General features: G+C 43.3%; 1 protein-coding gene across 6 annotated transcripts; it reads right to left on the reverse strand.

The window, feature by feature from the left end:
- Positions 1-1004: 1004 nt before the first annotated feature.
- Positions 1005-116565, reverse strand: trioa (trio Rho guanine nucleotide exchange factor a). 6 transcript variants are annotated; one of them, XM_072676140.1, is made up of 60 exons: positions 116277-116565; positions 90330-90383; positions 64587-64661; positions 59430-59544; positions 57274-57466; positions 51301-51843; positions 49897-50019; positions 46920-47111; positions 43944-44075; positions 43419-43649; positions 41671-41793; positions 39548-39739; positions 38634-38803; positions 33556-33730; positions 32007-32202; positions 30468-30634; positions 29842-29961; positions 28984-29175; positions 28233-28382; positions 28037-28151; positions 27106-27221; positions 26628-26750; positions 25757-25951; positions 25244-25359; positions 24778-24844; positions 24571-24680; positions 24358-24427; positions 24100-24189; positions 23914-24006; positions 23554-23665; positions 22626-22816; positions 22379-22480; positions 19955-19984; positions 19639-19790; positions 19041-19140; positions 18694-18937; positions 18307-18602; positions 17665-17835; positions 12939-13034; positions 11824-11972; positions 11637-11703; positions 11416-11519; positions 11219-11288; positions 11037-11126; positions 10263-10355; positions 10065-10115; positions 9873-9950; positions 9563-9754; positions 9275-9464; positions 8881-9150; positions 8150-8628; positions 7164-7411; positions 6925-7063; positions 6799-6826; positions 6534-6696; positions 5468-5589; positions 5281-5359; positions 4540-4740; positions 4252-4390; positions 1005-3822 (listed from the first exon to the last, which is right to left on the reverse strand). In XM_072676140.1, exons 1-60 carry the CDS (start codon positions 116344-116346, stop codon positions 3277-3279), a joined length of 9300 nt encoding a protein of 3099 aa, XP_072532241.1. In that variant the 5' UTR covers positions 116347-116565; the 3' UTR covers positions 1005-3276. The 6 variants fall into 6 exon arrangements, with proteins under 6 accessions (XP_072532241.1, XP_072532240.1, XP_072532239.1 ...); XM_072676139.1 differs by lacking the exons at positions 90330-90383; positions 116277-116565 and adding an exon at positions 80489-80621 and having other exon boundaries at positions 9284-9464; XM_072676138.1 differs by lacking the exons at positions 90330-90383; positions 116277-116565 and adding an exon at positions 80489-80621.
- Between the last annotated feature and the right edge of the window lie 2135 nt (positions 116566-118700).

Genomic DNA, 118700 nt, shown 5'->3' on the forward strand with positions numbered 1-118700 from the left:
TGCATAAATGCAATAACTCCTTTTCACCAATCATTCACATCTGGTTTGCAAGGCAACTAATTATTTTGTCTAAGCCAAACTCTTTATGCTATACATGACCATACAGAACCCATTTCTGTAACTGCTTAGTCACTCACCATTAATACATAGCATTATTGCTATAGACCTGCTTAATTACAGCAGTAAGGGCTAAAACAGTGGGTTTGATGCTACACTGGTGCTGAATGCAAGCTGAAGGTGATCCAAGGGTGCTATGGAAAAGTATGTGGGTGTCTAAGAACACTTTCCAAAGGGCTTGTTGTCGTAGCAGGCTCAGACGTAGTGGCGCTGTTTTACTCCGATGAACTGAAAGTGGTAAGCATTCACTGAATGAGACGCAATAAATAATACACAGGCAAGGACCTGTCCAACTTAACAGCGTTGGGGGACATAAAAAATAATCATCACAGGGTTCAAAACGTTTGAATACTGAGGTAGATTAGGTGATTCCTGCCCTCTGATTGGCCACCTGAATCCTGTAATCTGACATGCTTCTTTTACATGCCCTGGCTGTAAAATCTAACTGCACTTCCTAATGAAATATTAGCGGTGTAACTTTGAGGTTAGTTAAGCTGATTAAGTCGAACAAACTTGAAAATGAAGATTAGAGAGACACTCAATCCATTGAGTTACAGACTGCAGTGAACTGTTGACAAAAGCAAGATAACGGGGGCTTGAGGATCAGGGTGGAGGCTCATATTAAAGATGCCTATTGCATACACATCTTCTATTACAGTTACTACAAATATTAGATCATGCATTAGTTTAATAACTTTCCACATTAAGAGCCACAGCATCAGTAATAAAGAGCCACAGCTTAAGTCTGAAAAACTGGAGAGCTTATGGTTGTTTATTAGTTTATGATCACCACCTGTGAACTAGAACTGCAGCCATTATGGATTTTGAAACCCGTCTACAGTCAACATTATCATTACTGAAGTGCAGAATGAGCACAGTAGTCTACGGAACGTTCTGTATGTTTAATTTCAAAAGAACTGATGGCAAAACTGAAAATATTTACAGCACATATTGCGTAAACACTTATGGTCTCTGTACAAAGAAATATACATGCAAAAGTATAAAATAACTGAAATCAAAGTTTAAAATGATCGTACATACATTAAAATACAATGGAATCGGAACTAAAAGATCAATTTAATAAAACATTTAAACGCATCCAGTCCGACTTTCATGACTCAACGGCATCTGTACAACTTTACAACGCAAATAAATTAGAAGACATGATATGTGACTATACAGATGAATCCACCATGTTCCTTCCTACCGGAAAGATGCTCCGTCCACCACTCACACATTCTACTGAGTTTCACAATCTGAACGCTAGAGTCGAATAAGGTGATGCTTTCTAAGCGTACGAGTGGAGGGTAACTGTAGGCTACGGACCGACGGACAGCTGCAAAAGAAAAAACTCTCTTCAGTGCGAATTGTTTACTTTGTCAAATTGTCTGGAAATTCGTCTAGCCAATGTGTCACCAAAAACCGTCCAAGGACCAATGACTCATGATCAACATCTGTATAAAAACTATCTATATGGTGAAATCTTCTATAAATATCATAATTTAAAGGCTTCACATTTATGTCAAGGAAATCTTTGTAGTCATTGCAAGAAAATGTGTCAACTGACCAAGATTGACCGATAAAGTTTGGACTTTGCGATGGGAGAAAGGTCGTGGAAGCAACCAAATAATGTGCAGAAAAAAGGAAGCTTCAAATGAAACAAAAATAAAGCTATGGTAAACATGTAAACAATCTGTCACGGCTTTAAAACGCATAATTTAAAATCTTGAAATATGGAGGAAAAAAAAAAAAAAGTCTCATAAAGCTTGGAGAGCTTTGGTATACCAACAACGACATCAACAAAAAACAAAAAGTGACACGAACGTATAAGTGCCATGTAGACGATGACCCTGCCGTAGGACAGGGGAAATAATACTCAACTAAGGATAAAGGTCCAAGTTAAATAAACGCAGTTAACAGCAGAACTTGCAGTACCAGGTACATGCTTGTCTAAATATTTATTACAGGTACAACAGATGTCTTCATAAATAGTTGCATAAACTGTTTAAGCTGCAACATTGCACATGGTAAAGAATCCGAAACATAACATACAATGTGAGTGCATTTACAGTATTCAGTCTTCCTTTCAGCTCTGGTGTCCACTGCCACTCAGACGTTTGGCTGCCCTATGGCTATCGTTCCCTTGGGGTTCGTCTCTCTCTCCCATCCCGGGATGCTCTATGTGAACAGATACCGTAAAAAAAAAGGGAAAAAAAAAAAAAGGGAAAAAAAAAAAAGACTGCAGACACAGACTATGTACAAAGTAAGGCTTATACATCTTTAAATTGCACAACACAATTTGTTCTGTTTAAAGCAAATAAAGGAAAAATTAACGGTTTAAGAGGTTTCACTTGCAGCACTTTAAAATCATTCGTTATAGCTAGATGTCGCATGACCATCATTATTTGACTAAGCAACTTATTAAGCTAGGCGACCAAACAAGCTTTGATTTCAGTTAAAATAATTCCAAAGAAACAGGCTTGGCAACTCGAGCTGAACCCAAACTTAGTTTTGTGGATTCTTGTATTTGCTTATTTCTTTGCATTTCTTTTCTTCCGCTCCGTTATTTTTAGTGTTCACTCAGATACGTACCTGAAAACCTGTGGATACAATTATCTTCATTTGATCTGATTCTTTCTTTAAAGTCACTCACAACAGGAAGTTTGCTTTTGCCTCAAACATTTTGAATTGAATACTGTAAAAGCGTAAAAGAACTGCTAGCTCCCTCTGGCTCAGGCAAAATAAGGGGGGGGGGTTCTAGACTCACTTGCATCACTTTCTTCATAGAAAAGCTCTGCCACGGTTGTGCAGGTACACATTTGTTTCCCCACACAAATCAGTCTATTAAGGGTTCACTGATCTCTGAATCAGTGAAACTGTTCATAGGTTCTCCAATGATTAAATCTCTAAGAAAGCTTCATTACATTTGAAACCAGCCAGCAGCATTAGACTGGGAAAAGACAAGTAATCCACACATGTCGCTTTTTTCTTTTTTCTTTCCTGAACTGTGTTCTACACGGCTCTGATTGGCTAAGGTGATAGGTTTCCACATGCTTCGATTGGCTGAGGACTGAAAGTTTCCTCTGAATTGCACCTGGAGACTGAAAGAGGACGAGATTATCAACATTTTTTTTCTGTGCAGTTTTCTCATATGTGTGCTCAGATCCTAGGCTGTAGCCTGCTGTGCAGGAAGGGCCTGATGCCTCCTAGGGGCCGCAGGTCGTTCTGGTGTTTGCGCCGGTCTATGAAGGAGATGAGTCTGGAAGTGTCGATGCATTCAGCTGAGCGGCGGCCGCCCCCCGGCCTCAGCCATGGCTCCTGAAGGCAGGTGGCTGCCGCGGGCCGCTTGGAAGGCTCCACCCTCAGCAGCAGGCACACAAAGTCCCGAGCCGCCTGACTCACGCCCTGGAAGTAATCCTCTGGGAAGCTGAAGTCCAGCCGGCAGATGTTGAGACACGTCTCCTCCACGCTCTCGTCCAAGAATGGCGATGCTCCGCTCAGGATCACGTAGGTGACCACCCCGAGGCTCCAAAGATCAGACGTCAGAGAGACGGGGTCCCCTAGGACCAGCTCAGGGGCGGCAAATTCCGGGCTACCCAGGAGAGGATGAACGTAGTGGGCGGAGTTCAGCTGAACGGCATCTCCAAAGTCTGTTAGCTTCACCATGGGCTGGGAGGAGCTCTGATCCACCAACAGATTTTCAGGCTGAAAGAGCATGAAGACATGAGGAACAAGGTTTAGCGTGATGCTCAAAAATATAAACCACAATGTCTCCTATATTTTCTGTGAACCATTATGGATGTAGCAGTTGTATAGGTCAGTGGTTTCCAACTCTGGTCCTGGAGAACCTCCTGCCCTGCATATTTTAGTGGTCACAGCTCTGGAAGGACTTGCTAGAGTACTTGCTAGGGTCATGTACACAATATATGTGCAGGGCAGGGGGAACTCCAGGACCAGGTTTTTGGAACCACTGGTATAGATGTTACCTAGATATGTAGGCTAAGGCTGCGATAAGTAATTATTAGTAATTGTGTCTTGAATATTGAGACAATATGGGCTCTCTCAACAAACCACCGTCTTTGGTATCGTCATAGCAACAACCAAGAATAACATGTGCCTATAAGATAAACAGACCTTTACATCCAGATGGGCTATTCTGCAGTTATGTAGGTAGTGCAAAGCTTCTAAAATGTCCCGCAGATAAAAGGCCACCTTCTCCTCAGTGAGGTTCCCCCAGCTGACGATGTAGTCCAGCAGACGTCCCTGATCAGCCCTGTCCCCATACAAACACAGACACACAAAGACACACACACAGATACATAAATCTGTACCTATTCATTGTTTCTGCAGCTCTGGCTTTTATGTATACATCACGTGATCATGTTTATAGGCAGAAAAACGTGTGTGAATGCATGTACTCACATCTCCAGGACCAGTGCATAACTACCAGGGGTCTCGAAGGTGTCCTGTAGGCAGACTACATGCGGATGCTGCAGTCTCTTTAAGATGCTGAGTTCCTGTGTGACCTGATCGCGTTTCATTAGTTTCTTATTGACCAGCTTGACGGCGGCAGTGCGTTTAGATCCCTTCTGGTCACACCGCTTAACTACAGCAAACCGCCCCCTGACAAAACAAAAAAGATTGTGTGTTCATATGGATTTATGATGGTTATATACAGTCATGGTGAAAAGTATTGGAACCCCTGCACCACTTCTGTCAACACAGATCTAAATCCTACAATCCTGTCAGTGGAAAGATCTCAAAACAGCAGTAGGGCACAATTTCCAGTAGAGGGGTGCAGAAAAAGCAGGGCACAGATTTCAGTTACTGCTTCAGATTTCAGTTTCCTAAAAGTGTGCGATCAAATATTAAATTGAGCATGTCAATGTAAATGCCGTAAATGTAAAGAGTTGCGTATGGAATAATATCAGATCTGACCCCTTGCATTGTGTTGTTTCAATGCAAAAAAAGAAACAAACATGTAAATACCAGAGATATTGTAACTGCAACAATTTTAGGGAAAAGTGGTGCATTTTCTGAAAGCAGAGAGGTTCTAATATTTTTGCCCATGACTGTAAAGCACCACATGCTTGATATCTGTCTCTGGAGTTTGTCTCATTATCTAAATTAAAATGACTGATTGATAATTGATTATCACCACACCTGCCCAATTCTGCCACCTCAGTGTAGAAAGACTCAAAGTTGTCTTTCCACATGACCCGAATTCCATCACTGGAGGGACCTAGAAAAGAAAAGAAGAGATGTGTGAATATATTTACTCACCCTTTTTTAATATATCTGTATTAACTTACATTTACATCCAAATGTGTGAGGGGTGCAGGGCACTTACTTAGCACTCTGAGACTGGCTGATGTTGTCACACTCCCTATTTCATTGGTGGCGATACAGGTGTAGACGCCATCATCCTCTGAGGCCACGCCCACAATGCGAAGTGTGGCTTCTCCAGTCTCACTGCAGGGTGGAAATAATTGCTTAATCTTACAATGCAGTATATACTCAAGAGTAGGTGTGTAACGATACAAGTCATGGCTCGGTTTAAATCTCGGTTTGGACATAACTGTTCCGCACAAGTTCTAAACAACGACAAAAATAAAATATATCATAAGACTAGGCTTTTTTTTTTTTTTTTTTTAAATGCCAATCAACCTACCTATCTGTAACTCCCCTCAGCACTAGTAATGCTCCCACCACTAGGAGGGTGAGGATAGAACACGTCTCCTTAGATACATGTGAAGCCAGCCACTGCCTCTTTTCAAACTGCCGCCAATGCAGCTTAGCCAGGCAACCACAACGCTCTGAGTAAAAGTGCCGGGTCCCTAGCTCCACCACACCAGCCAACAGACCCCTGTGCCAGCTATCACTTAGGAGTGATCAGGGGAGTGAGCATCATCTACCTACCCAGAGAGCACAGCCAATCGTGCTCTCAGACTCTGGCCGCTGATGTGAAGCGCCTTTATTTTTTAAGTGCAGAGACCCCAAGCTGTGACCCACAGTTCAATAACTCAAGGTGTCATCAATATACCTCTAATAGACCGCACCACATATACTCTGCACGACTGTGTGCAGCGAACCGTGACATTTACATTTACAGCATTTAGTAGACGCTCTTATCCAGAGCGACTTACAAGGTTACTCGTATTACAGAGGTGGGTCAGTGTGGTGTTAGGAGTCTTGCCCAAGGACTCTTATTGGTGTAGCGCAGCACAGTCACCCAGCCACCCAGCCCGGGAATCAAACCCCAGTCTCCCACATGGTGTGGTAGCTCAGTGGCGGGTAGTGGTGTTATCTGTTGCGCCACACCAACCACCAACGTCCATACCGTGTAAGTTTAGGGACAAATACACATACCATACAGCATCCAATGGCCTAAAAAACATGACGCTACTAGGACATACCTATAGGCTATGCTGAAGTGACCATTGTTGGTGAGTGTGTTTTCGTAGGGTCCCTTCCAGGTGATGGTGGCTTTAGGGCGTCCACACACCTTACATCTGAGTGTGACGCACTCGCCCTTATCACAGGTCACGTCGCTCAGTGGAACAAGCATCTCTGGGGGAACTGGAGAAACATCACACCATACCAGACACAATCAATTTTACACTTTCAAATGAACATTTATTTTTATGATGTAGAAGAACAACCGAAAATAAACAAACATACCATCATAGATGTAATTGGGATTTAGAAGCTGCAAAGTAGAGGGGAAAAATTAATAAATCAGTCAAGCTTCAGAGACAAGAGCAGACACATGAGAAACAGCAGCTAGCATTCCAGCAGACATCCTACCTTTACAGAAACCTTATTGGCCAAACCATCTCTGGATTTCCTGTATCCGTTTTCCAGCTTGCCTTCCTTCTTTCCCTCCTTCTCCCTCTTCTCAGACTTCTTCCGAATGCGAAGGGATGTGTGCCACGAAGACGATTTCCTGGTGACAACATCCAATAAAACAGCTCTTTTTTAGTGCTGCAAAAAAGCCAAAGGGAAAATGTCAAACCATCTTAAACCTCAGTGCGTCTCTCACTTACTTGATGGTTCCCTCTGCGGTGTCGGGAATTGTGGCAGAGGTGTGGCCCAGCACATAGCCGGGGATCCAGCCCTCAGCGGCGGGGCTCTGGTCCGTGGCGGCGCGAAACACTAGGAACATATTCTGCTGGTTGGAGGCCAGGATCTGAACCACCTCACCCTGACACACATTAATCTCATCCTCTTTTAGTGCCACGTAGTCCTGCGTCACGAGCATGGTGGAAATACTACTGCTGCTGCTGCTTTCACTCTGTAGGGGGTCAGCATACACTCAGTCAGCCAGTGATCACAAGCAGGTCAGCTGTCTTTACAGTCAGTGACTGTAGATGCACTACAGCATGTAAAAGTATTTTCACACTCATGCACAGACATGGTTAATAGTCTATCTAGGCAGTCTCAGCCAGACCTTTGTTCACAGCATTTATCTAGCTAACTGTGCAAAGCCGAGAACACATGCACATTGAACCAGGCCCCGAAAGAGAAGAAGAAAAGAAGAGGAAAGATGGACCAGAATCCATCAGTACCTTCATTATTTAAAAATAATTCATGTCTCACTTAAAATCAGACAATCCACAGAGCTATCTAACTGCTTGGAGAAAAGCAGAACAGTTGTTAGAACTATCCTACTGTCTTCCAAAGCCAATTTGAGAAGGAGAAGAGGCAATGGGACAGTTCGAAATGAGAAGAAGAAAGACCACTCTCTCTCTCTCTCTCTCTCTCCAGAATGCCACACACAGAGCATCAGAAGTTAGTCAACTGAGTAGATGCAGAAATACATGTTACAGTTCAGGAATGCAGCGGTTGGAAATCCCAATCATCGGAGGCAGAAAGCAGACAGATTCCAAGTGGGGTTAGTAAGTAGGTAAGTACTTAAGTGGACAGGAGAAGGACAAAAAAGCAGCAGGATCTTGTAGAAGAAGTAGCTGTAGTAGAGCTTGGGCTGAGTTGCAGGATGCGCTGAAGCCTGTGGATGCAGGAGGGCTCTTACCCCATTACTCTGAGTAGACTGGACTGACTGCTCACTGGCGGAGGAGCAGGTACTCATGCGGTCAGCGTCTTTACTATGAGTGGAGTGCCGGTGGCTTTGGTTCTGATTCTGACGACCCAGCGTGTCACATGCGTCGCCAGGGAAGGTGAAGGAGCCTGGCCGGCTGGCCGGGGAACCAGGCATGGAGCTCCAAAAGGAAGCAGAAGAGGAAGGTGTAGAACAGCCCCCGCTCTTTGGGCCTGGGCTGCAGGGTGGGAGGCAGTCTTTAAAGGCTGGTGTGGCCAACGGTGTGGCCATTGGGGAGATGGCGCTTGGTCTAGGTTTTACCAATGCCAGCGGAGGCACTGCTGCTCGAGGGATTTCTAAGGGAACTGGGCCACCTCTGCTCTCTTTGGAAGAATTCTCCACAGGCTCGCCCCGTTTAGAGCGAGGGCTGTCTGATACCCTCGCCTTGGCTGTTTCTCGGCCCGTGTCGGGATCTGTAGTGCAAGACAGAGCTTGAAATATCTGTCCAAACCTAATGGGAGTCGAGCATTCATATCGCTGTTTGGCCAGGTTCAGATTTAACTTCTCAAATACTTCAGATCACATGGTTTAAATTTGTCAGGTTTCTTATAGCCAGTCTCCCACCAATGATCGTCAGCATTTACCACTTCATACTGGATTCCATTAACACATACAACATTATGCTTCATTTCAGTTCAACAGCCTGAATTAATTGTGGGGCGTACCTGATATTTTGTCGGGCCCGTCAGGGTCGCCAGCTCCGGGGCCCAGGGCGGGAGAGTGGTGGCGGAGAGGTTGGGGCAGACGGGAGGGTTGGGGAATGCGAGAAGGCCGTGAGCGTGAGCTCGACCCGGCTGGGGCTATTCCTCCACCTCCTCCCGGTGCTGGACCCTGCCCTCCACTGTTCCCAGTCTGGACCCCGATAGCAGGCCCGCATGGAGCACTTGTACTACCCCCAACATGGTTCCTCTGGTACTCAATGGGAGACGTCAGTGCTGCACATAAGGATAATTAAGTACTAGGTTAGGTGATTTTCTCAGTTTCTTTTAAAATATTTGTGGCACATATTTGACGAAAGCCTTTCTGGACTAAGGAATTCAAAGAAATCTAGACATGCACCCTTTGTACCGTTGAGGAAGTTGCGCTGGCTCTCCAGGATCTGGCTGATCTGCAAGGTCCAAACCTGTCGAACTCCAGGGTGGGAGGAGTGCAGAATGAAGGCCTCATTGCTGCCACTGGACATTCTGGAGGTCAGGGTAAATTTACACGGGTCACCGTCTGCACTGTCCTCCAGCCCCAGACAGCTCACCTGCACAGGCAAACATTGCAAACAAATCATCAGTACTTTTGGAATGAATACCATAAGGACTGAGAAATAAATGAGGGGACTTGGACAGGAGAAGGCACCTTGATGCTGTTCTTATAAAGGAAGCCAGGCATTGAAAAACCTCTCTTCTTATCCAGAGGTTCACTGAAAATAACGATCTGCTCAAAGAGGAAGACTCTTCTCTCCTTCATCCTGCCCAGCAGGCCTCCGTCAGAGTCTGACACCAAGAAGGTGTCTTGCAAGAGAAGACGACCCTGAGCCACTATCTTTCCCTGAGAGAGAGATAGAGAGAGAGAGACCAACTTGAATTCACCCTTTGATAGACAGGGAAAGGTACAATTTGTCCACACTGCCCTATTTCCATTATGACCAATGACTCGCTGTCCTTACGTCAAATCCCTGCAGTCGGCCGACATTCATCATGTCGTTGCATCGCTTTGGTACAATGCACATGACCTCCACCGCTTTCTGAAACAGAAGAGCATCAACTGCACTGAGCAATCCAAAGAGAACCCAAGACTAAAGAAGGCCTGAATATGGCAGATTTAATCAATTCTAATAAGGTCAAGCCCATGAGCCCACCTCCAATTCCTGTGAGTCCAGTACAGCTTTTTTGGAGAACTTTAAGAAATCCTACAAAAAACAGGAAAAAATATATTTGAACAGGTCAGGCGGACTAGACAGCTCCGTAAACAACGCTCACAAAGCTCTGTAGTTCAGACTGCTGAGGCACAGATTGACAGACAGTACAGTGGGAGCTGTGAGGAAGGATCAACAGACCTTGAGCAAAAGCTGGTACTTCATTATTCTCTGCACTGGTTTGATGAGCAGGTCAGTGATCTGCAGCCTGTGACCCAAGCGCTGCTTTAGGTCCTATTGATGAGAGAAAGTACAAAAGGTCAGACATAAATCTGATAAAGTAAGATTCCAGCCTACAGTTTAACAGAACAGCTAAAAGAAGATAAAGTAGCTGAATGCATTCACCAAAAGGGGTGTCAAGCCTGTGTTTAGGCTGCACCCACTGCTGACACATGTGCAAATACATACACACAGCTTGTCTAGCAGCTTGTCCTGTAGAGAAGTACTGCCAAAAGAATAGGACTCTCTGGAGCTATTGGCACCATGTCTAATGGCAGGTGTGGGCCAGAGGGGTATAAAGCCACCCCACATATGGGCTGTGGAGCAGTGGAACAGTGTTGTCTAGAACAATGATGCAGTACTTTTAGGGAGTTGTGGTGGTGATCGTCCAACATCCTGACCTCTAACATTTTGATCAATCAAATCCTTACAGCAATGCTCTAAAATCTAATAGAAAACCTTTCCTGGGCAGTAGAAACAGTTACTCCAGCAAAAGCAGGATCAACACTTTCTTTATACCCTTGATTGTGGAAGATGCAATAAATGAGGTGGCCCTACTTACTTACTTACTATACTTCTGTAAATATCGTGTATATAAGAGACCGATCCTCCAGCAACTCTGGCATTTACAGTAAGCCTGAATAAAAGTTCTACTTTATAAAAATTGCCACAATGATTTGTTTTGTAACCACGTACCTCAAAGTAGGTGTCGATGTACTCTGAGACGATGTGTTCAGATTTGGGTTTGTTTTGGCAGTAAACAATGTACATGTGCAACCTCCGCTCCTGCAGCGAGAAGAAAAACATTAACATGAGGCCTTTAAAAGAATGTGTAAAGGACAGCTTGTGTATCTACTGTAAGAGGTTATGTAACTCACATGTTTCACAAATAGAGGGCCCAGACGATCAGGGTCCTCAAGGCACTTCTCCAACTCTCCCAGAAAGAAACTGAAACACAGGGATTACAGGCTCATCAGAATGCTAGCCATTATATGGTGTCTAACCAGAGAGACTCTCAGCAGAACTAGCTGTTTCTATATGACTGATGGTTTGTGATACGGGCAGGATTACATACTCTCTGTGCCAGTCGTAGATTTGGTGGATGTTGCCAAACACAATCTTGTCTTTTCCTTTCATGTCATCAGGAACCCCATCCTCCTTCATTCTTGTCATATAGCCCTGGCAACCATGATAGAGATTATAGAGACATTATAAAAGTGGCATGTGTTTAAGAAGTATAATTAATAGCAAGAGCCAACATTTTTAAAAGGCCATAGAATAGCCAATGTCCCTCACCTCTACAACCAAACCTAGATCTCTCACATAGTCCCTCTCGGTCTCAACCAGCTCCAGCAGTATATAGCTATGGTCAAACAAACAGGATTAGTGTTGAGAATCAGTAGTGTGTGTGTGTGTGTGTGTGTGTGTGTATATATATATATATATATATATATATATAAATATTTTAAAAGCAGAGGCATACTGGCGTCTCTTGAGGAAACCAGTCTTGCGCTCCTCCATTTCATCAACAGGGGAGGAGGAGGAGAGGAGGGAGTTGTCTGAGGGGTTGAAGGAAGGACTGCTGCTGTCCCCTTGCTCCACAGATAGAGAGCTGGGCCTGTCCTCCAGAGCCTGACCAGAGAAGGCACAGTTACATACTAACTAAACACTAGACAAGTCTTAGTGGAGATGAATAAGATGTACATGGCATGGTGCTATATTTCAAATAATTACAGCTCTGACTAGAAATAACTGCAGAGTGAATGACCTTCTGTAGATGTCCCCTGAGGGATAGCAGCTCTGGTCAATTTGACTCCAAACCAATAACAAATTAAATGTCACACACATCATGTAGCACGGCTGTGTAAACCCTGACTATGATAATAGAATGTAATTCAACTATATAAAGTGAATTAGGGAAACTGCACAGATACATTACCCAGTATAAATCTGCCAGTCAAAATATCTTACAAATGGCATTACAGAACCTCCATATTCCATATCCTGTATTCGGTCATTGTAACTGCACTACTGCAACTTTGTTGTAGTAGGATTTACTCTACACTTCATTACATTAACGCTACTGCTGCCTTTTGTCCAAACACTTTGTATATGTATGTTTTTTTTCTCGGGTAATCTGTTCCATTTAGTGTTTTTTTTTTTTTATCTATTTACTCATTTTAGTTCTGCATATTTAGTGTATTTCTGTAGATTTACTCACTTTAGTTCTGCATATTTAGTGTATTTCTGTAGATTTACTCACTTTAGTTCTGCATATTTAGTTTATTTCTGTAGATTTACTCACTTTTTTACTTACTTATTTAGTTCTGCCTATTTCGTGTATTTTGTATATTGTAATTGCCATCTTGCTCTAGAGGAATAACCTGAATCTCACCACAAGCACAATGTTGTGAACATGACAATTAAACCTTGGCTTGTCTCTAATTAACATTAACCAAGATCACAGCTATCAAGCATTATCCTTTGCCTACAACACAGGAGTACAGATGCAGTACTGCTCAAACAAACAAAAAAAATCAAGCCATTCTAAGCTCATGCACGCCCACACTTTAGCTCGCATGCTTCTAAATGACTTACCATCTTGCTTTTGACCAGCTCTTCGATGGCACTGACTAATTCGGCAGCACTGGGTGTCTCTGAGCTGGAGGGACGGACTGAAAGACGGGATGACGTCTGAGGAGAGTGAAAGCGAGGAGGACAGGAGAGAAAGAGAAAACTGGGTCAAGCGTCATCACAGCAAAGCGAAAAAAATAAATAACACAAATCTGTCAGCTGTGACAACCCTTTCATCTGATGCTTTCAAGCTATCTGTTTCCAGACCAAGCAATTCTTAACATTATCTTCAGTTTCAGACTAACTACCAATACCAGCACTGAGGCTTATGAACAAGATCTGCAAAAGACTAAGAAAGAAATCCTCTCTTACAGCAGTCCTGCTTTAGAAGTGGCCAATTAGGCAAAATCTAATTACGCAATCACTAAAGCACAAATGGCATTTGTGAAGCTGTCCCCGATTCTGGAGCAGCAGAACACACACATGTTGTTTCTCGGAGCCAAACTCTCCTGTGCCTCAACCTATTTAGCAATGAGAATGAACATTTAATAGAAGAGGTACTTCATAGCTATGCAAGGATACCACTTAACACTGGGTTCAGCTGTGTTCAGACACATTACAGTCGGTTCATGAACAATCTCATGCCTTTAAAAGGAACATACCACTAGTTCTTGCCAGCATTAGCACTATGCTTAGCAACACATCAGTGTCAAACAACAAGATGATCCCTGAAGTAATGACTCAATGGAAGTAGATTCAAATGATGCAGCTTTATCCCACATAACTCAAGAGGCTGGTCATATGGGTTATTGGTTTGGAACACCTGACCACTGGATGGTTCTCACAAGCAGATAATCTTCTGTTGTGCCAACTACAGACTGAGAATTAGAATCAGAACATTGTCATTTAAAGCGACTTGTGCACATGTGAGCTTTTTGCTCAGACCAATCACATAGCTTGAAAACCTTTAGTCAGAGCTTCAACATAGGGGCCCTCTACAGACTGACTTACACCTATCCTGGGTTGATCTAACGTGGAGTGTTACTGCTTTGCTCCCCTCCACTGAGCATGCTCGGTTTGGGGTTGAACTTCTTCCAGGCTGTAAGCATCTCTGCGGCTAATGAGCACTTTATATGTCCTTAATAATCACGGAAAATAACTTTGGTGAGTCCAATGTCAACCACTGCAGAATTTTTCCCTATGTCAGAGTCTGCCGGATGACTATTTAGCTGCCTTTCAGAAGAGCTCGACAACCCTGACATACCCTTTCCCAGTGTGCCCCAACAACGTGCTCAACCTGTCGTAGTTCAGTCAGCGACACCTGGTGTTAACAGGCTTCAGCCAGAGATGGATGGATTGATTGTCAACCCAGCGCCTAGCATAACGGCGAAGCATTTGCTACATACCAGTGGGTTGTCAGAGGTGTACATGCTAGGGTTCTTTCACTGGCCCCCTTTCAGGTCTCATCTGAGAGTCAGAGGCATATCAACCCGCTTGAACTGAAAGCAGTTCAATTAGCACTTAATCCTGGCCACTGGAGGCTTCACCCAGATGTGGTCGGTATGATATGGGGCATGTTTGGAAAGTCGGTTCGACTTTGGCAGAAACAGTCCACTGCTGCTGTGGTTTCTCGAAATTGGGTCAGGACAGCTCACTGGATGCTCTGGCTCACAACTGGCTGAACAAACTGCTTCATGCCTTTCCACCATTACCTCTTATCCCAGCACAAAGCTACAGCATTCTAATGTTGGCTCTGCAGTGGCCAAACAGCATGTGGTTCTTGCTGTTAATAGTCTCTGCAGGAAGTCCCCCAGCAGAGGCCCTTCTGTACCAGTTAAAGGGACATGCCCAAAGTGTGACACCTGCGGACATAAATGTCCCAGTTGTGGCTCTGGCCCTTGGGACCTCTTGAATTGGTGCATTTTTGAATAGTTGAATTGGTGCATTTCAGAAGTTAGGAACACAAGCTTGAACGCTTCTGCTTGCTGCATCCACAGCGAAGTGTGTCTGTGACCTTCAACCGCTTTGTCAGCCTGCTTTGTCTCCAGTGGAATAGTTATGTGATGGAGACCAATCTGCAGGGCTTCCTGCTTTCAAAACAGAGGCTGGTAGACATGATTTGACTAGCTTATGAGGCAGCCAGCCACAATGTTCATTTTGTTGCATCAACTGGCCTGGCACCAGCCATTCTGTCCTTGGCACAGGCTGCAGCTGAGCACTCTTGACACTGTGGGAACGCTACGCTATGCATGTACATATATAACTACGGTTATATGAGTGGTGGATGACCGCCAGGGTTCTTCTTCCCTAGGAATGTGCAAGTAAATATTACATTAAAATATTTGATATATCATTTAAAATGTCACAGATGACCAATTGGTACTGTATTTTTCAGTCTGCAGTCAGTTGGTACAAACAGATTCTCTTGTAAGTTGCTTATATACTTACAAGCACAAATACTGGTATTGAGAAACAGGGTTCATGAGATTTGCTGTAAAAAGGAAGGAAACTTTTTTCATATCACATAAAGCTCATATTTGATCTACTACTTTAAATGACTACTATCTGCATTTTGTGTTTGACACTCAAAAAATGCACGGACATAAATGGTTTTCTGATTTTCCTAAACATGGATTAGACAACAGTATGAAGCTGAACACGCTCAATGTGATGCTGAAAACCAGTAATATGTTCCTTTATCAATCAGCAACAATCCAGCCATTACATAAAAGTGAAATCTAGCAGAAAGTCTCACCCTTGCTGTGCCTTCCAGACTTTCCAATTTGTGTCTGGGAGTGGCCTCTGGTCTGCTTAGCTTTTACATGCCAATTAAGACACCAGAGTGGATAATGAGGGGTAAAGCACAGAGGAAGGGGGGAGGGGAGGGAAATGGGGAATGGGAGGATTGTTAAAGGGGTTTGGGGTGGGGGGGCGAGAGATGCTCTCTGAGATTCAGAGTCATTAGGCACATGACCCCCTCTGACCTCTGACCCATACAAACCAAACCCACACATACACGTCTCTGCTTCACAGCGCATGTGCCCTCTAGTACTCTGAAGCTACATTCAGACGTTAGGACACACTCTGAGGCACCCAGTCAGTTCAAAATTAAAATCATACGACCTCCAAGACATATGGAGGAACCAAGGTTGATAATGCTTACTTAAGAGTGAATAATATATACATGGAAATAAATGAGAAGTAGAAAAAAATAACCACCAAACGAATAATTAAGGTATTCAAAATAAATGAATAAAAAAAAATAAAGATGGGAAGGATTTTGCACTTGGGCAAGCTCAAGTTTAAATCAATGAGATTTAAACCAAAAGAGGAGATCAGGTCTAGATGGAAATGAATTACAGTAAAAGAAAACCATAAAAAGTGAACCTGCCTCAATAGCAGAGGCAGAGGATAGTTTCTACGATTGGGGTGTCTCTGTCTACGTCTCTACTGTTCAATCAAGGCAAAAGCAAAATAAAAACGCAAATTAAAAAGTCAAAAAAGGGGTTGTTACACCTTGTGACTAAGCTGGAGGAGTATGGGAACAGAAAGAGAAGTGAGATGAGGGGAGGGAGGCCAGAAAGGGAAGGAGTCAAATGGAGAGGTATGGAAACTGAGATAAAACAAAGACAGGACACAAATCAACGTAATGCTATGGCAAACAATACAGCCGAGAACAAAACAAAAGAGAAAAACAAATTAGTGTCACAGAGCTGTTCTTTGGCAGGGTTGACCCCAGGTATACCTGGTGCATTTCAGTTACTTTGGTTTATGATAGAAAAGAGAGACTAAAACAGTCCTCCTGACGTCTTGCTTGAAATTCTAAACAGAAAGCGCTGAGAGCTAGGCTACATATGGGAGGTACTAGATCACAAGTCAGAGCTGATAAGAGGCTCATCAGCCATGGGCAAGTATCTTAAACAATCACAATAAAAAAAAATAAAAAAATAAAACAAACAAAAAAAAAAAACCTCACATGCTATTTTTAAGCCCATTCCACACCAGAAGCAATGTGGCGTGTGTGATGCGCCAGATCATAGCTTTTTTAAATAGCTGTTACCAGACCCCATTGCCACTTACATGTTATGATTTTGTTAGCTAGCTGTTTGGTTTAAAAGATAAGGTGGCATATAGTCTATTGTTAAGCAGTATACATAAACGCTTAGTTTGGATGAGATGTTTATTGGCCTAAGATCATACATTTAACAAGAATACTGCATATACATATGGAATACTGCAAATACTGCATTTTGTACTGTTCTGCCTAGAAACCGCTAGACTGCCGGTGTGAAAGGCTACACTCATGGCACAACATAGCACATTCACCACATCTGGTGTGAAGTGGCCTTAACAAAAATACAGGGCTTGCGATAAGCTTAGAATTTTATTAATAGGGGTTAAAAATCAAACAGAATGTAGGTAAACAAAATTCAGCGTCAGCTGAAACTGAAAGGGGGGGGGGGGGGGGGGGGGGGAGAGACAAAACAAACAAACGAAAAAAACCTGTCCCTGTGAGGACTTGCTTGTCCTCGACTGTCTGCACTGTCATGCTACCCAGTGAAGGCAGTCTCTGGTCTATGCTCATGCGGAGAGCTGTAAGCGCACGTCAGCATTTTATATAAAATACTTTCAATACTTGACGGAAATCTCTGCATGTCTGTGTGACGCCTAGTCCAAAAGATCTGTTTCTACAGGTGGTGCTGGAAAAGTACAATTAATTCCCCCACCTCCCCTTGATCACCAGGCTCACCTTGTCATCCTGGGGGTCTGGCTGGAGCAGGCTGTGCTGCTGGATGGCCATAGGCGGGGGCAGGGGTACAGAGTCGGGCCCCTCCTCACCCTCTTCCTCTCCACAGCTCTGCATGCCTGAGGAGGAGGATTTGGAGAGCGTTCCACTGCTCAGACCCTCGTTCCGCACTCTCTGAGGACAGAACATCACACACTAGAGGTGTTAATCTCTGACGGCACAATCATTCCATGCTATTACAGTCCTTCATGAAATGCCTGAATGTGTTATAAAATCTCACATTTCACCACAACTGGCATCATTCAAAAATATTTGAACTAATAAAACACTTAAACAAACGCAACTAGAGGAATTACTTCCATAAAAGATGAATATAGACAATATTCACATTCCAAATAACCACAGAATTTTAAATTGGCCTATGTAAGAGCATATTTATTTGATTCTTATTAGAACTGAATCCTGCATTTCCAAAATAGTCACAGTTGTATCGTCACTATCAGACTGATGAATCACGATGCCCTGATGCATCTGTACACTATATACATTGTTTACTGGCTGTGTGAATGAACACCCTAAGTGAGACATTCTTAAGAGAAAATAAATGAGAACGAGAGAGAGTGGGATGAGAGAGCCTGAGCTGACCTCTTCTATCGTCTCGTCCTGCGGTGTGGCTGCACTGTCATCCGAGTCTTTCTGGGAGCCCACGTCTGCACTCTTGCGAACGTCGCGACTTTTCTTGTGTTTGTGAGCCAGCTTCTTGACGTGGCCATCCGCTTTGCCACTACTGAGCCTCCTCACTGGGCTGGTCAGCCACTTACGCAGGGTGTTACCTGGTCTCTTAGGGCCTGGAGAGCTCTGTGAGCCCATCACATGGCCAGGCTGCAAGGTGGCAGATGAGCCAGGGAGGATGGCATCATTGCTGCACACTGACAGAGTATCTAAAAGAGACAAAAGACATATTAAATATTGACAATATTGTAAAAAGTCCAGTCTACAGGATGGCTCTGTGTCTCTCTGAGCTCTCCCTACCTTTGTGGTTGAAGATACCCTCCATCTCCATGCTGCTGCGAGAATGAGCGATGCAGAGCATGGCACAGGGCACCAGGCCTTCCTGAGCAGGTGAACGGTCAGTGGTGCGCACCAGGCACCAGTCAGGCTTGTCGTGGAGCCGCTCCAGCACCTCCACTGTCTGCCCTCTGCGCACAGTCAGCTCATTACTGTTCCCACCCAAGAAGTCATGGATGACCACGGTCAGCTCGCATCCTCCAGACAGCTGAGGCAGAACAGAGGAGGAAAAACTCATCAGGTTTAACAGTTCCCCTGGAGAGAGGATATTAAACTGGACGAGGCAGCAAGTGAAAAGGTGGCTCTCTGACCTTGTCGCTGTCAAGGGTATTCTGAGAGGTGCGGGAGGCCAGGGAGATGGTGTCTGGCTGACTGCTGCCGTCACCCTGACTGTCCAGGTCTTCTCCATCTCTGTATACAATAAATGAGAGACAGAAAGTGAAAATCTACAGTCCAGCCTCTTTTACAGTAGCAAAGCCCACCTGCAAGGTGCAGTGCAGTGAAAGGGTGAACAGGTAAAGCACAAACATGGCAATGAACTGAAAGATTTAGAAACAAATGAATCAATACAATTTATAAATAATACATTTGTTTCTTTTCATTTGCAGCTATGAAGCGTTTATAGCTATGAGGACTGTATCGCTAACGGATCTAGTTAACAACTAATGCTCAATCAAATAGCACTGTGCATACTGCCTTTCCTCATGCATTATCTCAAACAGACTCAATTGCTCAAGTGGATATCTAATATGAAATCACAATGGATTTTAAGCATAAAGAGAAAATGTGTAAATAAGGTTCTTCACAGAATGGAAATGAGGGTCATATAAGACAAGCAAAACACAACAGCAACTACGAATAGCCAGACACAGAAACAGACATGCAATAGAAAAGAAAAGTTTTACTGACCTGGGATTGTATCTGCGGCCCTTGTGTTTGGTTGTGGAAGGCTTGGGAATGTGAATGGGCTCCTTCAGTGCCCCCTTCAGGTGAACCGTGCGCTCCTGGATCACCTCACGAATGTGTTTGATCCAGTCTTGCTTGTTCTCAATACTGGAGGCCTGTATGTGTGCAAGTAGGGGTTGAGAAAGCGCAAGAGAGAGAAAGAGAGCGAGAGAGAGCGAGAGAGAGAGAGAGAGAGAGCGAGCTTATGAAGTTGCCATTTACCTCACTTTCGTGTCTATTGTAATCTAAGATTTAGCTGTCAGTGCTGATCTATACTCACCATGGCTCCATGTTTGCATCCCTGACTTAGCTTAATTTGAAATATAGAAGAAAATTTCACTACTTTTTAAAAAACGTACATTACATCAAACGTGACAATGTGGCTTCAAAGACACACGTACAACACCAAAACCGTATGCCAATTTCTGACGTGCAGAACGAATAGTTTCTGCGTTAATCACTCCTGACAAACGCTTTGGATTTAAGCCAATTCAAACTTGCTGGAGTAAGAAAAGCAAAGCAGACGATAGTCACTCAACATTACATATGAAGAACAGGCCAAGAATAGAATAGGCCTCTTCAGCGCAGGATTTCCATTTATGTGGTCAGATCTGAACAGTCCAGATCAAATTCTAACCTACTTTCCCTTTCAAAGCCAACAAATAAATATGAGGTGGCTCACACCAACTGACCGTAAAAGACAAGATGCAAGACATTGTATCCACAAGTTTTGTCATAAAACAACAGATCACAAGGCAGAATTTTAGTCAGCGACTGAGTGAAAAAGAAGCATGCAGTTAATGCAACTGGAGAAAAGACTAGGGCTGCAGTAAACGATTATTTCAGTAATCGACAAATGTTGTTTGTCTGATACAATTACATTAAATTACATATTGATGCAATTAAATATTTTAGACATGTCATATTTTATTTCTAGAATTATCATATAAAAGTCCACCATGCCACTGAAAACGACAAGTATGCAAACTTTTATAAAAAAGAAAATTTTTTATAGGGGTGTAACGGTACACAGAAGTCACAGTTTGGTTCACACCAGTTTGGATCTCACAGTTTGGTAGGAGTTCAGTACAATGATAAAAGCAATACTCTGAATGCATGAGGCTGATTTGGGTTTAACAGAGTCTGTTTGTTCCACCTAGCGTTGTATAGTCGCTACAGCCTGTAATGTGTTCATTACACAGTAGGGCTGGGTAATATGGTAAAAATGGTATTTTACAATATTTAGAGATTTTTCACGATACAGAATATTTAATCACAATATTTTGACAGAAAAATGGCTTCAATTAATCTGTTCAATTAATTATGATTTCATGAGCTGGACTGAAACAGTAAAAGGCCAGAAAAGCTCTGAAATACGAGGTTTATTTTGAGCCATATCACGGCAAAACAAACTGAGTATTAAAGAATAAAAGCAGGAAAAGAAACTGAACACATCTGAGCCACTCTCCCTGTACGCACAGCAGCGAGAGCGAAAGAGGAGGAGGTTGTGGAGGAGCCAACAAAACTGTTACCATAGCAATACCCGTAAACCCACTACAATTCCCACAATACTATGCAAATTTAAACTGTTCTTGCTAATGGCTTAATGCCTCAGGGTGGAACTCAAGCTTGAGAAATTTGTTTCCGCATTACGTTTATCAATGTTTGTCCAGCACATTGGGAGCTTCACCCATAACCGTGACAGTCTGATACAAACACATGTACCGCTACACCCCTAACCTTCATACAAAACTACTGTTTCGGAAACATCATCGGAACATCACATACTCTTCTTTCCTATATGGGGTTTGGGTATAAAGCCAATGAGGCATCAACACGGTCGATTAACAGAATGCTGTGTATTAAATGCAAGGTAATATAACGAAGATTATGTCGATGACCTCACCTAATCGCTGCAGCCCTAGAAAGATGGCACGTGTGCTCATTGCTAGTGTGTGTTAACTGCACGGATGGATTAAAGGCAGAGGCCAAATTCCATCTGTGCCCAACACTAATTGTGAATATGGTTGTCTTGAAAATAATAAGAAGTTATAAATAGTAAGCAGTAAAGCAATATGCTTTGCCAACAGTGGAAATAACAATAGTGTGTGTGTGTGTGTGTGTGTGTGTGTGTGTGTGCGCGCGCGCACGGTAAGCTTTTGTTTTCTCTTTTAAAAGAAAAAAACTTCAATAAGTGGAACTTATTGAAGTGGAACTGAGGATAAGCACATAATCAGAAACGTGTCAGAGCTCGATTCGTAACATCCCTCTATGTGAGAATGCGCTGTGGACTGGACTGCGTGAAGTGGGATTTCATCTTTTTCAGTATGCTGTAGGAGGTGCGGATCTAAGGGCAAGTCAAACTAGTTGGCGTGAGCATGCTATCCCATCAGGATTAGTTAATATTCAGAGATAGAAGCGTTTACATAACAGCCTTCACAGAGCACATCTGCAGAGAGGAGTTAAAAATAGCCCAGAGAGCTGCCTGACACACCACATGTAAAGTGCGAGAGAGTTGAAGAGGTGAGAAAGAGACTGGCAGGCCCTTAACACAAAGCTAGGCAACCAACTTAGACCTTCACAGCAGAGCCATGCCATCAAGCACCACACGAGAGCGAGAGACAACCACAGAGAGAGCAAAAGAGAGTGTGAGAGAAAGAGAGAAAGAGTGAGAGCCAGTGAGAGTGAGGAGGAGATAGATTACCTTAAGAACAATCTTGTTGTCTGAAGTCGGGGTCCGTCCTACCCAGAGGGCAAATTTACATGGATCCCCCTCTACGTGTTCAGTAACACCCAACTCTGAGGTCTGCACAAACACAAACCCAAATGGAAGGGTAAGCAGGTGTTCACCATTCAGACTAAAGGAAGATTCTCAGTGTTCAGTGTTAAAGAGATGGTTGTAAAGTTGCTGTAAGAGGCTGCTGTCTTTGCAGTAGTAAGAGAGCACATACAAACAGCTTGCTCTTGTAGATGTATTTGCTCCTGCCGTTGGAATCTTTGACTTCCTTGCTGAAGACGAGCGACATCTCAAAGAGGAAGAGGTGCCGCTCTCTGCCTTTCCTGATCAGAGTCTTGGGGTCCCACACCTGGAAAGACTCCTGCAGGATCAGCTCTCCCTGAGACTCAATGTTCTCATCGAACCCTAAGGGGAGACAACAATCCGTCACAATCTCATTAATGTGTTTATTCCGACTGCATTGCTGTCATGAGGCTTTAGATGCAGACCACCAGAGTGACTTTACGCTGCTTAAACTTTTTTAGACCTTCCACATTCCATCTTGGTGGATTGCCGGGTCAACTGTATGTCCCAGTTTGGAGGATTGCTGGGCTGGCCACTTTAGCGAAGCTACATAGTAGCTTAGAGGTTTTTTTTTCCCCCCAGGACAGAGGGCTCAAGAGGACCGGCTAGGCCTGCCACCAGAGTGACTCTACATTTTTTTGGCTACTGTAAGATGTCTTGGTTTTGAGAAAGGCACAATTAACAGAGATTAAGCTTAAACCTATACTAGAAAGTTCATCCTTTACACGGTTATTTAGTCTAAGGCTAGGCTTTATCCAAGTCTAGGAAACTGGGGCATATTGTGCTCAGCTGTAAAATGAATTAGGAAACACGACTAAAACACAGCTAACTAATGTTGATATCTCCCCATTAGGCAGCCTGTTTTATGTAGACCATCAAGAACAATGAAATGTAGTGATCTAATGGAAAGAAAGAGCATTAATAAGTCAGTCTAACCATGTTTACATTTTGCAGTAATACTGTTTTTGTTGTCAATTAAAACAATAGTACAAAAACAATACTGCTCACTCAGTTGTCATTTGATCCTCATAACCTTTCTAATACTCCTTTTCACGTGCTTCAAGTATGTGTCCACTTGCCTTCCAGCATGCTAAGATGCATTGCATCGTTGGCCCTTTTGGGTACGCTGAGCATGACCTCCAAGCCATCTTTGATTTCTCCTTTGCCCTCCTCACAACACGTCAGAAGTTCCTACAAACACACAAAAGCAAATTGCAGCCAACCATTCTTCACTGTTCTCAATTAATAAGTAAATATTAATGAAGTGTGTTTTCATGTAATGTGTGTATAATGTGCGTAAAGTTAGTTTTATGTTTGGACAATAAAGTTGTATTGTGTCATATTCCAAAAACAGCCCCCATCTTCACCTTGAGAAAGAGTTAAATGCAAAGAAAAGAAATCAAGAGGTGTTCTGAAAGTGGAGTGAGTGATGTGTCTACCTTGAGGAGGAGCTGGTATTTGGTTATTCTCTGCACTGGTTTGATCAGATAGGAAGAGATGGAATTAGCCAAGCGGTGCCTCTGCTGGATCTCCTACAAGGTCACAAGTTCACAAGCATGTTCAGGGCAATTATCCATCACAGAGCTCCAACAGTATGGAAAATTACCACTGAAACTAGGTCTCACATCAAAGTAGGATCCAGCATGCTCCAGTATGAGTTGGGTGGAGTCTGGCTTGTTCTTGCAGTAGTTGACATACATCTGAAACTTGTCAGCCTTCAAAAACAAATCAAACAGTTTATTGACTGCTTAAACACAAGCCACATACACACAAGCCCAGACATACAAGCTGTTTCTTAGACCGATGAACAGCTTCTTCCCAAAATCTTCTTCCCAAGACAGTCCCTTATCTTGACAAGGCTGTACATTCTTTATCAAACATACCCAGGTAACAAAACAATGGCCCACATCCTCTGGAAGTTGCTCGTACTTCTCCAGCTCCTTAAGAAAGATACTGTAGGAAGGAGAGAGAGCGAATTGTAAATGTAAACATTTAGGCACAATGTTACACTCATCACAAAAGTCTCACCAGAACACCCTTTAATGAACAGTAATGATGAAACCAAGGTCTTCAAAAAGCTGCAAATGCAAACTTACTTGTGGTGGAATTCATAGAGGTCCTGCATGTTGCCAAAAATTATGTGCTCTTTGTTGACAATGCCTGGAGGGATCTCCTCCACACCGCTGGTCATCTCCCACAGATATGTCTGAACAGGAACACAGTGTAAATACAAATACAAATAAATACATCCAGCACTGGACAAATCAGAAGTGCCATCTCACAGAGTGAAACACATTACTTACATCCATACATTCTCTCAAGTCTCTCACATAGGCCTTCTCAGTCTGAATCAGCTCAGCCATAATGAAGCTTAGAAGAAGAATAAAGACATGATTAAACACCCCAAGAGCAATTAAAAGACATGGTCTGAAAACGTATCCAACTAACTCAAATGTGTCCAGCAATGGATACATTAACCACAGTCTCCTACAGACTGTACTCTACAAATCATCTGTGAGATTATATGACGATTTTATGCACAGTTCATTAACTACCTCCTGCTGTCTAGACATGCATTATAAATAAAAGTGCCCCACTGTCATCACAGATGGCAGAGGCAGAAAAAAACAACTTATTAAGGGAGAAAGATGTATAACCTCTAATACTTTAATGATCCTGCTTAATAGAATAAAAAATGGATGAAGATTTCCAATGGGATGGTAATAAATGAAACTAAGAGCTGTAGAGGAAAGAATTGTGGACACATACTCCTTTCTGCGAGCAGATTTGCGCTTTTCCTCGTTCAGCTCATGGGCAGCATCCCTTAGTTTGACCTCTGAGCCTGGGGCACTTGCAGGAATGATGTCCAGTTGCAGCTCTTTGCTCTGGAGAAGACAAAGATCAGAGATCAAAAGACTTAATGGATTTTCCCTCCAATTTTTAAATACTGTTTCAACCCGAATAGCATCATTAAGGACATTTCTTGATTGGGAAGGGTGTCGAAGAGTCCAGACCGGGACTGAACCAGCACCTTTCGGTTATGATGTAGCTATTCTGGCACTATTGGCTCTCTTAGCAGCAAAAAGCAGAGCCTGTTTAATTTCAACCCTGAAGGGCCACATTGTTACACATCAACCGATAACTGAGCTCATCAAAAAATGGGAGGAGGGAAATCATTAAAACATGCACGACAATTTAGGCCTGGAGTTCAGAACTCCTGGTATGAAGGCTCAGGAAGAGAGCAGGGAAAACTTCAGTGCTGATAAATAAAGAGGAACATACAGCTTTGTTGGAGTCGGAGGAGATGCCAAGCGCTTTCTCCAGCGAACTGCGGTATTTGTCCATGCGTAGGGAGAAATCTCGGTAGCGCTTGTCCACGGCAGTCACCCACTTCTTTATCTCAGCAGCATGAGCATGACCCTTATCGCAGAAGCCATCTGCCAACTGGATCAGCAGTTTGACCCTCTCTTTGGTTTGCTGAGGATGGAGGGAATGACAGTCAACAGGGTATGTGTAAGAACTTGTCAAGTTAAGGAGTTGATAAACGTGTACTGCGGTAGTTTGGGTTAGGGATGCCCCAAAGTGATTTGAAAGGCCGGTACTGGAGCTGATCAAGGTACATGTCTAAAGATCATCAGACACTGCTTCTAATTATTGCATTTGGTTACATAGAAAAACACCTTGGCAATAGAATTGATAAAGATGCTCTGGAACCCCATGGTCCATATGTCCAAAGTCAAGAGTTGACTAAAGGGGTAAAAATGCTCTCCAGAACTGGAACAGTGTTCTCTGCAGGGATGAAGCACCATCCATCGCCTCTAGAATCTGTTACGTTTCTGATCCATTACTAACCATCCAGCACTAGCACCTGACCTCACTCATATTGTTGTGGTTATACGCAATCAAATCCTCACAACATTCCAAAACCTATTGTGAAACCTTCCTAGATTAGACGATGCTTTTACTGCTGAAAAGGAGGCCAAACTCCCCAGTATTTACACTGATTTCAGATTAGCTTGGATAGGCAGGTGTCTACCAAATTGTGGACACTGGACCTGATCTGGGATCAGCAGATCCTCCAAGAAAAGGCCCATCCCTAATCTGATCATGTGTAATATGTGGTGAAGCTCATAAACTACAGTAAACAGGCTACCTTAGCTGTGATGTGGAAGTCCTCATGTTCTTTCAGCAGCTCTTGCGTGTGGTGAATGCTGGAGCCTGTGGACGTGTGTGTGGACAGGTAGAACTCGCCAGTGTCATGTATCCACTCAAGTGCCTAGAAAACACACATTACCAGATATCTCAACACATGCTTATCTTATTTTATTCCCAATCACCCAACAAACGTTATTTCCAATCTGAGCCTTACATTGCATGAAGACTGCAGAAGAGACTGGGATGAGTAATTCTCTCACAGCTAATAAGAAAACAGGGCTATGCGGAGGGATTGAGGGGACAGAACTAATTAGTCTAATAGGAGCGCTGCAATGCAGATGGTAATTAAAACCATCATTGTGTTAAGAGTCTTGGAAGTATGTGAGGTGATGCAAAACAGTGTCTGTAAGATGGACGGAGATCAGAGGGAGAGATGCAGCAGCAGCTGCTTTTGTTTGACCAGGTAAGAGACAAACCTGTTTGGCACTGCGCTCAAACACCACATACTGCTGGCACTGGTCCAGTCTCCTCTTCCTCATTGTCCAGAAGTGCAGGACTCTGTTCTCCCTTTGCAGTAACTCATTCAGGATGTCTGCAAAGGACATACACATGTTAATGCATGTTATTCTTTACATTGTGTCCCATTTTTATGATGAATGGACTAATAGAAATGCTTTACACAGACTTGGAATGAGGTCTTTTTACATGGACTTCTATTGAAAGTTAAGTAATGTTGCCCTTTTAATGATTCAAGGTCTTTGTACAGCAGAGACATTCATAATGAAGATTGCTGGCAAGGAAATGACATTTATGTCGACATCCATAAGTCTAAGGGGTTAATAAATGTCATGTGTGCAGCTGTGAATTAATTAAATGCCAGTAAAATTTATCAGGATTGTTGAAGAATGTGCATTTAGCATAGGGCGGGGGGGTGTCTAAGTGTGTGTGTATATATCAGGTGAAGGTGGGACAATGTGTCTAATTCTGCAGTGCTGAGGCCTGACCCATTTACTGTTTCCAGATCTGTGAACCATTACAGCGCAGAACAGAGCAGGGCCGCATTCTCACCGACACACTCCAAAGTGGGCTAAACTGGGCCTAAGTGGGCCAGCTGTTACAACCACAACTCTTGTCAGAAACCCTTTACCATGCAATGACGAGATTGTCCACTAGATGTCACAATGACGCCACTGAGAAGTAGAGGCCTAAAACGCGACCCAGATCCCCACATACAGATTGGCTCTGTTCTGGCATACCTCCAGAGATGAGACATATCCATACAAAGAAATACACAAAAATTGCAGAGCTACATACTGTAGAGTCACAGATGGAGGCCACTGTTTACAACGCATTGAGACTTGCCTGAGACTGGATGAAAGAGCCTTCCAGTAAGTGCAATCAACTCACTTTTGACCTGCTGCTCGGGTGCTTTGACATGACTCAGCATCCCAGGCATGTTGACACTATTCCGGTGCATGTACTTAAGGAACACATCAGCATTTCGTCTGGCCAAGGTGCATGCCTGAAAGGACACACACACACAGTCAGTAAGCAATTACAGCTCATTCAAAAGCTGGGCTAATGCAGCCTATGGGTACGTTACCTTAAGGAAGGCTTCTTTCTGCTCCAGGTGCTTGCTGATCATAGGGGTGACGTGGTCGGTCTCACAGTTGGGTCCCAGTTTGTCTGCCCCTCCACACCAATCCTCCTCCCGCTTGTACTCCTGCTCCAGACTCTCCAAAACACTGCACACCTGCATGGCAGACGATGAAAGAACACTGCTACGCTGAAAAAGTGTGTTCTTTCAAACAGTAAACAGCTACAGAACGTCATGATGAAAGCAGTGAAAATACAGTCATGTGAAAAAATTAGGACACCCCATGAAAACCTCTTGTTTTTTTGTCTTGTTTAAACATATGGACATTTGATTGCTTTTTGAATAAATATTGAGAGACGGTAGTAATGTCTCACCTGTAAAATGTGATTAATAGAAATGCATTTTTCTTCTGATGACAAAGATAGAACATCCTTGCAGATATTACTACTTAAAATGCCTAAAATTACAAATCAGGTGCACCTCATAAGCCATTAGGCATTTAGAAGAAAGGATGTAGATGGATATGAGCCTGTGAAGGGCTTTAAAAAGATCTGCGAACTAACAGAAATCAGTTGTTCCAGTGTCTATAAAATAATCTACAAGTGTAGTCAGGCTGTCCAAGCAGGTTTTTGGTTCAAGATGGTTCATTTTGGACTTCCTTCCTGGCAAATCCTTACCTTATCTGTTTCTCTTTTTCCACATTTGCGACATTTATTTATACATGTTATTACATTAACGTTGGTCAATGTCTTCACACCTGTTCAGAGGTCTTGTAGAAGGCCACAGAGGCATTGACCAGCTTGAGGCGGTCCTCCATCTTGAGCATAAGCTGCTGCCAGTGGGAGGCCACATTCTCGGCGCAGTCGCGGATCATGTCCATGTCGTAGTGGTTGGCCTGCAGCAGCGTCTCTGCTTTCTGCTGCACCTGCAGAGCACTCTGGTGGGTTTTCTGTACAGAAGAGCAGAGAAAATGTGAACCTGCTGGCATAGAAATGCAGCTCATTGTACAAGTATGAGCTAAATGGACTGAAGTAATAGAGAGGGCAGGATTATTAAGGCCAAAGTAAAGCCAAAACTCCTTTTGGAGGTGTCCACTTTCTCCATCAATGCCTTGCAATTGACAGTAGGAGGACAAAGCAATCTGATTATTCAGGACTTCGAACTCTGCAGAACTGAGCAGTCACTACAGGGAGATGTAAGAATAGGGGGTTGATATCTGTAGGAAATGAAGAGGCTATTGTGATAGGCTGCTTTGTCTCTCCAAGCTGCTAAAATAACCACTCCTACACACACACACACACACACACACACAGATGTAATCTGTACTTCATTAAGAGAGCAGAGGGACGCCGCAAGCTTTGTATTTGGCATAATCAGAGGAGGCCTGGGACATGGAGAAGGGACACCGATCCTTTTTATCAGGATCCTTATACAGGCAACAGCATACATACACTGAAAGATGACCAAACTATATATATATATATATATATATATATATATATATATATATATATATATATATATATATATATATAAAAAACATTACACACACACACAGACACACACACACACACATCTGAGAGTGAAGAAGAGATGAGAAGAGAAACAAACAGACCTCAATAGCATGCTGGAACTGCTCATGTTCTCTCTGCAGCTGCTCAGCCTCCTGGAGAGAACTGGCTGTGATCAGGCCAGCATTTAGCATGGACTCGCCATTACGGATCCAGCCCAGGACCTGAAACACAAGGGAACAAAAACTCCTTAGAGATCTTGACAAACACACAAGAACATTTCCATGAACACATATCCTGCAGCAAAAACTATTTTTGGGGAGTAAAGCTAGAAAACTACCTACATACAGATATAATTACACCCAGCTATGACTTATCACTTTGTCCAACAGCCCTACTTACACAAGGGCCCCTGCAATAACAACACTACCGCACTATAAATAATGTACAGTCATTTAAGGAGGTGCACATACTGTGTCACTGAAGTACTATCTTTACATTCTAGACATGAAAATGTCTGAGTACAGCAGAGCTCCCAAATCATTGTGCTATAGTAGCCCTATTCCGTATATCTTATTTTGCCTGCTTTATCATAGTGGTTTCAGCTAATCAGCTAACCTGAAGGTAGATAAGGGAAAACTAAAAGAAAGTAAAATGTGCAAGACAGGGGTCCTCCAGGACCTCCACCTGGAGCAGAGTACAGTACAATGCAATACTGCACTGCAATTACCTGTTTGACCTCAGCCTGCAGGTGGCGCAGCTGCACACACTGCTCCAGGTGGCGGCGGTGTTGTTCTGCAGCCACGTCCAGCTCCTGCTGCTTCTCATGCAGAAACTCCAGCAGATCCTGCACACGCGTAGCCATGTCCACATCCCGATCACACAGCAACTCCACTCCTACACAAAGAGATACGGTAAAAATAACACCAAGAAGACAGATGCCCTGTTATTCATCACCAACCTCCAAACTTACACTTACTGAAGGAGTGTTGAGGGCAATTTGTTGAGTTCATTAGCTAAGTGCCAGGACATAACATGGGATGAATGAGTGTGAGACTGTATAAACCTGCAAGTTTGCAGATTTGCTATAGGAGATGAACTCAGGCACTCCCACTGTGGGCTCTCACTGCCCAGCTTCTTCTAACATCCTGTTTTCAGTTTTTCAGTCTTTAGCTGTCATCAGATAGGTCACACAGTCCCGGTGGGAAACTTACGCAATGACCAACCTTCTTTAGAGTGATCTGAACTGAAAATACCTTCGAAAGTTTCTTAGGAAACAAGACAGAGAGCTCAGCAAAGCAGTGAGCTGCACAGTGATGCAATATGTGATATATTTCCAACCCTAGAAGTGTGAATTGTAAAAGTACACATACATCATGCTGTGAACAGGCTTTAGGCATCTAAACAATTTATTAAAATTATGAATTGTTTTTTTTTTTTACATGTAATGTTAGATGTAGGTAAACTTAAATACAGCTAAAAAGTAATAAGAATTTCTCATGCTGAAGAAAGTAGCTGAGATCTCGTGAGCTAGTCTGGAGAACAAAGCTTGGATCCAGGTTTCTCCTGGAGGCCCCCCGCCAGCACAGCGTGAATGTGTTCAATTACATCACCTGATTTAACATCATTAAGCACCGATTTACTAAACCAGGTGTTGGAAGATCACCTTGGGCAGAGCTCTGGGGATGTTTTAATGAATGCAAAGATATAAAATCAGGACTTTCTATAGGAATGTTTTATTGTGGAAATACACACTAATGGCCCAGATAAGCAGTTTTTCAAGTTTCATTTTCACAGGTTACTTAAACTTTTGAAAAGTACATTTGTGTGTGTGTGTGTGTGTATCAGTGTGTCAATATCAGTGTCTGTAATAACAAAAAATGGTACTGCACAATCTCCATACCGAGAGGTATTTTTATATATTCAAGCAATTAAGGTCTCCAAACAATTAAATGATAAATGACATACAGTCAAAATCAATTTTATAACATTGTGGTTTACTTAAGCAAACTTAATTTGATTGTCACCTCCAAAATAAAAGAATTGTTAAATATTAATTAGAACTTAATTATTCATATTTATTCAGTTTTTTAATGCTTTCATATCACATTTTATTCTAGTACTTATAAAATGTAACATTGGCATAATATAATCTAGAATCATTTCATACATTTATCTGCAACCAAACTAACTCTATATTTTTGAACAGTGATTCCAGACTTCAGACTTTCAGTGTATGCGTGTGTATCAGACACAGTGGGAGCCTTACCGGACGCCTGCACCTCATTGACGTACTGCAGTAGCTCTTGGCCTTGATGAATGACGTCAAAGGTGAGGTTGTTCATAGTGAGGGCTTTGTCTGCATGATGTTGCAGTCTCTGCTCAGCCAGAGTCAGATCCTCTGTGTCAAAGTCACTCATCTGCTGAGACAGCTCCTCGTTCCAGGAGTCCAGATCCGAGATGATCTGTGGGGCAGAGAGGTGCTTAGGGTGCGTAATGTGCAGAACCACTGGGTTCATCCTGATGAGCACAGACAGTTGTGTAAAGGGACACATATGGACAAAATCGAAGCATCCCAAGGAATATTCCAGTATGCTATTCTCTCATTTGACTGTTTAACTGGTTCTCTGCATTGGTGGGAATCTTTTGTGGGTGGCTCTATATATAGTACCTTTAACAAATGGCTATATAGCACCAAAAAGGTTTGTTCAATAGATAGATATATAGATAGATAGATAGATAGATAGATAGATCGATCGATAGAAAGAAATTATAGCATTATAGTTATATATATTTTTAGTGTTATGTAAGTTTTTATACTTTACTGACTGATACTCAAACTGAACTCAAATAGCACTAAAATAGTACAAAGTATAAAATAACAGAAGTACTGCAGTGCCACAGCAGAGCTTCTCAGTATTTTCTGTGGCTTTGCCGATTTGTTGTTGTAAACACCATATTGGTCTGGTTGGACTTTGTGAGTTGAAGTGGGTGTGTTAAATGTTTCCCTGCCTTAGGACCATGGTTGAGAACTGCTGCCTCACAGCATGTGGTGGGGCTGACCTCCTCTTGACCCTCATACAATATAGCCCAAGTGTGTAGTCTCTGAGTACTCACTTCTGGCTACATTTTCTACTCAGCTTGTGAAAGTTGCAGCTCATTAATTGCTGGTTAATTGCAGATCAGGCAGCTGGGAGCCTGCAATTACAGCTGCTGGGCTTCTTTTCAAATAACCGACTTGAACACACAGACAAAAACACACACACAACCTTTGAGCAAGCACAAATTCTGAGCCTGAGGACTGAACAAACAAGAATCCAGGCTCTGTAGGGGTATAGAATGGATCAGCGCATCAATGTAAAGGTGCTAATTCAACTGCAACAATTGGGAAATGATAAAATCAATTAGAATAATAATTTTTTAATTTATAAATATTTACTTCTGTATTAAGTAAATATGTATTATTCAATGCATATGTTTAAAACATGTACTGAACAGTTCATACTGTGTTTAATAACTATGCATCATTTCCTAAATAAACAGAACTGAACAGTCCTTAAGTCAGATATCATTACTGTCACGCAAAAACCTTTTATCTCCATTTTTGCCGTTTTACACTTTTTGATTGTGAATCTGGAAGTTGAAAAAGGGTTCCATTGAAAAGGGTTTTTCCACTAAAAATAGAGGAGTGTATCGTTGCGATCACATACAACATATATCTCCGGTAATGTGCTGTAACTGAACATTCACAGGACCTCACATACACACACCATCGTCACCACCACCAACCAGAAGGCAGGTGGCATGGCATGACTCACATCAATGGCATCGCGCTCAAAGATCCTGAGCTGCAGGAAGAGCTCCAGTTTGATCTTCCTCTCCTGGAACAGCTCCTCCATCTGAGCCTGTGCCTCATCCAGCTGCTGTAGCACACTCTCTATGTGGTTTATGGAGCTGTTGTGTGGTGCCTTATTGCTGGAGATAGCAGAGTCTCTGTGGAAAGGGCAGATGGTAAGTCTACTGTTGTGCAGAGTTGGAGCAAAAGGTGTGATTGTTATGGAAAGAAAAAATTAAAAGACATTTCTTGCCTATTTTTGTTTGTTAAGCTTTTTTCAGTTACCACACACACACACACACACACACACACACACACACACACACACACACACACACACACACACACACACACACACAGAGAGAGAGAGAGAGAGAGAGAGAGAGAGAGAACTCGCCAGCCAGTGATCGGCCTCCTCATTTACAATGTCTCTGCCTCAACGGCTTCTACAGAAGCATCATGGAGAGCATCCTGACCACCAGCTTTATTTTCTGATATGAAAACTGCTCAATCTCAGAAAAAACAGAAAAGCGCTGCAGGGGGTTGTGAAGACTGCCCAGCGAATTACTGGGACCTGTCTACCTGAGATTGAGGACATCTACAATGCAGTGTTTATAAGGAAAGCCTGCTAATCTCATCCACTGCACCCTATCTAGTAGATTATTTATTGCTAGAATACACCATATGGACAAAGGTATGGGGACACCCCTCTTAATCACTGAAATCAGGAGGTAAAGTAGTTCCAGTGGAGGAAGATTTGAACGGGCAACAATTTCCACAAACAAAATCTTGTAGAAAGTCTTTTAGAAAGTCTTCCCAGAAGAGTGGAAGCTGTCAGAGCTGCAATGGCGGGCCAACTCAATATTCATGCCGATGGATTAAGAATGGGATGCCAGAAAAGCTCCTGTAGGTGTAATGTGTAGGTGACCAGTATTGGTACGTAAATCATTAATCTAGCTCCAACACTGACTTAAGACTTAACACAAAGACATGAATATAAGATCCTAAACGGTCATGAGTTAATACCAGTGATTTCCAGCCTCTGCTAAAAGCCTCCTTTTTGGCCCAACCACATTTCATTATAATCAAGCACTGCTGTGATTTAATGAAATATACAAGAGTCGCAGAACCGTCCCACTGAGGCCAAAAGACAAATTGCATTAAATCACAGTGTAATCATTTAAAATCACTATCATAACAATAATGTCTTTTGTCATTAGTAGTGGCTGTTTCACTACTGATACTACGCAGCTTTAACAAGGCAGCCTGTTCCCATGGTGATGCGGTATTAATAACTTCAAGCACTGCTTGACTGCGTTTCACAAAGAGTAGCAGAATAATTAACACATTCATGATGAAGGACCACACAAGATCAAATAAAGCAGCCATGTTTTGATGACTGGTTTGTGTCTGAACTGAGCGCTGCTGCTGCTGCTGCTGAGCTTGGAGCTGAATATGAAGTACTGTGCGTCAGCATCCTGTGAGAGAGAGAGTGTGTGTGTGTGTGTGTGTGTGTGTGTGTGTGTGTGTGTGTGTGTGTGTGGATTCTCTCTGTAGTGCGTGTGTTGGCGTAAGAGATGGAGAGTTGGGAACCTTTCTGTTTGCACCCTTGTGCATGGGGTGGTTCAAGTATTACTCCTCTAGATAATTAATTAAGTGGTTACAAAAGCATGATTATATAATAAAGTACCACATGCATGTGTAAGAGAGTGCTAAAGGGAGTGATATTACACCACTCTCAGAAATAAGCACCCAGTCAAAGTCAGGCAAATTAAGCAAAGCCATGTTTTTCCCCTGTATTCTCACCACTGACACCTCTTCATCTGCCTCATAATTAAGCACATGATTCAAAACCAAATCCGGGCTCCAAGCGGACCAGTGGACTTAGCCGCTGACACTTTGAAACGAGGATTGGTCGGAGGTGGGCAGCTGTGCATTCCTCAGAGCATGCCGGCGGCCTAGCCATTTTTAGTTGACTGGACCAGTGGTTTTTAATCCCAGTTCTGGAGTACCACTGTCCAGAACATTTTAGGGCTTCATGTACTCCTACTAACACATGTGATCCCACTATAAACTAACTATCAAGGCTAATTAAAATTACCTGAGATGAACAGAGAACGTTGAAAGTAGCACACAACAGGGTAGGGATATTTCAGGACCAGTATACTGTATAACAGTATAATCAGTAAATGCATTCCTCAGAGTGTGCCGGGGGCCTAGCCATGCTGCATCAGTGGCAATTTGAAAGAGGCAGTGACTGGCTTCACATGTGTCAGAGGAAATGTGTTAGTCTTCATCATCCTAGTATTGAGGGCATTGCTATTGGTAGGGGGAGTTCACATGAATGGGAAATGGGGTAATTGGTCTTTCAAATTGGGCAGAGAATGGGGTAGAGAATGGGGTAGAAAAAATTGCTAAATTATATAAAACCATTTCTCTCAGCAATGAGTTACTGATTGTAAAAAACACTGTAAGAATTCAGTTCCAGATTTCTCCTGGACGCCCTCAGTCAGCGAGTCAATGTGTTCAATTCCACCACCAGCTCACCTGATCATAAATCGACATCATAAATCACTGATTTATGACAAACCAGGTGTTGGATGATAACTATAAACAATACTAGACTCCCATGAGGAGAGCTTTGGAGATCATTTCATGAATATTTCTTTGAATATTAGCATTTTACTGAACCTACTGTCCAGTTTCTACCTACTGTTACTTTCCCACACAGCAGGCTGCTAATCTTTGGAAAATTCATGGGTTATCACATCTTTTTCAAGCTACTCAGCCCTCTGATTCCACTGCATTATTAATGGTCTTCCTGGCAAGTGACAGACTGTAAGATTTTTATGACAATGCTGTCACCTCCTCCTGGTGAGTGTGTTTTTGAGAGGATTTTCAGTTTTTGAAGACACCAGTAATGACATTACTGCCACATTCGCACCATAACCCACAAAATGTATGTATATATGCATGCATGTGAGTGCAGATGCAGGACACATCCTGCCCAAAAGCATGACATTTTAACGTGCCAACAGACATCGTGGATGTCACTTTTTCAGATCCTTCACGACACTGAGAAGAAGAAATTTGAGACAATGTCTTATTTTACCATCCTCATTTTTCCATTTTTAGTTTACTGGACCAGTGGTTTTCAATCCCAGTTCTGGAGTACCACTTTCCAGAACATTTTAGGGCTTCATGTACTCCTACTAACACATGTGATCCCACTATAAACTAATTATCAAGCCTAATTAAAATTTCCTGAGATGAACAGAGAATGTTGGAGATATACCACACAACAGGGTAGGGATATTTCAGGACCAGCATACTGTATAACAGTAAGAGTACATCTAAAACCAAAGCAAACACGGTAGTCCCAAAACAATACACCGTGAAAATCTGATACTGTATGTAACAGTATGTTTACCATCACATCCCTAGTCATTACAGCGCTACTTATAATTACAACTCCTTTAACCAAAGAGTTTTAAAGCAGCTTTATGCAAGAATCTGTATTTCTTGCTCCTGGGCTCCCCCTACAGTTGGGATGAGGAATTTGCACTTTGAGCCACCCTAAAGGACATGCTTACACATTTCTGGAGAAGCTGAGAAATACAGAATAATCACTGATGTCAAGTAAAAGAAGCACGTGGGCTGTGATGGTAGAGTAATATTATTCCTGTACAATCCCATATAACTTGGGGCAGTGGTGGTTCAGCGGTTAGAGCGCCGGGATATCGATAACAGGGTTGTGGGTTCGATTCCCGGGCTCGGCAAGCTGCCACTGTTGGGCCCTTGAGCAAGGCCCTTTACCCTCTCTGCTTCCCGGGCGCTGGAGTTGGCTGCCCACCGCTCTGGGTGTGTGTGTGTACTCACTGCCCCTAACACATGTGTGTGTGTGAGTGTGTGTTCACTACCAGATGGGTTAAATGCGGAGGACACATTTCGCTGTACAGTGTACAGTGACAAATACGTGCACCTTTACCTTTTACTTTTCTTGCGTTCTTGTCTGCTACAAGTTAGTAACATAGTGCAGTTAGCAGCATGTTGATCCCGGAGTGACAACAATAGTAGCACTACTCTCCCTACTACAGTCAGCACAACATCACAATGATTGCGAAGCTGTTGTTTTAAGGTAAAATTGCTACATAATGCTGCTTTAAGTATATTAAAAGTAATAAGTATTAAAGTGTTTGGTTAAAGTTCTTGGATAAAGAAAATGTAGTGGGTGGTTCTTAGGTCATAGTAACACACACACACACAATATACACAAGATCATATAATGAGAACTTTTATGAAAACTATAAGTATTGTCAACCTGCACTTTTCCCAGAAATCTTCCCTGAAGAGGGAAGTAGAATAAACCCCAAAGAACACATTTTAATGATCTTCACCGTCAAGCCACAGCGAAGCATCGCAACTCCTAGAGATCAGTTCTCTCAGAATTTGGCTCTACTGGCAGGCTGAGGGTGAGTGCTTATGATATAGAATATGTAATGTGGATGGAGCTCTGCGGGAGCAGTGAAGGACAGGCAGGCTGCTGGAGCTGACAGAGGTAGAGACAAGTGCTGGAGCAGTCCAGGCTGCCTGAGGGCTGCTGAGAGACTCCAGGAGCTCTCTCTCCATCTCTCTCCAGCTCACACGCGCACACACTCTCCCTGGGCTTACATAAGCAGGCAGCCCTGCTTAACCTCAGGCCTCACGTTTCTCTGCCGCAGCTCTCTGCATATGGATTATGAATGTGACAAATGGATTCTGCTATCAGTGTACTTAAACAAGCACAACTCAGCAGGGCTTCAAATCAAATTGAAACCCAGCAGCTTTGGGTACGACTCTGGTGCGCAGAGCCTTATCTTCTTCTTTTTTTTTTTTATCTTGTGAAGTGGGATTAGATCTGCTGCATGTCTTGCAATACATGTAGACTAATAATAAATCAGAACCCAAACTTAGTGGTGAAAGTCGAGTTTCAAGTTCGAAGACGAAGAAAAAGGAAATTTTAAAATACTAAGTTGAAGCAGAATCACAGTAATGCAACAGAGCGTGTGCATTTGTGTGTACCTGAGCTGCTGGATGAGGTCCTCGCCCTCTTTGATGACGTTAACGGTGACCTGCAAGGTGGTCTGCTGTTGCTGCCCGAAGCGCTTGATCAGATCTTGCACTGCCTCCACTGATTCAGCGTATACATCATCCAATAGCTCCTTCTGCAGCTCCTCCAGCCATGTCCACAGCTAGAACACAAAACACACACTTGAGCCCTTCAAATGCATTTCGTACTATAAACTGTTTTTTGTTTGTTTGTTTTTTTGCTTTTTTGTACATTTCAGCAGTTCCAGCAAGTCCAGAGCACAGTCTGAAACCGGTTTAGTGTTCAATGACCGCAAACGCCAACATTTTTAAAAGGTTTCTAAAGGCTCTTGGAAACTGCAGAAAGCTGGAGAAACGTTTGGTGCAGGAAGAGGACTGATGGACTCCAAAACATCCATTACAACATCAGAAGACAGGTTTCTGAGAGTGAACAGCTTGTGTGATCGGTGGCTCACAGGACAACATCTTGTGGCACAGCTTCACACTGGACCAAATCTCAGATTCAACTATCAAGAGAAGGTGGTGTCCGAAACGGTGCCTTATTCAATAAAATTCAACGCTCCCTGGTGTTTGTTGTTTGCTCACTACTTATGATTGTACGAAACACTGAAAGTTTGGCACTACGCTTTTGAAGGTTGAGGTTTTTTTTAGTTTTTTTGAGAACCTCAATGTAGTGCACTATATAGTGAATAGGGCAGAGATTCGAACACAGCTTTAGAGTTGCAGGTTTGAGAGGTAGAGTGGCGGTAAGAAAGTCCTCACAGATGTCACGACATGCAATATTGACTGAATCTAACCAGCAATCTGATGCTTTTGCTCATATCACCCAGGTGATGTAGTGATATACAGTCGACCACAGAAAGGAACAGGGAAAAGCACTGATGTACCTCTTTAACATGCGTGTGGAAGGCCACGGACATGTCCAGCAGAACTTTGCGCTGCTCTACGCGTCTTACGAAGTCCTGGATGCGGTCCTCCAGCTGGTGGGCGGCTTGGTAGATCTCCTCCGGATCACACTCGCCCGTCTGAGCCAACTGCTCTGCCGCCTCCAACAGCTTATCCGCGTTGGTGTATGTGTTCTGATCAAACAAAGACACAGCAGAGGCTCACACACACACATATACACACACACACAAATATGTACAATCAAGAGTACAGTAGGTTGCATAACAATATGCATGCAGTGCACACAGAACCATACGCTGCATTTCCAAGATCCGTTAGCTAGCTACTGCTCAGCAGCATGGGTTTGTTTTTTTTAGACGCAGGTGAAACCACTCAAAACAGGACTTGACTTCACTTCACTTCCTCTTCAGAAGCTATAATTTGTATTTATCGTCATCACTGCTAAAGCCTGCATAAATGTCCTGCATAGGGTGGATATTGTAGACCTGTCTTACAATATAGTGAACATGTTTTACCTGATATGTTTTGGATTCTCTCATAATATTGCCTTTGTCTCAAACACATGCCTCCTTTTAACCCTTAATCATAAACTCCATAATGTTTAGCATTATGTTGTCATCCTGCGCAGACTCTTAGTTCCTGTCATGGTTTCCTCTTCATGCTCTTAAGTTGACGGTGTACTTTAAACAGAAATAAGAACTACACACTAAATAAAATTGAGAAAAAAAAGCCACCACTCCATGACGCAGGAAACCATGTGAGCAGGACCAGTCAGAATCTCAGAAGGTCTCAGAACCAATGAGACCGTTCTGATGAACAAGCAGCGCACACCACACTGTGCCATTGTTTTCAAAGGTTTATTTTGGATGATTTGGATTTGGATTTCTGTCTTTAGGGGGTTTGTGCCACCATTGGCAACACAAGTTTAGCATCTCCACTGTCTTACACTTCCACAACTGTACAACAGAACTAAATGATCTCTTTGAACATCCAAGTTTAGAAAGCTAGAGTCAGAATGCTGAGTGGAGTTAGCCATGCTTTGGCAAACCTGGAACAGAAAGAGTTAAATGTGCATTAGCTGAATGTTCATTATTTACAGACCTGAGTAAAGTAGAGCTTTGGGTGAACCTCCTTCACAGAAACACACTATGTGATACAGGTCAACTGTGGCTAACCGGCTAATACAGGTATGAGACAGGTATGATAAATCTATGAGACTTGATTACAAAGAACTATCGGACAGTGTAAACTAATATGAGAACAGTCAGGTGTATTCAGTCAGCCACAAAATAAAATAAATAAAGTGAATAACATTCATTATTCCTGTTACAAAGGCGTCTTTCGAAAGACGGGATACATATTAAGCATAAGCCAGTTCCTGAAGTTAAAAAGAACCAGGTTAAAAAGGAATATCAAGAATCGGAGCCACTTTGGCAAAAACCAAATGGTCATAGCTAGATGACAGGGTAAGATCACCACCACAAACAGCAGATTTTGTGGTGGCGGGCTTGGTTCCATATCTTGGTTCCGGATACCACAGGCACCTTCAGAGGTTATGTGGAGTCCATGCCTCAACAGGTCAGAGCTATTTTGGTGGCACTAGGGGACCTACGTAAGATTAGGTAGGTAGTTTTATTGTTATGGCTAACAGACGTATCATTTTATCATCAAGAAACTATGTGTCAGAGCAAACCACATGTCAAGGTGAAATGGTAATTAAGGCCAGCTCTGGCCAGATGAAGAGTTCGTAGAGTACTTGGGTAGAATGATTAAACGATAAGTTTTCAACGACTGTTGAGGCAAACTGTGTGTTCATGGCAAAAACAAAAAAGGGGTCAGTTGTGTAGACCTAATTAACCACTGGAGGTGGTATTTTTTGGGAATCCTGACTAATGCACCTTTAAGTGCCTTACTCAAGGGTCAATAGTTGCAGCTTAGCAGGTTTGGGTACCGAACCCACAACCCTTGCTCATTTGGAGGTTGGAGATTTCCGTAAAGCTGTTGTGCAACATCAGTGGTAAACCTGAACTGAATTAGTGAACCTGAAGTTAGTGAGAAGAAGAAATATGTGAGATGAAGGGAACGGGGTGAGGGAGGTGCACACCTGAGCCACTTCTTCGAAGTCTTCATGCCGTTTCTGCAGGGCTCTGGCACGATGGAGAGACTTGCCCACTCCTGTGTGCTTACTGAGAAACGCCTCACCATGGTTTTCGATCCAGTCAAGCACCTGCGCGTGGGCGCACACACACACACACACACACACACACACACACACACACACACACACACTTTGAAATTAAGATGTGAAGTCTGAGTGGAAGCTTTTTAGCCTTTACTCATGTACGACAAATGTGAGAATATGTCCTGTCAAACAGCTCGAGATAATGACCGTGCAATACAAAAGGCAGCACAGCAAGTGAAATTGTGGGTCACAGAAAGTGAGAATTATGCAGATGAGCCCCAGAAAGGTGATGCGCTCTCTTTCTCCCTCTCCGTCTATCTGCCACTCTTTGAGAGCTCTGCACCTGAATGCTGCAGAGAACAGTCGTTTCCATAGCAACAGTCTCCCTGTCTATGAGTGCTGAAAGTGGTGGTGCATTCCTCCCCAGCCAAGCACCCAAACCCTCACATGGCTCAGCAGACTCAGTCTGTGACTTCGGCAAAAACCCATCCACGGGGCCTGAAAGCCTGTTAACTATAAAGACTGAACCAGGAAGACGGGAGGGGGGGGGTACACCCGGGGAGATTTCTACCTTTTAATTATGCATCACTATTTCTGTTATGCATACATGAAAATAATCTCTGGATCCGTTTGCCAAGATGTTGCGGTGATGTCTTGCTGCCGTATAAAAGGCACAGCATCAGCGGTAATTACATGCTTCGCAACAGCCTGTGCAAAACCAACAAGAGCTCTTTTTTCCCCCCATTTAAAAAAGCTGAGGCTTTTGCTGCTCATTGCTGCAAAATGCAAAAGAAAATGCATAAGGTGAGGTTAAACACTGCACAGCATACAGAGAAGAGCTGATGCCTCTCCATTACACAGCAGCATATTAACACATTAGCAAAATATAACAAAACATATTTGCTGACATGCACTAAACGCAAAAAACGTGCCAAAGTGGTCTTCAAAGCTTAAAGCTTAAAGTGTTCTCAACATGATATATGAGGAAAATATATTTTTAAAAGACATTTTAAAATAACACTTGAATCTTTTTTCATTAAACCATCATGAACAAGTACTGGGACAACCGCTCGTTCATAGTTTCTTTTGAAAACAAGGGTATTAAAGAGAGCAGATCCTGCTTTTACTGGAGGAACTGTCTCTACTGTCCAGAGAGGGCTTGCTACTAGATTTTGGAGCACTGCTGTGGCTATTTGATTGTATTCTGTGACAAGAGCGTTAGCGAGGTCACAGTGTTAATTACACTATTAATTCCAAATTGGCTAGCATGTGTGCTAGGTGATGAACTGGACCACATGAACTGTGGCTATTTAAGGATTAATTTACCACCCAGTCACAAACTACTCAGTTACATATTATTGTGAATATGGCTCCCCTGCCTGAATAAAAAAAAAAGAAAAGAAATTATTAATTATATATAATTATTATTAATATATATATATGGATTTTTGTGTGCAAATGGAGAATGTTTCAAATGACGACTCAAAATCTTCCCACAGCCAAAGGGGCTCACCCTTTAATTATTCATTCTGATCACTCTCCTGCTGTTTAAATCCCCCTCACTTCTTTTCCCAGTGGAGCGAGAGAGCGAGAGAGCGAGAGAGAGAGAGAGAGAGAGAGAGAGAGAGAGAGTGTGTGTACACACAGGGCGGCACTGGGTTTCTGCTTACCTGTTGGACGTCCTGCTGAAACACACACAGCTGCAGGCGTTGGTGCAGGCGGACCTTTCGGTGTTGCCAGATGTTCTCCAGCTGCCTCTGGTGATGCAGGACCTCGTGGATGATGTCGAGGACGTGGTGCACCGCCTTGGAGTAGTTGGCGGTTGCAGTCAGCGAATCCGCGCCTCCAGGGGTCAGGGGCCGTTGAAGTTTGTCCAATAAGGCTTTGCCATCTTGACTCACCTGCAGGAGGCAAAAAAGAAAATGAGTCAGCTAGCTTATTCCAGTTAATGACTGGATTGAGTGCACTGCACCGGCCCCAGTCACGCTTCTATGCCTTTTTCAATTGGTATAATTACTTTAAACTGTGTCTGTAACAGCACCTGTAATTGGTGCTCATGTATTAATGCGTGCCAGTGGCACAGGGATCAATTCATTTAGTGTTTGCAACAACACCTAGTGATTAAACTATTTTTAAATCAGTCACACACACACACACACACACACACACACACACACACACCCCTAGCACTGTACCTCAGAGTAAGCAGTTGTGATGTGTTCATACAGGCCCTGGTGATGGTGGATGGCATCTTCTAGGTCCTGGAGTTCAGAAGGTAAATCCACCTCTCCACACGCCTTACACCACGAGTCCACATTACTCATGTACTGTTGACATAAGACACACGCCACAAGAGACATGAGTGAGCCACCCAAGGACTTTATTTAAAGCAGCATGATGCTAGAATCAGGTATTTTGCTCCTGGGCTCCCCCTTCAGGTGAAGAATGTAACTCAATTACAAATCGCACTTTGAGCTCCTCCTCATTGATATCTGTACACGTGCATTTGTTTACAAGTTAAGATGCAGAAGAGGTATCTGAAGTGAAAGGAGCATGTGGACTGAGAAGGTGGAACAATATTATAGGATTTTACACAGATATGACTATGAGGGTTAGGCAGACTTACGACGTTCTAGTCCAGTTCCACAGTGCAGTAGCAGCACTCTGGACCACAGTGGCAAAGAAAGAGACGTCATTCTCCCCATTACATGCTCTCTGAAGCTGCCATTTCAAGGTAAAGCAGCAATATGTAGCAATTGTAACATTTTAGGATGTGGAACCTATGTGCTTGCGGAGTTAATATAATCCTGCATACTGTAATATTGTAAACAAATAAAAATAAATAAACCAATAATTGGGACTAGCACCAGCAATGCTCCCAACACTAGAAGGGTAAGGACTTAACACATGTCTCCACCAATACAGGTGAAGCCAGTCACCATCTATTTTCGACCTGCTGAACAAACGAGTCCCCAGCTCCACCACACCAGCAAACAGATGCCTGTGCCGGCCAACATATTTTAAGAGTCATAAGGGTAGAGAGCGTCACCTTCCCAAATGGAAAAAAAACAAAGCCAATTGCACTCTCGGATTACGGCCGCTGACTGTAAAGTGGCATTGCTCGGGATTCAAACTCGCGACCCCCGGGCCACAGCGGTAGCACATTAGACAGAAAGGTAGCTTTGAATGTTTAATGCAAGTCAATGTACAGAGATCTCCTGTCAAGTGATTTTGAAGCATTTCTGTTGGTCCTGAGGGGGAAGATACTGCAGCCTCATAACAAGCTTTCAAGCTGTGCATTTAATTCAACTTGATTCGCACTATTAAAAATAAGTGAGCCACTATGATTTCAATTTTCTCCCAACACTGTGCCATCCACTAATCGCTATTCAGTTTGTACTTCCCCTCTCTCCTCCTCAGAGGACTAAAAAGAAGAATTTCAAAAGACAATATGCTAATAAAGAGGAAACACTTAAGTATGAACAAGGACAAGCTTCAATGCAGATCAGAACATACATTCCATCTCATGTAAAGAGCTTAATTATCCTTGACTACACCACTTCCCAAAGGAAAAAAGAAGAGGGGGGGGGCGTTTTTTGACCCTGCTTCCAGGTCTCAAACAGAATGGCATGGATGAGGAGGACTGACACTAGGCTCTGTGTACAGTGAGAGAGAATAAAGGATGATGGGACAAAGCTCACAGGGAAGAATTCCCTGGAAAAAGAGGATAGGCACGAGAAGGCACCATAGATGAGAGGAACATTCCATCAGCGGAAAAAAACAATAAAATAGGGCAGTCATACTTCTGCGGTCTTATGTATTCAGGAACTCTTGTACATCTGTGTGTTTTCCACTGTGGCGTATTTGAGGAGGGAGATATGAATGAATAAAAATAAATAAACGGCAGGAGACGGAATATAATCTGAATATATTTCCTTTTTACACGTGTACGAGATTCCAGAGTTGAATGAGGGCTTTTATACCGCGAAGCCACAATTTACTTGGTGATTGTGGAGAACATTATTCCCACATGGACAGAGTAAGCAATAACTACGTGCCAACATATCCTCAGTCCTCACTTTACTCCTCTTTTACATGTCAAATAACCTCACTTATTCACTACTTACGTCAAACCAGAAAGTCTAGATGTCAAATGACTAGGAGTGTTTCTTAGTCCAAGCACCAACATATACAGTCAGGTCCATAAGTATTCGGACAGGGGCACATTTCTTTTGTAATTTTACCCCAGCACATTACCATGACAGATTTTAAATGAATCGATTGAGATTTTGAGGCTTTAATTCAAAGGGTTCAACTAAAACATTGCATTTATCATTTAGGATTTATTTGTTTATTTATTAATTTTTTAAACACAGCCCTCTCCTTTTTCACAGGCTCAAAAGTAAGTGGACAAACTAACAATCTATAGTCTATAGTCTATTTTAATAGACTCTTTTCCCTTTCATCTGTTTAAAGAGTCTTCTCTCTTCAGTGTAATCCTTTATTAATATAATTTAGTTTTATTTTACACCCAATTAGGGAGGCCAATTACCCCAATAATGTGAACTCCCCCATCACAGCAATGTCCCCTACAGCTAACAAACGCCTGTGCTGACCAACATCACACTAGGAGTGATGTGGGGAGGAGCACATCATTCCATCCCTGAGAGAGCAAGGCCAACTGTGCCATTAACCTCCAACTGATAATGGCAAGAAGCATGATTTGGGATCATAGTGGCAGCACCCCAGTGCATTCCCCCAGTGCATTCCTTCTTTTAACAAATGCACCAAATTGTTTGGTCATTCCTAAACCTCTAATAGGTTTGTTTTTGGTATTACAGTCTAAAAATGACCTCCACTTACATCAACTTTGACCACTTTGGACCGCATATGAACAGCTACCAAATGCAAACTGAACATTTAGACCAGACTCCTTAATTTGAACATTAAAACAATGAGGGAACAGACCACAGCTGGTCACGAAACTGCCTACAAGGTTATTGTCCAATCAATTTTGAGTCTGTGACAATAGAGAGACTACATAAAACGGCTACAATTCCTAAACAGTAAACGCAATATTTCTGTTAAAGCCCTTGAATTTAAAGCTGAAAGTCTGCCCTTCAGTCACATACATTTAACAGCTGTGCACTGTACTGTGTTCTCTCTCTCACCTGGTCACACTTCTGGTGGAAGGTTGCAGACATTTCCAACAGTGTGCTCCTCTCATCCAGAGCAGCAGCGAAGGCCTTCCACTCCTGCTCCAGCTGGCCTGAGATCTGCTTGATCTGCTGGGATGCATAGTGGCCAGCCTCCAGCAGCCGGTTCCCCACAGACATGATGCGGTTAATGTTCACATACACATTCTGAGCAGGGACAGAAGGGGGGGGGGGGGGGGGGGGTAGTTAGCAGCTATTAACACACACAGACGGAAAATTTCTATTAAACCGTGAATGTTTATATTGGCCCATTCATCCTGAAATACCCAAACAACAAATAAGTAGGGTTCCATTGTTGTAAATGCACCATTACTTTACATAAACCGGTTCCCATTATAGTGCTATGAGTCTGATTCCTCATATGGAGACAGTGCAGTTTACGGCTGAAGCTTTCCAGTCTGTGTTTAACATTCTAGTCATTATTCATGAGAGGAGAGCACAGATTGTGCAGCTTGATTAGTGGTCCTCTGATCAATAAGCCCCAGCTGCTCCAGGTTAGTCAGGCACTGATCCATAGTAACAGCCTCTGCACAGATAACCTCTCTGTGCAAATATCTAGCAAGGTTCTGGTAGACCATCCACGTTCTTGATCAATTCAGTCTACAATATGTCTTAATGAGCTATTGGGGCAGCACGTTAGGGTCAGAGTGACTCTTAAGCCTGTTTATCTGGAACAAATCAGTCATAAAGCACCTGCAGGATCTGTAGAGCCACGTCAGCCATGTCACAGGCATTTGCATCTCAACAGCTGCACCTCTCACGCAACTGGAAGGCCTGTAAATTAGCCGATTCCCCATTCCCCTCTATTTCCTCTGCTTCTCGCTGAAACAGGAACTGATCCATATTTGTGCTAAAGAGGCCCCTGAAAGCATGCCCCTGTATGGGTCTAGAGCAGACTGCGGGACGCCACTCACGCAGGAAGCATTTAGGTGGATCATTGCTTCTGCTCCATTACTGGACATGTGATGAGTCACTAGAACTGAACACAGGGACTATTTAACCACGGCTCCTCCATGCACCGCCATCTCTCATCCACTCCAATGCTGAGCTCCTAAAGGTGCTAGAGGACATCCATTATCAAAATTGACACCAATTCACTTTTGAAACATCCTAATGTATAGTAATCTCAGATTGGGGGGGGGGGGTTCTTTGGGATGGTCTGAACCTATTTAAAGTAGGTTCTAGAGGAGGTATTTAGAGGCTTAGTGCCACGTTACAAGCACTGTATCCAGTACTGAACCTTTTAAGAGCCCAGGGTAAGAAGGGGAAAGCACCTCAAAAGATGTTACACCAAGTCCAAAACACATCCTGCAGCACTGTTCCCAACGACCCAGGCCCATCACTGCACCCATTCCAGTTAAATGACCAATTAGAGATGGCACTAAACCACTTTGTCTTCTCCGGTAACGATATGCAAGTCTTGCGCTTTGGCAGACACTGACTTAAACTACCAGTCTTTAAACTAAGCTCCTTTTAATTGAAGCATTTGACTTCAAACGAGCATCTAAAAGTAGGCCATCATGCTCTAACTAACCAAACACTCTACTGCCCCACAACAGCAGCTAACACCACAACATCACACAGTGAGAGTGTGTGCTATTTCAGGCTAGATTTGTTACAGCATTGCTTCCCAAACCAGTCATCTGAGACTGTCCAGGGGCTGACCCAGACGGTCTAGATCTTTGCTACAACTCAACTCACAGCACACAGGCAAAAGGTGGATCCAAAGCTATGAGCAATGTAGCCTGGAACCACACACACACACACACACACACACACACACACACACACACACACACACACACACACACACACACAGTGTGGTGTTATGTTGTTAAGTGTGTGTTCATATCTGTGGGGTCTACTTTTAGAAGCTCGTCTTAGGAAATAGATAGTGTCTGGATACAGACACTCATTGACACCGATATGATACCGTCTCCACTACATAACACTAACTGATACAACACATCATATATACAATGACAAAAGTATTGGGACACCTGCTCAATCATTGTTTCTTCCAAAATCAAGGGTAATAAAATAGACAGAGTTTGTTTATCCTGTTTTTGCTGAAGTAACTGTCGCTGTCCAAGACTTTCTACTAGATTCTGGAGCATCGCTGTGAGGATTTGACTGCATTCAGCGACAAGAGCTTTAGTTAGCTTTAGAGGTCAGGATGTTTGATGATCAGCCCACCTCATCCAAAAAGTACTGAATGGAGCACCACTATTCCAGAGAACACCGTTCCACTGCTCCACAGTTCAATGCTGGGGGGTGGGGTATTATACCCCCCACTGGCATTCGGCATAGTGCGCATAGGTTCCTGTTTATCTGCTCCAAAGATTCTATAGGCAGTACGTCTCTACAGAGACTAGACAAGCTGTGTGTGTGTGCGCGCGCATTTGCACGTCTGTGTCAACAATGGGTTTGCGCAACTTACAGTAGACAAACGCAATGGTTAGAAGTGATGTCCACATTTTGACACACAATGCATCATTGAATGACTAAAAACAATTCATGTGTGAATACAAGCAAAGGCTGTTTCTGATGAAGGCAAAGCCGGAGACGTCTGTTTAGACATGGACAGACTAAACTGGTGGTTTGAAGAGCCCAGAGGCAACGGGTTGGAAAGAATGAGAGAGTCACCCCATATAAAGAACTGAAACACAGCACCGGGGGAACTGAATTAACATGAGTTCAAAGCAAATGTCTAGACATAATATGGTCACAACATATTCATTCATCAGGGTCTCTGTTCCAAAACCGTCCCCATTTACACAACCGGTCTGCCTTCTGCTCGTGGTGTTCAGGGTAAAGACAAAACATCTCAATAATAGTAACTTGTGGGTGAGCAGCTCCTGAGATAATGCTCCACAAGGAAACTCGGACTTCGAATCTGACAAACCAGCCGTGGCGTTCTGTGTTATCTTACCATGCAGTTCATGGCAAAGTGGTTGTGCTGGGTCTGGAGCTCCATGGCATGCGAGTGATTGTTGCCGATCTCTGTGTAGCCCGCCAGAAAGAGGCCTTTGTTGTGCATGATCCAGTCAAACATCTGCAAAGGCACAACATACACACACAAACACACACACACACACATTTGGTTGGAGGGGGTTAAGTGAGCACGTGTGCCTGTGTTTCTGTGTGCGTTACAACATGTGACGGTACGTGGCGAAGGCACGTGTTGTGTTAGGGGATGACTGAACAGTACAGTGAGTGTGTGCATGTACAAACACTTCCATCCCCACACCAAAAGAAAAAAAAAAAAAAAAAGAGAAGAAAAGAAAAGAATAGAAAAAGAAGAAAGTGGCAGTGTTCAGGTGTGTTTTAACACATTCATAATGCCGGGTCTTAAGGATGATGCGGTTAAAAATAGATTGCTTAAGAATGACCCGATTCTACGGAGGAGAGAATAGCTCCTGGTGTCCTAGCAACATGCAAAATCCTCCTCCCACCACATGCAGCATTCAGACTGCTCCATTAGTGCTGAGGAAAACAGTAAACACTATTTAAGATGGCGAGCAAAGACAAAGCTTATGGTCATTGAAGTCAGTCATTACAATAATACACATGAAATATAGCTAAAGATACATATAAAGATATATATAAAAACAAAACGGTAAGACATCACTCATAAGTACAAAATATTATAATATTATTAATAGTGGTCTTTTGTCCATTTTTTTTTATAAAGATAAATATAGACATATACACACACACACACAATTATAGAAATAGGAAGATAATGACGGTATAAATGTCAGTACTATGCAGGCCAATTTGTTTGTTTTTATCTGGAATGTTATTAATTCCAAAAATCCAATGTACATCAATAATAGGCTCAAAGAGATCTAAGATCTTGCTCCTTCCACATCTGATGGTCGGTCTGACCAACAGCTGAGAGCATGAGCAGAGTAATTTTTAATACCATTATCTGAATTGTATTGATTAAACGCAGTAACCCAGCAGACAGTGATCACACTGGAAAACCTCAGTACCTAAAATTATAGACAACTGGACCCCATATCTCTGAACAATCTGAACAATGAATAAGTGCTGGAAAATTAACTGAAGCCAATTATTTTTTTCTATGATTGTTGATGTTTTGCTGACTAAAGCGTGTCTTTAAAATATACTATAATTTGTAAAGTGATGCAATGTTCTATACATAATTGTGTGCAATGTTTGCAGAGGCCATGAAAAGGAGCTGCTGCCTCAGGAGCAGCTAATGGGGAACTGAATAACCCAGCACAACCAATAAACCAATAGACGCTTTGTTGTTCCACCAACACTAATAAGCATTCAGCGCTCTGCTGTGTGCGAGAGGGCGCCTCACCTTCTCAGCATCTTGTTCGAACAGTCTGAGCTGGAAGCACTGGTCGAGCTGCAGCTTGCGGACATGCCAGGCCTGGTGCAGGTTCTGTCGCGTGCTGTGCAGCTGCTCCAGCAGGGAGGAGATACGGGGCAGTAGGCCCTGTGTATCGGCATTGGGCTGGCCTTGGCCTTCCCTCTGTCCGGGGCCCACAGGGACCGTTCGGTTAGCATAACTTTCACTGCTTTGGATGCGCTGCAGCAACCGCTGGCCCTCAGAGTCCACTTCCTCCACAGGGGCCTTCATCACCTTCTTCTTTAGTGCGGCGTGTTCCTCAATCATTCGCCGCGCCCCCTCCAGGTCCTGCGGAAAGTCCTTACGTGTGACGGTGTCCTGCATCTCCTCTAGCCGGGCCAGCAGGTGTCGCGCATTTCCAGTGAAGTCCTCGAAGGCCACGCGGATCTCAATCCACTCTTCATGATTGTAGTCCAGGCTGCCCTCAAAGTCGGGCGTCAGCTGGGATGGGTCCACCACTTTGGACAAGCCCTCCAGGGACACCATGGTGGTCTGAAAAGTGGAATACAAACATTGAGTGCATGAACAGATTAAGAGAAAGAAATGAAGGGGGGGGGGGGGGGGGGGTGATTGACAGGGGTGATTTTCCAATGATGGGAAGAAAATAGCCGGAAATGGTGAGGGAAGAAAATTAGAAAACAGCTGTGCATTTGAAGCAGATAATATCAGGGTAATGGGGTTTTGTGGGATATTGGAGATGACCGACAAATAACCTGATGACGTTCTTTCAAAGGTGGTTACTGTGGTGTTGGGAACTGATGGAAAACTCATTTAATTCAAAATATTAAAAATATTAACGTGCACTAGGGCTGAGCGATATGGGAAAAATATTATATTACAATATTTAAAGACTTTATTTTTTGCAATACACAATATTGGTCACAATATATGTAATCACAGACTAAACACATCAGCAGTTAGACATTGTGACAGATTCTTATAAACTACTATTCAGATCCTCTCCCATACTGAATACAGGGCTTCAGATTCAACACCTGCTGCTCTTCATCCAATTAAACCAGTCTAATTACACTGTCTGTAATGAAACCTGCAGCTGATCAGTGTTAACTGAGCACTAACAGTATCCTCCATATACTTAGAAAAGCATATCACGGTACAATAAAATATCGTCACATTAACCTGCTCGAATGTGCACATGTAATTTGCATTTATATGTATTACTGTTAAATCAATGGACCACTGGGTTTTACTGAGCCTTTTTGCTGTGGTAGAGTAAACTCCTAAATGTCTCGGCAGGCCAGAGGAAACTTCTAAGCTTTTTCTTTATGGCCTAACTGTCCTGCTGGACAACTGGTTCATATGAGCTGCAAAATCAATATAGAGCACTTTGTGGTGGCCCTTAGGCAGGGTCCAGAGCAAGCTATAGAAAGGGATTCAGCTTCAGAGAGTCCACCAGAGCGAGCTCCAGAGAAATCTCAATGCAGCTCCAGAGAAAATGCCACAAAATGTCAGAGAAAGCTTCAGAGAGCTCTAGAGAACTCCTAATAAAGCTCCAGAGAAAAGCCCCACAAAGCTTCAGAGAAAACTACAAAACACAAACCTACAGAGCTCCAGAGAAATCTCAATGCAGCTCCAGAGAAAATGCCACAACATATCAGAGAAAGCTTCAGAGAGCTCTAGAGAACTCCAGAGTGAGCTCCAGAGAAATCTTAATGAAGCTCCAGAGAACACTCCAAAAGGCCAGAGAGCTTGAGGAAGAACAGCAGTGAGAACTCCAGGAGAGCCTCTGCTACAATGATGAAAAAACACCTTGTTTTTAGTGACGCATAAAACAAGCAGACGGCGACTTTAGACCTCACTGCCTGTGATGCGGACTGAAGCTTCTCAAGCAACTCAAGACGAGATGTAAAATATTTTCTTTACAAAAGATGCTGAGTGTCATGTTCTATTATTCAGAACAGTAATTTTATTAAAGACTATCAAATAAGTTAATCCTGATACACATGTAAGCTTTGGACACAGCTCAGAACACAGGTCTAAGTTGCAGCTGCCTTGTGTTTTCACTGGGGCAGTAATCCATATTCAGGAATCCTTAACAAGAAAACACTGTGCTCATTATTATTGGCCTAGAAACATCCAGGTCTAAAAGAGTGACAGAAGCGAAAGAGGGGAAACGGAAAGGAAACGAAGAGGAAACAGAGAGGGAAAAACAGCAAAATCAATCAACATGCACAACAGCAGCACAACACTCAGTAACCATCTTAATGCTCCGAGTCCCCTACGATTCAACACTGCCATTCCAGGCTCAGTTAATGACCAGTAAGGTGGGACAGTTATTTTTAACAAGAGGCAAAAATCTAATTTAACTCTGCTGCTTGGGGACAGCCGGAGGCCCAGTCTAGCTAGAAACATACAGTCTGGAGCTGATGGCGAAATCTCTGGGCATCAGAGCAGCCTAGAACATCAGCGTATCAGAAAGGTCTTGCAGGTGAAGGAGCAGTGGACAGGACAGAGGCAGCCTGAAACTCTTGTTTATAAAAGTGGAGCAATCTGACGAGCATGGCTGATCTGCTTTGCCCTCATGAATCACTGCTTCCACTAATCATGTTAGAAAACAAGATACGACTGCCACAACATCTGTGTGTCCTTCCTCTTTGTCCAGCTATCCATCCCTCATCCTAGCTCTTACAGGCATTTCCCTGCCTGCTCACAGACGTCAATTCTGAACTAGTGAAAGCACAGCCTGTTCTATACAGCTACGGTCGGAGAGATGGAAAGATGAAGAGATGGTGAAATGTAGAGAGAGAGAGAGAGAGCAGATGGACTGACAAAGGCTAGTAAGTGGGCTCCATCTCGGCTGTGTGAAAAGGCGAGGGCCAAGCTGCTTGGCTCTTTTGTTGAGTCAAGGTAAACGCATCCCCCACGGCTACTCCTCTTATCAAAACCTGCATTCACTCTGATATTCAAATGAAAGCTCCTACCTTTAGAACAGTGTTTTAAGAGTCACGGAAAAGAAGGGCTGAGTCCATTACGCTGCTTTAAGGTGGTTACATTATTTTTAAATTTAAAAATAAATAAATTATATATATATATATATATATATATATATATATATATATATATATATATATATATATATATATATATATACACACACACACATATACACACACACAAAATCAAAGAACTGTGCCTCACTTCTACTGTAGTGAACTGAATACAGTACAAGTCAGAGGTTATACTTGACACACAGGCTACGCTGAAACTCAAATATGCGGAACTTCAATTTCCAATAATCCAACATGTAATTCAATATAGGCACACCATGTTTAACTAGCCTGCATTTTAAGCTCTACTAATGAGATGAAGTGTTAGCTTCCCTGGTGTGTGTAAAGAGAAGTGAAAGGAATGTAACCATTATGGAACTGGATACTCCCATCTAACCTACTACCAATACCCGGAATGCATTAAATGCAGTAACAGTAATGTTTGTCTATAAAGAAGGAGTGGACAAAAGGGATGTTCAGAGTGGCAGGCCAAACCTGATTTGTGGCATATTAAGAATGCATCCAGACAGATAGATTTTTGATAGTCTGGACAGGCAAAACCATAAAAAAAAAAAAAAAAAAAAAAAAAAAAAAAAAAAAAAAAATCCCCCAAAGTTTTTTTGCACCAGTCCCAATGTGACAGACAACATCATGTACAGAGCAACCGCCATCTCTCCTGCTTCCACGTATGAATGCAGCTTATTAGCACTTACGTCACCGCCACAGCAATCTACACAGCTAGGGTTATGACGTCCGGACATGCAACTCAATAACAGATAACGCAAGAATAGATGCAAATAGATAAGCTTTTTTGAGTACATGAACAATATCAATATCACTCAGTAAAAATCACTGTACTGAGATAAGCGATTATTTGGACAGCAGTTTTTAAAATCTGCAATATCTGGTGAATTCTGTCTGCATGACATAATATTGCATCACATAAATGGCTTTAAATGTCAATATATAACATTTCTACCATATCACCCAGGTTACCTTAAAAAATAAAACAAATGTACTTTATACATATGCAGCTCTGTGAAGCGGAATTTCCCCACCTTCTCACTTCATCTTTTTTTGTCACCCGTGATAGTCACAATAAATGGTCACAGATCCTCGTGCAAAATTTAACAAAATTACCACACAATACTATCGGTGCTGAGAGGTTAAAGGCTAGCATGAGCTTCCTCAGTCACATTAAGCTACCATAATGCTACTGGACACCTGAGTCTGTTTGGAGGTAAACACTACCAGCTGATTCTAGTATGTCAGGTAACAAACACTGCTAATAGCCACACTGACTAACATTGCACTTACTGATGGGGGAGAGGAAGGGCCAATCCTACTCACAGTGCAAGCAAGGCCAATTATGCTCTCTAGGACCCCCAGCCGTGGATGGCTGCGACACCCCTGGAGATTGAACGGGTGATCTCCCAGGGATAAGGCTGTGTGTGTCTTATATAACTCTTAGTTTGAAGATCCAAAACAATTAAGAGTGATAAGCAAGCAAATTCAAAAGACATCAAGTGGGGATAACCCCTTCTCCCTGTAGTGTTATTTACCTATACAGACTATATTAGAATTGGATATTATTTTTATTAGATAATTGGATATTAGAAATGCTTTCTTAAGCTTAAGATGCGGTGCTGGGTTTGCCTCCTCTTGATGCTACTGAAACGGTCAGAGCCCTTGCCATGGTATTTCCGGTAGAATCATCAGTGCCTTAGCATCAGGAACCCTGTGCATCCTCCTCAGCAGGTCTCTCTGGGTCACAACCGCTTCGCCCCTTAATCTGTACGCCACGCCTGAGTGAGCGAAGCGAAGACTGCTTCAGCCTTCACACACCTGCAGCAGGTTTTAATGCGCGGGCTAGCACAGCCATCTTGAGGTAGCCTCTGCTGCCCTGCCCATTTCCTTAGTGGCTTTGCTCAGCTGTGTGGTTTCCAACCCCAACTTCTGTAGAAAATAGCCCACTGATGGAAGCCATGGCAGCCAACTTCGACCGGGAAGAAGGCTGCATACCATCCTTTGGCATCAGTCTAGTCCAGCAGATTCCGGTTCTTGTCTTGCTTCAGTTGGTGTGAAACCTCAAGCATGGTTTTTATTTATTCGTTCATTAATAGAAAGTGAACACATTTTTCTGCAAGCTTAGATTGACTGCACAGCTGAAAAAGGAGGATACATCGTAATATCTGGTCTACTGTAAAATGATATGCTGCGATTGATCATTTTTTTCCCCCTTCTGCCAAGCCCTCTCAGAACATTCCCTCATAGTGCATAAACAAGAGGAGGAATTCCTTTATTTGTTGAGAGCACTGAGGATGCTAACTGAACATCAGCAGTCAAACGTTCATACACACGGACATCAACTACCTAACATGCACCCACACATACACCCCTACTCCGCACCAACCAACAAACAGTGCGCACCCCGCCCACTACAATAATAAACTCAACTCTATCTCCCACACACATACACAGAGAGGCAAAAGGTTGGATTCTACAGCAAAAAGTGGCATGCAGACGACTTGCTCATAGACAGCCAGAATTAAGAGCACTATTTCACAAACTGCACCTGTTTGGCTACGCAAATTCAAGCCGAGCCTCGAAATCGTGTGCAAAACACAAGCCTCACAGGAGAAGGAGGGCAACACTACCGCACAATAACAACCCACAAACTGAACACACGGGAAAGCCTTTGAGGACCCATAAACAGTTATGCTTCAGGAATATGAGACTAAGGACATTTTTTGACTGCATGTTTTGACAGATAGGGAGTCCGGCGTGGCTCTGACCGATGCACAACACCATCCTTCCCACGGAACGCTGGAGAACGAGCCCCAGGAGAAGGCAGCCAGTTTTAATCTTCTAAGTAGCTGCACATAAAAAAAAAAAAAAAAAAAAAGCCTCGTACCTCAAACTCGAACTTGGAGCTGCCAAAGTTGGTCCTCTGCTTCTGCCAGAAGTTGTCTGGCTTGATGATGAGGGCGATGTGGATGCAGCAGGGGAACGACTCCTGCAGGATCTTTAGCAAAGGCTTGATGGAGTCCCACTTCGAGCCTCGCATGTCCACGATGACCGTGAAGCCATGTTTACACACGTCCTCGCTGAAGAGAGGGAGGGAGGGCGGGTGGGTGGGTGGGTGGGTGGGTGGGATATAGAGGACGAGATGCAGATAGAGAAGGGGAGGGGAGGGGGAGAGAGAGAACAAAACATTAGCTTTAATCCTCTTTGCATTACATAATCTATCCAGCATAACCACAACCTCATCTGTGCACAACAACAATTAGGATGCTTCAGAATCTTTGGTATATAACTGATCAATTTATGCATATGATGACAATTATATCATATTCCTATATTATACAGTGGGGCGAAAACAACATATCCCATATCCATAACCAACGCAAGCACATACTGAGAACGCATTACTTACCCATAGTGGACAGCTTCAAAACGCTGATAATGAGCATCAGTCAAATGAACAGCTGGCAGAGGCCTTCAGTACCGTCTGTCTGTCTGTCTGTCTATCTGTCTGTGTGTGTGTAACTAACTGCACTGTGTCCGTTTCTCGTCACTCTGGTAGATGCTGCGTTAACTGATTCAGACTTGCAGTCAGGAGATACAGTCAGTCTCCCTCTCAGACGTGCACGGACAGGTCGAGCGTTACGTGCTAACAAGCCGAGCTGCATACACACACAATATCAGCAGATGCACATGCATCCTGGAACTGCATCCACTGCAACACTGTTTTCCTCTTGCGCGCTCTCTAGTCCTCTCTCCCTCTCCCACCCACTCGCATGCGCGCTCCCTCTCGTTCGTCCACCCCCCCACTTCTCTCGGTGTTTGCTCTCAGTCACTCTTCAGCTCTGTGCAGCCCCCCCCCCCTCTCTCTCTATGGGATTTGCTAAGAGACTCAAGCTCTTGCACATGCTCTCGCGCTCTCTCTCTCTCTCTCTCTCTATCTCTCCCTCTCTCTCTGGTGTGACCGTGTGGGTGTAGTGGATGGAGCTGAGAAGAGAAAGCGATGATGTGGAGGAGGAGGAAGGTCTGTTGGCAAAAGCTGAACCGCTGCAGGTTTTTCAGAATCTGGCCCACGCTCATGCCATAACTCTCCCTCTTTTTTTCCCCCAGGTCTGTTAATCCCTCCTTTTACCTCTCGCTCTCTCACTGGTTCAGGTGTCGCAGTTTCCACCATAAGTAACGGGGTAAACGGACCCATGAAGGAGAACAACAAACTGGCATCACCTATGACTATGCTGAAAACCGCTCGAAATGACAGATCATCAAATATCTGGAACTGACCAAATCAAATACGATCACAACACAACTACAACAGCCGTAATGTGCTGCGTTAGTGATGCAATGTGACCAAACACGCTGCAACGTCCCAGACTGAAGGCAGCTGAATCACGATTTTTTAAGCGGTTTCAAGAGGTAATGAAGGCTGGAGGCAAGGCAGACTAAGACAGCTCCTCCATAAGGGAGACATGATGTAAGGGAGAATGTGACACATGGAGACAGCACCCATGCTCTGTTGTTTAATTAAAGACGAACATCCAGCACAGAGATTAACATAAACTCGAGCACTGAGGTGTAACCTACTGCCTAGACTGCCATCCATACTGAACTGTAAACATTCCTGTATGGAATAATTCAGTCCAGTCCACATAGCTTGCAGATCTAGCTGCACACTACTGGTCTTACAGGACACCTGTTCTTTTTGTTTGTTAGAGGGTTTGTCACCAACAATCGTGTGGAGGAACACGATCAAATCCTCACAGCAAGAGTGGAGAAAAGCACTGAAGGAAAGAGGGGATATACCCCTTTTTTAATACCCTTGCTTTTGGAAGAAACCCTGGATAAGCAAGTGTCCACAAACCTTTGGCCATATTGTGCAAATGTGTATCACTGTATGATCAGTAATTCCTGCAAAGAAGAATAATCAAGGAGAGGAGGCGAGGAAGTGTGCAGATAAGCTGAGGGGAGTGTGTGTGTGTGTGTGTGTGTGTGTGTGTGTGTGTGTGTGTGTGTGTGTGTGTGTGTGTGTGTGTGTTGTCTGGGGTTTACCTGGGGATGCCGGCGAGATAGGCGATGAGTCTGCGCAGGTCCTCGTGCCGTATTCGGTCGTGGTTGGTACGTGAGGGGAATGTTAAGACCGGACCACCGCGCTTGTCTCTGCCACCTGGTGGACAGAAGGAGATATTGGAGGGGGAGGAGAAATCCAGTCAGACTGCTGCCCGTGTAAACATCCATACACACTGAGGAGGCAGAATCCAGCATGATCATATTATACATGCAACATTACTGATCAGTTCCATTTGCTCCTTTCGTACACACCCTGTGTGTGACAGAGGAATGTGCACCAGCATGTGACAGGGTGTGTCACACCATGCACATATACCAGCCCACATCACAGTGTGTTAAGGTATGTGCCACGTTGGGCGTGTTTGTGTACATTTGTGCCAGTCTAGGTTGTCACGTTCCTATCCTGGAAGGGGGGGGGGGGGGGGGGGGGGAGATGGGTGGTCTCTAAAAACCGAGCTGTGTGTTGAATACAGGCCCTAAACAACAGCACTTACTCCATAACTGGCTCGACTCCACAGCCTCTATCTGATCCATCTGTGCTTCTGTATTTCCGCAGAAGCACAGAGACTGACAGCAGCACACCAGCATACACTACCTCTCTCTAAGAGTCCCCCAATCAATGCCACACACACACACACACACACACACACACACACACGTTTAAAAAGCTGTTCATAATGTGAGCAGAGAACTGCTGGAACAGCAGAAATGTGTGTGCAGCAGTTCAGGGCTTGTTTCATCTCTTATACAGCAGTGCTGGCGGCTTTTTTAGACTACACACATTCTACTGATACATAATAATAATAATAATAATAATAACTATGAACTTTACTGTGTTTCATCAACTCAAATGGACACAACAACTGCTGTGAGGTTGAACAAGCTAGAGAGAGAGAGAGAGAGATAGTAAAGGGTCCCGAACATGTCCAAATATTTGTGGACATCCTTTTTAATGAATACATTCAGCTACTTGAAGTTGCACACATTGAATATTGATTCACATTGTGCAAATGTGAACCCACACACACACACACACACCCACCCACCCACCCACACACCCCTTGTCTAGTCTGCCTGCCATCAGCAGCCAGAGTCAGAGACCGCACAACAGGCCTCAAAGCCTTGCTGTCCCAGGGCTGGGTTGATGTCACTTCCTCCTCACATTACCCCAAGTGTTATGTTGGTCAGCACAGGCATCTGAGCTTTGCCCAGAGCACACTGGTGACCTAGCAATGCTGCATCTGTGGTAGTTCAAAAAAAGTGGCTGGCTTTACGCGTGTTGGAGGACACATGCTAGTCTTCGCCCTCCTAGTCTTTGAGGGTATTGATAGAGATGGGGTTTACATGAATGGGGACTGGGTAATTGGCCTTCCAAACTGTGTAGAAAATAATAATGTGTAATTTGATTTTTCGATTTCTTTTAGCATTTAACTACGATTTAATGCCATTAACGTAGAAATATATTGTGAATATAACATTGGGAAATGCTTATTCTGTGGCACAACTTTGGTATTAAAATACATGTTAAAATACAGATATTTATAATATATTTATATTAAAAATAATTATAATAAACATCTGGTCTTACCAAGTTGTGCCCATGACTTAATTTTATTTATGTGGGATGTCACCAGCAGGGCTCCGTTAAAAAGTAATATGAAATATGACTATATATATGACAAAATATGACAAATATGACAAAAATGCGGACGTTAGTGAGGACGTTACTAACGTCTAATTCCTACGGTCATTTTAAACCCAGATTCCCACCAAACTCATTTCCCATGTTACACTGCAACAAACTCAGGATATTCCTAGCCCAGGACGTCCGGAGCTAGTCTAACGTTAGCATTAGTCTGTGGTCTATAACAGTGCTGTAAACTAGTCTGTAAGGAGGACAAACAATCACAGACGGCAGGCTTTTAAAATGAATGCCTCAGCTGAACATCAACTAAACAACAAGCTTCAGAATGTAGAAGAGCAGAGGAGGAACAGGGCTCTTCTCTTTTTCAGGGCACTAATCCCCTCCGTTCTTCCTCCCTGGACTCTTTACAATGCACCGTTCTCAGCAGACAGACTCAGTAATGTATAAAGTGCACTGACTTCGCCGTAATGAGGCATGCCTGCAAGGGCATCCCAATGGATTGTCCCAAGCTAGAAAGTGCTGAACCCTCTTAATTGAGTTTATGCTTAATAGGATCAACCATCTTATCCCTCTGGCATGAACAACAATAAATAAATAAATAAATAAATAAATAAATGACAATAATCACATTTACGAGAAGCGCAATCACAGAGCCTCTCGGCTGTCACTTCTGCTTTAGTACGGGCCGTCTTCCTCACACGTATTCTTATTTGGACAGTAGTTCTTCATGACTGCGTCACACGTCACTTTTCTATGAAAGCACTGCCCACAGTGGGGTCTTTATGTGCTCATTATGTGGGCTAGTCTCATTAATCTGAACGTGTGTAAAAGAGTCTAAAAGTCTAAAAGATTTCCTCCTACTTCTCATCCTTATCCCAGCATCGCACTGAAGCTCATATGCCCTATAAATCCAAGCTTTCGAGACTCTAGAAGACCCACCCAGTTGGGAGGTCACTTGAGGCTAGCTGTGTGTATTGTGTTTGGCTATAAAAGAACAGAGCTAACTGCAATAGCTGAGCTAGAGGGCACTGCTCTGCACCACCACAGTCTGTTCGCCATGCCACTCATCTGGCCGAGGCAGCAGGACAAGGGGATGTGCTTTTTTGGGGGGGGCGCATGCTTTCTACACACAGAGTGTACACTAGGAGCACAAGAAAATATTCACACACTTGAGTATTGTGATACTAGGTTTTACAATACTGGCGATTTTTAATTAAAAGCTTAAAAGGCTAGAGGAGTATGAAACCCCCCCAGCACTGAGCTGTAGAGCAGAGGAACTGTGTTCTCTGGAATGATGGTCCGGCAACCAATACTGCTCTTGTCGCTGAATGTAACCAAATCCTCACACATCAGTTTTACTCCAACAAAAGCAGGATAAACTCTTTGTATAATACCCTTGATTTTTGGAGTAACTGAACGAGCAGGTGTCCCAATACTTTTGTCAATATTGTGTACATTGTATCGCCCGGTGCCCGTCAATACACAGCCTTGGCGTACAGTGAATTAATACGTTACTGTGCCGCTTAAGAGTGACAAGGGGGGGGAACGCCATCTACCCTAAAAGTTTTTCTAAAGTCTAAAGACACAATTTAAATAAATAAATAAAATATATAAAAATAAATAAAAGTTCTCTGAGCGAGTCCATAGATGAGCCACCACTCGTTCCATTAAGAATTTGTAAGAGATCTGGGAGTGTGAATAACTTTTAAATTCATAAAGAACCTTTAACATCAGGTAAAGACTCTTTAAACCTTCAAAACATTCCTCACCCAGCATCTTTACAACATCTCCGTTCCAAGGCATGTGATGTAGTTCAATTCCAAGGATGATGAGGGGAGGATGAGGAAGGGAAAGATGCATGCTAAGCGGTCTGTTCCAGCCAGGCTGAGATGTTCAAACTCGCTGCCTCAGAACGTCACGATAAATAAACGCACAATTTGTTGCATGATTGATTCGCTTGAGGCACAGAGTCGCTGGGAGCAAGCGAAGCTTAGCTGTTCTTCAAACACTGTGTTAGCACGCTCTGAGTGCACTGTGAACCCCTGACTCAGGCATGCTCAAGTGCACTCGGAGCTCTCAACAGCCTGAGTCTCAACCACAAAACAACCCAACCACATCGTGAGGACGGACCGTTTGCCATATGGAGAACAGGGATGCACCGATACAGCTTTTTTAGTTCTGATACGATACATAAACTTGGCATATCTGTCGATACCCGATACCAGTCCGATACCATTGCTGAATTAATAACCCGTATACCTCCCCATGTGGGAGAGACTTAAGGCATCAGGACTGACAAACATTACTTTATATAATATTAAACAAATATAAATGTACTAAATTGTCATTTGTCATTTATTTATTTGCACATTTAGTTCAGACTCACGCCAACAAATTAATGTGAAAGGATCGGTTCCATGGATCAGCCTAATTATCCGTATACCCAATCCAGCTAATTTCATTAATATCGGCACCGATATCTGATCCCAATATCAGATCGGTGCATCCCTAATGGAGAACTTTCTACAGTTAAGATTCAGGTGTTCAGGTCAGACGATGTTTAGTGAATGTAGACACAAACAGCAACTACCCATCAACTACCAAGCACACCACATTTATTAATGTAAACTACCCACTAACTTAATAGAAACCACTATAGCAACACCATAACTACGACCTAGTATCACTATAGCAAGCCCCACAAATAACTATTGCAATCACATGGAATGATACAGCAACAACCTAGATACACCATCGCAATCAACCTAGTATCATCACAGGAACCAGCTAGCAACCACTTGGTATACAACAGCCCACCTAAGACACTATAGCAACAACCTAAGGACACCATAGCAAATCACAAAGTATCACCACTGCAAGCAGCTAGCAGTCACTTAGCAATACCATAGCAATCACGTCACATTATTGCAACTATCTAACAACATTGCAACCACCTAGGATAATCTAAGAGAAGCCTCATAACACAATAGCAATCCCCCATCAACCACTTATTGCAAGACCATGGCAACAACTTGGTCTTGCTTATTGGAGCAACCATCTACCAACACCACAACCACCACCTACCAATACCATAGCAATCACTTCACATCAGCATCACCTAGCATTTTACTTAGCAACTCCATAGCAACCAAGTAGCAGAACCATAGCAACCAAACGGCAACACCATGGCTACCGCCAAGCACAAACTCCTTGAAAGAGAGAACCACTGAAGCTGCACAGGCATTCTGCCCTTTCCTCAGGAAATGCACTTTCTCCTAATTTCCTGAACATCGTGATTTATCGTGAGTGTTTACTTCAGTTCAAAGGAAATTTATTTTGCATGCAGGTGAAAGGTCACACAGTTCGGACAGGCAGTGCTACATACAGCTGCTATGAAAGAATGCACATGTGAGCAGGCTGTGGACTGCTCTGCTGCTTGGTTCACGTGTCAATCAAGGCCACGATGCATCACATTATACCAGCAAACAACCCACCTGATAAAAAGGCCACTTTTTCCTTTAGGATGGGCAGAACCTCCATCGCCTTCATTTCCTCGTTCCTACGGAATCCTGAAAAACAAAAGCACACAGTCAGTTGGAGAGGATCCAGCCATCCGGGTTTCCAGCACATGACCGGACGATGCCCTCCCCGGCGCATATATTACTGTAGCTAAAACTCAGGTATTCAATTAGACTGTAATGAAGCCTTTGAAGATGACCGTTCTCTAACTCTATTTCCATCTAGCTAGCACGCCAATTCCACCTCAGGCTTCAGATTGGGTTCCATGAGCTCAGCTGTGACCTGGCTGAACCGGCGCTTCTGTTCAAACACTTGTTTTTATGATTCATTAGCTGAAGCTGGATTCATTGGTTTAGGGGTGAGATGGAAAGGTTAGTCATGCTCTGCTAGCAGACTTGCTTTGGGCTGAGCTTGGCAGGCTAGGGTCTGGGTCCAGATCACACCGTGACTCACGTTAAAACACATATGGACGAATAATGCACGTGCCATTTTGCAGACTAATGGATGTCCCCAAAAAATAAATAAATAAATACATAAATAAATAAATAAAAGAGCATATGTTTAGGTGTAGATCCTGGCGAGTTAATAAATCCAACAGGCATTCAGTGTATGAACTCCAAAACGCAGAATGATTCATCCACAACGGAATCAACTGTGTGTGCGCGATGGCTCATCGTGGGCTCCCTCTCTTTTAAAGGGTAAAGAATGTGGCTCATGTCATGAAAAAAATAGGACAGCTCAGAAACCCCTCCCTCTACTCCTGTAAGGCTAATGGCACATGAAATATGCTCAGAAAGACAAGCCAAGCCCTCCTACACTCTCACTCACCCCCTCGCTCTCCAAGAGAGTCATCTGTTATCTCATGATGGACTCTGCGGTGTCATAGGACCTCTTACCATCCCCACAGGCCCCACTAATTCTCTCACACCAGCAGAGGTACACTGATATTAAAATACTGAGGTCAAATACGAACCCCCAAAATTACAAAAAGCTTAATACATTTACATACACGATATGGACAAAAGTATTGGGACATGCTTTTTCACTATTTCTTCTGTAAACAAGGATACAAAAAAAAAAAAAAAAAAAAAAAAGGAAAAACGGAGTACGGGAGTAACGGTACATTTTAAGCTTATTTGATATATTTATCTACTAATTTACACTTTAAACATTTTTATTTTAATCAGGCAAAAACTTTTTTCATAATACGGGATTTTTTATATTTATTGAACGTAATTTATAAAAAAAGTAGACTTTAATATTTTACATTCTTAATATTATTTAATAACCCCCCCCCCCCTTTATATTTTTTATGTTGTCATTTGTTACTAAATACTGCGATACTATGCCGGCCATCAGTATCAAAATTAAAAGGCTGGAATATTTACAACCCTGTTAAATGGAAAAACCACTGAGCAGACAGTAGCACAGGCGACCCAGAATTAGAATCCGGAATCTGAATGTTTCAAGGCCTGGACCAATCAGGACTGACCACAACGAACCAATGAACTGAAGAGTCAAAGAAGGCTTGTGTGCGAGTGTGTGTGTGTGTGTGTGTGTGTGTGTGTGTGTGTGTGTGTGTGTGTGTGTGTGTGTGGATGGCAGTACTGTGGGTGGAGAAAACAGGAGCTCAGTCTCCCCCTCAGGGAAAGCGTGTCGGGTTGAGTGAGTGAGTGTGTGGTAAGTAGAACAAACAAGGTGCTCTCTCTCCTGCAGCTGGATGATGTAATGGCAGGGTGTGGGTGTGTGTCTGTCTGTCTGTTTGTCTCTGTGTATGCACGCGTGTTTTCCCTCCACATGTGAATTTTTTTTTTTTAATTTTTGAGGAAGCACAGAAACATGCAGAAACAAGTGCACCTTAAGAAAAATAGGGTTCTGTATAGAGCAGAAAAGGTGATAGTACAACCCTTCGGTGCTATACAGGACCACCTAAAATGTTCTTTGTAGAATAATCTATAAGGTTTTTCATAATGCAAAGATAACCAACACCAATTACTAGACAACACTTTCAGAACCCAAATTATTTCCAAGTATCTGCCTATACAGCGTGCCGATACCAGCTCTGACTCGATAGATGGCTATGGATCCTGATATTTATAGTGTTCCACTTTTTATAGGTTGTACTTTTTTATCTGTTATCCTAAATAAAATATAATAATCTTGAAAGAACAGTATTTACTGGTTGAGTAACTGCACATATGGAGGAGCAGTAGTAGAGCTAAGAAAAAAAAAAAACTGCCACAATGCAGAAACACGTGCAGGTAGGGAACCATAATCTTGCTAAGCTTCACCAAACAGCTTTTGGTGTTTCAAATTCACACGTCTCAATGTAAAAAGGTACTAAACTTCAGTGTCTGGCCTTTAAACAAGCTGCTTAACAGCCCATTTATGACTGGCTTTCACTGGTTGTTTAAATGTGTAGTTTCATAAAGTATGCAAACAAATATTCTATGAAAAATTTTTTCAAAATAAATAAATATACAAATGCAAGGCGTCAGTAAGCTTTATGGTTCTCGATTGCCGATACGGCTACTGTGTGTAAGCGCCAGTCTCAGCGCAGATACCAATACAGCATTGGTATCAGTGAAATACTAGTTATAATGCTCCAGAAAATATTGCCATACACTTTTCAATACACTAAAATGCATAAGCAGTAAAGTGACCTGCTTAAAGACAGTCCGGCATTATTCTGACCAAACTAAGGTTTACTGGATTACATCAAAACACTCCAACACTGATGTGGAACAGTGACTGAACTCATGGCACACAGTAAACACTCTAGGACTGGTTAGAGGGTTAATATAGACAGATTTCAGGATTCTTCAACTGCAATTTCAGCACTGACCAGGTCAAATCCACGCTAAACAAACAGCATGCTGTCCAGCCCTGGAAAGAACAACCTGCGTACTTTACAAGTGGCCAGTATTCACTCCCACTGCCCCCCAAAAATCCCATACAGGTTCCAAAGAACCCAAAACACCAGGATCTATAAAAGAGACATCAGGTATTCTCTCCAAACGTGAGACATCACAGACTAGCCAAAGCAACCCACACTGAGGTCATCCTGCTGGGACGTCTTAGAGGCCAATTAGAAGAGTCAGTGCTGTAGGCCATCACTTTATTTTAGCACAGAAGACCGAGCATGACCACAGGATTCCCTCTTTCAATATGGCGTGCCCCTCGTCCTAAAACAAAAACTCCTTGGACATACACTACATGTCCAAAAGTTTGCAGACACTAGCTCCTCCAGTGTTGTCTTTGAATCAAGAGTAATAGAAGGGAGTTCTCTACTTATCTGCAAAAGGCCTTACACTACATTTTGGAACACTGCTGTGTGCATTTGATGGCATTCGGACATGACCGCACTTGTGAGGTCTGGTGCTGATAATGGGTGATCAGTTAAATATCAAAAATGCCACTCAAACTTATCCCAGAGGTATTAGCAGGAGCTCCAGCACCCTAGAGAAGTCCGTTCTGCTGCTCCCCAACCCAGTGTTGTGGGGCTTCATACTCCTCCAACTGGGGGCATGGTGTCTTTAGGACTCCTGCTTGGCAGCTCCAGAGAATCCTGTTATATTGGCAGCGCTTTCCTATGGCGATTAAACAAGCTGCCTACACTGTAAAGCAGCTGAAAGGGGTGTCAGTACTTTTGTAGGTACAGTTTGATTTACTTTGAATTGTGACAAACTCCAAAGGCAGGATTCTGAGTGTTTGCAGGGTTTTTTTCCCATTGTAGCTCAAACTTCTTAAACCACCCCGCCTCCCATTTTAGACCACCGTCCTGTCTTGAAGTTTGCTACAATATGATCGGATGCGGTCCTCTGGGGTTCATAAATGAACATAGATTATCAACTTACCAAAAAGAAATAAATACATCAGAAATTTCAAAAACACTCCCACTTCAGTCCAAAAGGTGCAGGTCAACGCATTTTGAAGTGTGGTGGTCAAATCACAACGTTCGGAAAAAGCATGCCAGGAAAAACAAGCCAGCATGAACAGAAGCGGACCGCTGAGCACTTCAAAGACAGGGCCGGATTTTGAGGGACCGTTCTTGGGGACTGTGGTGGAAAGGAATTCGAGAGGAGGACATGTTTCAAACCTTTCATTTCAACAAAGCAACAAAGGAAACAAGAAAACTATAACCATAATATGCTTGAGGTTAGCCATAAGAAAGTCAGATACAGGGCACAGGAGAAAAACACCACTCTAGACGTCTCTACCCCGTGACTTCCCAGAGTTTAACACAAACAGATCATTTCCAAAAAATGACCTAACTTTAGTTTGAGCACTCAAAAAAACAACAACAGCATAATAGTGGAATCCATGTTCTCTGCTTTTCTATGTCCAACAATCCAAGTAACCCTATTCTCAGCTCAATCAGCCACTTCCAACCTCACACGCAACCTCTTTTATAAACAGTGGCTGGTCGTCTAGCTGTGAAGCAGCAGCAGCAGCAGCAGCAGCAGAGCTGAAGGCTTCTGCTTTCACCTCATAATAAGAGCAAGAGATGACAGCAGGGAAGAAGAGCAGGAGGAAATAAGAGACTAAATGTGCAAGAGAAAAGGAGGATGGGATAAGGAGGAAGGGGGAGCAGCAGGCATCAGGAAGGAGAGGGGAGGGGGTGTGATGACCGTGGTGGTCATCACAAAGAAAGGAAGAGATGCAGTGAGAGAGTGGTGAAAGAGTGAGAAAGAGGGAGGAAGAGTGTGATTGCTGGGGAAGTAACACAGCAAGGCCAACCAGATGCAGCCCCACCATTCTCCTCCGGAGACAGCTGCCTGCCGACAGCCCCGCAACAAGAGCCGCCTGCCCCAACACACACACACACACACACACACACACACACACACACACGCTCATGCTCTTATACTACATACGGGTGAATAATATCCGAACAGTAATGCTGATTGGCTTCTCACTCACCCCTGTTTTCAACAAGATAAAGAAACAGCACATGTCCCAGCACTGTTGCAGTGCTGCAGAGGAGCTCAGCTACAGATAGCTGTGGAAACTATGAAGTATATTTTCATAACTTCTTATCTGAACGATCAGCACACTTAGCCTGTTAGGAAAATGTAAAGACTTTTCCTCAGACAGTGTGGCAATATGGGAAAAACTGCAGCAGACAGATGTGCTCTACAAAGACGCTTTCATGATGTGATATTAATTGTAATATTTTAACATGCAGATAAAATTCATCAGTAGCAGCAAATTCTTAAAAACTGCTATTCATGTAGTCTCACATATGGAGTCCTGTGATTTAGACTCTATCTGCACTTTATCCAGTTAAACAGCACTAATTACACATGAAACACTAGAGATTTCCAGGATCTGCTCAGGAACTTACTGTGAGTCACAATAAGTAAATAGTTCACAATAGGGTGAAACATCGTCATATTACCCACCCCTGTAACCTAATTATTAGGTTTATCATTAGGGACCATATTAATCCCCTTTATTTTATATTAAACTGAGGATCAAAAAATCAAGAAATTAAAACCCAATATAAATTAAAAAATATATATTTATAAATATAAATAAATTGTTATATATACACACACACACACACATATATATATATATATATATATATATATATATATATATATATATATATATATATATATACACATACATATACACACACACACACACAGGGGGGAAAAAAGTATTTAGTCAGTCACCAATTGTGCAAGTTCTCCCACTTAAAAAACAAATGAGAGAGGCCTGTAATTGACATCATAGGTAGACCTCAACTATGAGAGACAATGAGAAAAGAAAACTCTGAAAATCACACGGTCTGATTTTTAACAAATTTATTTGCAAATAATGGTGGAAAATAAGTATTTGGTCACCTACAAACAAGCAAGATTTCTGGCTGTCACAGACCTGTAACAACTTCTTTAAGAGGCTTCTCTGTCCTCCACTCATTAACTGTATTAATGGCACCTGTTTAAACTTGTTAACAGTATAAAAGACACCTGCCCACAACCTCAAACAGTCACACTCCAAACTCCACTATGGTGAAGACCAAAGAGCTGTCGAAGGACACCAGAAACAGAACTGCAGACCTGCACCAGGCTGGGAAGACTGAATCTGCAATAGGCAAGCAGCTTGGTGTGAAGAAATCTACTGTGGGAGCAATAATCAGAAAATGGGAGACCTACAAGACCACTGCTAATCTCCCTCGATCAGATGAAACCAAAGTAGAACTGTTTGGGAGGAGAGTGAATGCTGAGTTGCATCCAAAGAGTGAATGCTGAGTGGCAACATCATGATTTGGGGCTGTTTCTCTGCAAAGGGACTAGGACGACTGGTCCGTGTACATGAAAGAATGAATGGGGCCGTGTATTGTGAGATTTTGAGTGCAAACCTCCTTCCGTCAGCAAGGGCATTGAAGATGAAACATGGCTGGGTCTTTCAGCATGACAATGATCCCAAGCACACTGCCAGGGCAACAAAGGAGTGGCTTCGTAAGAAGCATTTCAAGGTCCTGGAGTGACCTAGCCAGTCTCCAGATCTCAACCCCATAGAAAACCTTTGGAGGGAGTTGAAAGTCTGTGTTGCCCGCTGACAGCCCCAAAACATCACTGCTCTAGAGGAGATCTGCATGGAGGAATGGGCCAACATACCGGCAACGGTGTGTGCCAACCTTGTAAAGACTTACAGAAAACATTTGACCTCTGTCATTGCCAACAAAGGATATATAACAACAAAAAAAAAAAAATAATAAATAAAATAAAAATAAAATAAAAATAAATAAATAAAAAAAAAAATATATATATATATATATAAATAAAAATAAATGCAATTAACTAAAAAAATGTAATTGTTTACATTTTATACTTTTATTCAATTTTAAACCCAAAACAGAAAGTTAGGCTCAAATTCTTGAAGTCTGATCAAATGCAGCACAAAATATTTTTGAGCCATGACTTTTTGTATTTTTTCATCTGACTTTTGATGTAAAAAAATTTATTTATATATAATATTTAATAAATATTGCTTTAGCATCGGCAGCATAATGTGCACAACGTCAGGAGCAACGTGAAATTACATCAAACACCTCCGCGGTTTTGCTGCTCGTACAAGAACTGTAAGAAAATGCGGCATGAGTCGAATTTTCCATAAGAGGCACAATTTATCAGACCAATATTGTTTATTTTACTTCAGTCTTGCATTATTAATATCAGTAATATCATGACACGTTGGGTTATTGACTAATATCACAAAAAAAATGAATATTTTTTTTTCCAATATTGTGCAACCCTACAGTGAAGTCAATGTAAAACCATGTTATTCATTTTGGAGCATTTCTTCTTCACACAATGTAAAGAACTGCCAGAGTCACATTTGATCTTTTTTGTTTTTGCATGACAGCACCAATGTAAATATTTAATATTATTTTACAGGATATTAAAACTGAAATTAGGCAGCATACTGGGTAATTCTCTTGCACAACAGATTCAATGATTGATTGGTGAATTACAAAGATCCTCGACAGGCAATCAATCAATCAATCATCGCTGATAACCAACTGCACCCCCCCCGCACACCCAATCCTAACAGCTGCATGCTTTTTGCCAGCTACACTAACAGCAAATCATGTCACTTCAGAGCAGCAACAATAGATCAAACAGACTAAAAATACATATGCATGCCCACTGTCCCCCGCCCTCCCTCTCTCCCGCTCTCTCAAAGGAGTGGAGTGTGGCTCCCAGCTGTCACTCAGACTGATGGGTATGACTGTGTAATGAGCAGCCAGGGCCACAGGTCAAGGGCCCACTATCCAGAGAACAGGGACGGGAACATATCTGTGGTATTTCTGACCATTCTGAGGACGACATGATGATGATGATGATGATCATACTGAAACTGGGACAGCAAAACCATCAAACGCCATAAACAAGCAAAGTCGTTCATCGGAGAGACTCGGGGGACCAGCTGACGAAAATCGGACAAGTGGTCTGGCCGTCTGTCATAAGGGTGGTAAGGGCAAAAAAAGTGTGCTAATAGCACAGAGACAGGCTCCAACCTGACTGACCCCACATAAGGTCAGGTCATGACTTCAGTGACATTAGGAGTGGTCATGGCTTGCTGAAGCAATGCAGGCCAATAGCTCCTGAAGAGGCTCAGAAGAAACCAGTAAAACACATGCATGACCAGCTCAGACCGGCCACTTCTACTCACACTCTCATGCTGATCACAATTACATTTTAATGAGCTTTTCTGAGCAGATCAAGGGTGTTTAGTTCAGGACAGGCCAGCGGTGCAGCCGTCCAGACTGCCAGAAGTCAAATGCTCTATATGGATTGGCTCGGCTCATCAGCGGGACACCTGCAATAAACATTTGGTCAGTAATAGAACTGCATTTGGATGGCAATAAATCACCACTGAACAAAGTGAGTTCAGTTCAGAGTTCAGAAATGCTGGATTTTATTTTAGATTCTGGTGGAGGATCTCTTACGGATTCCCCCAGCTGGAGACTAACTGCGGCGCATAGTCAACCCCCACCCATCACAACGCAAAGCCAAATCTGCCTGGAAAAAAAACACTGTATCCAGAAGCAACTACAATGATCAGACCACTGCTGGGTTCAGTTGCCCCGCAAATATTTCACAGGAAAAAAGGAGGGAAAAACAAAAACAAACAAAACACTATATATCAAAAGAGGAGCACCTGCGAAAGAGGAAATTACCCCAGGACTCCAAGATCATTTAATCCTGTCTGAATAGGGCTAAAGACAGGGCAACGGACAGCACACCTGGTACTGCAGAAGTGGATACTGTATCAGAGTAAAATTACTGTGCATTAGGGGTGTTACTGTACGTGTATTTACACTGAAGCGTAACGAGCATATGATATTGGGGGGGGGGGGGGTATGCAGTGTGGTATGCTATTAGACTAAATACGGTTATTTCACAAGTGTGCGAGCCAGCTGGAAACCCTGAGCTGGAAGTCACTGGTATTGGCATGGTATTATGGGCACTGCTAGGGTAACATCGCTAGGGTAACAGTAGTCCTGTCTCCCTTGTCTTACCTTTGGTTTTGTCTTTTTTTTGTCTCTCACGTGTTTTTTTTTTTTGGGGGGGGGGATATTCCGGCCTTTTAACTTCTTGACATTGTGGTGGATTGGGTAAGGGTGGTGTTTCGGTGTTGTTCGACAGCTGAAGGGTATGGGTGTTAAACTACAGACCGTAACCGCTATCTCAGGGCGGCTGATATGACACTAGGTGAAGCACTGTTCAACATCACATTTTTTATTAAACATTTATTTACAACACCACCAGCACCACCACCACCTAACTGTGAGGTCCAAACTGCAGACTGAACTGGACCATGACTACTGTGTGCTGTTACACCCCTTACTGCCCATCATTTATGGCCAAACTCAAAGCAAATCCTAAAGACAAGACAAGTCAACCATACTGACCATTTGTGCTGGACACTGACGAAATTTGGCTTCTGCTTTTATCCATCGGTGCAGTGAATACACCCAACCCACCCACCCACCCACCCACCCACACAAGTGAAACACACACAGTGACCGTGAGCACACGTGTCCGGAGCAGTGGGTAGCTATTGCTGCAGCGCCGGGGAGCAGAGAGGGTGAAGGGTCTTGCTCAAGGGCCCAACAGTGGCAACTTGCAGAGCTTGGGTATCGAACCCACAACCCTGTCATCAATAGCCCGGAGCTTTAACCTCTGAGCCACTCATGTCAAATTCTGATCTTGCATTTTTGCTGTATTTACTGCTGTCCACTCCTTCAGGGACCACTCACAGACTAAAATCAGACACCAAAATTCAGGAGTTAAATAAATGTGAGTGATCAGACAAATCCTAGCAAGCAAAATGCAGAAAGGTCTCCAAGCTGCATTCTTTAACCCAAGATTGTGAGACAAGTCTAAACACAACCCTTAAGAAGCACAAACAGGCAAACAAGGCATATGTGCCACCTGCAGAGTACAAAGAATAGCGCACAGTACAAGGCATTACATTAGCAAACGACAAGTAATCAGATTTTGCTCCCCTCCATTACAGAGTTGCCCAAGTTACTCATGTGTACAACAGGCTTTAAGAGTGTGTCATGGTGGAGGAGTCACACTCATGGGCAGAAACAGGCCTAAAGCCAATATTCAAACCAATGTTATTTGTTGTGTTATGCAGTTTTCTGTAGAACAGCGCTGCACAACACCAACACCGATACGTCATACAACCACTGGGAATCCCTGAGGGCTCAGCCAGCCCTGACTACAAGCCCAGCCACCACTCTATACACTCGTATACAAAACCAAGCTAGCATTAGCATTTCTAACAGCGCTCCCTCCAAAAAGCTTCCGAAGAAGTGGCAGAGATGTCAGGGTTCAAGATGTCAGCAGAAGGAGTTTTTCAGAAGCTCGCTCTACACTACTGCGGCAGCGCCGTACAAAGCCAGGAGGCGTGTTCACAAATGAGGTAGCGATGGTTACACTTCTCTTGTCCCGAGACCACAGCCTCGTTCTTCTGGCCTCCTTTAATCTGGGTATTCCCATTCTTTACTCATTATCCCATAATATTTGAAATTACATTACTAATAGTTCTTGTGCAGTGCAATGTTAGAATTGTCATAAAGCACCATAATACACCATATGAACAAAAGTATTGGGACACCTGCTCATTCCTTGATTCTTTATACTACCCTTGATTTCAGAAGAGTTAATCTTGCTTTTGTTGGAGTAGCTGTCTCTACTGTCCAGGAGAAGGATTTCTGCTTGACAGTTGTGGAGCACTGCTGTGAGGATTTGATTGCAGGATGTTGGACGATCACCACCCCATCTCATCCCAATAGTATTCTGAATGTTTGATAGCAGGGGTGAAGCAACACATTCAGCGTTCAACATTTAAGGTACTGTGCTCACCATATTTTTAACAAATCCTATTACACACAAAAAAAATTATGTACGTATCCTGTTACTGTATGCATTATATACCATCATCTGCTAATGAGACTTAAGCTGGAAGACGGGATGTCTGTTGTTTGTGGACAGTGGAGCCGAGGGATGCCAGTGTTTCACGATGCTCCAGTGTCCTTCGGGCCCTCTGCTTTTAGTTAGGCTGTTGCAATCAGATCTGCCGGGGTCATTAGCTGACTGCCCACTTGTTAGGCCTGACAACAATGGAAGACTGACCGCCAGACTCCCCGCATCAGGCCAGCTGCCCAAATCTGACCAAATCATGCTTTGAAGCCCCCCCCCCCCCCCCCTCACGGACAGCTGTACACGTGCATTTGTTGACAATCTGAGAGCATGTGAACTAAGATGGTAGAGTAATATCACTAGTATCAGTAGTATTTCACACAAGTGTGTGTACGGTTAGGCAGTTCTCATGAGAGGTCTCGTGCAGCTCCACCGAAGTTACAGAAGTCCTGGCCAGGGTTGCAATGACCAATGCCATTGAAGCGGTTATTTTTGACTAATAACTCTACATAAAAGATAAGTTATAATTAATTACAACTACAACAAGCTCACAGTCCTGCATAAACACCACAAGTGAGTCAGTTACAGTAAATGAATGTGGGACATACAGAGTGTTAACCTGTTAACTCGTAAGCACAGTGAGGCTTTCAGACAGACAGACAGACAAATAGGGCTGCTGGCATTTACTGAAGGAAAACACTGAGTCTCTCTACTCAAGGATACAGTGAGGCACATAGAGGAGGAGTGGAAATGCCACGTCGCAGTAGGCCACATTTGCAGACTGCAGGATTAGCATTAGGTCTATAATGTGCACACGCGCAGTTTTCGATGGTCTTCTCCAGCACAGCGTTAGCTAGAATGCCACTGAAGCAGAAAAGTGTCCAAAACAAATACACAAGCTTAGCCGAAAGAGATGGAAACACACACACCCCTTTGATAAGTCAGAGTGGACTTTAACACCCTTCTGAAAAAGTGTCTGTCACAAAGGGGTGTGTGTGTGTGTGTATAAGTGTGTGCACACGTGTGTCAGTCATACAGCCTGGTAACTCTCTGCCCTCATTTCCAGTCAGTTCTCTGCATCTTCTCTGCATGTGCAGATTAGCTTGTGTTATAAATGGCCCACCTCCAGAAGACAGTCTACACTGTGTGTGTGTGTGTGTGTGTGTGTGTGAGGGAAAGAGAGGACTTAACAAAAAGGCATACGCATATTTTTCATATTCCTTTGTCGTTTAATTTTATTATTGTTCTGGCATTTTCCGCTGCCGCTCTGGGCTAAATTTAGACTGTCCCCCACGGAGTCCCACTGAGCGCCGCTCTCCTCTCCCATTTCAGGAGCAGCCAGAGCAGAATGTAGGGAGGTGTGTGTTCGCGTGTGTGGAGCGGAGGGGAGGGGGGGGGGTGGGGGGGGTTACTGCAGGACACACCCGCACAGTGCAGTCTTTCTTTCCCTCTGTCCACGGGCCAGTCTGAACACTGTTCTGTGTGGTTCACTGCCTGCCTGATCACTCGCTCTTCAGTTTCTGTTGGGTCTCAGAGGTTGGGCTGGGTTACCTGAAGGGGACGGTACAGATGATGACACGCTGCATTCATCTCTTCCTTCATTTTACCTGCAGATGTTAAAATAAAACCCCAGGGAAAACGGCACTTCCTGCCAGGAGAATCGTGAGAGACCAGAGTCTGTTCCAGCCTTCATACAGATTACAGGCTGTCTGCTGGAGGAAGGCCAACGATTACGCCATTACATCTGCACATATACAACTCACACACGGCTGCACACACGCCACTATGTTGCAACAATGAGTGGAGAAATCAATTAGAGGGAGGGGTCAGAATTATCAAACACATGAACAGTCATAAAAGAGTCGAGTGACAAGAGAAGTTCTGATCTGCAAATCAGCAAAAGCTGAAGAAGGAGGCATGGGCTGCACCAAAGGGCAGTACAAAGCCTGGGTCTTAGGACTGGTCAGATTTCCTACTGGTTAGATGGGGGGAGGGGGGGGGGGTACTGACCGGTCACAGTACACTACAGGAAGCAATGGGGGCAGCATGGTGGTCTGCTACAAGTGACAGATAACAGCAGGAGGATTACAGTGTATCTAAAAGCTGGTGATCCCAAGTGGACAAAACAAGGGTCCAGTGCATGTTGGACACATGGCGTAATTCGATCGGGATTAACCATACAAAATTCACAGACAAAAAATGAAGGCCTGTATGATCACTAGGGTCACCACACAGAAGAAAGCAGCAGCTCTGTGTTCTAGCTCAGTTCTTCTCTCCTTCTTGATTGTAACCCACATAATCTCGGTTTGTAGGAGCCCATACATTTAAACAAACAAGGACTTAAAGGACAGTTTTATCTGACAACAAATGCAACAAGACAGCGACCTCCAGGCAAAGAATTCGATCACTAGCAGTACTGGAGATCTAAATGAAAAACGGTGTGTAAACAGCTGGCCGCTTCTCAGGATTTGGTGCCCTTTTATAGCAACGTGTGCATTTTTTACCCTGAACCAGCAGCTTAACCAGCGATCGCTTGTTCGAATCCCAGGTCATGCTGCCTGCCATCAGCAGCCGGAGCCTGAGAAAGCACAACTGGCCCAGGTCTCTACATGTGGGTATATCGCTTCACTTCAGTATGACGCAGGCTGGCACGGCCCTTTGCTAGCCAACACATCATAGCTGGGTACCCAGTGCGCCCCGGTGACACTGCATCGGCGACAGTTAAAAAGAGGCGGTGGCTGGTTGTGGCCTCAGCATGCTGCACTATGTTACTCTGTATCTTGCCAGCCCAACCTCACAGCCAATCAGCTTTAAAATATCCTAATTCACACAAAACAACCTTCACTGAAACCAGCCAAACCCACACACTTGAGTGTGCGCACACACACACACACACACACACACACACACACACACACACACACACAGAAAAGTAAGGCTCTCCGCTGCCTCTCTTGCTGTCTCAAAGAATTGATCACAGTGAGCTCAACTGACTCATCACGAGGCCCTGCACACCAGGGCGACTGAGCGAGCGAGAGAGGAAGAGTGAGCGAGAACGCAGGAGAGCACAAGAGAGCAAGAGCACGAGCTGAGGACGGTGATCTCACAGGAACCAGTCTCAGCCACAGAGCATCCAGTGCCAGACTGGAGGGATGAAGACATTATTCCTCCTCCACACGCCTACTCTGTCCCCCACACCTGACAAATGGCCTCCTCTTCCTCCTTTCCTCCCCTCATCTCTCCAGCCCTGTCTGAGCTACAGCAGTGTGTCAATCAGAGAGGAGGGGAGTGAAATGGTAATCACATCCACGTGATGGAGGAGGGGTGGGGGAAGAAGGGAGGGAAAGAAAAAAAATTAAAAGAAAGAAATTCAGAGCGAGTGATTAAGTGAGGAGAGAGATGAAATAGGAATGACTTCAAATGACATACTGAATAAAATAAATAAATAAATAAATAACTTAATTAATTAATTAATTAATAAAACAGTAAGTCAATGTAAGGCTGCAAACCAAAAAAATGGCACCACTTAACCAAAACAGTAGTGCTAGTAAGTGCTAACTCTGTTTGCGTCCTGGAGAGAAGCACTGCTCCTATTGCATACCATGCCAGATGTATGACCAGCATGTCCAGCAGGTTTACAGCAAGTATAATCATTGTAATACACTCGTTTACTTAGAAACAAGGATTACTGGCCTATTTTGGCATGTGTTTGACGTGACTTCACACTCTCTCTCTCTCATTTGTGTGTGCGGCTACAAACGTATAACCCCACACCTCCCTGCTAAAAACACCACTTGAACTAGTTCAGATATGAAATGTGAATTTACTGAATTTAAATTCTGTAATGTCATTTTTTTCCTAATATGTTCTGAAACATGCTTGGCCCACAAGTAACCCTGTAGCACCACAACCCAGAACTACTGTAGATCTGAGGAACATGCCAGCATCACAGCAGCAGTTCTAAAAGTGAAAGAGTGTAACTCGCTGGAGAAGAATTTCAGGTGTATTAATATGACAATTGCAATACCTCTGATAAGGCTCAGCCAATCACACAAACATTTTTAGACGGGATACAAATTTTGCTGCTCTGTAGGTTTTATAAGAACAATAAATAAATAAATAAAAAATGTAAAATGTTTTCACCAGCGCTGGCAATGCCTGTTATATACATTATAATGGCAATTCTTTCAAGCTGTGTTGCTATAGTCTACAGTGTACAGTCGTTTACGTAAAAAAACATATTCCAGAAGTTCAGCATAGCAAGTCTATTTCAGAAATACACAAAAGTAAATCACAGCATTAAAAAGTTTTTTAAATAATAATAAATAAATAAAAACAAATATTATTATTAATACCAATAAAAACATAGCAGCTTACTTGCATAGGCTGTTAGCAATTCAGAGACTGAATTAATTGGTTCTACAGTCTTTATGCTGGTCCAATGTATGAGTGAGTATTATGGGTAATTAACTCGTACATTAAAAACCATGACAAATCCCACATCACAGCTTCAAGCGCACTTCAGACTCCAAACATAACTTTGAGGATCAATGATAAGGAGACTATACCAGATTAGATCATTTCTGTTCCTCATTCCTTTAAATCATCCTGAGCTGAGCAGAGGGCAAATGATACACTGAACGAAACCATGCAAGACAAGCACTTGATCCAAAAACATCCAGGAGCCTGGAGGCAATAAATAAGTTAGTGAGCTACACGGAATGTGAAACAACAACCCTCCAGGCAGTAAACAGCAGTTAAAGGTAGCACTTTGCACCAGCAACAGCAGGGGTCTCTCGACTGAACCACCAAAACACACACTCCAATTCAAGCACTGCAGCCTCCACAGCGTTCCAGCCCTCAGCTACAGATGGCATGACGGTGGTGACTGAAGGGCACGTGCATAAGGTGCTGGACTTTACCTGGCAGCTGAAGCAGTGTTGTCCCCGTCTGCGCATACTGCCACCTGTGCTGGTCCACCAGTGACATTGCACTCCCCTGCCAGCGGCTCGTCAGACTCGCTACGTCCCTCACGACACCACAGTGTAGGTTCATGGCTACGGCTCCCTACGGCGCAGATGGTTCCATGACTACATATGGAGGACGTCAGTGGTATCTTCAGCGAGTCATGAGCGATGCAGTCCAAAGCCAATCTCAACATAGCAGACATATCAACCTGGCTAATAAGAGTAGCAGAACTGCAGAGGCGTCCTTCTCCTGAGCTGATCAGATTTACAGCGTGCCAGCAATGCTAGGCTATACCCCACAGCCTCCACCGTAAACAGGCCGGCAGTAAGTAAGCTCCTGTAAACAGCTGTCGTGCCTGGATTTAAGGAAGGAATAGGCTTTGTCCGTGATTGCCTCTAATCCCCCTCAGTCTTAATGCTCATGAGACAGAATGTGTTTGACTGGAGAGGGGCAGGGAGGCAGCCATCCTGCCCCAGTGCCCATAATCAGGAGAGGACACGTGCTGCCAAGACAGGCTAATCAATGCGCGGTTCAGCAAGTGCGCTTGGAGGACGTTCGGTTCGAAGGAAGAGAGTTTGACAAAAAGGAAACCCTTCATGCTACAAAGGGTAAAGAGTATAAGCTACGGTCAATGGACAAAAGTATTGGGACACCTGCTCATTCATTGTTTCTTCTAAAAATGAAGAGTTCATCCTGCTCTTGTTGGAGTAAGGATCTTCCCCATCCAGGGAAGGCTTTCTAACATGTTTGGAAACATTGCTGTGAGGATTTAATTGCATTCAGCAACAAGAGCATTAGTAAGGTCAGGATGCTGGATGATCATCACCCCACCTTATCTCCATCTCCATAACTCATCCCGAAAGTATTGGATGGAACAACTAACCATCATTCCAGAAAACACTGTTCCAGGTTCATGTTTTTTTTCCATGTTTTCTGCTCCAGAGAGTCCTATTCATTTGGCAATACTTCTCTACAGGGACTAGACAAGCTGTGTGTGTGTGTGCCTATTTGCATATCTGTGTCAGCAATGGGTACAACCTAAAAGTAGCTGAATGCGTTCATTAGAAGGGGTGTCCACAAACATTTGAACCCATTAGCGCAGCGTTAGTTAGCATTACACAAATTTCCGTGTAAAAGCACTACCTACTAGCTGGTCTTTATGAAATTATGAAAGTACTTGCAACAAGATCAAGAAGTTATGTATGTGTGGGTACATGTTTTTATAACTTTGTGGGGACCAAATGTCCTCATAATGACAGGTCCTTTTGTTGCTGGTCCTCACCTAAAAACATAATGCTAATTTTGTAGCATTATGCGTAGCTTTACATGATTACAGTAATGAAGGGTTCAGGACGCACACTTCAGAAAAGTAAAATTCTGCTGGCGAGACAAAAACAGAACAGGGGATTAGTGAGAAGCTTCTTAGAAAGTGTGGAGATCAGCTTTAGCCTTAAAACTGGCCCTCGGAATAGCCTTGACCACTGACAGGACAATGTGGCAGAATTATTGCCGTACGCTTAGCAGCTCATTCCATTTTTTGCTTGGAAATTATGCAAAAGAGCACACATCAAAATGTGGGGGTAAAAAAAAAATCCTCCCATTGAAACAGGAAAAACGCATGAACGCATGCACGCTTTAGCTGGATATGATTTTTAGAGCTGTGGCCTAATGGTAAGAAAAGCAGGTATGGGACCAGAAGGTCACTGGTTTGATCCCCGGGACTGGCAGGACGTAGGGGCTGGGGGACAGAAAGGAACAGTGCTTTGTCTTCCCCTCTAGATTCATGGCTAAGGGGCCCAAGAGCAAGGCACCTAACCCCCAACTGATCCTCAGGTTCTGAGGTGGCTGCCTGCCACTTGAGGGATCTGTGGTGCATTCTCACTGCCTATAATCACATTTTTGTATGTGTAGGTGTGTATGGGTCACTGCCACAAAGCTGTGCAATGCTAAGTAACCCTGTGATATTGTAATTTTGGTGTAAAATGCAATAACATCCCTCTACTGCCTCGGTCCACATGCTTCTTCCACTTTCAGTACCTGTTATGCATCTCTCAGCTTGTCCACAAATGTATGTGTTAAGTGTGTACTTTAGGGGTGGCTTTAGGGAAGTGCAAAGTAAGCGATACTTAGACTGCACAATATGCTCTGTGTGTTGAATCCTACACCTTTTTAGGGAAACTGCACACAGCTATGCATAAGCTATGCGTAGGCTACGCTGTGGATTTGACACACAAGCATGTCAATAACATGCTTAACTGTTCAATAACATGCATGTACGAGAACTACAGTCTGAATTTAGCCATTGCTACCTCATCCTTACCTGCCTTCATCGCTAGAGGGGCCTGTTTAGCCCTTTAGATCATCAAGCAGATGACCTAAATCAGAAAAAAAATAAGCAAAGGAAGTCCATTAGCCCAGTGACGTTTCTAAATCCATAAAAGCACACCACAGACTCTGCACAAACCTCCAAGAGGCCTTCCATTAACTCTTCTCAAGGGACAAACACCAGTCTTCAGACCGAGCTCAGCAATGAGCGCTAATGATGACAGTAAGGAACGGAGAGGGAAACAGGCCAGCTTGATTTTGTGGAGGTGGGCTTGGAACAGAGGGTATGGAGGTGTGTGTTGAAGATCTCAGCCAGGAAAGAGATCTTTAACAATCTATCCATCGTAGCCACGGAAACGCTTGTACGTACATGAGGTGGTGACTGAGTTCAAATCTGCTCCGTGTTCTTGAGGTAATGAGGACAGCGTTAATGTACATTCCTCCAAATTAGATGGCAGCACAAGCTCTTTTCTTGTGAGGTGTGGCTTTTGGCCTTTCTTAGATCTTAGAAGTGTTCTTACTGAAGGTTTTCCTGATTACACCAGCAAGGAAAAACATTTTGCTGGTATAATTAAAGTACTTTAAATCCAAAGTCATGGCCTAGATTGCTAGAACCTTGAGACAGATTGCATCTTGGTCTAGTGTCACTTGTCTCACTGACCCAGACTTGATGTAGCAGACAAACACTGTCTGGAACAGTGCAAGCCTCATTTAGAGCCCAGGCAGATCTGATTACTTTTAAGGGAGTTCAACACAGCAGTATGTCAACATTAGGGGGTTAACAAACATGCACTACGTCCAAATATTTGTGGACACCCCCTTCCGATTACTGCATTCAGCTCCTTTATATTGCACTAATTGTTGACACAGATGTGCAAATGCATGCACACAGCTTGCCTAGTCCCTGAAGAGAAGTATTGCCAATAGAATAGGACTCTCTGGAGGCAGATAAACAAACCTATTGGCACCATGTCTAATGCCAGGCACAGGCTAGAGGGGCATAAAGCCCCCAGCATTGAGCTGGGGAACTGGGTTATCTGGAATGATTGTGCTCCATCCTATACATTTGGGAGGAGTTGGGGAGTTGAGGATGAGGTTGGGTGGTGATTGTCTAATACCCTGACCTGACTAACAGTCACTGAATGCAATCAAATCCTCATAGATACGCTCCAGAAATGTAGGAGAAAGTCTTGGAGACAGTTACTCCAGTTACATAAATTTACATGCTTAAATAAGTAGAAATTATGGATATGTCCCAATATATTTGGACACATAGTACACACTTAAGACTTCTAGGCTAAATCTGCTTCACAAAAACACACATGGCACCATCTTCCACCCTCACTCCAACCACAAACTCCTTCCCGGGATTTTGTGTATACAGAAAGTCAATGAAAGGATCAGCAACAGCAGAGCAGTCGAGTCTAGGTGCTAAACGACTGACGTGAACCGCTGGATGGAGAGACAGCGAGAGAAAACCCTGATGAATGGTCAGGTGTTGCCGGCACGTCTCACAGGACAGACACAGACAAAGAGCCACTTACCATCAATGGGACATCACTCTCTGACAAACTAGCCCCGGTCTCCAGCGCTCCCAACAAAAGGCTTTCAGTCTGGATCTGTGCAAGCCTGAACTGCCTCACCACCCCAAACCCTGCACTGCTTTTCATCCCACTCTCATTCAACTCCCACTTTCACTCCACAGAATCCCAACCACCTAACACACAACAACAAAAAAAAAATAAAATAAAATAAAAAAAGGGGGGGGGGGGGTGTTTGGGGCGTCAGCAGTGGCCAGCAGATCGCCATATCCGGCATAGCTGGCGTAACTTAGGAGTGCCGATGCATAGTCATGCCCTATGTGAATGAGAGGCATGCATGACGGGGGTCCTTATAAAACTCAAATGTATAGGCCTACTTGTGTATACAGCTGCTACAAAACATGCACACCCATTCTCTGTCACACACTCACACACACACACACACACACAGAAGCATGTACAATTGCTTTAAATCAGTGCATCTATGTTTTTTAGACAAGTTTCACAAAGCATCCATTTCATGTATGCATTTCTTTCCCCCATAAATATTTTCATGATATTTCCTGCCAGCTCCCTCAATTCAGGCCCCCTAATAACAGGGTAGGGTAAAGCATGAGGACACGCACTACTCACTAGGAAGAAATGGAGAAATGAGGGCCGAGTAGGACTGCATTTGGTATTCACAGCAGAATTTCAATGACCAAGGGTTAGTTGAACCCACACAACAAACACACAGGTAAAACAGGACCTTTTACCACAGATTAAAAAACAAAAAAAAAACATTAAAACGATTAATTAAGATTAGACCATAATAGACCAGACAAGACTGATACTTCAGCCTTTTTCACATAGCGCACATATTTAGCAGGAATAACCAGCCTTTGCTTTTCCAAGAATTTCAATAACAATGGAATCAAAAGTGAGAATTTCCCCCATCTACGAAAATAAAACCACACACACACACACACACACACACACACACACACACACACACACACACACACACACACACACACACACACACCACTGAGGTGTGTTTTTAGCTACCTGAGCAGGAAGAAAAAAAGTGCTACAGAATAACACCTGGAATAATGAGGCCAAATGCAGAGTTTACTAAACTTTACTTGAGGACTGGAGCCCAGCCATGCTCCAAAAACACAGCCTCATGATTACAGAGCAAATCACCACAGCGTAGTCACTGGTTCTACAAAGCTCAAGAATAACCCTGCTTTGTTCTACCTAATCTCCACCAGCCTCATCTCCAACGTACCATCAATTAACACTGATGGTAAACCAACACAAGCAGAGAGTCGCTTGTTCCAGTCCCGGTTCTGGCCATTTCCCTCCTAAAATGCAGCCATGCTGACGAATGTCTTGCCCACCAAATCCACTATAAGGGGCATCGCTACATACAGCATCTGCCCATCAACTTCCAATCAGAGAGCGTATTCATTTCTTTATAATACACAATATAAAAGGTTTTATAGCTTCATGCCAGGTGGGTTAAACTGGACGTAGAAATGCTTCCAGGTACGGCCTTATCTAGCCACACGTTCAGTCCTAAATTTGCACACTCAGTCTCACGTGTCTTTCACCTGACCATCTCCGCTCTATCCATACTACTTTTCTGCCATTTTTCGTTTACTCTGATACGAGTGATTCATTTCCCTTTCCTCTCTCCGGTCCCTCGCTGTCCTAATTACGTGCATGTGGGCTTCTATAAGAAAGCCCTGGAAGTCATTTACCCTCACAGATCTCTCCCTCTTCCCCCTTGATGCTCACTGGAGAAGACTGAGGCCCACACAGGGAAGAAAGGAGGCTGCAGCAACTTTTAAAAGATGCGGGAAGGTCCAATGAGCAAGAGGCAAAAAATAAATAAATAAATAAATCAAACCAAACAAACCCACCGAGTGCCAGGCTGACGTGAGCCGAGTGTTTTCAGTTACTGAAATTCCTGAGCTTCGGTTAGGCTGAGCTCACGGAAACCGTTGACAGCGACAGTTAATGTTCTAAAAAGGGGAAGTGGAAGAGTGGAGGCACTCCTGGGTGTTTTGAAACCCAAGCATAATCCTGTGCTGTAGTCATTTGGGAAAGCTGGAGGTCCTCTGCCTTTACTTCAGATCAGTTCTCAGCACTGCACTCAATAAAACAAAAACTCACAAAAACTAAAGTGAATATAAAAATGAGATTTATCAAAATAAATAATTTTAAAAACAATAATAAATAATAACAGTACTGTACACAAGTTTAAGTCTGGAAAATACAATAAGCAAAGACCTTTTTTGCTGCTGTGACACTGAATTTTCCCACTGTGGGACTAATAAAGGATTATCATATCTTATCTTACATATTTATATACAGAGAATTCACATAAACCTGTGTTTGTCTAATCAATGCACACTATAGGGACTATACAGACAAAAGTATTGGGACAAAATATATGGACAAAAAGTATTGGGACACCTGCATATTAATTTTCTTCTTCAGAAATCTGATCCAAGTTCATCCTGCATTTGTTGAGTAACTGGTAAATATCTCTACTGTCTAGGGAAGGCCACTACATTTTGGAGGATTTGACTGCATTTAGCAGCAAGAGCATTAGTAAGGTCAAGAAGGTGGATGATCACTACCCCACCTCATCTCCACAACTCATGCCAAAAGTAGTGGATGGAGTAGTGGATGGGGGGGGGGGGTCATATTTAATCGGCTTCAGAGAGTCTTATTCTATTGACAACATATCTTCAACATATTTATATTATATTCAATTCTAAAGTCAGTGTTTCTCAGCTGCCAGCGTAGGTCATAACAACCCTCTATTATTTAAGCAGTAACAAATGCAGACCTTTTGAAAAAGCTTAAGGGCTGCTGGCTCCCTGTTATTTTAAGTGTATACCAACATCTAGTCTTATCTTCATCGTGAAGCTGTCTGTGACTCACACACTGCTGACAGCAACAGTGTGTGGTCTACAGAGGAGATCCAGGTGTATGCACTGTGTCCATTCAGACTCCTGTGGTCTACACAGTAACTTTCTGATGTAGGCCTTTGTATCTTGTTTGGACAGTTATCATTGGTGCTGTTGTGATATGAGCCCTCTGTGTGCTGCACTGCTCTGTGGGGCTGGGCAAAGAGACTTTGATTGGGTGGGTTTTGTATTTGTAGAGAACACACCTGCAGGACCAAACACTTTGCTTGTGGTGTAGAGGCACATGATTAGGCAGGGTACCCACATCCTGGATTGAGAACAACCTTTACTGTCCCACCTCTCTGAAAGTGATGTGATGGTGGCCATTTTGGCTGAAATAATCTGAAGCAGCAGCAACGCTCTTCCGAACACACATGAACACTTCCTTCCAGAAGCTTAGGAGCGTTAACTGGCCGACAGGGAGAGGTGCGAAAGTGCAAACCACCATCAGCTGAGCTCTGCTTCGCTGACCAATAAAAGAAAAAGATCTTAAAATGCCTTGCCTTATCAGTAGACAATCAAAACCAGTGCTTTATGAGCCAATTATCACTCAGCCAAATTGAGCCCCCATGTAATTACGTGTGATCTGTCTCTCTAAAGCAGCTCACATTACACTAGAACCCAAAGATGGAGCCCAAAACACTGCTCCATTCTTCACCACGAAGACATGTGCACACAGAAGCTATTTACACGGCTTAAAACTCAAATATGCAAAAAAAAGAAATGTTATAAAATAAAAAAATATATATTAAAGTAGTAATAAAGCTGGATGATGGGTCCATTTAATTGATTAAATTAGCAACATACTAATCTACTGATTTTTGCAGATTAATTAAATCATTGTTTTAATGATTTAACACATTTTAATTTAACCCTCTGGATTCTAAGGGTACTTTCTCAATATTTGCATAACCCCTTAAACTCGCCTTTAAAGGCACTTGCATTAGACTAAGATACTCTGATCCCTAACCTAAAAAATGGCATATTATGCGGCATATATTCAATATATATATTTTTATATATATAATTCATATATTCAAGTGTTCATTGGTGTTTCACACAAAACCACAGACACAGAAATCCACCCTTTTAGACACAATGAGGTAGAGGCTAGTACCCCCTCTTCATAGCCTTGTAATGATGCGAGTCACATTCGGTCTGGCAATGAGATGCAATGGAAAGCGTGGGCTCTACAGACTCAGGAAATATCTGAACCATATCTCTGCGCTGTGTTACCACAAATATATTAAAATAAATATTGCAAAACAGTGAATTTGACTCCAGACGGTTACCTAAACAGTAATATTCTATGTGGAGTTCAATAGCTGACCCTTGAGCAGTTTACTCAAGACATAGGTAAATCAAAACAGTTTTAATTCAGTTATACTTTATTATTTTATACATATATATACATATATATACATATATATATATATATATATATATATATATATATATATATATATTATATATATATATATATATATATATATATATATATATATATATATATATATATATATATATATATATATATGCAGTTTGTCACTACAGACAACCACAAGCAACCACAACAACGTCCCAAGCTCTTACATTACTGTGACCTGAAACCTTGATTTAACTGAGTAACGGAGCAGACATTTGCTACCGCTGTACTTTATGAGGCAGACTACTAGTCAGGACAGGCGTGTAAAAGGGTGTGGTACAGGGTCAGCTGGCTGCCCACACTGCATGAACTGAATGCACATAGCTGAATAGACTCCGTGGCATCATGGGTGAGGCAGTGGCTTATTTTAACCCCACAACTGTGAATGATCAGTGGGAACAATCTCTCTGGAGAATGCGCAAGTCTCCTCGGAGACACACCTCTGACGAACGTGAAATCACAGTCAGCCACACAAACACATGCTCTGAGCATGCCACACATCGCGGAGACTGACTACTTCTACAATCAGGAAAGTGTTCTCAACCAGAGCCGATCTACGGGTCAAGGACAAGAGATAAGAGACTAGCCACTGTTCTATTCTAATGGCTTCCGCCTAACATATCCCCTATTTTAGCACAGAAAACCTCTCCTATTTTGAGGAAAAAAGTGGGGCAGTAAAATAAACAGCGAACAACCTCTCGTAAAAGTAAATTCGTGTAGGGTTGATTGGGGGGGGGTGAATGGGTTAGGCTGTGCATTAAGAGGAGGGTTTCAATCCAGGCCAGGGATGGTCAATTCCAAACTTTTTCCAAAACAATTTTGTGCTTTTTTTTTTTGCTCAAGCACAGCCAATTCATCTCACCTGTTAATTCCCAGGTTTAGAAGGCCCATTACAGCTGGGAAATTAGTAAACTGTGCTGGACACCAGCCCCCATCCGTGGTTTTGACCATACCTAAACATCCTTACTGGTTTGAAAGAAGCAGCAGGTCTTCTAGCTCCTGTGTGTCATTTGCACTTGCCGTTGTGAGACGCCAATCAGTTGAGCCAAGCTCAGCATGGCGTGTGGTTAACTGACTAATGGCTAACAGCTTTAAACTTTCCTGGTGCTCATCATTCATACAGCATATTCTCTGTACAACTGCACCCACTGAACACATGAAAACTATTTCTTAAATGTTTCATAACATTCAGCCATAACATTACCACCATCTGCCTAATGCTGAGTAGGTCCCCCCTCATGCCACCACAACAGATCTGACAATCGAGGTATGGACTGCACAAGACCATCACAATTTGGCTCTTCTCAAAGTGGCGCAGATTATTATGCTGGCCCATTTTTCCTGCTTCCAACACATCACCTTCAAAACCTGACTGTTCACTTACTGCCTAGTATAGCCCACCCCTTAACCGAGATCACTGTAGATAGAGATAATCTAATGGTGTTCACTTCACCCATCAGCGGTAAATGTAAAATAAAAATGGAAAGGGAGAGGCATAGTGGGCATGAAAAAAAAAAGTGGGCGTTTTGATGATGTTTACCTGGTATATGACTGGACACATCACTTTTGGGTTCACATTTCGGAAGGGAGCCATCTAGAGAGAGAAACAGAAGGACAAGAAATGCGTTAGTTACATTTAAGGCCTCTTTTGCTTGCGTGCGAGAAAGTACACAAGCTATAACCCAAGACTCAAGCTTGGAAACACACACCAAAAAAAAAAAAAATAATAATGTGTTGCTGCCCTATTCCCCCAGAGGTAATGACCTCTATTCCCACATAAACGTCTCTACTGTCAGACTCTATAGGAACTGCATGAGAAGAGAAGAAAAGTGTGGGGGGGGTCTTATAGACACTGCATGTACTACTGATCACAAGCAAAATGTAGAACATGTGAAGACAGACAGACGAGAATGGTAAGTTGATTTTTGGAGACCGCGCACAACAGCAAAGGCACCAGTGAGAGAGGGCGAGAGAGAACTGTAGAGAATGTTGAGGCTTTTTTTCCTCGCCAGGCTAAACACACAGCCTGCATTTCCTAGCAGCCATCAAAGTGCATGTGCAGAAAGCCCCGCTCTGATCACAGGTCAAGAGCGCTGCTGTGTGGCTTTCATCCCCCACCAGCCTTGAACGTTAACTAGTCTGGTCTTCAGTCTTCTCCACAGCGTTGCACTCCAGGGTGAAAGTGAGTAGCCTGGTGCTGTGCGAATCCGAGTCACGCCTAAAGTCCCAAGGGGCCCGTCCACACCTGTCATTACCATACGTTCTGTATCCACATAGTATCTGCATATGTGACAGGAATCCGATCACAGAAAAAACATTCTGGTTATTATATCTGGTTAATAAATGAGGACGAAAAAGCAAGAACCACATATCAGAAGAGGAATACTAAAGCACTGCATGTGGAAGCCAAATCCGGGGAAGTGAGCAGGTGCCAAAACTAACCAGTTAACACCAACAGGCTACTCAGTCTCTCCCTCTGTAAAAGGAAAATCAGCACATTTTATTCTAAGGCAAAATAACAGGGTTGTAAATAGGCTTTTAAAACCACATCTATGTATGTTTTTGCCCCAAAAAACAAATGTACTAATTCTCTCTTAAAGAAAACGCTAAAACACTTAATAAATGCACCATTTGGCACTTTCAAAAGAATGTATAACATTAGAATATATTAGACTAAACCTACATTAGCTATTACACTAGCTGACTAGCAAACCTGCTACATAAAGGAAAGCTCTTTTGCGGTTTTCATTAGAACACAGCCCAAACTGCACGCAGCGCTCGAGTTCTCTCCTTTACACTGAAAGGCTTTTCGATTATGAAAGCCTGGTGTTTAAAATCTGCATCAAACCTGATGTTGATGAACGGCATTACAGTACACACTACTGTTTACCTTCTGAGGTAACATCCGTTTTAGAGACATGAGGGGGGAAAAGACAGCTTTTGGATCCACAGAAAATTCAGCCCAATAACCATAATGCAATGCACTCAAAGTCTTCACCTCAACATTGAACAAACGGAGTAAAATTAAACAGGAAGAGTCCGTCAGCTTTATTAATTCACTGTAAATAAGGATTGTGGTCGTTTCCTCTCTAGGTGAAATTTTGCAAATCTGAAGTCTGAGTCAAGTCTCGAGTCAGTCAACATGCGAGTCACTGACTCAAGTTCCGGTCTCTGACCAAAAAACTAACAAAGAAACATATATAGAAAAGAAATGCTGATCTAGGACTCAACCTCAGTATCTTTTCAAAGCTTTTCCAGGATAATGGTGTCTGGGGGCAGATGCTGTTCATGTACAGACACGCTTTGAAGTAGACTACTCTATTCACTCCCCTTCACCAGCAGCTGGCATCAGGTTACTGTCTCTGAGAAAGCAAAAGCTAAAGAAATAAATAAAGAAGTAAATAAAGATCATTTCTTTTCAGAACTCAGAATTCTGCACTTCAAACGAAAGTTTTAGGACACCTCTAATTTTTCCAGTTTATATGGTCTTTCAAGCAGTCCAGGAAATAACCTGTACAAAGTCCAGTGACCTCAAAAGATACAAAAGGTAGCAGTCAACTGAAAACAAAAAATGTAAATTGTAAAAAAAATTAATTAACCTTACAACTGGTTCAAGGTAATAGAAGTAAAGTAAGCTTTAAAAATCCCAAATAATGAACAATTTACAAACCCTCTGCCTGTATAAAATCAGTGTTGGAACAGACTGTGTAACTGCACTCTCTACCCCAGTATACTATCCCACTGCCGTCATAATGACTGGAAAAGAAGAATAAGAAGGGAAAAAACACTACCCTACACTTTCATAAGAAAACTGGAGAAAACTGAAGAGGTCAGACGGACTCAAAGCCACAACAGGACAAGAAGACAAGTTTCTGAGAGTCAACAGTAGCTTGTGTGACAGGCGGCTCAAAGGACAACATCTTATATTGCAGCTTAAAAAAGTCTCAGCAGTGGCCTACTCCCACTCCTGCAGCTCCAAGCCTTCTCCTCACAGCAGAGATGGTAAAAATAAATACATTAAATTAAATTAAATTAAAAAGCAGGCTTGTCTGGGCCTGCATCACCGTCAGGATACTACTGAGAAAATTAGGGGTGTTCTAAAACATTTGACCGGTGGTGTACACTGATTAATATACAGTAACAGCAGTATTGTGTGCTTATTTGAAAAATATTTGAATTGTGAAAACACCAGACCCTGGGATCTAAACCATAGTTTAAAAACAGGCATCCGAGGAGGGTCCTGCTAAATGTATGTGTGTGTTCTAGACAAGCGTCACATCTGGGCTGAAGGACTGACTGCGGAGCTCAGATGATCCCTTAGGTACAGGCCTGCAGGAGGGGGAGGGGAAAGGCAGGACATTGTCAGATAAGGGTCTCACTCTCATGTCTATGGAAATACACACACACACACACACACACACACACACACACACACACACACACACACACACACACACACACACACCTCTCCAATGAGATGCTCCTTATACAACAATCCCTCCTCCCACATTTTATTAGCCCTACAGAGAACAGAGTCGTCATGTACACACATGTAGAGCACTGCAGAACAAAGCCTGACTAGATCCAATAACAGAACTGAAACTCACCTTAATCTCAACATTAGGAACCAAAAAGAAAAGCTCCTCTAAAAAGTAATAAAACCGCTCACTGAATTGGAGACGCCTGACAATACATTACACATACATACTCAAAACACTTTTAATAGGTACACCAGTACCCCTACTGTGTTTCTCTCATCAGCCATAATAAAACCATGCAGATCCAGGCCAGCAGTTTGAGATAACGTTCATACCAACCATGAGAATATGAGAAAAAAATGTGATCCCCGTTATTTAAGTGTCTCTTCATTGTTGGTGCCGGTTGGTTTGAGTATTTCTAGTTCCAACTGCTGATCTTCTGGGATCTTCAGCACAACAGTCGGAGCAATACAGAAAGCCACCCAGTTAGCAGCAGTTCGCCTTAATGAGAGAGGTCAACAGACCATGGCCATGACCGGTTAGAGCTGATAGAAAGGCTACAGTAACTCCGATAACCACTCTGTACAACTGTGGTGAGCAGAAAAGCAGCGGAAAGGATGGGCTACAACAGCAGCGGACCACAGCAGGTTTCATGTCTGTGAGCCACGAACAGAAGGCTGAGGCTGCAGTGGACGGTTAAAGCCTGGAAAAGTGTAGCCTGGTCTGATGAATCTCAATATCCGCAGAGATGGTTTAGGTGATATTGTCAGAATGTGGCATGAATCCATGGACCAAACCTGCCCTGTGGAAGTGGAGTAACAGTGTGGTGAAGGTTTTCTTGACACTTCTTGGGTCCATTAATATCAGTCAATCACTGCTTGAATGCCAGAGCCTATTTGGGTATTGCTGCAGACCATGTGTGCTCCCTCATGGAAACATTTCCTCATCTTGTGATGGCTACTTCCAGCATGATCATGCACAATGTCACAAAAAAAAAAAAAACCTCACTGGCTTTATGAACATGACAAGGAGTTACTGAAGAGTCGCAGCATGGATGTGATCCTGAAAAATCATGGCAACCTGGACCAGAATATCAAAGAAAACATCCCCAAAATGTTGTGGAATCAAAGGTTTTGAGAGGAAAAAGAGGCCCTACATCAAGCACCACAACACATCCCTACTGCACACACACACACACCTCAGTGATATCAAAGCCAACGACATTCCACAATGCTGACAAACAAGGACCAGACAGGGGAACCTGAGCCCGCTGAGAAAGAAGCGCAGTCCACAGATAGAGAGACAGAAAGGAAGAATGTCAGGAACTCCAAGGGAGAACTGCAGCTTCTTCAGATTCCACAAAAGGAATTTTCCCTGCATCTCATGCTCTCCTGATGTTTCATGGCAACTGCAGAAGCCAAACAGAGAGAGCACGCTGGAGAAACCCTGGACAAACCCTGGACATTCAATCATACTGAACTACGAACAATGTTCTCGTCATCCATTTGTTCATGAATTAGGTCTAATTGTTGAGTGGGTTGTCTAGTGCGATGGCAGCATGGTACTAGCGTCGCTGACCACGCCTTCAAAAGTGAAGGACAAAACAACTGGGTGACCGACTGACCGACCGACCACCCAACCAGATTGAGGAGCTGAACATGTTTCCGCATATATACCCTCCAACTGTCCAACAGCACAGACATACAATCCTCGTCCAACCCAACACTTGCTCTCCACTGCTACCGTAGGTCACTGGGAAGTTTCCCACACAGCTGATGTGAAAGAAAACAGGTGTGTCCTCCAGCTCCTGTGAGTCATTTGCACTCATCATAGTCAGACACCAATCAGAAACCTAGCATGGCAAGTTGATAACTTGTCTGTCCTGATAAATACGCCCCTCAAATGTAGCGTGGAAAACTCCCATCCACCAGTCTGTTCCCCAACACTAGGCTTCAGGGCTGACGTGTGTCCACGGTCTCTCCACTCCAGGATAAGCTCAGCGAAAAGCCAAAGAGACAAAATAAAGAAAGAAAGAAAAGTATGAGCCATTTTATCCATGGCAGGCAACTCTGCATTTGGTTCTGCTTTACGTTCCTTGGGCTTTGTTTAGTCATCCATAGCTTACTGTGTGAAGGTTCAATGCGAATATGTAATATCTGTAATGACGGGTGAATGCAGCATAGCATCATGCAAAACATACTGGTACTGGTAAGATCTTCACTGGAATGTACTTAAACCAGGCCTGGGTGACAAATCAATAGTGTTCTGTATTGCGATTGGGACATTATTATTAATAACACTGAGAAATGTTTTGGATAGAAGGTTGGATAGTGTAATTAAACGGATTCAGGAGAGAGGAGCTTGCTAGCCTTAGCTTAGTTAGCAGTAACTGTCTGACTGACAGTTTAGAGGAGATGGACTCCGGTCGAGAGACTGCTGTTAGAAGGACAGAGAGCTGAAATTCAAGTCTTTCCAAAGGTTTTGCATCTGTAGCTCACTCGCTAAGCTAGCTTTTGCTGAGCTTGTTGAACTGCAGATCCACAGAGTATCAGACAGCTCAGTCCAGCTGTTATTGACTAACTGCTGAGCATCAGACACAGACACAGGGTTGATGATAAAAACACGGAGTAACAAAGCTATAATGAGACCGGTTCAGACTGACCGGTTCATACAGATTGATAGCTGAGGGCATAAAGTAGCAGGAATGGTCTTACAAACATTTAGTAGACCACTTCATCCAGGGTGGCTTACTTTCCCTTTCACTCGAACTAAGCAGGAAAACTGCTAAACTCACCACTGCAGTGGGCTTCCCACCCCCCAAATCAGTTAGCACCCACAGTGCTACACACCCGTGGCCATCTTAAATGCACATGGGGGAAATAAGCTTATTCGGCTGTGAACACAGAACACAGTCCTTTTTGAAATAGCAGCAATATTTATAAATACCACAGTATAATAAAATAATTGTGCCTTAATATATAAGGTAGGGGTGGCAATATACTATACTATAACTATTACTGGGATATAAGGTAGGGGTGGCAATATACTATACTATAACTATTACTGGGATATAAGGTAGGGGTGGGCAATATACTATACTATAACTATTACTGGGATATAAGGTAGGGGTGGCAATATACTATACTATAACTATTATTGGGATATAAGGTAGGGGTGGCAATATACTATACTATAACTATTATTGGGATATAAGGTAGGGGTGGCAATATACTATACTATAACTATTACTGGGATATAAGGTAGGGGTGGGCAATATACTATACTATAACTATTACTGGGATATAAGGTAGGGGTGGCAATATACTATACTATAACTATTATTGGGATATAAGGTAGGGGTGGCAATATACTATACTATAACTATTACTGGGATATAAGGTAGGGGTGGGCAATATACTATACTATAACTATTACTGGGATATAAGGTAGGGGTGGCAATATACTATACTATAACTATTATTGGGATATAAGGTAGGGGTGGCAATATACTATACTATAACTATTACTGGGATATAAGGTAGGGGTGGGCAATATACTATACTATAACTATTACTGGGATATAAGGTAGGGGTGGCAATATACTATACTATAACTATTACTGGGATATAAGGTAGGGGTGGCAATATACTATACTATAACTATTACTGGGATATAAGGTAGGGGTGGCAATATACTATACTATAACTATTACTGGGATATAAGGTAGGGGTGGCAATATACTATACTATAACTATCATTGGGATCAATTTGATCTAGTCATACACAATGTTTTTTCCAAGCATTTTAAGTAAATAGTCAGGGCTTAAAGAACTGGTTTAGTAGTCTGGTTTAACTGCATTGATCGTAGAACATTTGAAATAGAAACCATTGTGGCAAATATGGGAGAGCATATCTGAGCAGTAGTTTAAGAATCAGTCACTACTGATGGATTTTGTCTGTAGTAACATGCACTACAATACATACAGTGATAAATAAATCGTGAAAATGTATTCACAGTATTGTGATAATATTTTCACCATATCGTTCATCCCTAATATAAGGTGGTTCAATTTATAATAAGGTGGCTGAGATAAATAGTGTTTAAATTGAGCTTTATCTGCTCTTTATTAAAAAACAGGTACTTATAACCAATGGATAATTATCACTATCTACTGCAATTAAATATTTAATCAGGATTCATTTCTAAGATTATTGCCCTAACTTATACTTGCAGAAACAAAGTCCCTCATAGTGTCTGCGGGGAGAGGGGAAAAGGGGGAAAGAGGGGAGGAAATAAAAAAATTTTTTAAAAAGGGACAGCAACATGCATAAATGTACAAAACAGCCCACCCAGACCCCCAAACCAAGAAAATAGATGGCCGAAAGAGAGTGTGATTACAAGTCTGTTAAGCTTGCCATTCCAGTCCAAATATGGAAGCATGAGCTTAGAGGACATTGTGGAAAAGTCCTGTTTCAAATCCACTCCATGAGAAGAAAGGAGTGTTCTCCCTCTCATTCCAAATCCCCTGCAAAGATCCTTAAGCCCTTAAACCTCAGGAAAGGGCACAGAGCCACGAATAAGTGAGCTCATACCTGTTGCAGTGTTTGAGTTTACCTAAAGCATTCCTCAAACGAGAGCACGGCCGTATTTCAAGGGACCGGCCCTAATCGCTGTCCACTATTCAACGGACAGCTTCTTTTTAAAAATCACACACATGGCAGTTCCACCGTAGACCCAGGGCAGAGACACTGAGGAACAGAAGATCTGAGAACAGCATCTGTAGTCTTGGACTTAGTCCTACTACTATGGCACAGTTCAGCAGAGACTGGAATGGAAAACAGCTGCACGGTTACATTCATGGCATTTAGCTGACGCTCTTATCCAGAGCGACTTACAAAGGGTACTCATATTACAGAGGAGGGCCAGTGTAGTGTTAGGAGTCTGGCCCAAGGACTCTTATTGGTGTAGCGCAGCGTAGTCACCCAGACTGAGAACTGAACCCCAGTCCCACGTGGTGTGGTTAGTTTAGCTACTGCTGCAGGTGCGAAAGTGCATTATCCTCTTTCACAGGGTGAAGTGGAGCTCAACCCAAGACACAATTACGTGTAAATTAAACGGAAATAAACAAAAACAAACATTCTTGAAGATTCAAACAGCAGTTTGTGGTCAGCTGACAGTCCTGCGCAAGCAAGAATGAGGAGCTTAGGATTCAACTTTCAACTGTGACCAAGCAGGATATGAGTGGTCGCACCACAACACACACTCACACTGTACAGGGGCACATGTGGGGGACGTGCAGACTACAAGAACTGGTGTGTGTGTGTGTGTATGTGTATACAAGCACACACTAAATGTCTGCCATTTCAGTCATCCCCAAAAGCCCCTCTGCTGTGAGCCAGGGCAGAAAAAGAACAATGCCACAACACCCAGTGATTCAACCTCATGTGTTCCTGTCAGGACCCACGTGTTTCCCCCGTCATAAACAAACACTCTCCCATTCAGTTGCTGTAATAAACTGAAACAAGCCCATTCTTTGCGAGCAGACCCCGGCAGTACATCCCCGGTGTTGTGCGCTGTGGTGGGGTAGTCATCGATACGGCGCACAGATGAATCATTACAGAGGAAAAGGAGCCCTCTCATTGCTACATGCCTTCGCTCTGCCTCATCCAAAGACACTGAGGAGTCAGAAAGGGAAGGGAAGGGGGGAAAAAAAACTAAGCCAAAAAGTACCACAAGTAAATCCTCACAAAGCCCAGGAATACAAGCCTCCCTCAGCCAGCATTAGAATGAAACATGGACTGTCCGCCAATTCACAGACCTCTTCCTTTGGTCACAACCTTATTTCTCATGGCCGGTGTATAAGTGGTGACGGATAACTCTTCAAATCATCGGTCAATAAAAGACCTTTTTTAGGTTTCTCTGACATTGTCCATTGTCCTAAAGTACCCCACCCCCGTTCTACAAATCTGCCGGTCTCCCAGAAAGTGGTTTAAGCCTAGTCCTGGGCTAAACAGCACTTTGAAAGTAACAGATAGGAAACTACTAGGCTTAAACTCCTGGCCTGTAGAGATTCCCCAGACCCAAGTGCACCTGATCCACATAACCAGCTGCTAAACAAGCCCTTCCTGAAGTGGGTGTGTTACAGTAAGAACACAGTAAGAAGTATCTCAGGTTTCCAGGGTTGAGAACCTGTAAACATAAGCAACTCAGACAACCTGGTGGTGGCTTTGTCAGTTTAGTTGTTTAAGTTGAGTTACAAATGCAGTGTATTAATAAAATAAGCAGCCCATGCTAGGCAGGATAGCACTTTTGAAAGGTTTTTAATAGATCTGCATTAGCTTATTTCCCTAAATTACAAAATGATTAAATTATTACTACTTAAAAAAAACAACTCTAATTACTTGAGACTGAAACCCAAGTAATTAGAAACCTGTAGTAGGGAACTATGAACAGTAATTAGTGGTTAGAACTAGGTGTGTAACAGCATACAGATGTCACGGTTTGGACCTCGTCGCATTGGTGAGCATAGGGCTAACCTTGGATCCATTTTTGTTGAAGTCTTGGGAGTCTTGTGCAAGCTTGTTCACACAGAACCATAGTTTTCACATATGAACTCTGGAAAATGTCCGGAGAATCAGGTCCAGACAATATCTGGAGCTTCCCTTTCACACATGTATCATACAGACAGATATTTTTCGGATCGGATGCATTCTCACTACAGGACAACAGTGGGGGGCAACAGGGGGGACTACAGTTACCACGGGAATACTCCTAAACCCCTACAGTTCTCACAACACCAAGCAAACCCAAGGACTTATAACTTAAAGGCCTCCTGCTGGCACACGCATTTGACACATTACCAGATTTACCCAAACAGCACGTGCCATGTTCTCTATACAACTACCCATTCGTACCGTCACAGTTAGAGTAGTTAGTAGGAAATTTAACCAGGCATTTCTGTATGCATCACCATGGATTTCAATAGGAGCGCTGCAGAACCGAAAACACCAGAACTACTCTCCATTGTCCAAGTACCCATGCATCAGCCAAAAGGAGATGATGGTGGGTGAGGATTAAGTCACTGACCAATTTCTAAGTCTAATACAGAATGACAGGTCTGTTTTTAATTCATTAAAACATTTAAACTCACATTTTCCCATCTTAGCTCACCCACCAGCATCGAACTCCACCCAGAAACAAATGTAAACACGTCCTAAAACCCAGACGTTTTAGTGCAGTAGCCGTCATTCAGCTCTGCTGACCACTCTTTCGCCAAAACGTACAATTCAGATTGTGCACCCCTTCAACAAACCAATGAAACCCAGGCAACTCAGTCATAAATAGGGTTAACATGGTCTTTCCTACCTAAATAAAATCTGTCTTTAAATGCTAATGAACTGAATCACATCCGCCACCAGATCAGCCTCTGACTCCTCTTGCCTCCACCCTGTGTCCTTGATGCTTTCTATTCTTTTCCATTCATTGTGTAAAAGATAAACACAGCTCAGTTCAGCGCCCCATAGACGTAATGTTCGTCACAGGCTATTTTGGGATGCGTCTCCAGACCATGACCCAAAGGGCCTAGCAAACCCAGGTGAGAAGCCTCACTGCCTCTGCTAGAAAAGGGCTGGCATGTCACCGCTGACGTGAGCTAAGCACCACCATAGAACAAAGAGAGCGCAACGTTCAGGAGGGCAGCCTTGTGTGTCAATAAGGAAAGGTTAAAGGCCAGAGAGAGAGAGAGAGAGAGACAGAGACAGAGAGACAGAGAGAAAGAGAGGGGGAGGTCAGAACAGTTAAAGTTTAACATGTCTTCAGGGAGGCAGCTCAGCAGTGAGAGTTTGATGGCTCTATATTTTACAAGATGCCCTACTTTACTTTTGGATCCAATTTAATAGGAGTAAAAAAAACAGAACATTTTTATCTTTGGAGACAATAATTATCTCAAGCCTCTCTAAAAGATGACTCACTACTTTATTATTTAAGCACCATCACAAACGAGAGGGGAGGCCTCTTTTCCTGGCTTATTTCAGGGCTCCTGAATAATTAAGCAGAAATTAAGGGGCAAAGCAAACAAACAGGAACACAACAAAAACATCAGCGTAACACTGGTTTCCAAGAACTAACAGGATGCAAAAAATAATTAATTAATTTTAAAAAGGGGGATTATTAGAATTATTACGCAAGTTGGGGCCACAAGGGACCCTAGCCATGGGATCTGGAGGCTACAATTCAACCCTGTGGCTTCTAGTTCCAGCACACTTAAGCCAGGCTTAAGGCCGATTTATGCTTCTGCCTTGATTCAATGCAGGAGTCTATGCCGAAGCCTGTGCAAGTGGCCTACATCGTTGGGAGGGTTGTACTTGAGCGTTGGTGTTTGGGTCACTCTGCTACTGCACCGCCAAAACACTGCTGGCAACAGGGTTTCTATACCGCCGTGTTGACTTCCATGACGTATTAAACAATGGAGCCGGAGCCAATAGCTGGTGAACTGAGGTTCATATTTCTGGACTTCCAGGGTTAATCTCTTCTCAACATGATCCATGTTTGTCAACCGTATTTAAAAGTGGTAGGATACTACAAAGCGGACCAATCACAGTTGCTGCAGCCGGCATCACCACTGCCAACGTGTAACGTTAAATTCCTGGGGACGTTCTTCACAGACTTTCTGGTTCGCTGAGTAAAGGTGTGCGCACTAGCCCAAATGTACACGTCCATCTGGGGGCAGACAACACTCAACAAGCGAAGCTACTGCAACCGGCCACGGATATCCTCAAAATAACAACTCTTTGAGAGCCTCCGCGCAATCCCGTCATCACGGCACTAGGCAATATATACCTACGAACTGACTGATGACCCTGGCAGCAGCCCAAATTTCTGCGTGCTGTCCTTGCTAAGGCTAGCCAACTGAGTGAATCAGTGCTGCAGGTCTCTGCACTGATGGTCAACGGGGAAAGTAGGGTGGGCCTTGATCCCATAGCAAATACCTAGGAACACCACAATAACCACTTGGCATACCCATAGCCAACAGCTTCACCCTAGCGAACACGTAGCAACAGCTGAGCCACTTCCGGGAAGTAGGAACCACTTGAGCTGCACAACCCTTCTGCGTATCCTTCCGGAAATGTCGCTTTGTGCACAGAGAGACTAACTTGTGATGGACTTAAAAACCTCAACGTGTTTTTAGCCTTTCAAAAGCTGAGTGGCTTCTAACTTGCTAAACTGCTTGCGTCTGACCCTACAGCCATTTAAAGGGCTGCAACACAACACTGGCAGCATGTTGACCGCAATGGTGGGCACGGCCCCACGATAGCCATGCTCAAATCGGTTTCTCATGGTGGCACAGCTACCCTAAAGCAAAGGGGGGGGGGGACACTCACCGTTTCTGCACCACTCTGTACTGCTTTCAAAACATGCACCTGGGTTATTAATGTAGCCTTTTACACCCGGCTTTTCACACAGCCAGCAGCAGTAGCAGCAGCCACATGCAGAAGCTTTGATGACATTTTTTGTCTGTAAATAGAAAGGTGTATTTCTATGGTGTATAAATATTTCAGCATTTTTCACCTGAGACGGGCATGAAAACCAAACTGCTGCAAAGGCGTTCTGCTTTCGTCTGCTCATGTTCTCTCAATCCCCACCCCAAACAAGTGTTCAGAAATTGCCACGCAACAGATTTAGGAAGGTGGATTAAGCCTAAATCTGGACTAAATTGGACTTTTTAAATGGGAAATGCCACTTATATTAGAGCGCAGTCTAAGACTTAGCTTAATCCAGACTCCCAAAAACAAATCCTTAGTGTTTAACCCCTTAACTCAGGAGGCTTATGACACACTAAGGTGTATTAGTCAGTGAATACAGGGACTTCTGTACAAACTGGTGGGGCTATTCTTTGGTCATAGAAGTTTGTAGTAACATTCAGCCAGTTGGACAGTTGGACCATAGGCTGTTTAAGGGGTTAATGAGGTGTAAGGGACACTTCTGGTCAACCCGTATAATACAGAGGTACCCAGGGTGGAGTCTAAGGTGACGAGAGTGACAAAAGCGAGAGTAACATGTATATTCAATATCTCGCACATCTACAGACTCCAGCCTTTCCACCAAAACATCAAAATGAAATTTAACCAAATATAAAACACTAGAGCTGGGCAACAGGACGATGGTATTGTATTGATAGATTTTTTTTTTTTATTGTGATACACTTTGCTTTTCTAAGCATATTGAGGATATTGTTTGTGCTTAATGAACACTGATCACTTATTACAAACAGCGTAATTAGACTGGTGTAATTAAGTGAAGTGCAGTCGATGTTGAATAAAAATAAAATAAATAAATAAAATCACTGTATTCAGTACAGGAGAGTATCTGATCAGTAGTTTATTTTAAGAATCTGTAGCTTCTCATGTATTTAGTCTGTCATTACCTGTATTGTGATAAATAGCAGGTATTGTGAAAATATCAATATCCATATACCATATCGTCCAGCCCTACAACACACTCGTTAAGCTACCAAAAGAGCTAAACAGCAAGCGTCAAAATCATCCCAACTGAAACCAGAGACATGCATTCATTCGCCTGCTAGTACCATCCTACTTGCAGTTACGCAAAAGTCAACTGGGCCTCAGGACACAGCCATCTGCTACCACTGTAATGCGATGCAATGGTAGTATGATATGAATGGGAAGCAGACGGAACTGTCAATTAAGCATATATGTGCAGCAGCTCTGTGTGCAGAGTGGGTGTCTTCAAAGAGATCAACGACTGTGTTTTCAGCCGTATGACAAAGAAAACAGCCCAACAAAAAAAAAAAAAAAAAAAAAAGAACACAGGAGGAAAGCAAGGTGAACTGAAAGAGCTGTGTATCTCTGAAGGAGTCAAACAAAACCAGGTCACGCAGAGCGAGAGAGCAAGAGAGAGAGAGCGAGAGAAAGGGGGGCAGTGTCATAAATGAGCCATCCGACCCCCTGTTCAGACTCTCTAATCTATTTTGACTTCCTCTATTCGGTCTCTCTTCCCTCCCTACCTACCTCTACTACTTCCAACTACACCTTCTGAACAGACACGGAGGTGAACACCACATTTGTGGGGCAGTGGTGGCTCAGCGGTTAGAGCGCCGGGATATCGATAACAGGGTTGTGGGTTCGATTCCCGGGCTCGGCAAGCTGCCACTGTTGGGCCCTTGAGCAAGGCCCTTTACCCTCTCTGCTCCCCGGGCGCTGGAGTTGGCTGCCCACCGCTCTGGGTGTGTGTGTGTACTCACTGCCCCTAACACGTGTGTGTGTGTGAGTGTGTTCACTACCAGATGGGTTAAATGCGGAGGACACATTTCGCTGTACAGTCCACACTGTACAGTGACGAATACGTGCACCTTTATCCTTTATCCTTTTTATGGAAACGACAAACCACCACAACTGTTATTTTTATATTTATTTATTTATATATATAAATAATATATATATATATAAAAAGGTAAAGGTGCACGTATTTGTCACTGTACAGCGAAATGTGTCCTCCGCATTTAACCCATCTGGTAGTGAACACACACACCCACACACACACCCACACACACCCACCCACACACACCCACCCACACACACCCACCCACACACACCCACCCACACACACACACCCACCCACACACACACACCCACCCACACACACACACCCACCCACACACACACACCCACCCACACACACACCCAGAGCGGTGGGCAGCCAACTCCAGCGCCCAGGGAGCAGAGAGGGTAAAGGGCCTAACAGTGGCAGCTTGCAGAGCCCGGGAATCGAACCCACAACCCTGTTATATCCATGATATTCCGGCGCTCTAACCGCTGAGCCACCACTGCCCCACATATATTAGTTTAGATATTAATTTATTAATTCCTTCATTCATTCATTTCTCTTTATCCATGTCTTTTTGGTCCAGGCCTGATGGGTCCAGAGCCCACCCAGAAAAATTGGGCTAAAGGCAGAAATATCCCCTTAACACAGCACCAGTCCATTGCATTGTAGAACCCACACTAATTTAGTCACACACTCACCTACAGGAAATATAGCATAGCCAATTCGCCTGAAGTGTTAAGAACATAGGTGGAAACCAGACCACCCGGAAGAATCCCACACGGACACATGGAAAACACACCAAACATCTCAGAGAGACTAAAGTAAGGTCCAAAACCACCACCCCAGACTCCTGGAGCAGTGACACACACACATACACTACTTACGGCCCCACTGTGCCACAGCTAGGTTGCCATGAGCTGCTGTTTTGCGGCGGTTCCTGAAGCCTGCCTCGCGACATACGGCACATTCAGCGAAAGAACTCAACGTTTATTATCTGCCTTTAAAGCAGTTCTGACCGTTCTCCTTCTGCTGTACACGACTATATCTCAAAGACACCAGACACTCTTCTGCTTCAATGCAGTCCATCAAATCCCTGGGTGCAAACATCACCACAGCAAGCAGCTCAACAGTCAGTGTTGGGTTATTGATCAGAGGGTTGTGGGTTCGATACCTGTTGCTGTTGTTGTTGTTGGGCCGCTCTGACCCCAGCTTCCCAAGCCCCATGTACTTAGACAATGTGGCCCCGGGGTCCCGAGTTTTAACCCATAGTCATGGCATTTGCCATTGGAGATGGGGACCCTGCATTTTCCTCAGAGCGAATCGGCTGCAATGCCGCATCAGCTTCAGTTTGAAAAGAGGTGGTGGCTGGTCTTACGTCCTTACCCTCCCAGTGTTGGGAGCGTCACTGGTGCTAGGGGGAGTTACAAACAGCTGTCTCTGTACAAGTGAAAGTGTGAGTGTTTACCCCACTAAGCTGAGGGCATCTGTGCAAATCCTAACAGTCTGTAGAATCACATGTTTACTGTAAAAGGGAAATGTGCCCAAACAGTCATTCCTCAGATGGGAGATCACTGATCCAATAGCATTAATTGTGTGTAGTTTTGTCCACAGAGTCTTCTTTAAAGCGTACCGCCTCAGAACTTTCAGATCATTAAGGACAGTAGTTGCTGGTAGTTGTAGTTACTAGAACCATCATTAAAAGTAGTGAACATTGGCATCAGGCTTTGGAAATGTCTACTATAGGACTGATTCCTGTTAACAATCAATTACATCACTCTTACACTGAGAAATGTCCTCCTGAGACCGGGAATCCAAAGAACTGGGAGGGGCTTCCAAAACTCATTTCATAGCCTCTCCTGAGCAACAGGGAACCAAACAAAAGGTCAGTATAGTTATGCAAATCAACACCTTTTCCACTCCGGCAAAGTCAACAGTCCACACGCTCATCCACGTAACTGCTAGTGGCACTGACGCACACATTTCCACCTGAAGCTGCTGTAGTACTCTGCTTAGAATATTCAAAATTCAGCCTTAAGGAAAACAGTCCTGGCTATAGGAAAGTGCTCGGCACCAAGTTGGCATGTAGAGATAGGACTTCTATAGAGGCAAATTTCACCCTCATTTCAAGACATGCTTATCATTTACCTGCTTATCATTTAGCTGTCCTTCTCTGTGTGAGGACTACCCCCCCCCCCCCCGACTTTTTACTGATCATAATCCCTTATTATTATTATTATTATAATAATTACCACCACCTGCTCAATTGCACAACTACGTTGCCCATCTCGGAACTGAATTTGCTTTCCCAAACCAGGCTTCTGTTCTGAACATGGTGATAACCTAGAGTGTGTTAAAGGAGCTGTAGGCAGGATTTCACGTCCACCACCCCGGCTCTAGACGAACTGTGGCTACCCGCCAACTTTGAGCACATTTGCCAGCTGTCCCACCTACAGACCTCCTTGGCTGCCTTCTTGAGGTGGGACGGCTACTTTTACTTCACTCACTTATCTGCCACACTCTCTTTAAAAACAGGCTTCTGGGAAATGTCTCTGTAAAGAATCATGACAATTCAAAGAACCCATAAACACATAAATGGGTCTTTGCTGGTTAAACTGTTAAAGGAAAACCTCTTTACAAACAAGCGATTGTATAAATCAACCTTTTCAGTACGACACAGACCCGCCATAACATTAGCACCATTGGCAGGTGAAGTGAAAAACTGTCAATGGGGTGGGGTTTATATTAGGCAGCAAGTGAACAGTCTTTAAAGAGGATGTCAAAAGCAGGAAAAGTGGGCAAGCATTTGAGCAAGAATCTAAACTACTTTGACAAACCGATGGCTACAGGACTCTGAGGCTTTTCTGGTGTGCAGTGGTCAGCATCAACCAAAAGTGAGCCAAGACAATACAACCAGTGAGCCAGCAACAGGGTCATGGGCACCTAAGGCTCATTGATGCAATCTATGGAAGCCCCACCTGGCAACTTACAGGACTTAAAAGATCTGCTGCTAACCTCTTGGTACTAGATATCACAGGACGCCTTCAGAGGTCTTGTGGAGTCCATGTCTTTTAATAGTCAGATTTGTTGTGGCAGCACAGAGGGAGTAATGGCTGAATAGAGAGCACTTTTAGGTTTTGCAGGTTGTTATGATGTGCACTGTATTTCAACAACTAACAACAGTCAGCACTTTTGGCGAATTCTATAGAACTCCAATGAGATGTGGGTTAGTGAGCCCTTTAAAAAAATATATATTTTCTGAGACAGGTGAGTTATGCTGACCCATGCATCCTATACAATGGAGCTGCATAGAACCATAACTGAAAGAATCATATGGACACTTACAGTTCTTTGGATTGATGGAAAACTTTGATCAACGTTTGTTCTATATAGCACCAACATCATTACAAGAAGAACAGAACCCTTTTTCAGTACCCTATCTGGACAAAAGTATTGGGACACCTGCTCATTCATTGTTTACTCTGAAATCTGGAGTGTATATATATATATATATATATATATTTCTTCTTCTTCTTCTTATTATTATTATTATTATTATTATTATCATTTTATATAGAGCACAGTTCCACTCCTCAATGTCACCTACACCTGGCATTAGACATGGTGTCAATAGGTTCATGTTTATCTGCTCCAGAGTGTCCTATTCTACTGGCAGTATTTCTCTACAGGGCCTACACAAGCTTGTGTGTGTGTGTGTGTGTGTGTGTGTGCGCACACATTTAAACATTTGTGCCACCAATGGGTGCAACTTAAAGCAGCTCAATGCATTCATTAGAAGGGGTGTCCACAAACATTCAGACATGAATAGTGGTTGGAAATAAGGAGTGGCAATTTAAAACAAGACACAGTTTACACACAAGAAGTGTGTGAGACAATAACCACGGTTATCTACAATGTTACTACAACATGTGGCAAACTGCAACACTCAAAGCCATGTGTGAACGTTTTCGTGGCATCTATTCTGACGTTAAGAACCGTTGCACCTCCAGTGACAAGGGACCAAAAAAAAAACCCAGATCCAGACTGCCTGTCTGAACAAAGCCTTACAAACGCGGCTTATCATTCAGAGCGCTCCAGGCTGTACGTGAAAATCTCTATTGAGACATTATAGCTTCAAAAGCTGTGACCTGGAAACAGATAAGCACACATTCAGCTTCGTCTGTGGTCAATGTAAGCTTGCATCCACAGAAGAGTTTTAGATGAGGATGGCCCGTTTATCAGTTGCTGAGCTGCTGCACCACATTTCCCATTTCCAACGCCACACTGCAACTGCACCCAGCTGATGAGCGTCAACATCGTGTTTAGCAAGCACCACCTTCATCACCCTTTATAGGACAGAGGAGTACAAAGCAGAGGGTCAAGAGCACAAAAAGGGCAAAAGAGCAGGCCAGAGATAGACTGGTGAGCATGACAGACCTAGAACGAACTGAGCACCTATCAGAAAAGAACAGAGTGTGATCAGAGTGCCTGACCTCAGGCAGTGGGATAAATCCACAGGGTCTTGTGCTGGAGCCATGGGCTGGCTGAGGAAGTGGGCCAGCGTGACGTCAGCGAAACCCAACATTTCACTCTCAGACAGTGCTAGAACCACTCAGAGCTCCTGGCAGCTCTGAGATTTATTTAAACCTGTGTGACTTAAAGGGCAAAGAGCATTACAAAAAAAAATGTTCCATTTATTTTTCAAATAAAAACTGATGTGATCTGCAAATCAGCTGTAAAATAAATAGTCTACTTGAGTAAAAACTGGCCGTTTACAATTCATTGCTTTCATGAGATCACAAAAACACTGCATTCGTTAGGGGTGAGGATCTCTAGGCACCTCACGATTTGATAGCTGCGGTGCGACGACAAAATCATCAATGCATGTTGTTGCTGGGTTGTTGGTTTTTTTTAATATAGGGTATTATATTAGTAGTCACTGTGTGACTTGGCACTTTTGAAGCACAGTATTTAATATAATTCATAATGATTTCATTTCCAATACGTTTTATTAATAAAACAAATAGAATAGAATGTGGCAAGTACACTGAAAGGTCTGGGTTCATAGAAAATCACAGAACCATAGGATGTGGGCCCTTTATCAATGAATTAACTAAGAACTACACTGTTTGGGTCAGATACCGCAGGACAGGATGCTACATCTAGAAGGACTAGAAGCAAACACATATCAAACACTGAATCCCCAGCCACGATCGGTTCCACTCCACCTTATGCAGTATAAGCCAACCCATTTGCTGTAGTAGAAGTTCCAGGTGTTGATGGCAGATGGCAAGACTCTCACCCCTCCGAAAAACATATTGTGTGTAAAGCTTCAAAATAGCTTCCCTAAAAACACAATGACAGTCTGGAGTCTGGAGAAGTGTATCTGAAACATAACCCCACAAAGCATCAAGTGTACTCAAAAATAAATAAATAAATAAATAAATAAATAAATAGAAATACATCCGGATTTTCAGAAAGCATCAGTGTTTTCAGGAAGCAGGTGGCGAGTGGTAAATGACACATGTAACTAACACTTTACATCAGCTGTGAATCACCCAGCTGCTGGTTATTCTATTCAATACATACGCCCAGGATGACCTGATTTGAATCATCTGTGCTGCTAGAAACAGCAGGACTATATGTGGAACATATGTGTGCTTAATGGCAGATTACAGCTGACCGTGTATACAGTGAGGGCACAAAGGCAGCAAAAATCCAGCCTGTAATTAGATTCTGCGCTGGCTGTAATCTAATGAAGGCTCCCCCATCAGTTTCCCCGAAACAGCACTAACGCATTTAGTTGCATCCCCAAATCAAGGCCCACCATTTACCTCTGCTGTGAACATTCCTATAGACAGAGCCACATCAGTAATTCCTTCCCAGTGGTCTCTTTCAATTTTACTCTCCTCCTCCACAGCCCTTACTCAGTCTCCTTCACAATACAATACTTGATCAAAAGGCTCACAGCGAACACCATCATACTGCAGCGGCACAAGAGCTCTTCTGCGGCGGTGTGTGGCTTTTAGCTTCGATCGATCGGCTGAGATACTAATAGCGTCCAGACTCATTAGTCGTTTACTTTCTGAAGGTTATGCTCCTCATTTTTCCACTTGATAAATGATTGCTTTGCTGGTATAGGCAAAATACTTTGGAACCAGATTTATGGTCTCGACTGCTAGAACCTTGAGACAGATTGGATTCTAGTCTACCATCACTGGTCTCAATGAAATCTCAATGCTGATAATGTCACAGCACTTATAACTGTAGTTGATCTTAGTTTATTTGCAGAGTGATGAGCATGGTGACATTATGGCAGCTCACATGTTCCATTTGGATCTTATGAAAATTTATATTAGCAGATGGTCTCCAGGGCTATATACCTCGGGACAACCGAGGGTGGGCAACCGAGGGCCGGTGTCCAGCACAGTTTGCTGATTTCTCTGCTCCAACAGACCTACCTAACAGGTGTGTTGCATCAGGTGTGCTTGAGCTGGAAAGAAACCACTAAACTGTGCAGCAATCCAGCCCTCTAGGACCAGAGTTGCCCACCTCTGCTTTACAGGGTCCATTAGACCATAGCAGGCTTCTGAAACAAAGGTAATTCAAAGGTCAATCTCAAGACAGCAACTTATCAATATGAACGCACAGACTGATCTTTTCTTAATATCTTGATGTGATTATCAGTTCAGCTGTAACACACTAAACTCAAACGACAGAAACCCACCCGCTGCAGCACTGGAGCACTGATCCTCTCCAAAAGTGCATGTGTGATAGCACGTTACATCCATTTTTGTTAGTGTTAAGGAGGCACAACCAAATAAAGCAAAGTATTACCAGGCAATTAAAAAACACTGGCTCGTCAATATCAGCAGGTCAGGCTCTACTGTATCCCCTCTGCCTATACTTCTCACCGTCTGTGCAGTTGAATAATAAGGATCCTCTTGCTGTGTGCCAGAAGACTGAGGCAGAGGGGGCATTGAGTGCACCATCACAGGCCCAGTAAATCTAGGTCAGCATGACCTTTCCCCACCACACAGGGAGACTGAAAGAGTGTCTGAAAGAGTGAGAGACACAGACGAGGGAGTAAGGAGGCTAAGAAGGCGGTTAGAGAGAGAGAGAGAGAGAGAGAGAGAGAGGAGATAAACTGGGTGACTGAGACAAAACAGGGATGCAGAAGAGGAGAAGGCAAAGTAAGGAGGCTTTAGCTGCACCCACTAACTCTCCAGGTGGCACCGTCTCTGCAGAGGTGCAGAGCAAAACTCATCAGTGTGAACCATGCGCTGCCTTCCACGGTCAACATTTATCCACCACTGCCATAACAAAACAGAGCTAGCACAAACTAAACACACTAGGCCACAGGTCGCACTGCTTGGGAGTAAGAGACATGAGTACTTCTACTCCATAATGAGCAGAGAACCATGTGAGATACAATCATCAGCTGGGAAGGTTTACCGCGCTGCACATCTCAAAAATGAAGCGATTTCTGTGCAGCATATTCAAGCAACTCCTTACCAAATCAATAGGGAGCAGAAGGTCAGTGAAACCGCATCATAAGACTTATTCAGATTGGATTAGTTTAACAAGGACACTCCGAGCCCTCAGTGGTAAAACTCTTGCATCTGCGCAGCAATTAAAAGACCACAGGAAGAGAGAGTTCAGTACCTGGAGGTTTGATTCACGTGGCCACACGATCACCCTCCATTCCGAGGCTACGAGGCTACATTCACACAGCAGGCAAGTTTCCCAAGTCGGATTGTTTTTTTTCACCAAATCCGATCTTTTTAAATGTAACCTATATCCAGCATTCATCTGAACACTTCATGCTCCTAAACTAACTTACAGGCACAAAAAAAAAAAAGAGCAAAGCTTCTCATGACTCAAACATCAGATCGAAGTCAACAGTAACAGTCACTTCCTTATTGGTCACCAAATATTTCTAAAGTCTACTACCTCGCTATCCCACCACTGAAAGTCCCCCTCACTGCTGTCAACCATTACCCCGTTCCCTAAATGCGTATGCATGACGACTGTCAAGTTCGACTCGGCTGTTCAGACAGAGTTACGCTGCTGTGTACTGTATACGGATCAGATTTTAACACCACAAAGAGACCAAATTAAAAAAATAAAAATTCAGTGTGTGTTTTTTTTGTCGTTCACACTGCCACACAGACAACGTCACACATGATGAAAAAGATCAGATTTGGGCCACTTTTACCTGCTGGGTCAATGTAGCCTAAATAGTTCTTTTTTTTCATCCAGCACAAACAAACATCTGTCTGAAAAACCACAAAGTTTTGCATCCGGACAGGAATAAAAACACCAAACAGAGGTTTAAAAATGCAGGTCAAATCTAAACATCTGTCCAATACCTATATTTTTGCTTTATGCCGATATGGTTCTGATATTATTGTGCATCCCAACAGTTCCACGTTTTAAACACCGATTCCCATTTAAAGATTTCATAAAATAGCTTACTTCAATGTAAAAAAGTCGTTACATTTTGGGTCACGCAAAAACACGGTCTCTCAAACAGTAACATTACAGGAGAAGGAAAAACCTTAACTTGGAGCATTTCTATTGGTCCATTCCTTATGAAATTGTTAAAAAAAAAAAATGTAAAAAAAAACAACTGGTAGCTTCAAATTATGCACTAAAGATATTTGTAAACAGCGACAATATACAACTCGTCACACTGTTTCTCAGGTCCAACATCTACTCACAGGTGGCTACATACTCAGACTGGGTCTGGAAGTTTCTCTGATTCCATACTAGTGAGCTGTATTCCACCCACACAGCTTTAAATTTTTAGGTTCAGAAACCCTGCCAATTTCATTGGAATCCAAGCCGCATGAAACTACTGACTGCTCCTGAGGTTTAAATATGCCAAATGATCCTCTACAGAGTACAGAGGTCTGGCTATGTCCCTTTTCTTCGCAAGCACAAGGACGCTATTTTTTTTGTCAAAGCCAGAGCTTTACAAGCAGACCGGACCAAACAGACGTCAACACCGCACCTTCTTCAGCAGTCAACAGGAACCATGTGGGTACTTGGGAGGCCAACAAGGCTTGCTAGTAGCTGCTTTAAGTACTGTCAATTTCACCAAGACAGAATTTTAACCGTATGCTTATACCACAGCTTAGCTGTCAGCGAATGACAGTGCCTGAACCTATGAAACACAGCCCATATATGGCGTTATCTGGTCTTAGAGAACTGGTCATAAAATACATCAAACCAAAATCTGGCCTACAGCTCATACGCTCGGTCTAAAAACCTACAACAGCTGCATGGGCCTGAATCCTACTTTTAGGTAAAGTTGTAATTTGCCTGTCTTTTGGAATTATAGCCTTCCTTAATGCTGATAACACCGGCCTCCTAAAGCCATTAGATTTCAATTTCAATTCAAGATTTTGAAAAGAACTATAACCTCACGAGGCATCCGGTGTGCAACCAGTCTGAGGTACAGGACTTCCTCATGTGGTTGCACGCCTGCCACAGTGAAAATAAAATCTGTGCGAGAGGTTTTTGCTGTTGTTTTTACAGTGGGAGGCTGAGACTAGATGTTGGGTTGGCTTCGGGATTCAGCTGAACGATGATGCAGTTTTAGCCTACCTTCCAAGCAGCGCAGCTTAGCATAAGAGCATCTTCCTCTTTCTATGGTAAACAAATCACCTAAATACTCTCAATAATAATTTAGAGGTGCACAAATGCATGGTAAAATCTATCAACCTACCATCTTACCATCTGAATGCATCTGCAGATAATCAGCCTGCAGTAAAACCACTGATGGATGCAAATCACTACTTACAGGAATTACCTATTTTTTTTACCTGGATTAAACCATGTCTAACACTTAACAATATAGATCAATCCAGTAACCACCAATACAGGCAAATCTGGGTCAAGGCAAATATAGCTTGCCTCACAAAGTCAGTGATGTTTTAGGTACTGAGAAACATGCATTTGCTACATGGACAAAAGTATTGGGACATCTGCTCATTCGTTGCTTCTTCGGAAATTAAGGGTATTTAAAAAACAGTTCTTAAGGAGGCTAGTATCTGACTATACTGTGCCGGTAAGGCTTTGGAGCATCACTGTGCTGATTTGATTGCATTCGCTGACCTTAGAGCATCAGTGGGGTCAGGATGCTGGATCTCACCACCCCACCCCATCCCATCCCATCCCATCCCAACCCATCCCATCCCATCCCATCCCAACCCATCCCATCCCAACCCATCCCAAACACTTCCCAAAAATATTAGATGGAGCACCATCCGTCATCCCAGACAACACAGTTCCAACTGCTCCACAGCTCAATGCTGGTGGGCTTTATACCCCTTAAGCCCATGTGTGGCATTAGATATGGTGCCATTAGACCCATGTTTATCCTCTCCAGAGTCTCCTATTGGCAAATGGGAGCATTTGCACATCCGTGTCAGCGATGGGTGCAACTTAAACTACCTGAATGCATCCACTGAAAGGGGTGTCCACAAACATTTGGACATATAACGTAGCTCGGTCTTTAACAAGCATCGTGTAAACAAGAAAAGTGAGTGGTTGGTCAATCTTTAAGAGGGCAGGCTGGATCGCCAGCGATAAAGCTAGCTAGCTAAAAATGAGCAGCTCGCTAGCAAGCAGCTCCTCTGGAGAATGCCACGCCAGGTCATTGTTTACACTGCTAGCTTAGCCGCACAGATGCTGCAGCTTGTGTGATGGCAGTCTTGCACACCTTAAATTAAAGATTTACCGCAATCTAACTGGGTGAAATCCATCTAGCCCCGTATATTAAACACCTTCGTTTACAGACAGCCCGGCCTTTTATTGCCCACATGATATTTAACGGCTGCAGTGAAGCAAAGCGGATCCCTAGTGTTCCCCTCGCAGGCTAGTTGGGTTAATAGGACAGCTGGAGTGTATTGACCGCCAGCAGCAGCCTTTCAGCTTTCTAGCTAACGTTAGTTGAATATCAAGAGCGAAAAACGCCCGAACACACACTGATTTCGTTAGATAGCTGAATGGTAGTCCACATACACACCCCTGCTTGAAGGCAGGCTAATGGTACAAGTGCTAGCTAGCTGCTGGTCAGAAGTTGCCCACTTGGTCATAGCTAGCTAGCTTGCTGGGTAGGCTACTCCAAGACAGGGCTCGCTGATCAGGAATGGAAATAAAGGGAGATAAAGGCAGAGTTAACGGCTTAACAGCAATCCACGTGTCTATTGGACATGTTATCTAGCTCGTAAGACCCCCAAACAGGGCATACAGCTCACGTTAATCAGCTAGATAGCTACAGCACGTTCAGACCCATAGACCTGTTAGTAGAGTGACCACATGTTAACATATCTCTAAACCCACATCCCAAATTAGTTCTTCATGTCTGTTTGAGAAAACGACGTGTCCAGCTCTCCACCAGAGCCAACAATTTGTCAGCAATGTCTCAAACCCCAGTCTTTATAGATGCCAAATCCAGGTCCGGGAAGTACAAATCCACCCCGGGAGTTTGTGCAAACTGCCAGGCAGCGCTGCTGCAGCTCCGCTGCCCGAGCGGTTGGAGCGAAACCCGGCGGTGGATTCTGACTTCCTGGACCTGGATTCAGAGCCCACTGCTCCCTAACTAGCAGCTAGCAAGCTATTTCAATCACGGTCCACCCTCACTAGTTCGGGGCTTTACCAGATTTGAAGAACGCCGCTATGTCGGCCGCGTCCTTAGCCGTCTCCTCGGCTCCTTCCCCCGAGCTCATGTCTGTGGAAAGCACGATGCAAATATCCGAAGGTAAAAGTTTGGCTGTTCCAGCTCAGACGGTGTGTGAAATATGTCCGCCCCTCTGCTCCACGAAGGCTGTGACACGGACGGAAAACACCGCTGTTCTGCTAGGCTAGGGACCATGAGCAGTCCTCCATCTTGGATAACACAAATTAATAGCACCGGCCGGCGGCCCTTCCGACTGAGGGCTGGCTAATCGAGGAGGAAAGTCATGGAAGACAGCAGGCAGGGGGCGTGAACACATCCCCACAGATCCCCACAGATCCTCCCTGTCCTCCCTGTCCTCTCCCTCTCCGCCTCCCAAAGAAGAGGTGAAGTTGGAGGCGACATATGGCGAGCGGGTTTAGCCTTTAATCTGTGATCTCTGAGATCAGAAACCTCAGTTAAGCCATTAGTATCAGGACAACTGCAAAGAAACAGTTTTACCATTGAGGTAATCTTCCAATTCAAAGGTTGCCTTATACACTGAGAACATGCTAAAATATAACGACTGCTACTAAATTGAAATATTACCTGTTAGATCAAATGTTTTACATGCCAATTTTACATACTACAAAAGTGTAAATAAAATATCTGATATTAAAACAGTGGATTAAAAGCTAAGCAGACTTCAGTATCAGGGTTATAATCCAATCTGTTTTTACTGCTGGGTTAGGTTTGGAATTAGGGTCAGGATTAGGTTAAAGTTAGAGAGATTTCTGTAGAATGATCGTTAATTCTGCGTATTTTCCACACACAGCAATACGAGTCTTTCTCCAAGGTTGCTTTCTCCTGGCAACCACCAAACCATTGTTCTCCCTCCTGCCATCAGGAAGAAGGTACCGCAGCATCCGGTCCAACACGACCAGACTCTGCAACAGCTTCTTCCCCCAAGCCATCAGACTCCTCAACACAACTCAACTTCTGAACTGATATCTTTCTGGTACATGTACCCTCTCTCTCTCTCTCTCTCTCTCTCTCTCTCTCTCTCTCTCCAACCATTTACCCCAGGAAAAAAAGGGAAGCATTTTTGCACAAAGCATTGCACTAATAACTTTACTTTTCTTTACTTTACTACCTCACTGGACTCTATTTATTACACATTGCACAATTTGCACACTACCGTCAATTATGTATTATTCTCTGGTCTGTACTGTGTTGTGTTGTCTGTCCGCACTTGTTTGTTTGTGTTGCACTTGTGTCCTGTATGCACTGTCTATGTTGCACCATGGTCCTGGAGGAACGTTGTTTCGTTTCACTGTGTACTCTGTATGTAGTTGAAATGACAATAAAACCCACTTGACTTGACTTGACTTGACTTGACTAAAGGACACAGAAGCTACATTCTATCAGGTGAAAATAAAGTTTGCTACACTTGTAACGTGTACAGCAATCAGTCCTTTCCCTCCTGAACATCTTCAGAGTTTAGGTGGTGAAGCACAGGTAGATCTGTGGGGTGAATCGGTTGTTGAGTGGAGTAGAGACATATTCAAAGGTGAGGATCACTCAGATCTGAGAACAGTGACCACCGGCTACGGCTATAAAACACATTTTGGCATTTCTGACACATTCTTCATAGGGCAGTGATCATTCCAAGATACACTATATTGCCAAAAGTGTTCGCTGGCCTGCCTTCGCACACATATAAACTTGAGTGACATCCCATTCTTAATCCATAGGGTTTAATATGATGTCAGACCACCCTTTGCAGCTATAACAGCTTCAGCTCTACTGGGAAGGCTTTCCACAAGGTTTAGGAGTGTGTTCATGGGAATGTTTGACCATTCTTCCAGAAGCGCATTTGTGAGGTCAGACACTGATGTTGGATGTAGGAGCCGTCCGCAAAACTGTTCCTGCAAAGTTGGGAGCATGAAATTGACCAAAATCTCTTGGTTTGCTGAGGCATTAGGAGGCCGAACCCCACACCATAATCCCCCCTCCACCAAACTTTACACTTGGCACAATGCAGTCAGACAAGTACCGTTCTCCTGGCAACCACCAAACCCAGACTCATCCATCGGATTGCCAGACGGGGAAGCGTGATTCATCACTCCAGAGAACACGTCTCCACAGCTCTAGAGTCCAGTGGCGGCGTGCTTTACACCACTGCATCTGACGCTTTGCATTGCGCTTGGTGATGTAAGGCTTGGATGCAGCTGCTCTGCCATGGAAACCCAGTCCATGAAGCTCTCTACGCTCTCTGTTCTTGGTCTAATCTGATGCCGCTGACTCTGCTCCGCCTACCACTTCATGGCTGAGTTGCTGTCGTTTCCAATCACTTCCACTTTGTAATAATAACACTGACAGTTGACTGTGGAATATTTAGTAGCGAGAAAATTTCAGGTGGCATCC

This window comes from Salminus brasiliensis, chromosome 3 (assembly GCF_030463535.1).
Source record: "Salminus brasiliensis chromosome 3, fSalBra1.hap2, whole genome shotgun sequence".
Taxonomy (NCBI): Eukaryota; Metazoa; Chordata; class Actinopteri; order Characiformes; family Bryconidae; genus Salminus; species Salminus brasiliensis.

Coding starts and splice junctions, on each gene's coding strand:
- trioa (XM_072676138.1), bottom strand. CDS start 80,621: ATGAACCTACACTGTGGTGTCGTGAGGGACGTAGCGAGTCTGACGAGC. Junction 19,141..19,638: donor GGCCGCAGATACAATCCCAG/GTCAGTAAAACT, acceptor TATTGTATACAG/AGATGGAGAAGACCTGGACA. Junction 11,973..12,938: donor AGCTGGTCAAAAGCAAGATG/GTAAGTCATTTA, acceptor TTCTCTGGTCAG/GCTCTGGAGGACAGGCCCAG.